At 42.4% G+C, this 140,438-nt stretch overlaps 1 protein-coding gene across 1 annotated transcript; it reads left to right on the plus strand.

Moving 5' to 3' along the window:
- The first annotated feature begins 16,986 nt into the window (after positions 1 to 16,986).
- On the plus strand, positions 16,987 to 57,873 carry DRAM1 (DNA damage regulated autophagy modulator 1). Its single transcript, XM_068970720.1, has 7 exons — positions 16,987 to 17,117; positions 40,211 to 40,278; positions 42,884 to 43,026; positions 47,587 to 47,764; positions 51,629 to 51,687; positions 55,120 to 55,212; positions 55,799 to 57,873. The coding sequence occupies exons 1-7, from the start codon at positions 16,987 to 16,989 to the stop codon at positions 55,841 to 55,843; spliced, it is 717 nt and encodes a 238-aa protein (XP_068826821.1). The 3' UTR covers positions 55,844 to 57,873.
- Positions 57,874 to 140,438: the final 82,565 nt, after the last annotated feature.

The following is a 140,438-nucleotide window of genomic DNA, read 5'->3' on the forward strand; positions in this document are numbered from 1 at the left end:
TCCTTACCAGCTGAGCCACAAAGGAAGCCCAAGAACACTGGAGTGGGTAGCCTATCCCTTCTCCAGTGGATCTTCCTGACCCAGGAATTGAACCGGGGTCTCCTGCATTGCAGGCAGATTCTTTACTAACTGAGCTATCAGATAAGCCTTGACATACCCTTTCCCAATTTGGAACTAGTCCATTATTCCATGTCTGTTTCTAACAATTGCTTCTTGACCTGTATACGGGTTTCTCAGAAGATAGGTAAGGTGGTCTGGTACTCCCATCTCTAAGAATTTTCCACAAGTTTGTAGTGATCCACAGTCAATGGCTTTAGCGTAGTCAGTGAAGCAGAAGTAAATGTTTTTCTGGAGCTTTCTTACTTTATCCCTGATCCAATGAATGTTGGCAATTTGATCTCTAGTTTCTCTGTCATTTTGAAACCTAGCTTGTATATCTGGAAGTTCTCAGTTCACATGCTGCTGAAGCTTAGCTTGAAGGATTTTGAGCATAACCTTGCTAATATTTGGGCTTCCCTGGTGGCTCAGAGGTTAAAGCATCTGCCTGGAATTTGGGAGACCCAGGTTCGATCCCTGGGTCGGGAAGATCCCCTGGAGAAGGAAATGGCAACCCACTCCAGTACTCTTGCCTGGAGAATCCCATGGAGGGAAGAGCCTGGTAGGCTACAGTCCATGGGGTCGCAAAGAGTCGGACGCGACTTCACTTTCACTTGGCTAGTATGTGAAATGAGTGCAATTGTTTAGTAGTTCGAACATTTTTTGGCATTGCCTTTCTTAGGGATTGGAATGAAAACTGACTTTCCAGTCCTGTGGCCACTACTGAATTTTCCAAATTTGCTGACATATTGAGTGCTGGACTTTAACAGCACCATCTTTTAGGATTTTAAATAGCTCAGGTAGAATTTTGCCACCTCTTCTAGCTTTGTTTGAAGTAATGCTTACTAAGGCCCACTTGACATCACACTCCAGGATTTCTGGCTTTAGATGAGAGACCACACCAGGATGGCTATCTGGGTCATTAAGATCTTTCTAGTTCTTCTGGCTAGCATTTCTTAAAAGAACCAACCTGTCCTTAATCCCCACTACTATCTGGAGTCCATTCACCTAAGGCCTGCAGGAGTTTCACCACAAAGAATAAACCATGCTACTCATGAACTTTCTCCTTTTTCTTAAAGTTTTTTTCCATGTCATATTCAATCACTTTACCATGTTGATGCAAATCCCTTCACAGTGTCATCCCAGGATCTCCCAGCCTTATCTTCATGTGTTCCAGTCACACAGGACCACTTTTCTTCCCCTTAAGCAAAACAAGTTTATTTGAACACCAAATCATTAATTTCAGGCACTGAGAGTTCACTATATGTATCGTTAATCTCAAAGCATGTCTGAAAACTTGCACATCTTCAATCAATGTTTATTGAATGAATTAACCACAAATCTTGAGTGACTCGTTCTTTAATAAGACATTGAGTGAGTGAGCGAAAGTCTCTCAGACATGTCCGACTATTTGCTACCCCATGGACTATATGGTCCATGGGATTCTCCAGGCCAGAATACTGGAGTGGGTAGCCTTTCCCTTCTCCATGGGATCTTCCCAACCCAGGGATCAAGCTCAGGTCTTCCATATTGCAGGTGGACTCTTTACCAGCTTAGTAGGTAAAATAATTGTTAAAGGACTGTCTTCTTCAAAAAATTACTTTTGTGGAATTTCCTGGCAGTCCAGTTGTTTGGACTTGGTACTTTTCACTGCTGTGGGCCAAGGTTCAATCCCAGGTCAGGGAACTAAGATCCCAAAAGCCACATGGTATAGCCAAAAGAAGAGAAATTATATATATTTTTCCAGATGAGTGGGAGGCACACAACTGTCTGCTGTCCTGGTATTCTTCTATTATCCTAGCCATTTTCAAATCTTGTCCAATTCATATGAGACTATCAAAAGCAGAACAGCTTTGACAAAATCTTTTCCCTCCTTTCCTGTAATATTTTTACTATGTACAAGAATAAATTCATGAGATCATAGTAAACATGAGCATATACCTTAGTTTTTCATAGATTATGACAACTAAAGCATAAACTACACCTCCTAAAAAAAATCTATATAGGACTATTGAAGTATATATTTAAGACTAGCTAACTTGAGAAAGTCAGATGATATGAGTTCCTATATTTGTAAGTTAATTTAGAAACTATTCATAAGGGGAAGGAGAAAAAAAAAAAGCAGACTCTTAAAATTTTTAAGAAATTCTCACTCTCTTTGTTGTAACGGAAATCCCCAAATTTCTCAAATGCTTTCTTTCTTCTGTGTCTCTGGGAGCCTAAAAATACCTGTTAGGAAGTATGATGAAACTGAAGAAGTTTCTGGTTCCACTGCCCAAACCTGTCGTAACTTGTAATGAGCAGATATCACTCCCACAAAGGGCTCTGGCTTCTCTCTCTTTGAGTAACCAGAATTTCTAAACCTTTACTGAGACTTTCCCATCTCTGCATTTAGTGATACGGGGATAGTAGTACCTCTTCAGTTCAGTTCAGTCACTCAGTCGTGTCCAGCTCTTTGCAACCCATGGACTGCAGCACACCAGGCCTCCCTGTCCAACACCAACTACCGGCGCTTACTCAGACTCGTGTCCATTGAGTCACTGATGCTATCCAACCATCTCATCCTCTGTCATCCCATTCTCCTCCTGCCTTTAATCTTTCCCAGCATAAGGGTCTTTTCCAAGGAGTCAGTTCTTCGCATCAGGTGGCCAGAGTATTGGAGTTTTAGCTTCAACATCAGTCCTTCCAATGAACACCCAGGACTGATTTCCTTTAGGATGGACTGGTTGGATCTCCTTGCTGTCCAAGGGACTTTTAAGAGTCTTCTCCAACACCACAGTTCAAAAGCATCAATTCTTCAATGCTCAGCTTTCTTTACAGTCCAACTCTCACATTCATATATGACTGCTAGAAAAACCATAGCTTTGACTAGACGGACCTTTGTTGGCAAAGTAATGTCTCTACTTTTTAATATGCTGTCTAGGTTAGTCATATGCTTTCTTTCAAGGAACAAGTGTCTTTGAATTTCAAGGCTGAAGCCATCACCTGCAGTGATTTTAGAGCCCAAGAAAATAAAGTCTGTCACTGTTTGCACTGATTCCCCATTTGTTTGCCATGAAGTGATGGGACTGGATACCATGATCTTTCTTTTTTGAATGTTGAGTTTTAAGCCAACTTTTTCACACTCTTCTTTCACTTTCCTCAAGAGGCTTTTAAATTCTTCTTCGCTTTCTGCCATAAGGGTGGTGTCATCTGCATATCTGAGGTTATTGATATTTCTCCCGGCAGTCTTGATTCCAGAATGTGCTTCATCCAGCCTGGCATTTCGCATGATGTACTCTGTATATAAGTTAAATAAGCAGGGTGACCATATACAGCCTTGACGGACTCCTTTTCGTATTTGGAACCAGTCTGTTGTTCCATGTCCAGTTCTAACTGTTGCTTCCTGACCTGCATACAGATTTCTCAAGAGGCAGGTCAGGTGCTCTGGTAGTCCCATCTCCTGAAGAATTTTCCACAGTTTATTGTGATCCACACAGTCAAAGGCTGGCATAATAAATAAAGCAGAAATAGATGTTTTTCTGGAACTCTCTTCCTTTTTTGATGATCCAGCGGATGTTGGCAATTTGATCTCTGGTTCCTCTGCCTTTTCTAAAACCAGCTTGAACATCTGGAAGTTCATGGCTCACGTACTGTTGAAGCCTGGTTTGGAGAATTTTGAGCATTACTTTACTAGCGTGTGAGATGAGTGCAATTGTGCGGTAGTTTGAGCATTCTTTGGCATTGCCTTTCTTAGGGATTGGAATGAATACTGACCCTTTCCAGTCCTGTGGCCACTGCTGAGTTTTCCAAATTTGCAGGCATATTGAGTGCAGCACTTTCACAGCATTATCTTTTAGGATTTGAAATAGCTCAACTGGAAATCCATCATCTCCTCTAGCTTTGTTCGTAGTCATGCTTCCCATGGCCCTTTGACTTCACATTCCAGGATGTCTGGCTCTGGGTGAGTGGTCACAGCATTGTGATTATCTGGGTCATGAAGATCTTTTTTGTATAGTTCTTCTGTGTATTCTTGCCACCTCATCTTAATATCGTCTGCTTCTGTTAGGTCCATACCATTTCTGTCCTTTATTGTGCCTATGTTTGCATGAAATGTTCCCTTGGTATCTCTAATTTTCTTGAAGAGATCTCTAGTCTTTCCTATTCTATTGTTTTCCTTTATTTCTTTGCATTGATCACTGAGGAAAGCTTTCTTATCTTTCCCTGTTATTCTTTGGAACTCTGCATTCAAATGGGTGTATCTTTCCCTTTCTCCTTTGCTTTTGCTTCTCTTCTGTTTTCAGCTATTTGTAAGGCCTCCTCAGACAACCATTTTGCCTTTTTGCATTTCTTTTTCTTGGGAATGGCCTTGAGCACTGCCTCCTGTACAGCCTCACCAACCTCTCTCCATAGTTCTTCAGGTACTCCGTATATCAGACCTAATCCCTTGAATCTGTTTGTCACTTTCACTGTATAATTGTAAGGGATTTGAATTAGGTCATACCTGAATGGTCTAGTGGTTTTCCCTTTCTTCAATTTAAGTCTGAATTTGGCAATAAGGAGCTCATGATCTGAGCCACAGTCAGCTCCCTGTCTTGTTTTTGCTGGCTGTATAGAGCTTCTCCATCTTTGGCTGCAAAGAATATAATCAATCTGATTTCGGAATTGACCATCTGGTGATGTCCATGTGTGAGTCTGCTGAGTCTGTCTTCTCTTGTGTTGTTAAAAGGGTGTTTGCTATGACCAGTGTGTTCTCTTGGCAAAACTCTGTAGCCTTTTCCCTGCTTTATTTTGTACTCCAAGGCCAAATTTGCCTGTTACTCCTACCTCTTGACTTCCTACTTTTCTACTCTAGTCCCCTATGATGAAAAGGACATCTTTTTTGGGGTGTTAGTTCTAGAAGGTCTTGTAGGTCTTCACAGAGCTGTTCAACTTCAGCTTCTTCAGCATTACTGGTTGGGGCATAGATTTGGGTTACTGTGATATTGAATGGCTTGCCTTGGAAACGAATAGAGATCGTTCTGTCATTTTTGAGACTGCACCCAAGTACTGCATTTCAGACTCTTTTGTTGGCTATGAGGACTACTCCGTTTCTTCTAAGGTATTTTTGCCCACAGCAGTAGATAGAATGGTCATCTGAATTAAATTCACCCAGTCCAGTCTATTTTAGTTCACTGATTCCTAAAATGTTAATGTTCACTCTTACCATCTCCTGTTTGATCACTTCTGATTTACCTTGATTCGTGGACCTAACATTCCAGGTTCCTATGCAATAGTGTTCTTTATAGCATCAAACTTTTCTTCCATCACCAATCACATCCACAACTGGGCATTGTTTTCACTTTGGCTCCATCTCTTCATTCTTTCTGGAGTTATTTCTCCACTCTTTTCTAGGAGCATATTGGACACCTACCAACCTTGGGAGTTCATCTTTCAGTGTCATATCTTTTTTCCTTTTCATACTGTTCATGGTGTTCTCAGGGCAAGAATACTGAAGTGGTTTACCATTCCCTTCTCCAGTGGACCACGTTTTGTTAGAACCCTCCACCATGACCCGACCATCTTGGGTGGCCCTACATGGCATGGTTTAGAGTTTCATTGAGTTCAACAAGGCTGTGGTCCATGTGATCAGTTTGACTAGTTTTCTCTGATTGTGGTTTTCATTCTGTCTGCCTTCTGATGGATGAGGATAAGAGGCTTATAGAAGTAGTGTCTCTTAGGAGTTGTTAATGTCCTGATGGTATGTACGACTGTATAAAGACCAGGTTCTCTCGGTAACAGTATTAAACTAGTACCAAGCATTCGCTGGTACACATTTTTTCAAAAACATTTATTAACCATTTATTTTGTACTGGTATGTATTGTAAGCCCTGATCTTTTTTTTTTTTTTCTTTTTTGTGATGCAAGAGCTTGACTCCTTTTTTTTTTTTTTTTTTGCCTATTGCCACTCAGCATGCAGGATCTTCATTCCCCAATCAGGAGTTGAACCCATGCCCCTACAGTGGAAGTGCAGAGTCTTAACCACTGGACTGCCAGGGAAGTCCCCTTACTTAAGATTTGGTCACCAAGGCATCATCCAAGAATCACCATCTCAGATAAACATATTACCAGCCACACACTAGATAAAGAGCCATGTTTCTTTGTTTTAAAAATCTTGATTGACTTCAATAACTGACCATGTGGACTATTTGTTTGTTTTTTTTTTTCTTTTCCCTTGATTTAAATTCCTGCTCTGTGCTATCTTTGCAACTTTTCCATAATCAAAAATTATTCCAAAATATTTATTAAAATTTCAGGAATCTGTCCCACCCCAATAAAAGCAGAACCCAGGCTCATTTGTGCCCTCTCTCTCTCTGTCACAGGTGTGCTTCTGACTTCACAGGTGTGCTCTATGATTTCCAGGTCTTATAAGTAATAACCCCTTATCTTTTCAAAGTTTCCTGATGGCTATTGCTAAAGGGCATCTTGTACTCAAAATAACCACACAGGCTGGTCCAGCCACATTGGTTATTGATTCAGGCTGAGACCAGCCCCAAACCTAGTGCTGGAGATACAAATATAGGGAGGTTTCGTTTCTGCCCACAGAATTTTGAGTCTAGTGGGTAGACTGAGATGTTACATTGTGAAGTATATAATAGAAGTAGCCCAGATGCTTCCAGATGCAGACGAGCATCACAGAGGGAAGATTTCCTGAAGAAGATCATTGTGAGGTGAATGGATTCAGCAAGTATTTATTAAGCACCTATGTCAAAGCACTGTTCCCAACCTAGGAGCAGAGCAGTGAACAAAGCAGAAAGAATACCCATTCTAGCTATTCTAGGAGAATATAAAAGAATGTTTTCCAGAAGAACAATTTAAATAAAACGAACAATATATCTTCAAAGGTTAATTATGTATTGATAAAAGTGAGTAAGCTTAGGCACCAGAAAAATCTGGCTCACTGTGTAACGTTTCCTGCCTTTGTGTACAGAGGTGACTTCTCTCCAAACCTGGGAACAGGGCTCAGAATCTATTCACAGTTCAGGGATCCCTGCCATAATAAACACAGACACAGACACACACACACACACACACACACAGTGTGGATCACTCAAATGGTGATAACCCCAGTGGTAACATCCCCATTATGAAAATGTCTCTTTTCTAGAGCAGGAATATGAGAGAGAGATTCTACTTAGCCCCTACCTCTGAGATCATATTTTGAGTTCTTCTGTATCATAAAAGGGACATTGGAAGTTATATATGGTGCTTCTTAAAGAGATGGTAGACATTAGTATGAATATGAGTTGAACCATAAAGAAGGCTGAGCACTGAAAAATTGATGCTTTTGAATTGTGATGCTAGAGAAGACTTTTGAGAGTCCCTTGAATAGCAAGAAGATCAAATCAGCCAATCCTATAGGAAATCAACCCTGAATATTCACTGGAAGAACTGTTGCTAAAGCTGAAGCTCTAATAATTTGGCCGCGTGATGTGAAGAACTGACTCATTGGCAAAGATCTTGATACTGGGAAAGATTAAGGGCAGGACGATAAGGGGGTGGCAGAGGATGAGATGGTTGGGTGACATCACCCACTCGATGGACATGAGTTTGAGCAAACTCTGGGAGACAGTGAAGGACAGGGAAGCCTGGTGTGCTGCAGTCCATGGGGTCACAATAAGTTGGACACCCCCTTTTGTTCAGATAAATTTCCTTGACTGTTTCAGAGACTCTTGGAAGGAGAAGGGTGGTGACATTCTCTTGGGTGGGATGATCCCTGAGGCCCTCCCATTCATTGAAAAATATACTATTTTGATTTGATTTTGAATGTATTGAATTATAATCATCTTTTACTCACTTTAGCTCTCCTATGTTTGTTGTCCATAGCAATGTTTGTTAACCTCTGCCTGACTTTCTCTGGGAATCTAGAGATACCATGTGAATAGTTCAGGTGAGTTAAAGAAGGTGGGAGAGTCAACTTATATGTATATATTGAAAAGTGGGCTTCCCCGGTGGCACAAGTGCTAACGATCCTGCTTGTCAATGCAAGAGATGTGGGTTCGATACCTGGGTTGGGAACATCTGCTGGAGAAGGAAATGGCAACCCACTCTAGCATTCTTGCCAGGAGAATCCCATGGACAGAGGAGCCTGGTGGGCTACAGTCCATGGAGTCACAGAATCAAACATGACTGAGCATGCACACACATGCACTGAGAGATGTGAGCTGCTGCAACAGATAAACCCAGAAATCTCAAAGGCTTTAGTTTCCCATTTATGTAGACCCAAACCAGTGTTTCTGAATGGTTGGGCACTGGCGTTTGGATGGAGTTCTTTGCCTCAGAGAGCTGTTCAGGGATCCAGGTTGGCAGTCTCTGTTCATACAAGTGACTTCCAAGGTCACCATGGGCACTGGTATCCAGCCAGCCAAAAGGCAAAGAAAGTGAAAGAGGCATACCCCCTCTTTCACCAGGAAGTGACTCACCACCTCCATCCGCAAGAACTAGGAAATAAATTTCCTGCCTAAGGAACTTCTCCGCAACAAACACCAGACAACAGAAAAGAAGCAGGAATCTTTCATTCTGTTTTTTTTTAAAAAACGTTTAATTTTATATTGGAGTATCACTGATTAACAATGCTGTGATAGTTTCAGGAGACTCAGCCATACACATGTATGTATCCATTCTTCCCCAAACTCTCCTCCCATCCAGACTGGCACGTGACATTGCACAGAATCCCCTGAGCTATGCAGTAGGACCTTGTTGGTTATCCATTTTAAATATAGCAATGTGTACATGTCCATCCCAAACTCCCTAACGATCCCTCCCCACCACCCTGCCCCCCGGCAACAATAAATTCATTCTCTAAATCTGTGAGTTTGTTTCTGTTTTGTCAATAAATTCATTTGTACCAGTTCTTTTTAGAGGACTCCTTCATTCTAGGTGAACATCTAGGCATTCTGTATATTCTCTGCTTCTACAATACAATTGAGAAAAGTGACATGACTGTCAAAAGGTGACTGATGAAGTGTGATATTTTAAATATGAAGTCTTATTGAATTTTGGTAAATATTTTACTGCAACTTTGAAAAAAAATTATTTTCAGTTGTTCTGGTCTTTGCTCTGGCACACACGTTGTTGCGTGCAGGCCTTCTCTCATTGCAGCGAGGGCGGACTACTCTAATTGCCAGGGCTTCTCACTGTTGTGGGTTTCGTTGCCGAGCACAGGCTCAAGGCGTATGGACTCAGCAGTTGTGGATCACAGGCTCTAGAGTGTGGGTTCAGTAGTTGTGGCACATGGACTTAGTTGCCCTGAGGCATGTGAAATCTTCCAAGACCAGGGATAGAACCCATGTTCCCTGCCTTGGCAGATGGATTCTTATCCACTGTACCACCAGGGAAGTCTGCAACTTCAAAAAATATTTTGTACTAATTGCAGATCTATAGAAAAGTTGCAAAGATAGCACAGAGAATTCCCACATACCCTTGACCCAGTTTTTCCTAATATTAACACGCACCATGGTACATTTATCAAAACTAAGAAATTAACATTGGCATATTACCATTAACTAAGCTATAGGCTTGATTCTGATTTCACTAGTTTTTTCACTGTCTTTTTTCTGTTCCAGGATCCAATGTGGGATACCGTATTACGTTTAGATGTCATGTTTTCTTTGTTCCTCTAGTCTGTGACAGTTTCTCAGTCTTTCCTTGTTTTTCATGACTTTGACACTTTTCAAAGTAGCAATCAGGTATTTTATAGAGTGGCCTTCAATTAGGGTTTGTCTTGTTTTCTCATGATTCGATGAAGCTGGGAGGAGGTAATAGGCTTTGGGGAAAATACCACAGAGGTGAAACACTTTCTCATCACATCAGGATATCTTATTATATCAATATATAGAATATTTTATTATTATATCAATCTGTGGGGCTTCCCTGATGGCTCAGCAGATAAAGAATCCACTTGCAATGGAAGATCCATTGGAGGAGGAAATGGTAACACATTCCAGTATTCTTGCCAAAACAAATCCCATGGACAAAGGAGCCTGGCAGCAGTCCAAAGGGTTGCAAAGAATCACACGAAACTAAGTGACTGAGCATGAACACACACACGTATTAATCTGTAGAATATAGAACATCAGTTTACTACTGGTGATGTTAACTTTGATAATCTAATCAAGGTCATGTTAAGATTTCTCTCTGTAAAGACACCTTATTAATCTTTCCACACCGTCATCTTCAGAAGTCAGTAAGTTCAGTCCATATTCATGGAGCGGGGACACTGCAGCTTTTAGAAGAGAGAAATAATTGAGGCTTTTCAGTTCAGTTCAGTTCATTTCACTTCAGTTCAGTCACTCTGTCGTGTCCAACTCTTTGCGACCCCATGGACTGCAGCACACCAGGCCACCCTCCCAGAGTTTACTCAAACTCATGTCCGTCGAGTTGGTGATGCCATCCAACCATCTCATCCTCTGTCATCCCCTTCTCCTGCCTCTAATCTTTCCCAGCATCAGGGTCTTTTCAAATGAGTCAGTTCTTCGCATCAGGTGGCCAAAGTACTGGAGTTTTAGCTTTAGCATCAGTCCTTCCAATGAACACCCAGGACTGATTTCCTTTAGGATGGACTGGTTGGATTTCCTTGCTGTCCAAGGGACTCTCAGGAGTCTTCTCCAACACCACAGTTCAAAAGCATCAATTCTTCAGCACTCAGCTTTCTTTACAGTCCAACTCTCACATTCATACATGACCACTGGAAAAACCATAGCTTTGACTAGATGGATCTTTGTTGGAAAAGTAATGTCTCTGCTGGCTTCCCTGGTGGCTCAGAGGTTAAAACGTCTGCCTCCAATGTGGAAGACCTGGGTTCATTCCCTGGGTCGGGAAGATCCCCTGGAGAAGGAAATGGTAACCCACTCCGGTATTCTTGCCTGGAGAATCCCATGGATGGAGGAGACTGGTAGGCTACAGTCCATGGGGTCGCAAAAGAGTTGGACACGACTGAGCGACTTCAGTTCACTTCACTTCTAGGTTGGTCATAGCTTTTCTTCCAAGGAGCAAGCATCTTTGAATTTCAAGGCTGCAGTCACCATCTGCAGTGATTTTGGAGCCCCCCAAAATAAAGTCTGCCACTGTTTCCACTGTCTCCCCATCTATTTGCCATGAAGTGATGGGACCAGATGCCATAATCTTAGTTTTCTGAATGTTGAGTTTTAAGACAACTTTTTTACTCTCTTCTTTCACTTTCATCAAGAGGCTCTTTAGTTCTTCTTCGCTCTCTGCCTTAAAGGTGGTGTCATCTGCATATCTGAGGTTATTGATATTTCTCCTAGCAATCTTGCTTCCAGCTTGCCTGTGAATAAAAACATAGAGATTAAGTAAAGAATGTTGAGGGAAATGGAATTAGCAATGCTAATTTTCGTACTCTCTTTTCTGATAATTAAAGAGCTGCGTAATGACAAATGACCAAGATATTGAACTGTGAATTCTAAAAAGCTGCTTTTGCAAAGAAAAAGAAAAAGAGAAAGACAAGGACCTAATGCAATGCCTCAACTGCTGCTTATAAAAACGCTGGACTAGGAAATTCAGACAACTGAAAAATCTGAGGAAATATAAAACCATCTTAAAAGCATCAGATTTAACCAAAGAATAAGGAGTTACTGGGACAAGACCTCCAAAAAGAATAGAAATCCAGAGGTGTGGGCCCAGCTCTGGGACTGTATTTGGTCAGGGGCATCTACCCTGAGTAAGTGCCACTGAAATTTTAGGCTTTCAACTACTTTCTAAGTAAGGAATTTAAGCATTAGAGACCAGGGTTGTGGGACCAAAGAAAGGGTGAGCAAGAAATAACCAGCCCCCAGGATGTCCCAGGTGGTCCAGTGGCTAAGACTCTATGTTCCCAACACAGGGGGCTTGAGTTTGATCCCTGGTCAGGGAACTGGATCCCTCATGCCACAACTATGACCTGCTGCAGCCAAATAAATAAATGTTAAAAAAAAAAATACAGAGATGGAGGTGGTATATGATGAAACGACAATAGGTTATTAAAGCAATGAAATTGGTACTACAGTTTCAAGTAATTTAGAATGTTAACATGGATTTTTAAAATGTTTGTATTGTCCTTTGACAGAGCAATCCCATGCATGGAAATTTACCTAAAGTGAATAGAAAAGCAGAAACCTGAAATGTTTGTAGAATGTCATTTGAATGTCATTTAAATGCTATCTGGATGAGCATAGTTTATTTCACTGCCCCCAGTATTTAACAATTTGGGGCATGAAATAAACTATAGCTCATTAATTCATTGGATAAACACCAAGTAAAACTGGTAACTCAAAGAATGTAACAACATGGAACAGATGTTTCATACATAAAAATAATCAAACTACACACTTGTAACTACAGTTTGATTTTAACTATTCCTATTTAAAAGAACAAAATAGAAGCTAGGAAATTGAGAAAGTTGACTTATTGCCAGGGAATTATGAATGCTTCTCAATTGTTTATGTTGTTATTATACATTGTGTAAATTTTTCAAAATGCATAAGTATATCCATACAAAAGTTTAAAAATAAGGTAACTGTGTATATCTTAAGGGTTTCCTTCTGTAATTCTGGAGTTTGGGGAATTAGAATGGTGAGGCAGTTCCTCACAATGGTTAGGGTTACAGTGTTTTGAGTCAGATAAACCTGAATTCAAATTCTGCACTTCTATTCAATAACTTAATGGCCTTGAATTTTAGTTTCCTCATCCACACAAAGAGGATGATACTTGAGCTTTGGTATGAGGTTTGTTTAGATCAGAACAACACTGCCTGTCAGTAAATGATGGTCATCAAGGAAGAATGACTTCATCCTCAAAAGGACAGCCCACTGAGATCCTTACTTTGAGACAGAATGACTTCCTTTGACAGAAAGAATCAAATCCAGGGGAGAAGCAAAACATTTATTATACATCTTAAAGGTAGATAATAAGAAGTTTATTGATATATACATCTCATAAATGCGTGGGAGAAACTCAAGTATTAGTAACGAAGGGAGAGCTAGAACTTGGGTGTATACAGCATCTTAACAAAGAAACAATAAGTTTGTACAGAAATGACAGGACAAAGGAACATGTTTGTAGGCTTCCAAGGGCAGGAAACTGTGGAAATGTATCATATTGGGGGAAGTGAGTGGGGTGAGGCTTGTTTGCAGATTCCTCTGGTGTCATCTCTGGGCTAAGAATCTAGAACTCTCTTCAACAAAGGAAACTTATATTCTGCCTTTAGACAGAAAGGGGCTTCCGAGGTGGCACAGTGATAAAGAATCTGCCTGCCAATGGAGGAGATGCAACGGATGCAGGTTTGATCCCTAGGTCAGGAAGGTCCCCCAGAGTAGGAAACGGCAGCCCACTCCAGTATTCTTGCCTGAAAAATCCCATGGAGAGAGGAGCATGGCGGGCTAGTCCACAGGGTCACAAAGAGTCGGACACAACTGAGAGCAGAAGAGAAGAGTTAAAACAGAAAGGAAGAGGGTAGAGAGAACTTTTTCTGCTTTTGCTCCTTCTTAATTGGATTCAGCTCAAACCAATATGTTAAAGAGACATATTTGGGGGTGACATATTCTGGTTTCCTCCACCAGTAAGGATGTTTTTCAGTATTTTTGCATTTCTTACCATATAAACTTTACCATTCTAAGGAGTGGGTGTCATAAGATTTATGGCATCAAAAGCTTTTGGAAGGGAAAGCAGCCCTGGGTTCCTTAGGACTGGTAGACACCATATGTATACGTGTACAGTTACACTTATGAATCCATTTTAAATATATACATGTGTACATGCTTATGTTAAGCAACAAAATTCTTAATACCTTTATAGTCAGACAACTCCTGTATGTTTGGGTTAAAAGTGGTTAGCCGGGGGGAAGGGATGGTTAGGGAGTCTGGGATGGACACGTACACACTGCTATATTTAAAATGGATAACCAACAAGGACCTACTGTGTAGCACAGGGAACTCTGCTCAATGTTATGTGGCAGCCTGGATGGAAGGGTAGTTTGTGGGAGAATGGATAGATGCATATATATGGTTGAGTCCCTTTGCTGTCCACCCAAAACTATCACAACACTGTTAATCAGCTATACTCCAAAGTAAAAAGTTTAATAAAAACAAACAAACAAACAAAAAGTGATTAGCCAATTGATTGTTTAAGGGACTTAAGGAACAGAGAGATAAAATGATCAAGTGAATTCCATTTGATGTCATAATTCCCCTGCCTCAGGGAGGGTTTTTAAAATCAGATCAGTTGTAGACTGGGCTTCCCTGGTGGCTCAGACAGTTAAGAATCCATCTGCAGTGTGGGAGACCTGGGTTTGCCCCCTGGGTTGGGAAGATCCCTTGATCCCTGGGTTGGGAAGATCCCTTGGAGGAAGACATGATGACCCACTCCAGTATTCTTGCCTGGAGAAGCCCCACGGACAGAGAAGCATGGTGGGTTACAGTCCATGGGGTTGAAAAGGGTCAGACATAACTGAGCAACTAAGCACAGCACAGCATGTTTGCAGAGTAGAAGAGAAACAGGAGGTGACAGGGAAGGGAAGGAAGGCCAGGGAAGAGAGTGGGTTTTCAGAACAGAGAAACCTAAGTAGAGACCTACAATGGGTCACTAAGGATGCCAGCTTTTGTAATATTTTCTTAAAAAGAAGTTTAATTAGAAGCTTCTGCTTTATTGGATTTGTGGTCACTCCTCCCACAGCCTCAATGATTTCCTGAAATACAAGTCTGTCCATATTCCTACTCCCCTCACTGCTGCTGCTGCTGCTGCTGCTAAGTCGCTTCAGTCGTGTCCGACTCTGTGCGACCCCATAGACGGCAGCCCACCAGGCTCCCCCGTGCCTGGGATTCTCCAGGCAAGAACACTGGAGTGGGTTGCCATTTCTTTCTCCAATGCATGAAAGTGGAAAGTGAAAAGTGAAAGTGAAGTCGCTCAGTCGTGTCCAACTCTTCGTGACCCCATGGACTGCAGTCCACCAGGCTCCTCCACCCATGGGATTTTCCAGGCAAGAGTACTGGAGTGGGGTGCCATTGCCTACTCCAACTCCCCTCACTACCAAAACCAAAACCAAACAAATAAGTTTCTTAGTAGGGTTCAGGTGCTGCAGCCTCTTTTCTCACCTCTCCATTGTCCACCTTACAGTAGTGTGTTTTCTTGTCTGTCTTTATTTTAATGGTTCATTTATTTATTTGGTAGTTCTGCTTGCACAGTGGTAAAGAATCACCTGCCAATGCGAGAGAGGTAGATTCGATCCCTGAGGAAGATCCCAGGAAGAGGAAATGACAACATCCTCCAGTATTTTTGCCTGGAAAATTCCATGGAGAGGAGCCTGACCGGCTACAGTCCAAAGGGCTGAAAAGAGAGTTGACTGAACGACTAAGCACACACACTGCATGTGAAATCTCAATTCCCCCACCAGGGATTGAACCCAGTGACTTCTGCAGTGGAAGAGTGTAGTTCTAACTACTGGATTACCATGGAGTTCCTCTTGCATGCTTTTCCAATTCCAGAAAACCAGGTAGTTCGCAATCTATGTATTTTCTCCTGCTGTCTCCTTGAATTACAAATGTTAGTCTCCCCTTTCTTTGTGTGAAGAGCAATCGTTTAAAAAACTGTAATAACTGTCAGGGAAAAGTCCTTGGTTCTTCATCTGAGCAGCAGCACCTGCCTCTCAACTCTATGCATATCTCTTATTTATTTTTTTAAAAAGATTATATTTGTTTGATATTCCATACAATGTATTTTATTTTGATATGTCAGTCGCCTAAACCCCATGAAACTATTTAAATCTTTGTATCCTGTCCCCTAGCAAAGTGTGACACTCAAGAAATGTTTATGTGGCTTAAAGGAACCCACGTTTGGTTACCAGTGACCCCGTGACGTCACATACCTTGGGCTCAGAATTCCTGAGCCGTATCTCAAAATCACCGTGCTTGCAAGTGCCTCCGGAGCACAAATCTCTTTCGCAGGGTTTGAAATGCACCAAGTCACTATTTACCAGTCTTACGACATAGCTCCAAGCCTGGGCTAACCCTGATCCGTGAGAGAAACAGAAACTTAATTTCTAGGAAAGAAAAGCCCGCCTGGGGGTGGGAGGGACGAGGGATGTAGAACTGTGGGCGTCACAGGCTCTGCCAGAGCTCAGTCCGGCCCCCCCACCCTCACTCCCGCAACCCCCAGCCTCCACACGCTCCGGGTTTCCAGGTGGACGGCACCCAGGTGGGTGCCACATCCATGTCCCATGGCCTGGAGAACGTCACCCAACCGTTCTGCCCGGAGCCGTGCAGCCGGGCGGGACGCGGTAGATGTCACCACGCGGTGGTCACGCTCTCCTTGGCGACGCGCGGGCGGCGGGACCACGCAGAGGAAGCCGTCGGGGTTCGAGCCCCGGTACCCCGGAAACCCCGAGGGGAGAAGGAGGGGCGGGGAAGAGTTGATCCTTTTCTCCGGAGTTGCGCAAGGGGCAGGACGGCGCGGGTAGACTGGGACCGCCTGGGCGGGCATCCCCGCCGCGTCCCGCGCCGGGAGGCCGAACCAAAAGCGAAAGGAGCCGGGTCCCCCGCAGCCCCGGCGTCGCGTCCGCGGGGAGGTCGCCGCGCGCCGGGCAAGTCGGCGAGGGCCGCCGCTTTGTGACTTCACTGGTTTCGCAACAAGCCCGGGCCGCCCGCGCCCCACCCACCCCCGGCCGCTGCCTCGCCGCCAGCTGCCTCGCTCCGCTCTCCGCGCCTCCCCTCCCTCCGGAGCCGGGCCTGCCCCGCCGTCGCGGAGCCTCGGGTCAGCCCGGCCGCCCGCGGCTGTTCACCGCACGTGCGCCGCCCCCGCCTCCCGGCGGCGCGGAGCAGCCCGGCCAGCAGCCCCGCGGCCCGGCCCCGTAGAGCGCAGCGCCCTCCCGGCGGTGGCGGCGCGATGCTGTGCTTTCTCCGGGGAATGGCCTTCGTCCCCTTCCTGCTGGTGACCTGGTCGTCCGCTGCCTTCATCATCTCCTACGTGGTCGCCGTGCTTTCCGGGCACGTCAACCCCTTTCTCCCCTACATCAGGTGAGGAGCCGGCAGAGTGAGGCTGGACGCGGGGCACCGCGCGGGAAGCGCTGCTGATGAGAAGGGGAGGTGTTCAGACCCCACTGGGCGTCCTGCCGGAAGATCGGGTACCCACGTATAGAAGAGGGTGCCCCGGTGGTCCCGGGATGGACTGGGAGACGGGGCGTGGAAGCTGAGCAGTCCCGATTTTACCTCGACACTGAGCAGAGTGGCATCCTGAGAGGCTCAGGATAGACAGGAGAACTAGCAGACTGGGTACCGGGCAGACGCCTCTTGGGCGGTATTGAGACCAGAGTGGTCCTGATGGATGGCACTTGCTGAGTGTGTAAGAGGTAGTCGCCCAAGTCGCGTCCGACTCTTTGTGACCCTACGGACTTTAGCCCGCCTGGCTCCTCTGTCCATAGGATTCTCCAGGCAAGAATACTGGAGTGGGTTGCCATTCCCTTCTCCAGAAGATATTCCTGACCCAGGAATGGAACCTGCATCTGGTAGAATCTTTACCATCTGAGCTACCAGGGAAGCTCTATGCTAAAGCAGCTCCTGGATTTCACTTCCTCTTCCCAAAATCCTCGAGAAGCGGCTGTCTGGCTCCTCTTTCTTGTGAGAAAACTAAGTTTAAGCAGATGTTGAAATACCATCAGTGTGACACTGATGTCACAGCTGGGAAACTGGAAGCAGAACTCACACCCAGATTAATCCCTATGCCAGAAGCACCACCGTGCTACCCTTGGGTCTTTGAGAGCGGCTCTCAGTTCTTTTGTATGGAGCTGCCCGAGATCCCTTGGTCTTCAGATTGTCAATGATTGGTGACATCTCAGCTGTTATTGCCATACAGTTTCATTTTTCATGAGTTTTTGCCTCTACTTATTTTTTGGGGTGGGGGGCACACTGCTGGGATCTTAATTCCCTCACCAGGGATTGACTCGTGCCCCAAAATTAGAAGTCACAGTCTGAACCACTGGACCACAGGGGAAGTTTGGCCTCTACCTTTATTGAGAGTCACTTTATCAGTGCCCAGGACACACGTCTGGATTTCCTGTGGCTCCCAGCTCTGTGCCTTGCCCGTGTTAATGGCATTCCTTAAACGTCAGAAAGATCCATCTTTATCCTAGTGGTGTATCCATCCTGTCTTACCCCTCTGGATCTGTATTGATTGGTGAGGGGTTTAGAAAATTGGTGAGACCTAAGGTTACTGCTTAATTATTGTAGGGATTGTAGAGATTACAGAAATTGCAGGGCCTCTTCCTCTTGCAGCAATGCCCTATATAGTCTTTTTAGTAGGCAACGAAGGGGAAATGAAGGTGGAGCAAGTGGGGACTAGAGTTTAAAGGTGCAAGGAAGCAAGCACAGAAGGATGCACAGAAGCCAGTCTGGAGTAACGGTGGGTTTGCCGACGCAAGATGACTTTCCCATCAGGCCTGCTGCCCCTGCAGAAGCCTCGGCTTGGTTTCTCCTCGATAGTCTCTGTTTTCATTGTCTCGCTTCTCTTGATTCTGAAGTGGGACAGATCCTCTTAGACTGGTGTAAAAAGAAAGAGTTCTCTCCCTGTAATGCTTTTTATTGAGAAAGTAGTAGCTTTGTTTGTCACCAGTTTGAAGGTCAGGAGCAGATAATGAAAGTGAAAGTCGCTTAGTCGTTTCTGACTCTTTGTGACCCCATGGACTATACAGTCCATGGAATTCTCCTGGCCAGAATACTGGAGTGGGTAGCCTTTCTCTTCTCCAAGGAGTCTTCCCAATCCCAGGATCGAACCCAGGTCTCCTGCACTGCAGGCGGATTCTTTACCAGCTGAGCCACAAGGGAAGCCCAAGAATAATGGAGTGGGTAGCCTATCCCTTCTCCAGTGGATCTTCCTGACCCAGGAATCGAACCAGGGTTTCGTGTATTGCAGGTGGATTCTTGACAACTGAGCTATCAGGGAAGCTGGGGCAGATAGTATTTGGTATGAATTGGGTAGGTGATTGGACTTCCCTGGTGGCTCAGATGGTAAAGTGTCTGTCTACAATGCGAGAGACCTGGGTTCAACCCCTGGTTTGGGAAGATTCCCTGGAGAAGGAAATGGCGACCCACTCCAGTACTCTTGCCTAGAAAATCCCATGGACGGAGGAGTCTGGTGCAGGCTACAGTCCATGGGGTCACAAAGAGGTGGACACGACTGAGCGACTTCACCCTCACTTTCACTTGGGTAGGTGATCAGAGGCAGCATTTGAGTCTTTGTAGGGGTTTCTGAGGGCTCCCCAGGTGGATCAGTGGTAAAGAATTCACCTGCCAGCGCAGGAGATGCAGGAGACATGGGTTCAATCCCTGGATTGGGCAGATCCCCTGGAGAAGGAAGTGGCCACCCACTCCAGTATTCTTGCCTGGAAATCCCACAGACAAAGGAGCCTGGCGGGCTACAGTCCATGGCATTGCAAAGAGTCAGACATGACTGAGCAACTGAGCATATGAGCACAAGAGTCTGATATGGTAGTGATTACTACCATGTCCAGGTGAGATATTAGATGTGCAGAAAAGGGGAAACAGCTGACAGGACCAACCTGTTGTGAGATGCTCAAATCATAGACGTACCAAGGAAGAAATTTTAAATTTAGCAAGGAAAGAAAACTTTCAGGAGAAAGCAGAATTATAGAAGAAAAAGGTACAAGATTGTTCTCTTGTTGCCTGGAGCCTTCAGCCTACAAGCACGTGATTGCTTGCCTAAGTGTGCCTGGGGCCTTTAGGTTGTTTGCTCTTTGTGCCTACAGGAGTGGCTAGAGCACTGGATTACCTCTGCCCCTCCTAGAAAACTTGTCTTTGAGGCCAGGGCAAGAGCAAGATTAGAAGGGCAAGGACAAGATGGAGTTAATTCCAAATTTATCTTGTTGGCCTAGACCTTAGGTGGTAAAGAAGTCACCTACCAATGCAGGAGACACAGGAGACTAGGGTTCGATCCCTGGGTTGGGAAGATCCCCTGAAGAAGGAAATGGCAGCCCACTCCAGTATTTTTGCCTGGAAAATCCCATGGACAGAGGAGCCTGGCAGGCTGCAGTCTATGGGGTCGCAGAGTCAGTCACGACTGAGCCTGCACAGCAACTTAACTGTCTAACTCATCTCTGCCCTCAAAGAAGCCTCCAATTCTTCCTTACCCTCATTCCCTCCATTTTCCTCCAGCCTCCTTGGCCTCCTGCCTGGATCTTGAGCATGTTAGGCACACATCTTCCTTTTAGCCTTTGCACTGGCTGTCGTCTACCAGAATGCTCTACCTCCAGATTATCACAGGCTTTTGTCCTTATCTCCTTCTTTGTTTGAATATTATCTCTGTGAGGCCTGCTCTGATGGCCCACAGGGCTCCTTATCCCCTGGCCTCAATCCGGTCTTGTTTACCACAGCACCTATTACCTTCTAACAAATGATATGATTTGCTTATTTAGTATGTTGATCCTGTAAGATCCATGAAGGCTCCTGATATTTGTTGAGTTTTCTTGATATTTCTTGGGTGTTTATCTGTGAGTCTTATTTCTCTTTCCTCCAGGGTGGGGCAGAGCCCTTTAGGGAAGGCTTGATAGGCCCTTGGTGGTGGGTCACTGATTTGGACATATTTAGGGTGAGCACCCAATACTTTGGCCACTTGAGGCAAAGAGCCAACTAATTGGAAAAGACCCTGATGCTGGGAAAGATTGAGGGCAGGAGAAGAAGGGGACGACAGAGGACGAGGTGGTTGATAGTGTTATGCCCAAGTCGCGAAATCTCCCAATGACCACCAGGGAGCCGATATCCAAAGCAAAAGCAAGAGAGTTTTTATTAACAAGCTTGAGCTGGGGCTTCCACCGTTTTACCGACACAGCAGCTATAGGGAGGAGCCCCGGGTTTTGGATTACATTGCTTATATAGGGAGTGTTCATGAAAAAAAGAATTTCTAGGTAGGGGGACGTCTGATTGGTCACTTTATTTCGAAGGATTGTGTGTTGGTTTTTGATTGGTCCCTATTACGTAGGTAGACCACAAGTTCCTGAACGCTAAGTCAGGAGATTCTGGTCTGGGGTCCGATTGGCTCGTGGGTGGTGGGGTGAGGTCAGGGGATTTCCAAAGGCTCTTTTCCCGGAACCTTACAAAATGGAGTTTTTCTGTTAACAAAATGGAGTAGCTTAGGTTCTTCAATAGCATCACAGACTCAATGAAGGTGAGTTTGAGCAAACTCCAGGAGATAGTGAAGGACAGGGAAGCCTGGCATGCTGCCGTCCATGGGGTCGTAAAGAGTCAGACACAATTTAGGAACTGAACGACGACCCTTTGATGTGAAGTCATTGTTCAGTCAATCTGATCTTCTGATGTTTTTAAACAACACTGAACACTTTGAATAAAAGCCATTGCATTTTACAATTTTACTTATCTTCCAGTTTTATTGAGATACAGTTAACATACAGTGGTGAATAAGCTTAAGGTGTAGAGTATCATGATTTAACTTGTGTACCTCATGAAACGATCATCACAAAAATTTAAGTGACTACCTATCATCTCATATAGATAGAAAATAAAAGAAAAAATATTTTTTTCCATGTGATGAAAACCCTTAAGATTTACTCTCTTAACATACAGCAGTGTTCGTTATATTACTCATGTTGTACTTACTTCCCTAGCACTTCCTTATCTTATAGCTGGAAGTGTGTGCCTTTTGGCTTGTTGTTGTTCAATCTCGCAGTAGTGTCTGACTCTTTGCAACCCCATGGACTGCAGCACGCCAGGCTTCCCTTTTGGCTACCTTCATGTTATTCCTCCCCGCAGCCCCACCTCTGGAAACTTCAGATCTAATGTTTGTTTTGAAGTGTAATTGACTTATAACAGTTCCTTAGTTCCTGGTGTGCAACATAGCAATCTCTGTACATTACGAAACGATCACCGCTAGCCATTGCATTTTAATGTTACTTGTTTACTTTTGGCTATGGTGGGTCTTTGTTGCTGCCCTGGCTTTTCTCTGGTTGAGTTGAGCAGGGACTACTTTTCATTGCAGTGTGCAGGCTTCTCCGTGCAGTGGCTTCTTTTGTTGAGGAGCACAGGTTCTAGGGCGTGCTGATTTTAGTAGTTTGCAGCACATGGGCTCAATAGTTGGAGTTCCTGGCTCAGTAGTTGTGGTGCACGGGCTTTGTTGCTCCGCAGCAGGTGGTATCTTCCCAGATCAGGGATCAAACCCGAGTCTCCTTCATTGGCAGGCAGATTCTTTACCACTGAGCCACTGGGGAAGCCCTAGCCAATGCATTTTAAATAAGATCCAGAACTGTGGAAGGACTTCTTTCCAGTAAAATAATCAAATTCAGCTTTCTTATCAGACATTTTCTGATAACATTGTTATTCTTCAGTATATTGGACAAATGGAAATATACTCAACCTCATGAATGGAACAAAAATTAAAATCTACTGGATTGGCAGAAACCCAAATGTTTGATAACACATTCTACTGTCGAGATTTTGGGACAACAGGCTCCCGTACATCGCTGGTGGGAATATAAAATGATTCAGTCTCTGTGGAAGGACTTAAGCACTAGTTATCAAAATGACACAAATACAATATCTATAGTATTATTAACGGCTTTTAATAACAAAGGGTTGGAAACAATACAAATGTCCATCAGTAGAGGACTGGCTAAGTAAGTATGATTTACCTAAGAATACCTCAAACAAAAGCTCTCTACACATAGAATGCGCTCTTTAAAATTTCCATTACATTGTTACATGGAAAAAAGCAAGACTTAGAACCAAATAGCTACCATGGTAAAGATGGTGAGGGAGAAATAATATACATTTGTATTAGCTTGCATGAAGAAACTAATAAAAGCGGTTTATCTATGCAGGATTGAAGGAGGTGGTCATGACCACATGGTCATTGGGACCTTAGCAGATGGAAATAAAAGGGTAGGAATAAGACTTGCCTTGCCATAAAAAAATATGAATGTTTTAATTTTAAGATAACTGTCATTTTACATCCAGTTATAAAAAATGTTAAAGATCCCATGTGTCTTTTTTAATTGGAGGATAGTTGCTTACTATGTTGTTAGTTTCTGCATACAGTAATGTGAGTCAGCCATAAGTATACATGTATACCTTCCCTCATGAGTCTCCCTCCCATTCACACCCTGTACCCCCTCGATGGACGTGAGTCTGAGTGAACTCCGGGAGTTGGTGATGGACAGGGAGGCCTGGCGTGCTGCAATTCATGGGGTCGCAAAAAGCGACTTTGCGACTGAACTGAACGGAACTGAATCCCCTGTAGGTCATCCTCATGTATATTTTTACCCAGTTTCTCCCAAAGGTAACATCTTCTAAACTTGGCATGCCTTTTTAGATGAATTTATTTTTTAGCCAAATGAATGTTTCCTATCAGAAAATTAAATTAGAAGCATGGGGATTAAAACAGTCACCAAATTCAACAAGTAGTTTCTGTACTGCGTGTGTGCTAAGTCGCTTCGGTTGTGTCCCACTCTGCGACTCTATGGACTGTAGCCCGCCAGGCTTCTCTGTCCACGGGATTCTCCTGGCAAGTGGAGAATTGGAGTGGGTTGCTGTTTCCTCCTCCAGGGAATCTTCTCAACACAGGCATACCTCTCCTGCATTGGCAGGCAGATTCTTTACCACTAGCGCCACCTGAGAAGCCCATTAATGCAGGGATGTGAAAACCAAAGACAAATAAAAATCAACCTCAAAGAATTTGTTTAGATTTTTACAAGGCCACACCCATATTCTTAAGTACAATCATGCTTAATTTGTTATAGTTTCTTATATTTCTTCTCCTACCAAATCCCTCAGGCTATTTTCAGTTACCTTTATCCCAGCTGATAAGCCTTTCCCTTTTTATACCTTCTGCTTTGGCCTGTGTCTCCTACTTCCAGAGTATTCTGTGGCCCTTTAGTTTTAAATTTTTGCCATTTCTGCATCCTGATTGCTTTTCATTAGCCTAGTCTCACGTTTTGTGCAATTACTGTTTGCTGGGTGGCTTGTGTGTACATGTTAGTCACTCAATCGTGTCCAACCCTTTGCAACCCCATGGACTGTAGCCCATCAGGCTCCTCTGTCCATGGGATTCTCCAGGCAAGGATACTGGAGTGGGTAGCCATTCCCTTCTCCAGGGGATCTTCCCTACCCAGGGATTGAACCTGGGTCTCCTGCACTGCAGGCAGATTCTTCACCACTATGCCACCTGGGTGGCTTGTGGTGAAAGGTTGCTGCTGACCCATGAAAGACGCTGGGATTCTTGGCCTCCGAAGGAGAAGAATTCAATCTGGGGCCAGAGACAAGGCTTGATTGCTCAGAGCTTTTGTGTAATCAAGTTTTATTAGAGTATAAAGGAGATAGAGAAAGCTTCTGACATTGGCATCAGAAAGGAGCAGAAAGAGTACCCCCCTGCTAGTCTTCAGCTGGATGTTATATTGTCACTAGCAGTCTGTTAATGAATGAAAGGAATGTCTTAAAACTCAGAATGGCACCAGGCCCCTCACCCATAAGATGCATTTTGGGATAATCTTGACATCAGACGATTCATCGGGGCCATAAAACGATAGACTTGAATCTTGTAGAAGGGCAGATTACCATACAAATAGTTTTATTTACATAGATTAGGGGAACAAATTCTGAGTTTAGCATAATGGTTTGTCGAGTAGGTTCTGAGCCATTTGGCAGAAACCGACTTGAAGACAGAGTCTAGGGTAAATGCTTAGTACATGAACATAGCTTAAGACAAATATTTCCATAAGAAAAATGCATTGGTTAACTCAAGGTTTGAGAATAATTAACTTCAGGTGAAACCAGGTGTCATTATGGCAACACAGTATTTTAAGAGAAACCTCCTTTTAAATTTGTATAGAGAAGGGGAAAAAATACCACTAGTTTGTTTCCTCCTGCTGCTTAAGCGAGATAAAAATGTCTGACACTTGTAGCCTATTTCCTCTGTTTGGAGACCCCTGGCCTTCCTGCCTGTTACCCTCTCAGTGGTCTTTGGCTATTCCCATTGTTCCTCCTCATGACCACACACCCTGCCTAGTGAGTGATGGCAGAAACCCGGGATCACCGAGGATTAAGCCAAAAGGGAGGCCAAATCACATAGTGAACAAAGTAAAAGAGGTTGGGTCTTTAACTCCAAAACTGGATCTAAAAATTATCCTTATTTAGTTAATAATCACAAAATTTAGGTTTTATATATATAATCATAACTATGTGCTAATGCTTATAAGGAACAAAATCCATTTCTAATGGATAAACCAGAATGAAAAGATAAAGCTCCTACAGGAGCAAAAGATAAAGTTCCTGTAATGAATAGATGGGGAAACAATGGAAACTATGACAGACTTTATTTTGGGGGGGCTCCAGAATCACTGCAGATGGTGATTGCAGCCATAGAATTAAGAGACGCTTGCTCCTTGGAAGAAAAGCTATGACAAACCTAGATAGCTTATTAAAAAGCAGAGACATTACTTTGGCAACAAAGTCAACTGAAACATGTAGTAGGTGATTAGTATATACTGTGTGATTGCTAAGATCATTTGCAGCACAAGGGTCTGTATTAGTCTTCTCAGCCTCTCTTCAACTGTTAGCTCATTCTGCCAGTGTTCATTGTTCATTAACTTTGACTGTGATTCCAGTTGTTCTCCAAGATCATTGCTGTGAACTTCATGAAAGTTTCCATATTTTACACCCTCACTTTGTAGTGCTATTTGTGAGTATTTACAGCACTTGATAACCATACTGAGAGGTAACATAGTGTGCTAAGTAAGGGAACAACTTTGGAGTAGATACCTTTGATTTGAATACACCTCTGCCATGCACACCAGCTGTGGGAGTTTGGACAATTCATTTGACTTTCTTTGCTTCTCTGTGGGTTAATAATAGCACCTGCCTGATGCATGAACATGTGAACTCACTTAGAACTCGTCAGTGCCCTGGTCAAGAACATAAGTTCTCTGTTGGTGTTTGCTATTAGTCATATCAAGGGACCAGTCTACATCGGTCTGGATAGATGCCAGTGTTAAGTAGGAAAAGATGTCTGGTTGAGGTGAGGGCTAATTTTATAACCCCTCAGTTTGTGAATATAGTAGTAGCTTTCTTAACCAACCTCGACTTAATCAACTCGCTCTCCTAACTGGTAAACTCATTCTCTGAAAAACACGGTGACGGAAGCTGGGAGTCCCTGGAAGCCTCTCCCAGCAGTGGCCTCTCTTAGGGCTGCTCGCTCTCTTCTCTCATCTATTTCTTTGTCCACCTGTTAAATGCCAGCTGTGTTGGTTCCCAAATGAGTTTATGCCAGTTGTATTTTCTCTACTGTGATTGTGTGATTTAAAATCAATGTACAGGAACTGTTGGTCTGCGAATGCAAAAAGATAGTTGTCATTTCTAAGGGAACTCAGTTGAATGCTTTGGAAAGATTCCAAAGAGACAAGTTGTCAAAAATTGCAGTCCATTTAGTAGTGCTTATGACAAGTGTAAAGATGTACAGAACCTGATGAAAAACTAGAAGGATTCGGTGCTGCAGCTGCTTCAAAAGTGTTTTTAAGATTTCCCTTCACTGTAAAGACACTGAAACTGGAAATGAGATCATCCACAGCACACGTGCTGTGTACGCCAGGAGGACACATAGTGGACTCGTGTAACACATGGTACAGCCTTGACCAGCGCCCGTACGCAGGCGAATGAATGTATGGACAGTTGTATATTTGTGGTGTGTACATATTCATATGATTTTTATTTATTGTTTTTAGTTGAAATATAGTTGATTTACAATGTTTTGTTAGTTTCAGTTGCATAGCAAAGTGATTCAGTTATGTATATACATATTCTGTTTCAAATTCTTTTCCATTATAGGTTATTATTAAAAGATATTGAATATAGTTCCCTGCGCCATACAATAGATCCTTGTTATATATCTATTTTATATATATTAGTGTGTATCTGTTTATCCCAAACTCCTGATTTATTTCCCACCCCACTCCCGCCATATCCACGTAGTTTTTGATGGCTTCCTGCTTAAACCAGGTTTTTTGATTATTGTGGTTTAGTCACTAAGTCGTGTCCGACTCTTGTGATCCCATGAACTGTGTATAGCCTGTCAGGCTCCTCTATCCATGGGATTCTCCAGACAAGAATACTGGAGCGGGTTGCTATTTCCTTCTCCAGGGGATCTTCCCAACCCAGGAATCGAACCCAGGTATCCTGCATTGCAGGTAGATTCTTTGCTGACTGAGCTACAAGGGAAATCCCAGGTTTTTGATTCTTAACTACAGTGAATTTCAGGCAATGGTGACTTTTGCTTCCTTGTTCAGCTGCAACAATGGGACTTGAAATAATAAATAATAGGATAATGAGGTCTCTGTGTATATAGTCAGAGAAGGAAATGGCAACCCACTCCAGTATTCTTGCCTAGAGAATCCTGTGGACAGAGGAGCCTGGTGGGCTGCTGTCCATAGGGTCATAGAGTCGGACACGACTGAAGCGACTTAGTATGCATGCATGCATTGGAGAAGGAAATGGCAACCCACTCCAGGATTTTTGCCTGGAGAATCTCAGGGATGGAGGAGCCTGGTGGGCTGCTGTCTATGGGGTCACACAGAGTCGGACACAACTGAAGCTACTTAGCTATAGCTGTAGCTGTATACAGTAACATTCAGTTCAGTTCAGTTCAGTTGCTCAGTCGTGTCCAACTCTTTGTGACCCCATGAATCGCAGCACGCCAGGCCTCCCTGTTCATCACTAATTCCCAGAGTTCACTCAGACTTACCTCCATCAAGTCCGTGATGCCATCCAGCCATCTCATCCTCCGTCGTCCCCTTCTCCTCCTGCCCCCAGTCTTTCCCAGCATCAGAGTTTTTTCCAATGAGTCAACTCTTCTCATGAGGTGGCCAAAGTACTGGAGTTTCAGCTTTAGCATCATTCCTTCCAAAGAAATCCCAGGGCTGATCTCCTTCAGAATGGACTGGTTGGATCTCCTTGCAGTCCAAGGGACTCTCAAGAGTCACATATTCTGATGTTACTTAATGACATTTCAGCCTTTACAGTGCAATAAGGAAATCGAAGATCTAAACTTCCACACCTCGTAGTGTTGTTTGGCTTCTGAGTCAACTATCAGTTCACTCAGTCGTGTCCGACTCTTTGCAACCCCATGAATTTCAGCACGCCAGGCCTCCCTGTCCATCACCAACTCCCAGAATTCACTCAAATTCATGTCAATCTAGTCGGTAATGCCATCCACCCATCTCATCCTCTGTCATCCCCTTCTCCTCCTGCACCCAATCCCTCCCAGCATCAGAGTCTTTTCCAATGAGTCAACTCTTCGCATGAGGTGGCCAAAGTACTGGAGTTTCAGCTTTAGCATCACTCCTTCCAAAGAACACCCAGGGCTGATCTCCTTTAGAATGGACTGGTTCGATCTCCTTGCAGTCCAAGGGACTCTCAAGAGTCTTCTCCAATACCACAGTTCAAAAGCATCAATTCTTTGGTGCTCAGCTTTCTTCACAGTCCAATGCTCACATCCATTCATGACTACTGGAAAAACCATAGCCTTGACTAGATGGACCTCTGTTGGCAAAGTAATGTCTCTGCTTTTAAATATGCTGTCTAGGTTGGTCATAACTTTCCTTCCAAGGAGTAAGCGTCTTTTAATTTCATGGCTGCAATCACCATCTGGAGTGATTTTGGAGCCCCCCAAAATAAAGTCTGACACTGTTTCCACTGTTTCCCCATCTATTTCCCATGAAGTGATGGGACCGGATGCTGTGATCTTCGTTTTCTGAATGTTGAGCTTTAAGCCAACTTTTTCACTCTCCTCTTTCACTTTCATCAAGAGGCTTTTTAGTTCCTCTTCATTTTCTGCCATGAGGGTGGTTTCATCTGCATATCTGAGGTTATTGATATTTCTCCTGGCAATCTTGATTCCAGCTTGTGCTTCTTCCAGCCCAGCATTTCTCATGATGTACTCTGCATATATGTTAAATAAGCAGGGTGACAGTATACAGCCTTGACGTACTCCTTTTCCTATTTGGAACCAGTCTGTTGTGCCATGTCCAGTTCTAACTGTTGCTTCCTGACCTGCATATAGGTTTCTCATAATTTCTCCTCTGCTTAAGGTTTTCAACATCTTTGATTACATAAAATTCTTTTTTTTCACCACTGACTTAAACCTGTGCATGTTTTTCTTCTGCTAGCCCTACCTTTTAAAAGGCAGTAGAGGGTTGCTCAGAAGTCTTGACGCAGTGTTGACAGCTTTTCATCATTAATGCTCAATTTCAACTTTTAGAGTGCTCCACTGAACAGTCCTCTTTCCAACAGTAATTGCGTTTCGGTCCATCAGGAATATGAAGTGTAGAGTCGCAGCATACTAAGGACAACTTACTAATGACTTCAGAAGGGAGCCAGTATGAACCCAATTGTAAGATACACAGTTCTGTAAATTCATGTGGAGGGGATATGTTATAATAAAAAGAAATGTAACATAGCAGCAGAGAAGAGTTCTGAACTGTATCCATCGAAGTCAGACAGCTGCAGATGCATGCCTTGGCTTCCCCATTTACAGTTTCTGTGGCCTTGGGCAAGTTTCTTTTCTAAGACTCAGTTTTTCTTCTTTAAGGTGACAGTAAGTACTTCCCTTTATAACATTCTAAACACCAAATAAGATGAACCTGGCCAAGTATAAGTGTTGAGGAAATGTTAACTTTTTTCCTTTTGTAATCTTAGCAGCTATAGTCCAAGCAGAGATGGTCTTTTAGAGACTCCTCTGAGAAAAATTCTCAGAATCTGACATCTTATGCCTCCCTCTTCATTACCATTCTGGTCCAAGCCACTGTCCTCTCTTGATAAACTACTGAAATTACTTCCTAAGTCTCCCTGGTCCATTCCCGCCTCTTCACAGTCTTTTTGCAACATTCTTTAACAGCATCAGTCAACTTGATATCACTTCCCTGCTCTCAGCCCTCAGTGGCTTCCTTTCATGTTTAGAGTAACAGAGTCCTTGCCTTGACTCACATGACCCATGGGGCTCTCCATGATCCCTTTGCCCCTGTGCACTCAGGTCTTGGCTCACTCCCCACCAGCCATGCCTCTTTCCTTCCAGTTCCTCTGATATATTGCCACTTTCTGGCCTTTGACTTGGCTTTACCCTCTGCTTGTAATTGTCCTGGCCCAAACATTCCGCTTCATTCAGATCTCTGTTTCAAGTACCTTTCCCACATTGCCCTGTCTCGGGTGGGTGGCTCATCTCTCTCTCCCTGTCCTCTTATCCAGCTTGCCTCTTCTTCACAGCATGCATTACTCCTAGACGATTTTTATTGCCCCCACAAGAATGTAATTCCACAAAGGAGGGACTTTTTCTGTTTTGCTTGCCACTGCATTCGTGACTAAGATCAGTTGCTTAGTCATGTCCGACTCTTTGTGGTCCCATGGACTGTAGCCCACCAGGCTCCCCTGTCCATGGAATTTTCCAGGCAAGGATACTGGAATGGGTTCCCATTTCCTTCTCCAGGGGATCTTCCCGACTCACAGATGGAACCCTGCGTCTCCTGTATTGGCAGGCAGATTCTTTACCACTCACCGAGCCACCTGGGAAGCCCTTCTACAGAATTGCCTGCTGCATAAGAGGCTATCAGTAATCACCAGATGAATCAATGAATCTGATTTTTGTTGTTGTTGTTAGATACTAAGCTTTTCTGTGGGGTTGCAAAGAGAGCTGGACACAACTGAGCGAATGAACTGAACTGCCTGAAGCTTCTCAAAGTGAATTATCTGTTCATCTTTGTATCCTCATCACCAGGCACAATTCCCACCAAGTAGGAGATGCTTAGCACTATTTTGAAAATGTTGTTGTATGAATGAACAAAGAGGGAATTTGGGTTGATAGAGGTAATTGCATGTGGATAAAGTGAGAAAACAGCAAGTTATTTGCGTTTATGACTAGGATATTCTTCTCAAGTTTAAAAGTAGTTGAATATAATATTGTATATCAACTACACCTCGAAAAAAAAGTTTACATAGCTATGGGGTACCTCTTGCCCTAGAATAATCACTGAGTGAAGCTGCCAAAAAATTAACCCTAATAATTTAAGGTAATAAAAGGGTATCTTTTTTGGCCAAGAGTCTTGTGGGATCTTAGTTCACTGACCAGGGATTGCACCTGGGTAATGGCTGTGAAAGCATTGTGTCCTAACTACTGGATCACCAAGAGAATTCCCTGGAATGACTATTTATTATAATATTTACTTTGAATAATATATTTAAATGTGAAGAAAAAGGAAATGATCGTCTCATTTTACTAGTGCAGTAAGTGTTTTTCGGTTCTAAGTCCTGGCTATCCTTGGTTCTAAGTCCTGGCTACCCTTGGTTCTAAGTCTTTGGCTATCATCCAAACAATGGGCCTAGGATTTTAGGGGAATCTAATAAACCTCAGTCTGGGCATGCAGATAATATTGCATACTGTCAGCATCTCAGTTTCCCCAATAAACCATGAGCTTAGGCTTTAGGGTAATGGAATGGAATCACAGATATCCAATGTTTTAAAGAGCAGCATTCGACCAAACATATTATCATGCATGTCTTACTTGTAATGTTTTTCTTCCTCTGAGCATCATCAGATAGATTATGAACTGGCTTAATGTTTACATTATTTTGGAGAAAGATGTTAGATAAACCACTTGGAATTTTCCGTGATGAACTAAACTTGTAGAATGTAAACACAGTGAAGAAAGAAAGAAAGTGAAGTCACTCAGTCGTGTCAGACTCTTTACGACCCCATGGATTGTAGCCTACCAGGCTTCTCCGTCCATGGGATTTTCCAGGCAAAAGTACTGGAGTGGGTTGCCATTTCCTTCTTCAAGTACAGTAAATATAGGTGTAAATTGGTTTCCTAGGCACAACTGTGTACACATAACAGCCTCAATAGCTTCTAAGCCCCAAGCAAGTGAACAATGAGTTCCTATCCCCGTACAGTTTCCAGGAATTGCCTCCTTTACTGGGAGGCAAGTGAGGATGTGGATGGGACTCAGGCAGGGCTTAAGTCACGTGACAGAGAGTTCTGTGGTGGGAGTTGGGTAAGAGGACTCCTTTTGCCAAACTGGGAGGCAACTGGTTCGACTTGGCATTCATTCTCCACTTTCCTAAATCAGATGCCCGGGTACAGCTGTGCCAGTCAGATCCCACTGCCTCTCACTTTGCACAGTACGATCACTCACTGTGGCTTAAAAAGTGTAAAGTGAGGGGCTTCCCTGGTGGTCCTGTGCCTAAGACTCCATGCTCCCGATGCAGGGGGAGTAGGTTCAACCCTGGTCAGGGAACTACTTCCCACATGTGGCAACTTCCCACATGTGGCTGTGACCCAGCACAGCCAAATAAATAAATAAATTTTTTTTAAAAAAATAAGAGTACCATAGATTCCCTTGGTACTCCCTTGGTTGTTATGCTCTGGATTCTAGTGCAGGGCAGAAAATGTGATGTAATATTTACTTATAATGTATATTACCTTGGAGACCAAAAGACTTAAAAGAGCATTTTAAGGTCAGAAAGTCTTTCATATGGATATAATATATATATAATATACATAAAATACATATGTATATATGCGCATAGCCTTACAGCTTCCTCTGACATGGATATGTATATGAAAAAAATATATGCATATATTTTTAAAGAAAAGAACTTGTTAACATTTAATAGCCCTCCCTCCATGTGGCTTCAAGCTGCCAGGACACAGCCACTCCCCCGCCACCTCTGACACACACACACACACACACACACACACACACACACACACACACACACACACCCTTGATATTCTCCTCAGCTCTTCTGCTGAAGAATTTAACCTTCCTGATGATGTTACTCCCAAAACTGAGTCTATCTTTAGGTGGATATCAAGCCAGGAGACACAACCAAGCCAGAGAACGGAATAAAAAAGGATTTATTAGTTGCAGAAAGTAAGGAAAACACTTTTTCCCAAAGCTGTATCCCCCCCCAAAGTAAAATTAGGTAAGTTTTAAGCTAAGGGTACAAGCATACTCATGAAGGGGCTTGAGTGGAGGGGAATTCAGTATAGAATTGAGGCAGAGGTCAACAGTATCCAAGCTTGAGAACCACAAGGTCAGAAAAGGTCAACATTCTCATCCCTTAGGGTCCCGTGGAACTGGTGGGTGAGCCATCAAGAGGGGTTTTTCTCGGTTGCTCAGTCACGTCTGACTCTTTACAGCCACAGCTCTGTACATGAGATTTCCTAGGTAAGAATACTGGAAGGGTTGGCATTTCCTTCTCCAGGGGATTTTCCCCATCCAGGGATAGGACCCAGGTCTCATGCAGTGGAGGCAGATTCTTGACCATCTGAGCCCCAGTTCAGTTCAGTTCAGTCACTCAGTCGTGTCCGACTCTTTGCGACCCCAAGAATTGCAGCACGCCAGGCCTCCCTGTCCATCACCAACTCCCAGAGTTCACTCAAACTCACGTCCATCGAGTCAGTGATGCCATCTAGCCATCTCATCCTCTGTTGTCCCCTTTTCCTCCTGCACCCAATCCCTCCCAGCATCAGAGTCTTTTCCAATGAGTCAACTCTTCGCATGAGGTGGCCAAAGTACTGGAGTTTCAGTTTTAGCATCACTCCTTCCAAAGAACACCCAGGGCTGATCTCCTTTAGAATGGACTGGTTGGATCTCCTTGCAGTCCAAGGGACTCTCAAGAGTCTTCTCCAATACCACAGTTCAAAAGCATCAATTCTTTGGTGCTCAGCTTTCTTCACAGTCCAATGCTCACATCCATTCATGACTACTGGAAAAACCATAGCCTTGACTAGATGGACCTCTGTTGGCAAAGTAATGTCTCTGCTTTTAAATATGCTGTCTAGGTTGGTCATAACTTTCCTTCCAAGGAGTAAGCGTCTTTTAATTTCATGGCTGCAATCACCATCTGGAGTGATTTTGGAGCCCCCCAAAATAAAGTCTGACACTGTTTCCACTGTTTCCCCATCTATTTCCCATGAAGTGATGGGACCGGATGCTGTGATCTTCGTTTTCTGAATGTTGAGCTTTAAGCCAACTTTTTCACTCTCCTCTTTCACTTTCATCAAGAGGCTTTTTAGTTCCTCTTCATTTTCTGCCATGAGGGTGGTTTCATCTGCATATCTGAGGTTATTGATATTTCTCCTGGCAATCTTGATTCCAGCTTGTGCTTCTTCCAGCCCAACGTTTCTCATGATGTACTCTGTATAGAAGTTAAATAAGCAGGGTGACAATATACAGCCTTGACATACTCCTTTTCCTATTTGGAACCAGTCTGTTGTGCCATGTCCAGTTCTAACTGTTGCTTCCTGACCTGCATATAGGTTTCTCAAGAGGCAGGTCAGGTGGTCTGGTATTCCCATCTCTTTCAGAATTTTCTGCAGTTTATTGTGATGCACACAGTCAAAGGCTTTGGCATAGTCAATAAAGCAGAAATAGATGTTTTTCTGGAACTCTCTTGCTTTTTCCATGATCCAGCAGATGTTGGCAATTTGATCTCTGATTCCTCTGCCTTTTCTAAAATCAGCTTGAACATCTGGAAGTTCATGGCTCACATACTGTTGAAGCCTGGCTTGGAGAATTTTGAGCATTACTTTACTAGCATGTGAGATGAGTGCAATTGTGCAGTAGTTTGAGCACTCTTTGGCATTGCCTTTCTTAGGGATTGGAATGAAAACTGACCCTTTCCAGTCCTGTGGCCACTGCTGAGTTTCCCAAACTTGCTGGCATATTGAGTGCAGCACTTTCACAGCATCATCTTTCAGAATTGAAACAGCTCAACTGGAATTCCATTACCTCCACTAGCTTTGTTCATAGTGATGCTTTCTAAGGCCCACTTGACTTCAAGCCAGAATGTCTGGCTCTAGGTGTGTGATCACACCATTGTGATTATCTTGGTCGTGAAGCTCTTTTTTGTACAGTCCTTCTGTGTATTCTTGCCATCTCTTCTTAATATCTTCTGCTTCTGTTAGGTCCATACCATTTCTGCCCTGTATCGAGCCCATGTTTGCATGAAGTGTTCCCTTGGTATCTCTAATTTTCTTGAGGAGATCTCTAGTCTTTCCCATTCTGTTGTTTGCCTCTATTTCTTTGCATTGATCACTGAAGAAGGCTTTCTTATCTCTTCTTGGTATTCTTTGGAACTCTGCATTCAGATGCTTATATCTTTCCTTTTCTCCTTTGCTTTTCGCTTCTCTTCTTTTCACAGCTATTTGTAAGGCCTCCCCAGACAACCATTTTGCTTTTTTGCATTTCTTTTCCATGGAGATGGTCTTGATCCCTGTCTCTGGTACAATGTCACGAACCTCCATCCATAGTTCATCAGGCACTCTATCAGATGTAGTCCTTTAAATGTATTTCTCACTTCCACTGTATAATCATAAGGAATTTGATTTAAGTCATACTTGAATGGTCTAGTGGTTTCCCCTACCCTCTTCAATTTAAGTCTGAATTTGGCAATAAGGAGTTCAGGATCTGAGCCACAGTCAGCTCCTGGTCTTGTTTTTGTTGACTTTATAGAGCTTCTCCATCTTTGACTGCAAAGAATATAATCAATCTGATTTCGGTGTTGACCATCTGGTGATGTCCATGTGTAGAGTCTTCTCTTGTGTTGTTGGAAGAGGGTGTTTGCTATGACTAGTGCGTTCTCTTGACAAAACTCTATTAGCCTTTGCCCTGCTTCATTCTGCATTCCAAGGCCAAATTTGCCTGTTACCCCAGGTGTTTCTTGACTTCCTACTTTTGCATTCCAGTCCCCTATAATGAAAAGGACATCTTTTTTGGATGTTAGTTTTAAAAGATCTTGTAGATCTTCATAGAACTGTTCAACTTCAGCTTCTTCAGCGTTACTGGTTGGGGCAAAGACTTGGATTACTGTGATATTGAATGGTTTGCCTTGGAAACGAACAGAGATCATTCTGTCGTTTTTGAGATTGCATCCAAGTACTGCATTTCAGACTCTTTTGTTTACCATGATGGCTACTCCATTTCTTCTGAGGGATTCCTGCCTGCAGTAGTAGATATAATGGTCATCTGAGTTAAATTCACCCATTCCAGTCCATTTTAGTTTGCTGATTCCTAGAATGTCGACATTCACTCTTGCCATCTCCTGTTTGACCACTTTCAATTTGCCTTGATTCATGGACCTAACATTCCAGGTTCCTATGCAATATTGCTCTTTACAGCATCAGATCTTGCTTCTATCACCAGTCACATCCACAGCTGGGTATTGTTTTTGCTTTGGCTCCATCCCTTCATTCTTTCTGGACTTATTTCTCCACTGATCTCCAGTAGCATATTGGGCACCTACCGACCTGGGGAGTTTCTCTTTCCGTATCCTATCATTTTGCCCTTTCATACTGGTCATGGGGTTCTCAAGGCAGGAATAGTGAAGTGGTTTGCCATTCCCTTCTCCAGTGGACCACATTCTGTCTGAGCCCCAGGGAGACCAAATTCCACAAAACAGTTCCAGAAAGTGTTTCAGGCTAACTTTACCATTGAAACAAAACTGTGAGTCTTTACAACTATTTATTACATTTGCTATTTTTATTCCTCTTGCTTGATAACAGTTGTTTGTTCTTTTGTTCCCTTAAGATCCTTATTGCTGAGGCATGTTCAAGGGCAAACATTGTGGCCAGGCTTAGATCACAAAGTGGCTTAGGCCTAAAGTGGTTTCTCTTGTGTCAAATAGCTTCATCTGGTTCACTTCCTCCAGGGCCCCCTACCCTATCTGCTTACAAGGACAGGATGCTTTGGGAGCTCTCTTCCTCAGAGCTTGATAGTAGCCGGATCACACCTCATCAATGTTCAGAGCAGCTCCAGTCTTGTTTTTGACCCATATTTTCCCCTAGTTGGTCCACACTTTATCAAGGTTGACAATCTGGGCAGAAGCTCTGATTCCTCTCTTAGGTGGTGATGTCTTATTCCAACTTTCCCAAAGTAAGCTGGGTGATATTCATCAAGGCTGACTGTGTGGTGATGAATGCCGTCAGTATTACCCAGACCTCCCGGTCTTTCTGATGTTTGATGATGCTCCGTGGCCATGACTCACATGGACCCTAAGTTTCTGGGTCTTCCTTGTCAGGATGGCATGTCAGTGGCTGAGATGAAAGAGGGAGACTTCTGTTTGTATTAACAATAGTAGGCAACCACTACTATCCTTAAAGAGTTTCCCAGGTGATACAGTCAGAGAAGGCAATGGCACCCCACTCCAGTACTCTTGCCTGGAAAATCCCATGGACAGAGGAGCCTAGTAGGCTGCAGTCCATGCGGTCTCGAAGAGTCGAACACGACTGAGCGACTTCACTTTCACTTTTCACTTTCATGCACTGAAGAAGGAAGTGGCAACCCACTCCAGTGTTCTTACCTGGAGAATCTCAGGGATGGCAGAGCCTGGTGGGCTGCTGTCTATGGGGTCGCACAGAGTTGGACACGACTGAAGCGACTTAGCAGAAGCAGCAGCAAGTGATACAGTGATAAAGAATCTGCCTACCAGTGCAGGAGACACCGGAGACTAAGCTCACTCTCTAGGTCGGGAAGATCTCCTGGAGGAGGAAATGGCAACCCACCCACTCCAGTATTCTTGCCTGGAAAATTCCATGGACAAAGGAGCCTGGCAGGCTATAGTCCATGGGGTCGCAGAGTTGGACATGACTGAGCACATATACACACTATCCTTAAAAGTTCTTAGAAGTGGCCACTTTTCTTTGTTTTTTGGTCCCCCACCCCCTGGGGGGCTTGCAGGATCTTAGTTCCCCGACTATGGATTAAACATAGGCCCAAAGCAATGAAAGCTTGGAATCCTAACCACTGGACCGCCAGGGAATTCCAAGATTCTGCCTGTATGGTTTAAAACGTACAGATAAGCAAGGATAAAATAGCATTCTGAAATCCTGAGCTTTCGAATGGCATGTTTGATGTCATGTGGACTGCACACCTGGGCCCTTGAAATATGTCCTGGTTTGTTCTCCCTGGATGGATGGCCCCCAAGTCTGGTCATCTTCTCATCTCCTGTTGGAGCACCTTTGTCCCCACTTCTGCCTACCCCCTTACGTGGCAGATTCCTCTCAGACCCATGACAACAAGTACTCTTGCATGAGTCACTGGGTAGCTGCTTTTCTATACTCTGAGGGCAAGAAAAGAAGGCTTCTTTCCCCTGTGTGAATTACTCTTCTGGCAAAGTGCTGCCCAAGGGCACGCATGTGCGGTCTCCACTTCTCCCCATCACTGATTCCCCTCCCCTCCTCACCCACTCAGAGCCTTGTCATGCTCAGAAGGGTGTCCTGCACATCGGGCAGCCTTCTCCATGTCAACATCCCTTTAGTGAGAAAAAGAACTATTAGTAGGAAAATGGTGATGTTAACTCTTACAGTTACAAGGGACACTGAGGTTTGTTTGTTTGTTAATATTTATTTGCTGTGCCGGGTTTTAGTTATGGCACACAGGATCTTCTATCCATTGTGGCAGGCAGGGTCTAGTTCCCTGACCGGAGCCGGAACCTAGGCCCCCTGCGTCGGAAGTGCAGAGTCTTAGCCCCTGGACCACCAGGGAAGTCCAGGTGTCACTGAAATTGAAGTAATTGGGACCAGAGGCATTTGTGGAAAGGGAAACAACGTCTTCATACTCGCCAACTATTAAATGTTCACAAAGCTCAAAGGCTCCTGCTTCCTGCACATACAGGACACTTCACTTTGAAGTGCATCTTTTCAACTCGATCCATTTTTCAGTACTTAAATTTCAGAGTTGTTTTAAAATGTGGAAACATTTAAGACGGGTCTGAGCTGTTTTATATTGGGAACGCTTTGGCTGTCACTTTGAAATGCTGCTTTATGTGAGCAGCTTGAGAGCATAAAAATGTAAACCTTGGCGTGAATGAATAGAAACCAGCATATGCCAAATGCTGCGTTCCAGCTTTAATTCCTTGATAGACTACATTTGAAAAATGTCTCTTAGCTATTTTTTTGTTGAAATAATTTATCATCATGAGTATGCCCTCGATAGCTTATTATTTCCATGAAGCACTGATAAGCCTCAATAATATTTATTGTTCAGCCTTCCATCATCTTTTCAGCAATGTAAATTTTTATGCATCAATTGTCATGTTAAAAATTAAAATGATGTGTTTATATATATTTAATATTCAAATAGTAGATTTTTCAAATGTGATTTTTGGTCTCTTTTTTCCTCCTCCCCGGAAGAGTCAGTACCTCACCAGGTATGAACACACACACACACACACACACATGCACACATATACCCACAAAAAAAATGAACACATGCATCTGAGTTTTCAGGTGGAATCATCTGCGAAACACCACCACCATTCACTTTAAGTATTTCCTCACATAGCATTGTCACTTATACTTCAAAACAAACAAATGTACAAACAAACTCATAGAAAAGGGGACCAGAAAAAGGAAACAGTCTCATAGAAAAAGTGGTTTTCAGATAAATGAGTACCAGAGATGTAATGTACAACATAGGTAATATAATTAATACTGTTTTATGTTACATGGGCTTCCCTTGTGGCTCAGCTGGTAAAGAATCTGCCTGCAATGTGGGAGACCTGGGTTCAATCCCTGGGTTGGGAAGATCCCTTGGAGAAGGGAAAGGCTACCCACTCCAGTATTCTGGCCTGGAGAATTCCATGGACTGTGTAGTCCATGGGGACACAAAGAGTCAGACACTACTGAGCAACTTTCACTTTCACTGTGTTACATATGAAAGTTAAGAGAGTAGATCCTAAGAGTTCTCATCATAAGGAAAAAGTTTTCTTTTTAAAAAAATTGTATCTCTATGAGATGATAGATATTCACAAAACATTGTGGTGATCGTTTCATGAGGTCTAAGTCAGATCATTATGCTGTACCCCTTAAACATATACAGTGCGGTTTTAAAATTGTATCTCAATAAAACTGGGGAAGAAAAGTGGATTTTTTAATTTTTCAGAGCCCACATGAAAATACTTTGGAACAAAATCAGATCAAATCTTTGGAATTCAAAGTGGCTGAACACATGGAAGGAACACAATATAATACCTGCCAATTACGTGCCTGCCCAGGGGGCTGAACTGAATTCCTTTTTACTAATTTGGACATGCCTTCTCTTTCTCAGTGACACAGGAACAACACCTCCAGAGAGTGGCATTTTTGGATTTATGATAAACTTCTCTGCATTTCTTGGTAAGTACACAATGAAGTGAAGTGAAGTGAAGTGAAGTCGCTCAGTCATGCCCGACTCTTTGTGACCCCCATGGACTGTAGCCTACCAGGCTCCTCCGTCCATGGGGTTTTCCAGGCAAGAATACTGGAGTGGGTTGCCATTTCCTTCTCCAGGAGATCTTCCCAATCCAGGGTTTGAACCCGGGTCTCCCACAGTGTAGCCAGACACTTTAAGGCAGAGTCATTAAGTACACAATAATTATTATAAGTAAATTAAAAACTCCCAATCTCACGTGAAGTAAAATGTTATAGTTTATGTATCATTTTTTATTGTTACTTTTTAACAGGCACTATTTTTTAAAAAATGTTTTATTTTGTATTAGGGTATAGCTGATTAACAGTGTTATGATAGTTTTAAGTGAACAGCAAAGGGGCTCAGCCATGCATATACATGTATCCATTCTCCCCCAAACTCCCCTCCCATCCAGGCTGCCACATAACACTGAGTGGAGTTCCCTGGGCTGTACAGTAGATCCTTGTTGGTTACCCATTTTAAATGTAGCAGTGTGTACATGCCCATTCCAAATTCCCTAATTATTCCTTCCCCATTCCTTTTCCCTGGCAACTATACCCTTCTGGAAGTCTGTGAGTCTGTTTCTAACAGACATTGCTTTTTAGAACACTTGTAGATTCATGGAAAAATTGAGCAAAATGTAGAGATTTCCGATATATGCCTTACTCCCTTGCACTCCTCCTGGTTGCTTTCTTCATTATCAACATCTCCCCATCAGTGTGGCTTTTTGCTTTGAGGCAAGGCAGAATCTGACATGAGTATCTTTGTTTAAAATGCTTTCTGATAAATGATTAGCTTGTAGTCTGCTTTTAAAAATTCAGTAAAAAATATGGCCGTCATACACTATTGAATACATAGAAATCTACTTTATCCTGACACATGCATAATATCCATCTCATGAACATATGATAATTTATAATCCAGTCGCCTTTTGTTATATTTTAGGCTGTTTCTTATTTTTCAATTTACATTGCTAAAGTGAATGTATTTTAAATATATCTGTGCATATCATGTGGAATTTTTCTGTAGGCAAAATTTGCTGAGTTAAAAGGAACAGTACCCTCTCACACCATTCACAAAAGCCAGTGGCAATTAAAGAACTAAACATGAAGAACAAAACCATAAGAGGATTTGGATGTAATTGTGGGAAAATATTTTTAAAACCTTAAGATGGAAAAGCTTATCTAAGCTTACACAAAACCCAGAAGCTAAATAGGAAAGAACTGACAGATTTAGATAGATAAAAAATTAAAACTTCTAAGTGATGAAGGATACCCAAAGTTAAAGACAAACAACAGACCAGAAGAAAATTTGTAATGTTTATAGAAGACAATAGACTAATGTACTTAATGTGTATAAAAACAGCTACAAATTAAAAATGAACAAACTCAAGAGAAAAATTTAAAAAAGATAAGCATGCAATTTTCAGAAGAAATGCAAAGGACTAGTGAACATACTAACCCACTCCAGTGTTCTTGCCTGGAGAATCCCAGGGACTGGGGAGCCTGGTGGGCTGCCGTCTATGGGATCGCACAGAGTCGGACACGACTGAAGTGACTTAGCAGCAGCAGCAGCAGTGAACATACTAAAGGTTTCTCAGTCTCATGGACAATCAAAGAAATGCAAGTTAAATCAACAGGTTGCCATTTTTCATTTGTTAGACTGGCAATAATTAAAAGGACAACGGCACGCAGTAATTGCTTTCAGACGCTTCTGTGGGAGTATAAATTGCCTCAGTCTTGGAGCAATTTGGAGGTACTTCTTGGCATTTTAATTGAGCATAGTTTTTTTGACCCAAGAATACTACTTCGAGGAATTCGTCTTTCAGAAACACTGAAAGTGTGCCAAAGACATCTATACAAGGATGTTCATTGAGCATTGCTTGTAGTGAGAAAAGTACATAATGTAGAAATCTATCATTAGGAGAATGATGAGATAAGTATGGCATTTCACTGTACATCATGGTGAGGTATATAGACCTATTTGTACTGACATTGGCAGGGTCCCCATGGTGCATTTTTTAATTTTAATTTGTTTGTTTCTGACTACACTGGGGCTTCGTTACTTCTGCAGGATTTCTCTAATTCCCGAGATCGGGGAGCTACACTCCAGTCACAGTGCTCGGGTTCTCAATGTGGTGGCTTCTCTTCCTGTGGCGCACGGGCTCCAGGGCTCATGGGCTTCAGCAGTTCCAGCGTGTGGGCTCAGAAGTGGCTCACGGGCTTAGTTGCCCCGTGGCATAGGGGATCTTCCCAGACCAAGGATCAAATCCTCGTCCCCTGCATCAGCAGGTGGATTCTTAATCACTGGGCCACCAGGGAAGTCAGGTGTGTGTGTGTGAAAGAGAAAGAGAGTCGAAGTCTGAGTCTGATGGCAGAAAACAGTAAGGTGAGCAAGGGCAGGGGTGAGAGCGTGGGAAGACTGTTGCAATCGGGGCTGATTACGATCTTGATTACAACCAATACAATCTTGGTAAAAGCCATACAAAACTGTTCGTGTATTTTTCCTTCTAAAAGGTCACTAAAAATTCATCACAGTCTGTTTCCTTTTCAGGGGCAGCCACAATGTACACAAGGTATAAAATAGTAGAGAAGCAAAATCAAACCAGCTATTTCAGCACTCCTGTTTTTAACTTGGTGTCCTTGGTTCTCGGATTGGTGGGATGCATCGGAATGGGTATTGTAGCCAATTTCCAGGTACGACCTGAAGTCTTTTCAGTTATTGGGGGTGATGGAGTTTATGTGTCCAGAAAGAAAAGTGAAAGTGTTAGTTGCCCAGTCGTGTCCGACTCTTTGTAACCCCAGGGACTGTATGTAGCCCCCCAGGTTCCTCTGTCCATGGTGTTCTCCAGGCAAGAATACTGGAGTGGGTCACCCTGCCCTTCTCCAGGGATATGTATCTGGAGGGAAGAAGCAAGAACAGCAGAGGCACGCTTGTGCCAACAGATCTCTCAAACAGCTGATGAGCATATGAAAATTGGGACAGTTTGCTTTTTAGAAACAAATCTTTTTTTTTAGATTGATTCATTTGTTTATTTTGGCTGTGCCGTCTTCGGTGCTTCGCGGGCCTTTCTCTAGCTGAGGCAAGTGGGGGCTACTCTTCATTGCAGTGGCTTCTCTTCTCTGTAGTTGTGGCTCAGGAGTTGTGGCATACAGGCTTAGTTGCTCCGTGGCATGTGGGATCTTTCTGAATCAGGGATCGAACCTGTGTCTCCTGTATCGGCAGGCAGATTCTTTACCACTGAGCCCATGGGAGAACCCAGAAACAAATCTTTATCATTTGGAAGTCAAATCTTGGGAGAAATGGGATGCACGTATGTATGACTGTGAAAAGGAGCATGTTTCAACCCATGCTGTGGGCTCTGGATGGCTCTGTGCCCTTCCTGAGGTGGTTTAATGTGCTGGGAGAGCTTCTTCAGTCATTGTAATGGTTTCGTTAAGTGTGAACATATTTCTGCATGTGAGTGTGTGCATATTTTCTGATGCTACTGTTTGAACCTCTGGTGTTCAAAGAGAAACATGTGATCTCTACCTTTCACAGATGAGGACCTAGGTACATGGAGGCGAAAGAATCTGCTCAGGGTTACTCAGCTAATCAGTTGCGGGGCTGACATATGGCCTTATTGGAGCATATTAACTTATATGACGACTACTGAAGAGTCTGCTTGATCTGTTCTTACTGTGTCAAGGGTTGGAAAGACATTGTTTATTTGGCCACGCTGTGTTGCTTGAGGGATCTTAGTTCCCTCACCAGGGATTGAATCCATGCTCCCTGTAGTGGAAGCACAGAGTTCTCACCACTAAACTGCCAGGAATTCTGCCAACTTATTTTATTCTAACTTGTGAATTCCTATGATTCCAAGGTCTCTTTCAGGGAAAGCTGGGACCTCTTTGTCGACGGAGACAATATTTTATATTTAAAAAATGTATTGTATTTCAAAGGAGTACTAACTACGAGTACTCGCCTCACAGGGTTATTGCTGGCATGCAATGAGATAATGCACAATACCTGGCAATCTGTACTTGGCGGTCATCACTTGGTGATGGTCATTGGTCCATCACTAGAGGCCAGCACCCCAGAGGGCCTGCTCTGCCATCACCATTGTCCCTTTGTGGCCACGGTGTGGAAGTTACTCCTGGTTCTGCCCAGGAGAACTCCTTCAACCGTTTCCCCAACAGAAGTGAGTTGATCTTGTGTGATGCTTACTTTCAAAAGAAGGTGTCAGCCTTCAATGCTAGCTGGCTGATCAAGTCCACTAAAGCCACAGCAGGAGTGTGCTTCCCCCCGGCGTGGACCTGGGAGGCTGATAACCTCGGGCCTCCACCTGCACCGTTTGCGGCGCCCCTGTTCTCTAGTGTCTGCAGGCATTAGGCCATTGTCAGAGAGCCCGCTGCCTCACCTGCACCACGTGGGCCTCAGGGAATCACCTTTTCTGCCCTGCACCTGGAGGAAGCCATCTGTCGTCCTCGTTGTTTAGTCGCCAAGTTGTGTCCGATTCTCTGTGACCCCATGGACTGTAATCCTCCAGGCTCGTCTTTCCTCCACTGTCTCCCAGAGTTTGCTCACATTCATGTTGTCTGTGAGGGAGAGTATAATAAAGTGCTCTGGGAAATCCAGGGCTGGGTTGTGAGGGGTGAGGCACCCTCTCTTATATGACACAGAATCTTCAGGACAGCCCAGGGCAGGGATGTTCCTCCCAGGTCGACAGCCAACTTGGTTTTGTTTGGGGGTGTTACCAGCCCACAACTACCAGTGTTTCCCTGTTAACACTGGCAAAAGGTGAGCGCCCAAACTGCAGCTCTCTGGAGTAAACCTATAAGGCTTCCAGGGCGGCATCTGCAAACTTAGTTTGCTTCTGGCTCTGTTGAATTTTCCTACTGTTGTTGTCTCATATGAGGAAATAAGGGCTTCTCAGGTGGCTCAGTGGTAAAGAACTTGCCTGCCAATGCAGGAGACATAAGCGACATGGGTTTGATCCCTGAGTCAGGAAGATCCCCTGGAGGAAGGCATGGCAACCCACTCCAGTATTCTTGCCTGGAGTATCCCATGGACAGGATCACAAGAACTTCGGGCTTCCCTAGTGGCTCAGAGTATAAAAATCTGCCTGCAATGTAGAAGACCTGGGTTCAATCCTTGGGTTGGGAAGATCCCCTGGAGAAGGGAGGTGGCAACCCACTGCAGAATTCTTGCCTGGAGAATCCCATGAACAGAGGAGCCTGGTAGACTATAGTCCTTAGGGTTGCAAAAAGCTGGACACAGTTGAGCAACTTAGCACACACTCACACACGCATGAGGAAATAAACACCACTTGTTGCCACATTGTCATGTGGTAGAGCCCCTTAATGACATTTCCTTTCATTTTATGATTGTGTGCATTTTACATTCCATAACAAACAGCATTTAGTGAAGTTTTCTAGGTGATGGACATTTATGAAAACATTTCATGCTTTACTTGTATAATTCTAATAATGACCGCAGAAGATAGTTAGTAGTTTATCAGTGGAGACATGGAGACACAGAGAGGTTAACAGTCTCCCAAAATCTCATGAATCATAAGAGGCAGAAGTCACCTTTGAATCAAAGCAATCTGCCCAGAACCTATAGGGAAGAGTTAATGTCAAGGCCAGAATGAGGCAAAGTCTGTGAGAAAAAAAGCATGTATACAATTCACAGCTCTAGTGTCAGAAAGCACGATGGAAAGACATTTTTTTAATGGAAAGGTGATGAACTGGAAAGTTACAATTTGTCTGGTGGAGTGTGGTGTGAATTGTTCAGTGGGGGACAGTATGTCCTGTGTGATATCCTGCCAGGTCATTCTCACAGTAACGCAACATCACGAGTGATGCAGGTGTCTGTGTTTAAACCATAAAGGGCAGACTTTAGGAAGAAGACTTAGGTGGTTAGATAATTACACTTTTGGTTCCCTTTAAGGCTTCTGTGAAGTGATTTTATCTTCATAAAGACCAGAAATAGGATCTCTAACTTTTCCTGAGAGCAAAGTGTTTACTTTGTCACTGGGTTTATAAATATATCTTTACAACTTCCTTGTTTGATATCCTGTAATTCATTTTCAGCCTGCTGTGAGCAAACCAACATGAGCAGTTATCTCAAGAAGATTTAGAGATGTGAGGGCAAGTGAGAGAGTTGAGTGGTGGTTTTTCCTGAGTTGGAGGAAACCTCATTTATCAGAATCTCACAGCTGGCTTTCTCTCCTGCAGGTGACGGACGGCTGTGTTTTAGTGTGTTCTCACCAAGCAACCTCTGTCATGCTTTTGAGTCCCTCACAAAGTCTCCTTTTTGGAAAAGTCATTTCCCGAGGTTGAATCCTGTCAATAGTCTAGTTTTCTCTAGTGTTACTGTTAGGTTGTCCAAAATGTTCATTTGGGTTTTTCCATACAGTCTTACAGAAGAAACTATGAACTTTTTGGTCAACTCAATATCAAGAGAGTTTCAAAAAAAAAAAAAACAAAGGTTTTCATCTTAACCTCTATGCAAAATTCATGTCTGATATGAGTCATTTGCCTTCTGAAGGACATCTTGGATGAGAGAATATGTATTCCACCATGAAAAAAGGCACACTGAAAATACAGCTCCTGCTAAATTGAGGGCCTTTGGACCTGACTTCATCAGGGTTAATTTGGGTCTCTTAAAGTTTGCAGAATAAGATCCAAAAGGATACGTTGAATTGGCCAGGGTTGAGGAAGAAAATTTCCTGACAGTGCTAGTTAGAGGGGTAGGGTAGCAGTGGAAAACAAAGTATGTAAATTCCGGATATGATTTGCTTACCAGCACGAAAAGAAACTGGAGGGTGGAAAGTACCAGGATCATCGGAAGATGCTCCTAAAATAACCTCAGTGCCTTCGCAGTAGATGCTTTGTCTTTTGTTTATCTTTCCTTGCGCAGTTGTGCCTGAGTCAAGGGGTGAAAAGAATTTGTTTTTCTTATTTCTTTTATATATTTTTTCATTTAATATGGGCTTTCACGCCCCCCTGCTCAGTTTTATTGAGATACTTTTACTGAACCAGGCCCATTTTGCTCAACTCTTAGCAAGCCAAATGTATGCTGTGGAATAATCAAGTTGCTGGCATTTACTTCAATGCTGGAAAGGCCTTGATCATTTTCTGTAAGCTGCTGCATTTTCCCAAGATGGGGTGGGTGCCTTTGTGATGCCTGGTGGGCTTGAGAAGCCCAGAGGCAGTGAGTGTTCGACTCTGGATGTGCGTGGAGTAACAGCGCGTGTGTGACGTTCTCTCTAGGAGCTGGCCGTTCCCGTGGTCCACGACGGCGGTGCCCTTCTGGCGTTTGTCTGCGGCGTCGTGTACACGCTCCTGCAATCCGTCATCTCTTACAAATCCTGTCCCCAGTGGAACAGCCTTTCCACGTGCCACGTGCGAATGGCCATCTCTGCTGTGTCCTGCGCAGCTGTCATACCCAGTATCCTTTGAGCGTTTGTCAGTGTCCTTGCAAGCCTGACACCCCCTTCACCTTGCTCCTATTCCCCTAAAATGGAGAAAGCTAAGGCTGACAGCCAGGTGTCAACAGGCTTCAGAAGAACAACTGGGCAAATCACAAGGAAAATAGCTCAATCTTGTCTGGTTAAATCAAAAGAATCTTTGAGGGAAAGAATGGTGTGAAGGGAAAATGGAAAAAAAATGTCAGGACACTTCAGTCTCTGTTTACTTTCTTTCAACAGGGTCCGTTTCATGAGCCATGTGAAAATATGTATTTTTCTTTGTAGTGGTTGGCTAAAGACATCAAATATTGATATTGTACTTAAGGTAATAGCCCAGTGGAGTTCCAAGAAGCAAGACTGTCCCTTCTCCCCACAACTAGTTGATTAGAGGGTTTGAATTACTTGTCCACATTAAGAGGTTTTAAAAAGCTCTATACTATTTATTTATAAGTCATTTAAAACACATTTAGCTTTTTCTTTTTACCACTGATTTCATTTTCAAAATGAAATTTTATTTTTTTCTATGTCAACAGTGTGGAAGGAAAACATAAATTTTTCATACTTATATATTATGATTTAGAAGAAAAGAAAATCAACCCTTCCATTTTTTTTTTTCTTTCTCATTCTTTCTTTTCCTTTTTTCTTTCCCCCAAGAGGTATTTAACAAAATAAAACTGGTCTTTCACGGGTAGAAAATTTCCCGTCTTTCAAAATATCATCTGCAGTCATATCGAATACTGAAGAGTCATTACAAATTGATGATTGCTGTCAGATTATTGGAAAGCAGCAACGATTTTATTAGCACTGGTCTTGTTCATTTGGGTTGGGTTGTGGTATGTGGTGGACAAGCTTGAGTAAAAAAAGCATGGTGTCCTCATGAGCTTCTAAGTATTAAGCCTTGCCTTTCTCTTTCAAAATTGAAGCTATACAAAATGTGAGGTCTAAGGATGGTTTGGGATTTTGTTTTTGTCATTTAGGGAAGGAAATATTTAATTATAAAAATTTCTAAGCACAAAGGAATGAAATCCTAGTATTGAGAAATTTAACAAATTATAACTGGTTCCTGAGATAGTTCCTTCTCTGTTTCCTCATCCTATTTATGGATCGGAGACATTCATGCTTTCTCTTGACACATATCTCCTCAAAACTTCTAGGTTGTATTAGTTGTCGGATTTATAAAACCATTTGTAAAGTTAGAAACAAAATTTCTCTATCCAGGAAAGCTTTCCTTGCTTCTAACTTTGGAGACAGATCTCTAGGTATTAAAATGAGAGAGTTTTAATAGAATTAGCATTTCAGGCCAGAGTTTCACATACTAATAGTTCCTGTTTCTAGAAGTTCCTAGGAGACATGCTGGGGGGTAGAATCCCTGAACAGAAGCAGATTGATCCAATTAACTTGAACAGATGCACCCATATGAAAAAGTCTGTCGTCTTAAACATTAGCATCATGGATTTATATTTCCTTACAAAGCTTTTCAGTCATCTTTAAAATGCTCTGTATTAGTTCCATGAAACAGCCTCATTTGACTCCTGAAGAAACCGAGGCCTGGGGTCAGGCTTCTAAGCTCTTCCTGCTAAACTGTCCATCTTGCATCCAGCTCCTGCAGCTTTCAGAAGCCTTCACAAAATCACTTATGATGCAGGTTCCTTTTCTTGAGATGTGTAATTGGAGGCTGCCTATTTCTCCAACCTCAGTTTTACACTTTCTCCCCTGTGTGTGTGTGTCTCTTTGCTCTTCTCTGCGTTTGCTGGTGCTCTTCTCTTACCCAGATAACCTTCTCCACCTTGTCTTTCTAGAACTGAGCTGTCCGGCCAGCACAGTAGCCACTGGCCACACGGGGCTGGGGAGCACTTGAAGCGGGGGTAGTCTGTGCAGAGATGGGCTGTAAGTGTAAAACCCCAGATGGCAAAGACTTAATGAGAAAAAATGTAAACCATCTCATTAATAATTCTTTGCAGTATTACATGTTGAATTGAGAACATGTTTGGTATATTGGGTTAAATAAGATATGTTAAGATTAATTTCACTAGGTCCTTTTTTGTTTTTGTCAGTGTGGCTACTGTAGTAGAAGATTCGAAGTTATATGCCTGAATCTCTGTGGGATGACGCTGTTCTAGCTCACATGCTTGTGTGCTCAGTCCTGTTGGACTCTTGCGATCCCATGGACTGTAGCCTGCCAGGCTCCTCTGTCATAGGATTTCCCAGGCCAGAATACTGGAGTGAGGAGCCATTTCCTCCTCCAGGGGATTTTCCCAGCCCAGGGATCAAACCTGCGTCTCCTGTATTGGCAGGAGGGTTCTTTACCACTTGAGCCACCTGGGAAGCTGTTCTAGAGAGCTCCTCAAATCCCACAACTTATTATTGTTGTTTTTTTGGCTGTGCTGCCTTCACCAACCAGATATCTAATCTTCCCTCTGAGTCATCACTGCACCCTGTTCTTTTCTCTCTAACGAGGCACATTCCCTGGGTCCATCAAGGCTGTGATATTTCTGGGAACTGAAACCAGGTCTGTTTTGCCAAAGTTTTCTCCACCTCTCCACCTTCTCCCCAGCATGGTACTTGATGGGACTAAAGGTGAGGTAAAGAATTAAGTGAAAGAATTAAGAGAATTAAGCTATTAGAAACAGAAGTATGGTCATGACATGATCAGGGCACCTTCAATGCTCTCTACTTTTACTTTGAGAAACTGAGAAGTATTAAGAATGGCAAAACATGGGAGGTGGGGAAGGGCAGGGAGAGAGGGTGCTGACTCCGAATTCAGAGATGCTCAACTTGGCATTAATTGACGCAACACTTGGAATCCTAACTCTTTGCAGAAGCTTTTCATTGAAGAGCATCCCGATTACTCTCTAGCTTTCTTTCGTCTTTCAAGTTCAGTCAGAATGGCTGCAACCATCCTTGTGCAGACAGTTTTGTCTACCTTGCCCTGTAGCCTCAGTTCCCGGCTTTATTAGACTGGCCTCTCAGGGTTTGTCTTTCATCCCCTAGGTCAGATGTAGGACGTCGGGTGTAGGACGTATCTCTTTGATTTGTAAACCCTTTGGGCCAAGGACTGGGGGCTTCCCAGGTGGCGCTTGTGGTAAAAAATCCCCCTGCAATGAAGGAGACCAGAGTTCGATCCCTGGGTCAGGAAGAACCCCTGGAGGGGACGTTATGGCAAGCCACTCCAGTATTCTTGCCTGGAGAATTCCATGAACTGAGGAGCCTGGCAGGCTACAGTCTATAGGGTCACACAGAGTCAGACACGACTGAAGCAACTTAGCACACATGCATGCGTGGGCCAAGGATTAAGGGCTCTACTTATACCCAGTTACTCAATGGAAAAAGTCTGTTTGTTTTTTTTTAAACAATAATATCTTAACTTACTGTAGCTTATTTTTGTAAATGAGCCTTGGTACTTTGTAAATGCTTTGGTACTTTGAAATGTTAATTTTTCCTTGAAGCTATTGCCTGAACATAATATTTTAAGGAAAAAGAATTTTAATTGACATTTTAATTTAAGGAAAATAGTACTTTAGGGAAAAAGTACTCCAAAATTACCCATGTTAGACTGCTGTGTCAGTCATTTTGACCAAATTTAATCAACAGGATCAAGCAAAATGTAGCCACAGATTAAAAATCTTCTATACATAACTGCCAAAGTGTTGCTAAGGAAGGACTATTTCCATGTTGTATTTAAATTTCTGTCATAATCAGACTTAAGGTTTCAGATGATAAGAAGCTGATATAACTGGTACTAACATTTGAACACTGTGTAATGGTTATATTATTAGAAGAATAATCTAGTCTTTAACACTAAAGGACCTAGTCTGCAGTTTCCTTAACTAAGTCCCCTTTTCTAGTGATTGCCTGTGCTTCACTAATTTCTATAACCAAGCTGGAGTGGAATCCAAAAGAAAAGGTAAAATTTAAGTTGTTTTAAATGTGACTGTCAAACCTGGTTCCTGCATTTTCAAAATTATTTTAAAAAATTTGAATTTCTAATTCTATCTTAAACCCTTCAACCACTGAGGCTTAGTGAAAGAAGTGAGATTGAAGGGCAGGGAAATGATGTGAATGAAGGTGTGTGGCAGTCAGAGGAAACAGACATGCTAAGCAGACGGGGGATCTGCTTAGCAGGGGATGGCGACAGAGAAGAACAGTTTCTCAGCATAGTGTGAGAAATAAATGTGGATGGGGTAAGTTTCTGGAGGAGTAATCACCGATTCGATGGACGTGAGTTTGAGTGAACTCCGGGAGTTGATGATGGACAGGGAGGCCTGGTGTGCTGCAATTCATGGGGTCGCAAAGAGTCGGACACGACTGAGCGACTGAACTGAACTGAACTGAATTTGTGCAAGTCTTTAAGAGGTGGGCAGAGAGGCTCATGCTTGATGTAGGTGATCAGAATAAGCCTTTGAAGGCTTTTGAACAGGAAAGTAAAAGAATATTATTGGATGAGTATCATTAGTCAGAAGCAACCCCTGGGATGGATTGAAGAGGAGAGAGCCCGGAGGCAGGATGGCAGGAAGAAGGTAGTTCCACTAGATTAGATTTCAAATCGAGATTCACCTACACTGGAATTAATAGCATGAGCATGAAAGGAAATGAAGTGAAATGATTTCCAAGCTTTTGTCTTGGGTGAGCTGAAGAACATGTTCTTATGAACAGATTCGGTTCCTAACAGGAATTAATAATTCCATGGGGGGAAATGGATGGGTTTGGTTTTAGAATAGTTGAATCTGAAGCTACAGTGAAACACCAAAGAGAAATGTCCAGTTAGACACCAGGGACAGGATCAAGAGCTATCAGAGCATAGGGTGGAGTGACAGGTAATTTCCAGACCAAACATGTGAACATGAGGAATCAGATGTTTTGAACTGAGATCAGCTCATGCCCTTAGTTAACCTACAGAGAGACGGGAGTTACTGACAAGCAGGAGTTTTTTCCCAAGGCAGAGGTGGAGTTACTGATGCTTTTCGAAAAGCAGTTTCAAGGATTTCTCTGGTTGTCCATTGGTTAAGACTGTGCTTCCACTGCCGGGGGCATGGATTTGACCCCTGGTTGGGGTAACTGCAGGGTCTAAGGAAGGATTTTCCACCATTACAGAGGAACCCGGCAGGAGGCAAGAGAGACTGAAGGTGGTGAGGACCAGCCAGGCAGAAATTAGGAGGAAAAAGTTCTTCCTGAAAAGGAGAGCTCACAGCAGAGCAGCCTCGGGTGTATTTTAGTTTTTAACCACTGGAGGGAGGCCTTCCACCACAAATCAAATGAAACACGTCTGCTGCTGGGAAAGATTAATCAATCCCCCGACAGTTAACCATCCCCTTTTTCCCCATTCATTTTCTATCTTAAAAATATGGAGAGTACCTGATATTCTATTCACTCCGAAAATTGCTATCCCACTCATATTGCCTTCTGTTCCCAATATCCACAAATGCAAAGAAAACCCTTTATTCAATTCACGGAATACAATGCAGTGCAAGAGTCTGGACCCTTGCTTCAGTGTACTGTGATTAACGTCATGCTACAGATATCCTCCCCTCCCCCCAAATTCTGCTTCTATCTGGATAAGCCATCTTCATTGTCCAGGGATGACATGAGATGGGGTTAATGTTGTAGTGCTATCACCTTTGAAAAGGACGTGGCCCTCGTTCTGGACCCCCTAATATAGCTGGTCACATGCTCCCCAGGGTGGCCTGGGTGAGAACAGCGGGTGGATGCAACCCTCCATGGGGAGGAGGAGCAGTGGTATCAAGTTTGATGCACCTTGATGAGATCTTTGTGGTGGAGCAAAGAAAAGAACCCACCTGTAATCTAGCACATTTGTTTGTTCACCTTTGTAACTGACAGCAGAGCAGACAGTGAAGCAGGAAGAAAATATAGGTTATGATCTGAAATCGGAGGGCTGGAACTGATGGCAGTCCACAGGCTAATTTGGCATGTGGGCTAAAATCAGAATGTAGACAAGCATTTTCGACTTGGACTCTGCTGCTGCTGCTAAGTCGCTTCAGTCGTGCCCGACTCTGTGCAACCCCATAGACGGCAGCCCACCAGGCTCCCCTGTCCCTGGGATTCTCCAGGCAAGAACACTGGAGTGGGTTGCCATTTCCTTCTCCAATGCATGAAAGTGAAAAGTGAAAGTGAAGTCACTCAGTCGTGTCCGACTCTTCGAGACCCCATGGACTGCAGCCCACCAGGCGCCTCCATCCATGAGATTTTCCAGGCAAGAGTACTGGAGTGGGGTGCCATTGCCTTCTCCAGACTTGGACTCTAGACAGTATTTAAAACTGTTTTTGTTTATCATTTTTTAAAAGATTTTTTGATGTGAACCATTTTTTATAGAGTCTTATTGAATTTGTTACACTATCACTTCTGGATTTTTTTTTTTTTTAATGTTTTGAGTTTTTTGGCCCTGAGACATGTGGGATCTTAACACCCCCTGTATTGGGATCTTAACCACAGAACCACCAGGGAGGTCCCTAAAAATGCTTTTAAAGTGGTTTCCAGCATTTAAAAAATCAGGGAAGATATCTTTGTCTCTGACACACGCACACACACTCCATGGGCTTTTTTTTTTTTTTAATCTCAAAGTAACACTGGGGTCGTATTTTCCCATTTGACAAGAATGGAACAGAACGGATGAGGCATGGGCTCCCCATTGTCCCTGTCTTTTTGCAACCATCAGTTTCATTTCTTTTTCCTGGCCTCCAGAGGTAGCCAACTTTGGAACCCCAATTGAAGCCCTTCTGTTTCATGCCTTGCACCCTCTCATTCCTGTCCCCAAGAAGAGAAGTCTCAGTATTGCCTTTGCTTTGTAGCTGTGCTAACCTTATAACAAGCAGACCTATTGTCTGAACTGACGTTTTCTATAGCAACAGAGAAACACAGAAGCCAGTCTCCTTAGATGCACACTTCAGATCTTAGGAATAAGCACACAGATGCTAGATAGGTGCTTTTCAAGCCTGTCTTTCAACTTTGGGGTTCCCAGTGGTGGGAAAACCAGTCATGCTTTGTATGGAAAGTTCTTTCTTCCACTGAGTCCACATCTGCTTTCCACTCTCAGCCATTTTGTGGTCTTTCTTCTGCCCGTTGAAATTCCACAGACAAGTTATAAAGCCAGAGTATGTGAGAACCAGAGAGAACTTTGGGGTTATGTATTCACATTCTCGTTGGGCAGCTGCCCCGACGCACACCCACATGGCCTTGCTCACCATGTTTCCTCCGGGGGTTGATTTATGCTCCCTGGACAGCTTTTTCCTCTGTCCCGCCCTGCTCATTGTTATTTCAATGTGTCCACTAAAGTGAACGCATGTAGGCTCAATTCTGTTTCTTTTGTTGTTGTTGCCCTTAGGATTATGTATATCACGTAGTGAGTGCGATCTGTGAATGGACAGTGGCCTTTGGTTTTATTTTCTACTTTTTAACATTCATCCACGATTTCCAGGTTGGTATTTATCCAGTCATATGTTATAAGTTACTGATGATAAGGGTTAGTAGGAAGCCATAGAACATTTCTCTCATTAAAGAAACATAAGAGCATTAGCTTTCTTTTTTACCCTTATGTGTTTGAAAAAAAAAAATTGCAAGTATTGTGCAACTTAGTGTATTCCCAAAGGAAAGCATCTTGAATAGTTCTCCCAAACAAGGAAACATTCATCTGTCCCCTGCCATTTGATGCTTATGGTCATAGATCCTGGTTATTTACTTTGTGAGGAGGTCTCACTTACAAGTTCCAAATAACAGGAAATATGTCTTTTCTTAAAAATAAAAGTGTGTTGTTGAAAAATGTTCTGAAGGCGGAGAGAAGGTGGGACCTTGTCAGATTTGGCAACAGGGAAAGTCTTGCATCTTGAAACAAGTGAATTATTAACTAAAAGGTTACAGAAAGCCAAGAAAATTCTTGAGGACCCAACTCAAGCTCACTACAAACCATAGTGAGATCATCTCTGAGGGGGTGCAAAGCTCTTAGGAGTTTCAGAGCTGGCATTGGTGTTGTTTACCTTCTTTTAAACTTTTTTTTTTTTTAATAGAGTGTCACCTTAAGAATATCCACAGAAATCAATGGTGATGTTTGAAGAAAGAAGAACTCTATCTCCCTCAGTGGAAGTGGCAGACAATTCCTGGAAGTGGTACAGAGGACAGACAGGGTTTTAACGCTACCCTGTATGGAATTCATTTGCAGCACATCCAGGACTTGAATTTCTTTAAGAATTCCCAATAGTTGTACTATTTCCAAAGGTATGTTTTCCTAGAGAATGTAGAGCATTTATGACATTGTAGCAATGTTTTTATAACTTTCCAAATAGACACTTTTTTTGTATTAACAAATTCCTGACAGACAAAATAAGGTATTCCAGCAAATGGAGACCTCTTATTTTTATACAAATTCTGTTTTTGTTAATTTCTGTCTGTGTGAGTGATTTGTGGAGATACACTAACTGAGGAATTCATTCAAAAGTAAAATCAGGGGATGTTCTTTTTAAGATTTTATTTTTAGAGAATGCACTGTATAATTTTATATCATAAGAGCATTTCTAAAATTCCATTTAAAATGATCATTAAGATTTAGTTAATAAACTAACACTAACTAAGAGACTGATTTTTAGATGAACCAAGCAAAAAGCTTCTATCAAAAGGCCTTAAGACCACTATGCACATTAACTCAGTGGCTATGGAAGACCTCAGTCTTGAAATTCCGTCCCCCACCCCACGGGCCTCCCTGCTCACAGAGACCCAGCTTTTACCCTTGCTGCTCACTGACGGCAGGCTGTAGTGATGGGTTCCAGGTGGGATGGTTTCAACCAGGCAAGTTAGAAATCAAATCCTGCTAACAACAGAGTGAACTGGAGGTGAGCAACTAACAAGAAGAACTCACTGGATTCCAGAGTGATGAGGGGAGTGAGGGGAGTGTGTCTCAGGGAACATCTGAGGAATGCGGGATTATGGGAAGGAGACTTGCTCAATCCTAAACCTCTGCAGAAACCAACCTGTGAAAAGCATTACACATTCCACTTACAAAGCTGCCCTTTATTGTTCCTGGCATAACTCGACACACTGTCTGACTCAGAAGCCGCACCACACATCTCGCATTCCTCTCACGCCAGTCCACGGGCGCTGACGGGAGTGCAGGTCTGAGAGGGGAGGGAGGGGAGCGTGGTGCCGGCTGGAGTTACTCTGCTCCTCTTCATCCCCACGGCTGGACGTTTGCACGCTTCATGAGATGTGAAGCAGATCCTTTGCTCGGTAACAGCACATCATGGACGACGAGTGAAAAGCAAGTCATTCCAGAGGAAGAAGTGCGTCTTGAGATGCAAAGGTTTAAAAGTGGAAGAGAAGGAACTCACCTTCAGGGACCCTCCAGACCAGAAAGCCATGTCTGGCCAAGAGGTTCCAGACCTTGAGGGCTCATGCCAAGGGCAGAGCAGCTCACGTGGCCAGCCGTGGAAGAAGGAGGCTCAGTAGTGGTCAGCCCCCTCCGCAAGGCCAGACCCTATCTCCCCTGAGGGTTCAGCGGTGACAGACTGAGACCCACCCCTGGGTTGGTGGTAACTTGGAACTGAAATGCTGGTTACATCTGTGTTCTGTGGAGGACGAAAGCCTCTTACCTTTGCTGTGGAACCTGCAGTAGAAGGAATCCAGGGTTGGGTCTCCCTTGGAACAGACTGTTGTTATCAGCCCTTCTTGACACATTCATTGTCAGCCTTCATTTCTGTATCTCTCTGTGTGATTTAGATTGGGAGCTCCTTGAGGGCAGAAGTCTGTGCCTTAATCTTTGTTACTCCAGCATTTACCAGGCTGCCTCCTGGTACACAGTAGGTGCTTAATAAATAAAAACTCACTGAATGCATGAATGAGGGAGTGAGCAAGTGGAGACATGGCTGGGGGATATCTGTAGTACTGCATAATGAGATTTACTCTGGTTTACTAATGAGGTAATAAATAGTCTATGTCACCTTTTAATATTGACTGTTTTACTTTGTGTGCTGTGAATGTTTCAGTTGTTTGGGCCTCTCCATTCTATGATGACACTCATCATCCTGGACAGTTATCACAGAAATTATTCCATGGGCTAGACCAAATGGTACACCTGGCTTGGCAAACTGAGAAGGCCAAAACTCACTCCAGACAATCACGTTCTGCTGATATCATGAAATCTCAAAAGCTGGTCTCCTCCATATTTTGGTATTATTTCTGATTTCCGTGAACTTGCATTTCCTTGGACCTCATGGCTGAAAGAGTAAAATAAAATGAAATATTTCTTTATTTTAAATCTATGTCTCTGTTAAATTATAATATGTTGACTTGGTACTACTATGAAGTAAATTTATTCAGGGAAGTATTCTAGCTCCACTTGGATTCTTCAGAGGTAGAGTTTAAATATTATTATTTTAAACAATTTTGGCCATACCATGCGGCATGTGGGATCTTAGTTCCCTGACCTGGGATTGAATACTTACCCACTGCATTGGAATGGAGAAGGCAATGGCACCCCACTTCAGTACTCTTGCCTGGAAAATCCCATGGGTGGAGGAACCTGGTAGGCTGCAGTCCATGGGGTCACTAAGAGTCGGACACGACTGAGCAACTTCACTTTTCACTTTCATGCATTACAGAAAGAAATGGCAACCCACTCCAGTGTTCTTGCCTGGAGAATCCCAGGGATGGGGAGCCTGGTGGGCTACTGTCTATGGGGTCACGCAGAGTTGGACACGACTGAAGTGACTTAGCAGCAGCAGCAGCAGCAGCATTGGAAAGTGGAATCTTAAACACTGGACCTCTGAGGAAGTCCCAAACCTTATGTTTTCTTAATTCATGTAGTTTTGCCTGTGGGCAGGATGGCTCATCTTTGTAGAGATTTTTGAATGGTAGTATTAGAAGTTTGCACAGAAATCCAACTCAACATTGTTGAAAGAAAGAGAGGCATCTGTTGATTCAAGTTATGAGAGGTCCTGGGTGGAGCTGACTATAGGGATGGCTGGATCAGAAAGTCACCAGGACTCCATCTATTCTCTCCTTCTCTCTGTTGGCATCATTCTCAGGCAGGCTTTCCCCTTGGTGGGTGTGAGATGGCTTCTAGAAGCCCCAGGCTACAAACTCTCCAGTGGAATGAGAGGGCTTCCTAAAAGTTCTAACCAAAGCCCTCCAGTTGAAACTCACTTTTTCTGATTGGCTGCCTTGGGTCACATGCCCACCCTGTCACCCAAGGAAGTTCAGTGCTCTGATTGGTCAGACCAGTGTCACATGTTCACCTCTGGAGCACTGAATAGGGTCCACACCACCCAAACTACTGGGCTGATGGTGCTGGAAAGTTGTTTCTCAGAAGAAAGGGATGGGAAATGGGTCTTGCACTAATGTAAAGCTGCAGATTCCACTACAGAAATCAGTTCTCCCTGACCCCAGAGGCCAGAAGAGCCAACCTAACTTGATTCAGAGTAAACCAAATTTTATCAGCTGCCAATCTTTTCAGGTAAAAAAAAAAAAAGTCATACAGGTGATCAGTTTGCCTTCAGTTAACTTCAAAGTCATGTTTATATGTTTTCAAATTTTTTGTGTTCTTATTTAATCTCTGAGGTTAGTCAGACAGTAAACTGTCACATGTTTCAAATGAAGAAGCTAAGGCAAAAAAAAAAAAAAAAAGAAGTTCAGTGACCTGTAAGTGGTTCTACTGCAACAGATTCCAGTCTGGAGCTCTTGTTTTCTTGATTAATAATCAAGTGCATCTCCCCTGCCCCCTAAACACTAACAGAGGATTCCACAGAAATTGCATTTCATAAACCAAATTAAGTGCATTACTGTTGTGTTGTGTCTGGATTTCCTAACATCCCTTACATGTGGCATGGTCCCATGCTCCCATTTTTCACTCATTTGGAGACGCCCTGGTCTGGTATTTGGGCCTGGAATGAGGAAGGGGCAGTGGGAGGAAGATAAGTGGTCTTCACTCTCTCCCACTCCCTGATTCTGGCAAGCCTGTAAGCCCAGCCGTCTCCCCACACACATACTCTTGGTCTGGCTCTGAATGCCCCGCATTCTCCAGGCCAGAATGTCATACATCTGTATCCTGTCTGTTGCACAAGAGAGCAAGCAACCACAGCCTCAAGCCCTGGAGGGGAAGTTTCTGATGCTCCTGGGTCACCCCCAGCAGATCCATCTTCTAAAATGAAGAGCAGCAGGATGCCAAAGTCGCATTGGGGGTGGTGGTGACCTCCAGAATTGATGCTTGGAAAATGCTGACGCGGCTACCAGCCATCTGCCCTGTGGTTTGGGCCAGGGTGCCGTGAGATGATGCCTATGAAGCCTGCAGCCTAGTCAGTCCCTCAGTGATGCGCAAAGCCCTCCATCCCCGGAGCCAGCTTCACCTCTGGACTCTTCAGTTACGTGAGTCTCTCTTTAACTTTGGTAGACTCAGGCTGGATTTCTCATGCTTATTCCTAAAAGAGCCCCTATTTATACAAACACTCAAGAGTTCTAATATGCAGATTTAGCAAACTACTGTTTCCTGGACTTACTGTGCTGGGGTGGAAAGATAATTTCTAGATAAGTGGCCATTCAGCCGTTCCTCACTTGCAGTCCTGCAACTCTGAATCATGTTTTCTTATTTTTAAAATTTTGAATCAGTAATATATTGATGCGATTCAAACATCAAAACAGTATAAAAAGGTCCTCTGTGAAGAACCTTTGTACTTGCCTCTTCCCACACTTAATTCACCCCTCTTCTGGCAGATAGCCCCTTTCAATGAAAATACAAGCAGAAACATACCTATAAAATGATTTCCCTTTTAATTTCTTTCCCAAATGTAGCATACCTTGCAAACAGTTTTGAGCCTGGCTTTTTTGACTAGGCAGTGTGTCTCGGAGATATGTCCTTACCAATACATAGAGAGCTCCTTCGTGTTTCTTTGTTGTTCTGTTTTAACCCCTGTATAGTATTCCATGTGCCATCCTTTATTTAACAAGTCCCCTGTTCGATGATCAGTCATGTGGTTTCCAAACTTTGCAATTACAAGTGAATGACCTAGTACATACAGCATTTCACATAGTTGCAAGGATGTCTGCAGGAGAAATCCTGTAAGTGGGAATGGTGGCACCCACAGGAACTGCATCTGTGATTTGACAAATTACTGTCATCTTGCCTTTGGAGCCTCTTTACTTGAGCATTTTTTGTTGGAAAATCTTCCCAGCTATTTCGCCTTTTCATCCAAACTGGGGATATTGATGGTAAATTCACCTTTTTTTAGGCAACACATTCATTCATCATGTGGATTCTGCAGTACAGGGTATGGGGCAGAGACCAGCTGACTGTGTCACTGGTCTTCTACAAACCCCTCTTCCTTCCCCCTTGCATTTAAGCTCCCCAGGGTAGGGGAGGGCAAGGCTGTTTGCTCCCCTCTCTGCAAACAGAACACCATCCCTGTCTTCTGCCTCCTCTCAGGTGCCTGCTCTCCTGTCCATGGTCAAGAGTGTCTCCATCTCAGTCCAGTTCAGTTCAGTTCAGTCACTCAGTCATGCCTGATTCTGTGACCCCATGGACTGCAGCACTCCAGGCCTCCCTGTCCATCACCAACTCCTGCAGCTTTCTCAAACTCATGTCCATCGAGTCAGTGATGCCATCCAATCATCTCATCCTCTATCGTCCCTTTTTCTTCCTGCCTTCAATCTTTACCAGGATCAGGGTCTTTTCAAATGAGTCACTTCTTCGCATCAGGTGGCCAAAGTATTGAAATTTCAGCTTCAGCATCAGACCTTTCAATGAATATGCAGGACTGATTTCCTTTAGGATTGACTGGTTTGATCTGCTTGCAGTCCAAGGAAGTCTCAGGAGTTTTCTCCAACACTACAGTTGAAAAGCATCAATTCTTCGGCACTCAGCTTTCTTTATGGTCCAGCTGTCACATCCATACATGACTACTGGAAAAACCATAGCTTTGACGAGATGGACATTTGTTGGTAATGTCTCTGCTTTCTAATATGCTACCTAGGTTGGTCATAGCTTTTCTCATTCTCTCTTGTGTTTTTCATTGTGATCTTGCACTTCTGTCTCTGCCTATTCTAATCTTGTCCCTTTTCTATCCACTTTCTCTTTTGGGATCTCTTTGAAGGCCTGCCATTTCACTTACACTTCCTTACATTCTGAGAACATTTTGCTTTTATAGACATCAGTCGTCAATCACCATATTCTCTTTCCTCTTTCTGGCAAGCTGACTCACTACAGAACCCTGGGGGAACTCACAGGCTTTTGGTCCTCCCTGACCTTATAGCTTGGTGGTCAGTGTGGAATGACCAGTGGGGAATAGGGGGCACAGAGAGAGTGAGAGATTCCAGGTTTGAGAAACGTAACTTAGAAATAATAGGCTTTACCTATTATACAGAGTGAAGTAAGTCAGAAAGAAAAACACCAATATAGTATACTAACACATATATATGGAATTTAGAAAGGTGGTAATGATAACCCCACATGCGAGACAGCAAAAGAGACACAGATGTATAGAAGTCTTTTGGACTCTGTGGGAGAGGGCGAGGGTGGGATGATTTGGGAGAATGGCACTGAAACATGTATATTATCATATGTGAAAAGGATTGCCAGTCCAGGTTTGATGCATGAGACAGGTTGCTCAGGGCTGGTGCACTGGGGTGACCCAGAGGGATGAGATGGGAAGGGAGGTGGGAGGGGGGTTCAGGATGGGGAACACGTGTACATCTGTGTTGGATTCATGTCAATGTATGGCAAAACCACTACAATATTGTAATTAGCCTCCAATTAAAATAAATAAATTTATATTTTTTTTAAAAAAGAAATGATAGGCTTTAAAGATGGCCTACCTTAATACAGGCCCTTGATCCATCATTACACCATAATCCATAGCATCCATGAGGGTTCACTCTGGGTGTGGTGCACATTCCACGAGTTTTGAAAAATGTATACTGAAACGTATCCACTATTGTAGCATCATACCAAATACTTTCACTGTCCACAAAATCCTTTTGTCATTTTGAAAAAAACAAAATTGGGTTTACCTATGGGGAGACAGTGTTCACTTCTTTTCAGTGTTTTTCAGGTTTTCAGGGAATTTTGCTTAACCACTAAGAACGTTTTTTTACTTGCTTGCATTATTACTCATGTCCTGTTAATACTGATTGAGCATCCAACCATGGCAAAGATGATGTGAGAAGGTGATCATCTCATAGTTAGCTGCATTTTACCACCGAGGAAATTAAGGTGCGTGCAGTGAGGTTGTCACCAGGCAGGTACCAACCAAGTGATGATGCTTGGACCAAACCCAGGGATGTGACCCCGACAGCCAGCCTTCCCACCAGGACCATGTAGTTATCATCTGTTCTCACGTGAGTATGAATTAACTCATCAGCGTCTGTAGGATCACATCACACAAGGCCTTGAGGGGGTGAAATCCCTAAACTAGCAAATTTAGAAAAACGGGTGAAATGTCCATTTTCTTGCTTCGAAAGAGTGAATCCTGGCTGTGCTCTGCACTTCCAAGACTGACAGGGGTGGGGCAGGGTGGCAGGGAGAGGGCAGTGGGAATACATGGGGGAGAGGGCTCCCGTGCCACACCAGTCTTTAGTGGGAGTTTGAGATGAGCCCTCCCATGCCATGCACGACCCCCGAGGAGAAGTAACCAAAATGGCTAAGGAGTCCATGGGGCAGCGAGGCTGCAGACCAGGGGTAACACTCAGCATGGCCAAGGCTCTGGTGGTTATGAGGGTGGTTTCCTAGGTCTCTGAACTCTTGGTATGTCTTGCTTTTGGTTGCTGCAATAAGACAGGCTTGGGGTTAGAAACATCTGCTCTCTACTAGCCAAGGATGTGGCCATAGTAGGGTAAAGAGAGACCACTTAGGCTGCCCCCAACTGGGTAACAGAAGTCCTCACACTTGACAATGGGCTTGGCATTTGACCTCCGGCAGGCGATGTGGATGTAGGATGTAGAGTTCTCAGAGCCTCTAGCAGCAGCAGAAGGGTCTCAGGGCTCGGAATCCTGGGTTCCAGCTCTCTTGCTCATCAGGCTAATATTAGCACAAGTGATAGGAATGCCTGGAAGACAAAATTCACCTTCCAGAACAACCTATTGCTCAGGGTCAGGCCAAAGAAGCAAGTTTCGGGTACCACTCAAGATATCTGATTTAGGGCGAAGAGTGATGTAGTTAGGGTTGGCCAGCGATCTGACAGCTGCTAACATAAACTTTAACACATGTATTAAAATGAATACTGAGCTTAGTTCAGTCTGTCATTTCCTCTTAATACTTGAAAAGCCACAGTTTTGTTTGCAAGTTCCCCCCAAAAGCTCTAGTTAGTGAATTTATTCTTCTGCTTGACTGCACTTGGAACTCTGAAGTCAGAGCCACCTTGAAATTGAAACTGGGAAAATCCCTGGTGTCTCTGCCCGGGAGAAGAAGCAAAGGTATATTCTGAAGTTTATTAAATAATTACCCAGTTGTTGACATGTTGTAAGAGGAAGAAAGAGCTGAGGTGCTGGTAAGTAGGAATAGAGATTAGTTAGGATTTGGGGTCACAAGGCTTATAAATGTGGTAGAACATTCCAGTGTTCCCTGACCTTTGGCTCAAACCAGGGCACGTGTTCTTCCGAGTAGACTCAGTTCACCAGGCCTTGGCCTGCAACGTCGTTATTTTGACTATCTGAATGACCATGGTCAGCTTGGATCCAGTTAATGCTGAAGATACTCAAAAGTCTTTAGCTGTTGGGAGCAGATGTAGCAGTGACTTGAAAGGAGTAAAATAAGTGAGAAACAAAAGTTGGAATTGGCCATTTCGAATCTCATCTGCAGTCGGTGTGAATGGCAGATGAGGGCAGGTTTCCTAATGAACGGTCCTGAAACTAATTCGCTTCCAAGGTTCAGAGTGGAAGGATAATCCTTTCACTCAGAATTCCCCAGACTTCAGCCATTTCTGTGTCTCCTTTGTGACTTTTGTGATGCTCTTAACTGCAATTTACTGAATACTTGTCAATGACTTAGCCATCTTTATCCATTCATCTGCTGAGGAACATTTAGATTGCTTACATATCTTGGCTCCTGTAAATAATGCTGCTATGAACATAGGGGTGCATATATCTTTTTGAATTATAATTTTGTGTGGGTATTGCCCAGGAGTGGGATTGCTGGATCTTCTGGTAATTCTATTTTTAATTTTCTGAGGAACCTCTATACTGTTCCATAGAGACTGAACTAGATTATATTCCCACCAACAGTGTAGGAGGGTTCCCTTTCCCCACACCCAATTTAGCACTTGTTAACTTAACTATTTTTATTTTACAGAGAAACTTCTCCCGCTGCTTCTTCTGGACTGCCTGGTTGGTAAATGGTGTTACCATTCACTGGGTCGCTCAAGGTAGAAACGCTCTGCTCCTCACCCCCACCTCACGTTCTGTTAACTTCCTCTCCTATGTACAGTGTTAAAAGATAATTATCATCCAAACCAGGGCATTCTGTAAATAAAAGTGACATTATTAATAAGTGTGCCAGAAATAAACTGGGTCTGTCGAAAGCAAATGGGGACTGTGTCGTTAATCATCTCTATGGCCGTGAATCCTCTTCCTCCTTCCCATTCCCACCATCACTATCTTAGTACGGGCCTTCATAATTATTTGCTTGGACTAGTGCAATAGTCCTTGGAGAAGGAAATGGCAACCCACTCTAGTACTCTTGCCTGGAAAACCCCATGGGCAGAGGAGCCTGGTAGGCTGCAGTCCATGGGATTGTTACGAGTCGGACATGACTGAGCGACTTCACTTTCACTTTTCACTTTCCTGCATTGGAGAAGGAAATGGCAACCCACTCCAGTGTTCTTGCCTGGAGAATCCCAGGGATGGGGGAGCCTGGTGGGCTGCCGTCTAGGGGGTTGCACAGAGTCGGACACGACTGAAGCGACTTAGCAGTAGCAGTGCAATAGCTCACTATGGTTTTCTTGATTTCATTCTTGGTTCTTTTCAATGCATGTTACGCACAGCACATACATACACCTGTGTTATATCTGCCTCTTAAAATCCTTCAGTAACTCCACATAGCTTCAGGATAAATTTCAAATTCACTAGTATGGTTTACCAGGCTCTTCACAGATCTGGTTCTTTTTTATCCTTCCAACCTGTGAGCTCATTCATTCATTCATTCATTCAACATTTATTGAGAGTTACTCTGGGTTGACACCATGCTGAGTTCTGGAATATAACAATAAAGAAGATGGCTTTCTGCCCTCCAGGTATTTATAGTGGAGAGGAGAAACAGCCAAGGAAACACTAGAGTAAGGAAAGTGGTGAAGTACTGCCCTTTCTGACCTCACTGCTCAAGGGACCTGGAAGCTTGATAGAAGTGCAGAATCTTAGGGCCCCGACTCGGACTCACTACATCCAAATCTGCGTTTTAATAAGACACACGTGATTGGAGTTAACACTAGTTTGCAAAGCTGGGTCTGTGGGACCATGCTAGTTGAAGAGCTTGGTTTGGGTCCTCAGGGAGGGTCATGCCCGGAAGGAGACTTGAAGGAGGAGACAGTCTGCTCAGTGGAGGTGAGGTAGGAAAAGGGATTCACCTGTGCTGTAGCACTGAAGCAACAGAACATCTGCTGTTTGGTGGGAATTGGGCTTTCCTGGTGGTTCAGATGGTAAAAAAATCCACCTGTAATGTAGGAGACCTGGGTTCGATTCCTGGGTCAAGAAGGTCCCCTGGAGAAGGAAGGAAATGGCTACCCACTCCAGTATTCTTGCCTGGAAAATTCCATGGACAGAGGAGCCTGGAGGGCTACAATGCATGGGGCTGCAATGAGTTGGACTGAGTGACTAACACCTTCAGTGCCCACATTGTTCAGTATTTAGATTTGAGGTGGGAGCCTCATCTAACTCAGAGATACCCTTATTCAAGGAAGAAATTTGATCAATTTCAGCATCTCCATTTTTTCTCTGGGCCTATCTGGAAACCGTGATTTAGAATGTATACTTTAATTCATAGAGACGAACAATAGAATAGAAGTGACTAGGAGGAGCTCGGAGCGGTGGGTGGGGTGGGGGTGGAGAGGAGAATGGGGAATTATTGTTTAATGGGTTCAGAGTTTCTATTTGGGATGATGAAAAAGTTCTGGAAATGGATTGTAGTGATGGTTACACAATACTGTGAATATACTTAATGCCACTAAAACTGCATGCTTCGAAATGGTGAAAGTGGCAGTTTTTACGTTGTGCAGATTTTATTGCAGTTAAGAAAAAAGAATCAGTACTTTTTTTTGTCAGAGTCAAAGATTTTATTTTCAAGTTCCTGCTTTGGCACCCCAGCAAGTCAGGTAACTTCTTGGAACTTCAGTCTCTTTACCTGTAAAATGGGAATACCGATATTACCTGCCTCATAAACTTGTCATGAAGATTCACTGAAGCAAAGCACATAAGATATTGGGGAGTATGCTGGGTTTTCCTTATGCCCATCAATGACGCTTTCAAAGTATGTTCTTCTTTTGTCTATTAATTTTTTTTTTCTTAATTTTGACTGCTTTGGGGTTTTGTTGCAGCTCTCAGGCTCCAAGAGCGGGTGGGCTCAGTAGTTTGAGGGCTTAGTTGCCTCATGCCATATGGGATCCTAGTTCCCTGACCAGGGATGGAATTGCATTGGAAGGCGGATTCTTAACCACAGGACCACCAGGGAAGTCCCTTGAAAAGCATGTTCTTATATCTTTAGCACAAAACCTGGCACAACTAATCCTCGGCATCACTGCTGTTTTCACTCCTTCCACATCCTCTTTGAGGTAGCTGTAGCTCTTTGAGCTGAAAACTCTAGTGCCTGGAACAGCTAAATCAATTTCAGGAATAGAGCAGAAGCATCATTATTCCAAGTGATTCCAGTGTGGAACCAAGGCTGAGGAACTCGGCTCTAGCAGTGGCTCACAAACTTTAGTGTGTATGGGAACCACCTGAAGGACTTGTCGAAACAATTTCTCGGTACTCTCCCCTTCTCCAAGTTTCAAGTTTAATAGATATATAACAGTCTCTCACTTTATTCATCTATCTGGTGGCCCTTTCCTTTTGTTTGGAGTCTACCCACTACTTAACCTCTTCCAGACCCATCACTCAACTGAACAATAACACTTAACAATTAACACTTCTTTTAACAATGCTTGCCAGTCGCCTTCTTCAGGCCAGTGGTCTCAATATTTGCCAACTGTGGCATTAGACACGATTCACCATGTCTCAGTTTTCCTCCTTTGAACTCAGAGTGGCTACTCTGGGTAGTGTCGTCCTAATTTCTCTTTCCTTCTCCCTCTCCCTCTTGGAAGTAGGGATTCCCATGTGGGACTCCCATGACCATGTTCTGGGTTTCCTATATTCATCCCTTAAAATGAGCACAGTCTTAGAAGTGAGATGGACATGGGTTTATATCTTGCAACCTGGACAGTTCACACGGAGTTTCATTTTCCTCATTGGTGAGTCTTGCATGATGAGGATAGTACTCCTGTAAACCATAAACACGTAACACCCAACGGTTACAGTGTTTTACCTTTAAGAGCATGGTAAAATCTTGACCTTGAGGAGAACTCCAGAAGTGGTGGGACTGACCTATAGGATGCAGAAGGCAGAGCCAGGGATATCAAAACCACAGTGTGGAGGAATAAAGCCAAGATTTACCAAAAAGCAAGGAAATGGGCCTAACCAAGGATTTTCCAGGATACCTGGGCAGACAGGGAGGTGAGAGATGGGCTCTGAGAAAAGGAACTGACTGAGAGATTCCCTGTGACTGCATTAATGTGTGAGCCTACATACTGGCACGTGTACAGGATGGCGTGGTTAATAGTGCTATCATGGGCTATGGAACGACCCCAGAAGACACCCACAAGGGGATTTCAACCCCATCAGTGTGGAATTCAGTCCCTTTGGCAAGAAACAAAGTGATAAACCTGTTACAGTTTGCACCATTTATTATGGTCATGTGCAAAACATGAGCATGGGGTGTTACGCAGAGCTCTTGTTACGAAGAGACGAGGTCTCTGAGTGCTGTTTCCCGTCGGTGGTGTTATTCAGCAGGATGGCTCACATGTTGAAATCTGAGACTCCTTGGGTGAAGCACCCCTCTGCAGGCTGTACCAGATGTTGCTTGTGTAGCTCCCCAAGCCCAGAAAGATGAGTTAATCCTTGAAGGAAATTATTCTGAACTTGCCTCAGACTCAGAGGCTTTGATCCAATAGGCCATGGCAATAAAACACTAGGCTATCAGAGAGCTGTGGGTGGTAGTCCCATCTCTGAGAGGGGAACAGGGCCACTGGCCGCCAGCTGCATTCCGGAAGGCCTCCAGATGCAGAGAGCCAGCAGCAGAGGCCTCACTTAGTGTGATGTCGTGAAAATCCTGCACTTTAAACACATGTAGTCATAAATGAAAACTTCCTCACCCTTTACAGACCCTGCTGGAGTATCACGCTCTCCAAGATGCTTCCCGGGAATGTTCCAGGCCTCACTGACCCCACTCACTTTCCTTTACCCTCATGGTCCATAGTACACAGCCTACCCCTTCAATGATTCTCCAAATACAGTCTTCTGCCTTCAGTTACGTGGTAAGTTCCTAGAGATCCTAAACCAAGTCTAGCTTGTATTTCTTTGCATCTCTGAATGTCTAGCGTTCTAAGAGCATCGTGGCCATCGTTTCTTCCTTAGGATCCAGCAGAGTACCTGGCACACAGCATGTGCTCAGTAAGTGTTTATTAAATGCTTATGAAATGAATGGAATTATTGGTTGATAGCAAAGCTGAGCTGGCATGACAAAACAAATAAGAGAAGGTGTTACAGGTACCTCTTGTTTTGTTTGCCCAGCACCTCACCCACTTTCTTCCAGAAGTTTCCTCATTCTTCACCCATCTTTGTGGTTCCATAGGAGCTGCCATGTTGTTTGATGGTTCTCTGGAGTTTATCTGACTTAACACTACTTCACTGAGTCCTTCTAGGGGGGTTTTAACCTTGGAACCAGAGGGAATGTTAAAATAATCTCTTTTAGGTGTCCAAAGCTATGTAGCTATACTGGTACATTTAAGAGCTATCCCCCCCCCATGTTTTTCACCACCTGGAGAAAGGTGATGGCTAGCTAAAAGGAAGAATGTAAGTAAGAAAGTGGAGGAATGGAGGTACAGAGACAAGAAGAATAAACAAGACCCTGATGGTCTTGGAGTTCTGTGTTTTAGTGTTTGCTGTGCCCCAGGCAGATGCTTGTCTTTGGGTTCCACAGGTGCCACATCATCCCTCATAATAGCCCCTTCTTTTGCATCAGTGAGTTTGAGTTAGCTCTCTGTCATTTGTAACCATGCAAGTCCCAACTAATACAGAAGCTCCTGTTCTGTGGTAGAGAAAAAGACTCCATCAAAAAATGAATAAAATCCCATTAAGCCACATTATGAAGTTTTGAAAACAGGAATATTTCAGAATTTCCCATTCTCATTTGTGATTTTTAATAAATCCCCCTGATAGCCCACCCAGAGCTTGCCCAGTTCTGAGCAGAGGGAAGGCACCGGGAGGCTACAGTTTCTAGTAGGTTGAGTCTTTCTTTTTCATTTTTGATGACTTTTTAAAAAATTTATTTTTGGCTGTGCTGGGTCTTCATCACTGTGAAGGCTTTTCCTTAGTTGCAGCGAGTGGGGGCTATTCCCTAGTTGTTGTGCGCAGGCTCCTCATTTCAGTCGCTTCTCTCATTGAGAACCATGGGCCTTAGGGTGGGGGAGTGGGCTTCAGTCATTGCAGTTCCTGGCCTCGACAGCACAGGCTCAATAGTTGTGGCTCACAGGCTTAGTTGCTCTGAAGCATGTGAGATCTTCCTAGATCAGGGATCAAAACCATGTCTCCTGCACTGGCAGGTGGATTCTTTTTTTTTTTTTTTCTTAAATTATGGAAGTATGATAACACATTTACAGGAGACTTGGAAAATATAGGACAAAGTTACATACAGTTTCATTGTATATTACAATTATTTTTTAAATAGATAAATTAAGATTTTTAGATAGAGTTTCAATACCAAATTCTCAAAAATTAAACTGTACAGAAAAGTAGAAGGATATAGTAGACCTGAAAAGCACCATGAAGCAATTCAGCATAAATAAGATTTATATGGGTTTCACACAAGAGATGACTTTTTATCTATGTGTGCATTTGCGTTTGCTGAGAATCAGATGTTTGGGGCTGCAGGGCCAAGTGCATGTAGAATAGTGGGCTCTGAATGGCAGTCAAGGACTAAACATGAAAGGATGGCCTTCATGAACAGGGGTGATGGGAAAGAGCCCTTGAACAGCTCCATATGAGACAAGATGCTGCTAGAGACTTACCCACACTGTCTGAGCTTCAAATCCAGGCAAATGGCCCAGTGCATAAGCGGGAACTTATGGGAACAATGGGAGAAGCTTATGTGATGTTGGGTCCCTAGCTCTGTGGCTCTGGTGACCATATTTGTACAGCTAATCTTTGGCATCAAACCCTTCTCTAGACAGACTGGTCTACTTATTGCCACCCAAATAGGCCATGTGGATTTTATCCTTGGCACATCTGCTCTCAAAATTCCTGGTGCCAGATACCTCTCCTTCCCTTACTTCACCTCTTTCTGTTCATGTTAAACTCATTCTCCAAGGTCCAGCTATCTTATTTTCTACAGAAATGACTTTATTGTAATCAGTCTCATCTGGCATTTCATCATTTATTCTAACAGTGGTAAATATGTGCAGTATAACCTCATTCATACGCCTCATTCCAGGAAAACATCACCAAATGGTATGGGTGCTCTCTTTTTCCAAGACTGTCAAGAACATCAGAATTCTTCTCTACATAGTGCTTGAGGCAGCCACTGAAGGCTCACGGCAAGTGAACGAGACCTAGTTGCTATCTCTATTCCATCCCCTCATACTGTTATTTGAAGTTTCTAACTGTGCATGTCTTCTGTCACCAACTGGGCTATTAAGTCCTTCAGGACAGGAACAGTAATAGTAATAGTAACAAGAATCTTAATAACAATAGTAATATCCACAATCATGATAACAAAAACAACAATAATAGTAGCCACAAATACTTTTTAAACACCTACAGGCGCCGACACCCTACTATTTTACACACGCCGTCAGCCCTCTGTATCCAGGCTCTGCATCTGCAGATTCAAGCAACCTTGGATTTCAAACTGGTTGGCTGAATCTGCATGGATGTAGAACCTTGGGTGCGGAGTGCTGACTGTACTATCCATTTATATAAGGGACTTGAACATCTGCAGATTTGGGTATCTGTTGAAGGTGAGTGGGTGGTGGAACCAATTCCACATGAATACCAAGGGACAACTGTATTCTCTAATTTAACACTCAACACAATTCTGTAGATGAGGGATTAGTGTTATCTCTGTTTTATAGACAGAGATTCTGAGTTTCTTATTTATTTTATAAATTGATTTTTTGAATAAAACTTGTAAATGTTTTAGGTGTATGGCATGGTGATTTGATAAACATATATAGTGAAATGATTACTGCATTTAAGCTAATTAACATATATTTTCTCATAGTTACCTTTTTTGGTTATTGTTAGTTAGAGTGCCTAAAATCTACTGTCTTAGCAGATTTCCAATAATCATTATGGTATTCTTGCCTGGTAGGCTGTAGTCCATAGGGTTGCTACGAGTTGGACACGACTGAGCGACTTCACTTTCACTTTTCACTTTCATATATTGGAGAAGGAAATGGCAACCCACTCCAGTGTTCTTGCCTGGAGAATCCCATGGACAGAGGAGCCTGGTAGGCTGAAGTCCATGGGGTCGCTAGGAGTCGGACATGACTGAGCAACTTCACTGTCACTTTTCACTTTCATGCATTGGAGAAGGAAATGGCAACCCACTCCAGTGTTCTTGCCTGGAGAATCTCAGGGATGGGGGAGCCTGGTGGGCTGCCATCTATGGGGTCGCACAGTCGGACACGACTGAAGCGACTTAGCAGCAGCAGCAGCAGCAGTAACTACAACCCGAACACTAGATCTCTAGACCACATAACTGCAACTTTGTACCTTTGACCAACATCTCCCCACTCCCCTCACCTTCCCACCCCTGTTAACCACCATTCTATTCTTAACTCCCATGTATTCAACTATTTCAGATTCCACATATAAGCGAGATTATTCAGTTTTTTTCTGTCTGGCTTATTTCAGTTAGCATAATGTCTTTCAGGCTCATTCACATTGTTGCAAATGGCAAGATTTCCTCCTCTTTTTTTTTTTTTAAAGCTGAATAATATTTCATTGTATACATTGGGTTGACCAATATATGGAAAACCGGAATAAACTTTTTGGTCAACCCAATATATACACTATAATTTCTTAAGCCTCTCATCTGTCAATCAACACTTAGATTGTTGCCACATTTTGAGCCGAAAGATGATAAGTAACTTGTCCAAATGTACATAACTGGAATGTGGCCGAACTGGAATTTGACCTCCAAGCCTTTACTCTTACCCAACATGGTATATCATCTTCCAAGAACCAGAAAGTCATGTGCATCATAAGTATTTGCTAAATATAGATTTGGGTTTTTTTTTTTAAAATAAAACAATGAGTTCAGTTCAGTCACTCAGTCATGTCCAACTCTTTGGGACGCTGTGGACTGCAGCACGCCAGGCTTCCCTGTCCATCACCAACTCCTGGAGCCTACTTAAACTCATGTCTATTGTGTCGGTGATGCCATCCAACCATCTCATCCTCTGTTGTAATAAAACAATGAGGTTCTTCAAAAGAGAGTGAAATTGAATTGAAAATAAAAGAAGCAATTTCTCCTCCCAAAGAGTTGGAGCATTCTTGAAAGGGGTTTCTTGCCTAATGTCCTTGGCTGAGGGTGATGCCGTTTCGCATTCCCCAAACAAACACACTTTATGGAAACAGGAATACTAAGGATCAGCTCTGGGGAGGAGATGGACACTCACTCGGGTGAAGAAGCAGCTCTGAGAGCCTGGGAGCCTCCTGGTGGATCTTCATGGTGGCTCTGCCACCTCCCAGCCTCTGGCACCTCTCTGAGACTGTACCCTCATTAGTAGGAAGATTCATTTGAACTCAATGAGCACTTTCCCAAAGTATTCTCTGAAATATTAGCCCTACAAGAAATTCATACATAAAGTGGTTCTTGTTGTCAGATGATATTGAGAAACTGCATTTCCCCTTGGGAGACTCACAATCCATGTTCAATGATCTGAGATGACCAGCCGGAAAGAACCTGCTTATTTAGTATTTAATTAATGTTAATTTTTTTTTTTTTTGGCCATGCCACATGGCACATGGGATCTTAATTCCCCCACCAAGGATCGAACCCATACCTCCTGCATTGAAAGCACAGAGTCATAACCACTGGACCACCAGGGAAGTTCCTAATTAATGTTTACTTAACCCAGTGCTTCCCAACCCATTTTAGTTTCACATAATAACTGCTAATATTTCTCAGAACTAATACCTACATTTAGGTAAAAACAATTGGCTAAATATTTTCTAAAGAGCCTTCCTACAACCCTCTATGTCTAGAAATAATAATATAACTTGACTATAAACTGCCCTTCAGTGAATCAAAGGTGGAAGCATAGTTTCAAAATTTTGAGATTTCTTTGTCAGAAAAGTTTTCAGGGTGTTAAGATAAGTTGCTCAGGTTTAGCCATTCACCCTGCCCTGTGAGTTTCTGGAAGTGGACGATAGGGGGCACTAGTAGACTGCAGTAATGGTCACCCCTCCACAAACAGCAAGAAAGAGCAACTGTGGTTGTCGCAACCAGAGCTGTTCCTTTTCCAGGGCAGTGGAAAGCTACTGAGAGTCAACCCCTCCTTTTTGGGTCTCTCCCCCTTTTCTTTGGAGAAAAAATTGGGATTGAATCAGGATAGATAACATTGTACAATTGCCTTTTACCTTTCTATGTAGAAAATCATGTAAAGCAACTCTTTCCAACTGCTTGTGGTTGGTTGTGTTCACTTTGGGGCTTTGTGTTAGCTGTGTTCGCTTTGGGGTTGTGTTCACATTCGTCCATGGAAGTTCTTAGTGGACTAAATGTAGAGTCTATGAGTTGAAAAAGGAATTCTTTAATCAATTCTCTCATTTAAAAAAAATTGTACAGGTGAAGAAAAGAACAAATTTCACAAAGATATAAAAAGTTCTTTTCAATTAATATTTTTCTCTAATCTTTGGGTGTAAGGCTTATACAGTAAGCCTTTTCAATTACGTGGCTCTAAGAGACTCGGAGACAAATGGGATATACACAACTCAACTTTTTCTCACCTATCCCCTCTTTGTCCTCATTTTCCTATGAAGTAGGACAAAGCGGGCAGGCTTACCTGCCCAAGTCAAACACAAGAGATTGGAGTGACTGGTTCTAAGTCAATATTTTCATTTTCCCAACATCTTCCCTCACTGTTAACTCCCATCTCAGCCCCGGGCTGCCCCTATATAGAACCCACCCCTTAGGAAAAAAACTTTCCATGGGTTACACAACTTTTTCTTCAAGAAAAGCATAAATAAGATTCAGGAGTATAGCCCACAGAAACTAACAAAGGACAGAGAAATCAATTTCCGCAGATAGAAATTCTCTACATCCCGGCTCAGATGAACTTTGAGCTTGGAGAGTCTTCAGCCTTCACACGATTTCATCTGGTTGTGTGTACAAGGGACCCGAGTGCCCAGGCCACACAGGGAGATATGCCAGCCTGGCCGCCAGAGCTTCCTCCCTACTCAAGCTGGACCCCAGGCCCAAGCCCTTAGGTCCCAGGCACTCATCTCTGCAGGCAGTATGGGGCACAGTCAAGAAACAGCTACATTCCTCCCTGATTCTCCCCATTTGTATGCATGCTAAGTCACTTCAGTCATGTCTCACTCTTTGGGACCCCAAGGACTGTAGCCTACCAGGCTCCTCTGCCTATGGGATTCTCCAGGCAAGAATACTGGAGCGCAGCTTCCCTGGTGGCTGAGAGGTAAAGAATCCACCTGCCAGGGCAGGAGACACACGTTCAATCCCTGATCCAGGAGGATCCCACATGCCTTGGAGCAGTTAAGCCCGTGTGCCACAACTACTCAGCCTGCGCTCTACAGCCTTTGAGCCACAACTACTGAGCCTGTGAGCTGCAGCTCCTGAAGCCTGTGCGCCCTAGAGCCCGTGCTGTACAATAAGAGAAACCGCCGCAATGGGAAGCCCGGGCACTGCAGCTAGAGAGTAGACCCCACTTGCCACAGCGAAAGAAAGCTTGCATGCAGCAACCAAGACCCAGCACAGCTACAAACAAACACATAAATAAACAACTAAAACAAAAAAGAATACTGGCGTGGGTTGTCGTTTCCTCTTCCAGCAGATCTTTCTGACCCAGGGGTCAAACCCAAGTCTCTCATGTCTCCTGCATTGGCAGGTGGATTCTTTACCTCTGATCCACCAGGGAAACTCTATATTTTTCTTCAATCCCATAGTCACCCTCAGAGTTAGGCATATTATAATCTCCTTTTATAAAGGGAGGGAGGGGATCTGAGTGGTTAAGGAAATGGGCCCGAATCACTGAACTAATTAACTCAGTTTTGAACTCAGGTCTGTGTTCACAGCTCAGAACCATTACACCATTACTTTCTGTTCTCAACTCCTGTTTTCTACTATAATAACATTGAAATCATATCCTCTAAATGTGAAAGATTTTTTTCCTATACTTTCTTCAAGTTTGCAGAGATAACTATATTCGATAATGACATTTGTGTCCACCTTTCACAGTCATTGGAGCAAGCAAGTTCCCTAACTTAACCGTGCACCCCAGGGCACGACTGAGTGCCTGAATAGCAACAACAGCAACAACTGAAATATCACTCAGAATCAGGCCCTCTTATCCAGACTGCTGCCAGGATGGATTGAGGCTTTTCTTCTGCCACCATCCCTGGGCTGAGCCCTGATGAAATCCTTTCTTTAAAGTACAGTCCAGGGTTAACATTTTATGGGATCAAAAACTTGGTCTATTCACATCTGAGCTGTCAATGACCAGAAAACAAAATTTCTTTCTTGGGGAATTTGGGCACCTTTTTTGATTTTTTACAAAAAAATTAAAAAAAAATTTGTTTTAAAATTTTGTGTTATAGAAAAATCTAGCCTGGGAATTCCTTTGCAAAAGACGTATGTGTCCACTATATTTAACATGGATAACCAGCAACGTCCTACCGTAAAGCATATGGAACTCTGTTCAATGTTATGTAGCAGCCTGGGTAGGAGTGAGGGTTTGGGGGAGAATGGACACATGTTTATGGATGGCTTCACCCCTTCGCTGTTCACCCAAAACTATGATAGCATTATTAATCAGCCATACACCAATACAAAGTAATAAGTTCAAAAGAAAAAAATGTATATGTGTCAGGCGTCTAGAAAAAGAGAACATGTAGCAATAGAACAGCTTGCATTAAAGAACCAGTGAAGGCTTTCAGAAAATGTATGGAATTTGGAAGTAAAAAACTTGAGTGTGAATCCTATCACAATCTCTTATTGCTTAATCTCTCTGGGCTTGCATTTTTTTCTCTGTGGAATGCAAGTAATAATGCCTACATACATAATACATAGTTCATATATAACTGTTGAACAGATTCCTATAAAGTACTTCATAAAATTTTAAAAGATACTATTATTGGTATTGCTGCAACACTAAAAGACCTGCCTCTGATTTGACAGGATAACCTTCAATCTTGCTCCCTTGGGGCACACTTTTATTCTGGGTGTTTACTGTGTGCCAGGCCTTACATGTGGAGAAGAAAATGGCAACCCACTTCAGTATTCTTGCCTGGAGAATTCTGTGGACGGAGGAGCCTGGTGGGCTGCCATCTATGGGGTCACACAGAGGCAGACACAACTGAAGTGACTTAGCAGCAGCAGCAGCAGGCTTTACATGTTTTCAGGTTCACAGACTCTAGCTCATTCCTACAACAATCCTAGATGGTTGATGCTGTCTTTAGCATCTACATTTTATTTATCTTAATTTATTTATTTGGCTGCACTAGGTCTTTGTTGTGGCATGTGGGATCTAATTCCTCAACCAGGGGTTGAACCCAGGCCCCCTGCATTGGCAGTTTGGAATCTTAGCCCCTGGACCACCAGAGAAGAACCTAGCATCTACATTTTGTAGCTGAGGCCAAGAAGTGGAACAAAATCTCTGTGGCTATGAGCTAATAAGTGATTGAGCCTGGGCAGTCTATTCCAAAATCTATTCTTTTAAGCACTGTATCAGTAAAGTCTCACTTTGGAGGTGAGTAATAGAAACTCAAAATAACACTGGCTTGGGACTTCCCTGGTAATCCAGTGGCTAAGATTCTGTACTCCCAATATAGGGGGCCCAGTTTCAATCCCTGGTCAGGGAACTAGATCCCACATGTCGCAACTAAGATCCAATGCAGCCAAATAAATAAATTAAAAATTAAAAAAATAACACTGGATTAAACTAGATAGAAGCATATTTCTTTTTATGCAAAAGTCCAGAGGTTGACAGTTCAAGACTAAAGCAGAGATTCAGCTCCATACAGTACTCAGGACTCCTAACATGTTGTCTCATTCTCAGCATCTGAAAAAGAGGCTAGAGCTTCAGTTGTTATAATACACCTGCTTTCCAAGCAGCAGGATGGAGGAAGGCACAGGATAGAAAAGGGATAAAACACATGCCAGTTGTTTATTGTGGACTGTTCCTGGGTGTGGCCATATGACATTTCTGCTAATATCTCATTGAACATAATAGCAGGAGGGCTGGGAAATACAGTCATTATTCTAGATGGCTTTGTGACCCATGGAAACCAGAGGGTTCAATTACTGAAAGAAGGGGAGAGGCAGTCAAGGGCTAGTGGATGTCTGGAGGAACAGTGGCAGATAAAGTTGGAGAGGTGGGAAGGGGCTGGGTGATGAGAACTTATAATGCCCTACAGCTCACCACTCAGCTCACCAGTCTTTGGGTTCATCTCCCATTTGGGCATGTACCAAGGGAAGGCAGGGATGTCCCTTGAAAACCACCACTTGTGGCCATTGACTGGCCCTCAGAAGCTTTGTAATAGGCACTCCCAGAACACAGTGCAATAGTTCCCCTTGGTGGTGGACTTGGGACTGGTTCCAGTCTCAGTCTTATTAGCTCATTAGGTTAGAATGGGGATAGGTGGCTTCTGATTCATGTTTCCAGAAAGTCCAGAAAGAGGGAGTGGGGTAGGAGGATCCCAGGACAGACTACACAGCCACTAAATGGCCTTTGGCTGGCATCTCTGAATCTCTAGGGAGAGCCTGGATGCCACATGCTGGAAAGTGACTTCACTGTTTCCAAAGATCTTTGCCATATACTATTTCTTTTGGAACACATAATATTACATCATGAGAAGTGCTGGACTGGAAGAAACACAAACTGGAATCAAGATTGCTGGGAGAAATATCAATAACCTCAGATATGCAGATGACACCACCCTTATGGCAGAAAGTGAAGAAGAACTAAAGAGCCTCTTGGTGAAAGTGAAAGAGGAGAGTAAAAAAGTTGGCTTAAAGCTCAACATTCAGAAAACGAAGATCATGGCATCCGGCCCCATCACTTCATGGGAAACAGATGGGGAAACAGTGGAAACAGTGTCAGACTTTATTTTTTGGGGCTCCAAAATTACTGCAGATGGTGACTGCAGCCATGAAATTAAAAGACGCTTACTCCTTGGAAGAAAAGTTATGACCAACGTAGATAGCATATTCAAAAGCAAAGACATTACTTTGCCGACTAAGGTCCATCTAGTCAAGGCTATGGTTTTTCCAGTGGTCATGTATGGATGTGAGAGTTGGGCTATGAAGAAGGCTGAGTGCCGAAGAATTGATGCTTTTGAACTGTGGTGTTGGAGAAGACTCTTGAGAGTCCCTTGGACTGCAAGGAGATCCAACCAGTCCATTCTGAAGGAGATCAGCCCTGGGATTTCTTTGGAAGGAATGATGCTAAAGCTGAAGCTCCAGTATTTTGGCCACCTCATGCGAAGAGTTGAGTCATTGGAAAATCCTGTGATGCTGGGAGGGATTGGGGGCAGGAGGAGAAGAGGATGACAGAGGAAGAGATGGCTCGATGGCATCACTGACTCGATGGATGTGAGTCTGAGTGAACTCCGGGAGTTGGTGATGGACAGGGAGGCCTGGCATGCTGCGATTCATGGGGTTGCAAAGAGTCAGACATGACTGAGCGACTGAACTGAACTGAACTGAACTGAACTGAACTGATATCATGGTGATAGGGTTTGCTCTGCTCCCTATTTTGCCAAGGAGGAATAGAAAGTCAGAATCCTATGTGATATTCAGTAGAATGAGGGGAGGTCTTAGAATCTGCTTTTTTTTTTTTTCATAAGAGTGCCAGGGGTTTCTTGCATGTGTGATCAGTCATGTCTAACTCTTTGTGACTCCATGGACTGTAGCCCACCAAGCTCTTCTGTCCATGGGATTTTCCAGGCAAGAATACTGGAGTGGATTGCCATTTCCTGCTTCAGGGGATCTTCCCAACCCAGGGATCAAACCTGTGTCTCCTGTGTCTCCTGCATTGGCAGGCAGATTCTTTACCCCTGTGCCACCCACGAAGGTGATTCTTAGGTTGAAATAACTCAGAAACTGGTCCCATCTTGGGAGGGTGGCAGATGAATCAGGAGACCATAAGCTCCATGATGACTTTCAGGTGTGTCTTTTGTAATTAATGCTGCACCTCCACCTGTCACAGTGCAGGTACTCAATAAAAACCTGATGAAAGGATGAATGAAGACATATTCAGGTATCCAGCCTCTTGGATACTACTGTTGGGACCAGCCCAACAATGAACTGACCTGAGGGAGTGGTGCAACAGCTGGTGTAAGGGCCTTAGACTTAAGAAAAGATGAGGTTATGCTCTTGTCATTTCAGATGATGGACAACAACATTGGATACCAGGAAGGCATGTCAAAGAAAGGAAAGAAGAGGACATGGTTCAACACTGATCCTCCTGGAAAGCTGCCAGTGATGGGGATAACAAGACTGACAATCAGCAACTACCCTGAACCGGCTCCAAGGACCAGCAAAGCCAAACTGCCCACTTGGGGTCAATTGGAGAAATTTGATCACTGAAGGGGAAAAATGGGTCAAAGAACAGGGACAGCCTTTAACCTCAGCTACTTTGTTCTTGGCTATGTTATCTGTGGTAACTACCACGGTTAGTGCCAATCATACTTATTGGGCATATGTGCCCAATCCTCCCCTATTAAGACCAATTACATGGGAGGATTCTTCTGTTCCAATTTTCATAAATGACTGTTCTTGGTTACCTGGACCTCTTGACCTGAGCCTTCCTTTAAAACCAGAAGAAGAGGGCCGACAATGTTCAAATGTTAGTGTTAATTATACTGTGGGAACATATCTTACCCCTATATGTATGGGAGTGGAAACTCACTGTCTTAAAAGAGGATTACAAGTTGGCTATCTATAGTTAAAGAACCTCAAGTGAACAAAATTCATTTTTTCTTATTAGAAGCATTTTCCTTTAATATCACAGGAGAACATATTTCTATGTTTCCACCCCATCTACCTAACTGTATTATTTCTATAAAATCAGGAATAGAACATTGGGTACAATGGAAATTTGTAAAGCTAATACTGGACATATTACGGCCAATACTTCTGATGGAGAAATTATTGATTGGCGTCTCAAAGGAGATCCTCTGGATAAAAATAACAACTTGGATGTGCCTATATTGTTAAACAATACTTTAGACTCCGTGAATAACATTGTTAATAGTTCTATATATTGGCATGGAGGGAGTTTCTCTCCTCCCTTACCTCAATTACCTCATATGCCTTTACATTCAAAATTATGGAAAATAGCTGCCTTCCAACTCATAACAGCATGGAAGGGGCAATTTAATTCAACAGTATCCAGTCATTCCTTACATTTTGATAAAAATTCAACCCATTGCATTAAAGCATGTGTTCATTCACCTTTCATATTTTTGATAGGATCTACTTTTTATAATGCCTCTTCTGGGTTACTTACTTGTCAAAATTGTTCCTTTTACACTTGTATCAATTCTTCTCTCCAATTTCAGAATGAGTGTTCTCTATATATTCTGAAAACCAGATCTGAAGTATGGCTTCCTGTAAAAAAGGAATAGACCATGGCAGGATAGCTCCACAGTCTATATTGTAGAAGAAATCCTTAAGAGAGTGTTAAAACACACTAAACGGTTTATTGGACTGTTAATTGCTGCCATTCTAGGAATTGTTGTTACAGCCACTGCAGCAGCTATAGCAGGAGTGACATTACATCAGAGTGCACAGACCGTGCACTTTGTGCAAGAATGGCATAAAGATTCTGATGTTCTTTGGTCTACCCGAAGACCAATAGATGGAAAATTAGCTGCACAAATGGCTGATTTACAACAGGTTGTTATACTGCTAGGTGATCATGTGAATAGTCTGCAAAAACAGATTCGTCTTAAATGTGATTGGACCATTACTTCTTTTTGTCACTCCTCACAAATATAGTGAATCTTCATTTCACTGGGACAAAGTTAAGCAACACCTCTTAAATCAAGGTAATCTATCTCTGGATGTGAATAACTTACAAGAGATTATGGAAACTTTCTCTCAGAAACTACATCTTTTGCATGGATCTAACCTAGTGGAAGCAGCAGCAGATATAATTTCTCAATTAAATCCCGTTCCTCACTTGAAAACTATCTGAGGATCAGTGGCTGGTTTTATGTTAATTTTTATATGTCTTTTTTTCTGTTTCTACATAGTCTAGCATCTACCAAGAAAGTTGACGGACAACAACAGCAATTAGCGACTATTGCTTTGGCTCCTATGATCAACAATAATCACCAAAAATAAAATAAGAAAGGGGGATATGTAGGGAATATACTATGCACAGGCCTGTACTATAATTAACAGGGCTTCTTTGAAAAATAAGAATGACTTTCTCATCACGCCAGGTGAAGGGCTGGGAGCAGTAAAAGGTACATCATGGAAAAACAGCTTGAAAACAAGATGTTGAAGTACTGATGTGGCTGATGGAAAACCATTAGTGACTGTTCTCATAACTAGAGCCTTGAAGGGATTGCTGAGAAAGGTTGTCACTAGCTGAAGAGCTAAACAGAGTCATGAAAGGCCTGAAGGTTTGACATTGAGGACTGTGCCTTGTATATCTGTATCCCCAATCTGAGATTGTAAAAAACAGATATCTCTAGAGCATGTACAAGGAAGTAGATGTTAGCAATAAAAAGCAGGCAAGGATTAAGATCTGAGCCTTTGCCTGCGAGCAGCATCAGCTCCCTGATCCCTACCTTATTTCTGAGTCTTATTTTTCCTTATTCTTCTGTGGCACCGTTCCCTCAGGTTGGTTCGTTGTTGGGCTGGTCCCAACATACTACTTCCCCTAGTGCCCTGGAATAAACCTAGAATGAGCTCATAGTTTTCTATGCTTAGTGCTGACAAGGAAGGAAATCCCTGTGGTCCAGTGGATAGGAATCCTCCCGCTAATAAAGAGGACATAGGTTCAATCCCTGGTCTGGGAAGATCCCACATGGCGCAGGGCAACTATGCCTGTGTGCCATAGCTACTGAGCCCATGCTCTCTAGAGCTTGTGCTTTGCAACAAGAGAGTAACTCCTGCTCGCCGCAACTAGAGAAAGCCCATGCACAGCAATGAAGACTCAGTGCAGCCAAACAAACAAAAACAAAAAAAACAAACAAAACCCCTCAAACCCTCTATTTAGAAGCAGTAACTGAAGTTAAATGATTTGCCTAAGATTATAAAGATAGGAAGGAAGCACTAGAAAAGCATTCAAATTCAGGCTCTTAAATATCATGCTCTCTTTTTTTCTCTCATAGAGAATAACTATTCCATGTCAGGAAATTTCCCATAGCTCAAATCATTCCCCATGAAACAGAAAGTCTATTCCATAGATATTTAACATAACAGTTAACCTGATACACAGACATGAGTCCTGTCATTTGACACCAATGTTATAGAAAAGTTCCACTCCACTTTATAGCCTATTTGCTTGTATTGAAGTGCCAAACTAGATTGCCGGAGAGCAATGTATATTGACCTTGAATGTTGATTTTACTAGTGAGCACACATCTGTTTTTGTTAATGGGGATGAGGGCAATCAGAGTGAGCTGTCAGAAGCAGACATTCCTCACGTGGAATTCTCTCCCAGTCTGTGAAGTGTTATCTATCATCCCTTGGGCTGGAGAGCAGGTTGTCAGTTTAGACAGTGGCCTGTTGAACCCAGAAGCTTCTGGACTCATCTGCTCTTTCAAAAGAGGCCTTGTTTCTTCAGGGCCTTCAGCTGAAGTTGAATCTTAAAGGAGATGTGAGATTTTTGTGGAGTGACTACTTCAAAAGGACCCCAGGCAGGCTTGGAACAGTAACAACAGCTCTGTGGGAGTCCTATCTAAACACTCCTTTCTTTTCCAGCAACAGATTCCAAATACAGGAGCTGACCTCTTTTCTGATCTGCCTTCTCAGGGTCACGTCCCCCCCGCAGCTCTCGTTTGCCCACTTTTGTATCCACTGCCCCAGCTCTAGCTTGTGTGGGGGAGGGGAGGTTGTCCACGCTGGGAATGACTTCCTTCCTTGACCGACATTCCTTTATACACCATGTGACACACACATTGCACAGGCAGCATTGCCTTGTAACATGTTGGGCATTAGCAGCCTTCATGTGTTTCCTTGCAAGTTCCCCATTTGTCTTCTATGCAGGGCAGTTGGCTGACTGACCTCTATGAGACAGGCGCATAGGTCAGTTAGCAGGTTTTGTGGGGATTCAGCTACCTTACCTGAAGTGTTAGTCACAAGTCCAACTCTTTGTGATCCCATGGACTGTAGCCTGCCAGGCTCCTCTGTCCATGGAATTCTCCAGGCAAGAATACTTGAGTGGGTAGCCATTCCCTTCTTCCTGGGACCTTCTCAACCCAGGTCTCCTGCATTGCAGGCAGATACTTTACCGTCTGAGTTACCAGGGAAGCCCTTACCTGAAAGAAGAGTTGATGACAGGACTGTACGCTTCTTGGAGGCCAGCAATTGTGACTGGGTTTGGAATCCACTCCACCATCCCAAGCGATGAGAACAGTGGTTGATTCATCGACTGACTAAAACTGTATCCCCTGACATTTTGGTAAAGTGAAGCTTTTTCAAAGAGCAGTGTATGAAAAAACAATGGAGCTTCGAGGTGTGAATCCAGAGAATCTTGACAGTAAGTCTGCTAATGAGGTGGTATTCATAGTCTGATTTTATATTTCTTTTCTAACTCAATAAAAAATGTGATTTTTTTCTCAGTTACAAAAGAAATAAGATCACTTATGGTTCAATAATTCCATATGCAATTTCTTAGACTTTTGACATTTATATCCTGCTCTGAATAGTTATACTGCTTATCATCTGAGATATCTGCTCATTTCACTGGGAGAAGCTTTTTATTATTATTATTATTTTTAAAAGCCAGAACATTTATCGTCCAACTAATTGTTGAAATCCTTAAGAGGAACTGGATGTTGCAACAACTGCTTGCTTGGGTTTAGGTGTTGTTTTTTATGGAATCCGTGCCTGAATCTGAGGTAGAAAATTTTTAGGTGCCTCATTCGACCAGTCTCTGTAGTATTTTGTCTTTTAGCTTTAGCACTTCAATTATACTTTCTCTTTTGCTTGGTCGGGCAACCACACTTGCCACGGGTCAACTTCTGAAGGTGGTAGGCCTTGGAGCCACAGCAGCCGAGACCAAAGAGCGGGAGAAGTATTTTGAAATACATGTTACCTCTGGTCATCCCAGCCATGTCCCATCACCTCTCTATCCCCCACACACCACCTATAAGTTTCCCTAATTATAACTTGGTCAAATCAAAGGAACTAGATGTTTGCATCTTGGGAAAACTACAGGTAGTTAAAGATATGAGCTGGAGGGGACCTGCACCCACTCTGATGCCCTTGAGGTAGCTGGACCTGAATAAGATATGTCTAAGTGTGAGAACTGGACATGACCTTCAAGGTCATGGGAACCCAGATGGACTTAGCTCTTCCTGGAGCTTCCCCTGCCTAAGCTTGCAGGGCAATGAGCCATCAGCACCGAATCTCATATCTTTACATTGCAGAGGTCCAGATTCTCCACCACCCTGGAAGCTAGGAAAGATACCTGGTATTGAGATTCCTGACAATTTTGTCCTTTGGGGCACTCAGATTGGATTTAATTTAATGTAGAAAAATAGAGAAATACTATCATATGCACTCTGAGTGTGGTGTAGGAATTTTTAACTATGAATAATATATGAAAGAAAAAGTCAACCTCAATTTCAAACAAATTTAAATTTAAATGAAATTTTTTTCTCCCCTGTTAAATTATTGCTGTGCTTAGTTGCTCAGTCATGTCTGTCATGTCCAACTCTTTGTGACTCATGGACTGTAGCCCACCAGCCTCCTCTGTCCATGGGATTCTCTAGGTAAGAATACTGGAGTGGGTTGCCATGCTCTCCTCCAGGGGATCTTTCCAACCCAGGGATCAAACCAAGGTCTCCCACAGTGTGAGCGGATCCTTTACCATCTGAGCCACCAGGGAAGCCCTAGTGGATGTTAGATTAGTAAAGAGATTTTTAAAATCTCGCACTTGATAGTGAGTGAAGGTACAGTGAAATGGGTATGCTTGTCTACTTTCATTAGATATATAAATTGATGAAATCTTTGGTTTCATAATTTGGTAACTATTAAGAGGTTTAGGGACTTCCCTGGTAGTTCAGCTGTTAGGACTCTGTTCTTTCACTGCAGAGGGCACAGGTTTGATCCCTGGTTGAGGAACTAAGATCCTGCATGCTACATAGCTAAAAAAAAAAAAAAAAAAAAAACTTATTAAGAGTCTTAAATTTTGACCCAGTAATTCTTTTCCACCAATTGATTATAATTAAATAATCAGAAATGTGGATAAGTATTTATGCACAAAGATATTCATGGTAGTGTTTTAGCTGTAATAAATGTGATATAATGAATTAGGTAACAATGTGGCTCTAAGAGCAGGAAAATGGTTAAATAAATGATGGCACATCAAGATTTAATATTGAAGTAGTCATTTTCAACTCAATTCAGTTCATTTCAGTTGCTCAGTCGTGTCTGACTCTTTGCGACCCCATGAATTGTAGCATGCCAGGCCTCCCTGTCCATCACCAACTCCTGGAGTCCACCCAAATCCATGTCCATTGAGTCGGTGATTCCATTCAACCATCTCATCCTCTGTCATCCCCTTCTCCTCCTGCCCTCAATCTTTCCCAGCATCAGGGTCTTTTCAAATGAGTCAGCTCTTCACATCAGGTGGCCAAAGTATTGGAGTTTCACTTTCAAGATCAGTCCTTCCAATGAACACCCAGGACTGATCTCCTTTAGGATGGACTGGCTGGATCTCCTTGCAGTCCAAGGGACTCTCAAGAGTCTGCTACAACACCACAGTTCAAAAGCATCAATTCCTCTGCACTCAACTTTCTTTATAGTTCAACTCTCACATCCATACATGACTACTGGAAAAACCACAGCCTTGACTAGATGGATCTTTGTTGGAAAAGTAATATCTCTGCTTTTTAACATGCTGTCTAGGTTGGTCATAATTTTCCTTCCAAGGAGTAAGCATCTTTTAATTTCATGGCTGCAGTCACCATCTGCAATGATTTTGGAGCCCAGAAAAATAAAGTCAGCTACTGTTTCCCCATCTATTTCCCATGAAGTGATGGGACCAGATGCCATGATCTTAGTTTTCTCAATGTTGAGCTTTAAGCCAACTTTTTCACTCTCCTCTTTCACTTTCATCAAGAGGCTCTTTAGTTCTTCACTTTCTGCCATAAGGGTGGTGTCATCTGCATATCTGAGGTTATTGATATTTCTCCCAGCAATTTTGATTCCAGCTTGTGCTTCCTCCAGCCCAGCGTTTCTCGTGATGTACTCCACATAAAAGTTAAATAAGCAGGGTGACAATATACAGCCTTGATGTACTCCTTTTCCTATTTGGAACCAGTCTGTTGTTCCATTTCCAGTTCTAACTGTTGTTTCCTGACCTGCATACAGATTTCTCAATAGGCAGGTCAGGTGGTCTGGTATTCCCATCTCTTTCAGAATTTTCCACAGTTTATTGTGATCCACACAGTCAAAGGCTTTGGCATAGTCAATAAAGCAGAAATAGATGTTTTTCTGGAACTCTCTTGCCTTTTCCATGATCCAGCAGATGTTGGCAATTTGATCTCTGGCTCCTCTGCCTTTTCTAAAACGAGCTTGAACATCTGGAAGTTCATGGTTCACATATTGCTGAAGCCTGGCTTAGAGAATTTTGAGCATTACTATACTAGCATGTGAGATGAGTGCAATTGCGTGGTAGTTTGAGCATTCTTTGGCATTGCCTTTCTTAGGGATTGGAATGAAAGCTGACCTTTTCCAGTCCTGTGGCCACTGCTGAGTTTTCCAAATTTGCTGGCATATTGAGTGCAGCACTTTCACAGCATCATCTTTTAGGATTTGAAATAGTTCAACTGGAATTCTGTCACCTCCACTAGCTTTGTTAGATTTTTTAAAAGTTGCCAAGGTTCCCTCCCAGATGAAATTAGATGTAAACATGTATACAAGCCAGCTCTGGCTGTATAACAAACCACCCCAAGATTAAACAGCTTAAAACATGCTCAAAATCTGTGGACTGGCTAAACAGTTCTTCTGGTCTGGGCTTACTGGAGCTGGATGGCCTAAAATGGCCTCACTTACATATTCAGGATGCCCAGAACAGTTGTGCTCTGTCATCCTCTAGGTCAACATTGGGCTATTCTAAATGCTCTAGGGGAGATCAACTCCTAATGCACAAGGACCTTGTAAGTCCCTGCTTAGGTTATATTTGCTAATGTCCTATGAACTAAAGTAAGTCACATGGCCAAGCCCATAGTCAAGATGTAAAAGAAACAGACTCAATCTTTTTTAAAAATGATTAACTTATTTTTCATTGGAGGATGATTGCTTTACAATATTGCGTAGGTTTCTGTCATATATAAACCTGAATCAACCATGGATACACATATTTTCCCCTCCCTCTTGAACCTCTCTCCCCACCTCCCAACCCATCCCATCCTTCTAGGTATCACAGAGCACTGGATTTGAGCTCCCTGCATCATATAGTAAAATTTCACTATCTAATTTTACACATGATAATGTACATATTTCAATGTTAGTGTCTCTCAGTCCCACCCTCTCCTTCCCCATCCTGTGTCCACAAGTCTATCCTCCATGTCTGTGTCTCCTCTGCTGCCTTGCACACAGGTTCATCATGTGTTAATATAAAATATTTATCTTTCTCTTTCTGACTTACTTCACTGTGTATAACAGGCTCTAGGGCCACCCATCTTATTAGAACTGAGTCAAATACATTCCTTTTTATGGCTGAGTTGGACTGTGAAGAAAGCTGAGCGCCAAAGAATTGATGCTTTTGAACTGTGGTGTTGGAGAAGACTCTTGAGAGTCCCTTGGACTGCAAGGAGATCCAACCAGTCCATTCTGAAGGACATCAGTCCTGGGTGTTCTTTGGAAGGAATGATGCTAAAGCTGAAACTCCAGTACTTTGGCCACCTCATGCGAAGAGTTGACTCATTGGAAAAGACTGTGATGCTGGGAGGGATTCAGGGCAGGAGGAGAAGGGGGCGACTGAGGATGAGATAGTGGGATGGCATCACCAACTTGATGGACATGAGTCTGAGTGAACTCTGGGAGTTGGTGATGGACAGGGAGGCCTGGTGTGCCGTGATTCATGGGGTCACAAAGAGTCGGACACGACTGAGTGACTGAACTGAACTAAATACTCCACTGTGTATATGTACCACAATTTCTTTATCCATTCATCTGTCGATGGACATCTAAGTTGCTTCCATATCCTAGCTACTGTAAATAGTGCTGCAAGGAACATTGGGGTGTGTGTCAGAATCAATCTTTTGAAGATCTGCAAAATATTGTGATCATTAAAAAAAAATCACAAAGTGTGATTTACTTTAGCTAATAAAATGTGAAAGTTTTGAAGGCAGAAGCTTTAAGACCCAATGAATGCTTCACTAGATTCTCCTTTCCTTCCTACAATGTAACCAGATGCATTTAGATGGTAGCTGCTCTGTTTGCCTCTGTTCCAGAGCAATCAAGATGAGCACAGTTTTCATGCCAACCTGCACTGGGCATGTGGTTGAATAAGAAATAAAGCTTTGTGATCCGAAGCCAGGTAGCAAAGTTGAGACTTTTGTTATTGCTACAAAACCTGGTCTGTCCAAACTAATATGAAAATTGTGCAGGCATTAAGGTGACAATTTAAAAGAATGATTATTTATGTGGGTTCACTATACAATTCTATATAAACCAGAAGGCTATAAAGCTGGTATACATTTGTATATGTTCAGTTCAGTTCAGTTGCTCAGTTGTGTCCAACTCTTTGCGACCCCATGGACTGCAGCATGCCAGGCTTCCCTGTCCATTACCAACTCCCAGAGGATGCTCAAACTCATGTCCATTGAGTCAGTGATGCCATCCAACCATCTCATCCTCTGCTGACCCTTCCCCTCCTGCCTTCAATCTTTCCCAGCATCAGTATATTTTCAAATGAGTCAGTTCTTCGCATCAGGTTGCCAAGTATTGGAGTTTCAGCCTTAGCATCAGTCCTTTCAATGAGTATTCAGGACTGATTTCCTTTACGATGGGCTAGTTGGATCTCCTTGCAGTCCAAAGGAGTCTTAAGAGTCTTCTCCAATACCACAGTTCAAAACCAGCAGTTCTTCGGTGCTCAGCTTTCTTTATAGTCCGACTCTCACATCCATATATGACTACTGGAAAAACCACAGCTTTGACTAGACAGACCTTTGTTGGCAAAGCAATGTCTGCTTTTCAATATGCTGTTTAGTTTGGTCATAACTTTTCTTCCAAGGAGCAAGCGTCTTTTAGTTTCATGGCTGCAGTCACCATCTTCAGTGATTTTGGAGCTCCAAAGAATAAAATCTGTCACTGTTTCCATTGCTTCCCCAGCTATTTGCCATGAAGTGATGGGACCAGATGCCATGATCTTAGTTTTCTGAATGTTGAGTTTTAAGCCAAATTTTTCATTCTCCTCTTTCATGTTCATCAAGAGTCTTTTTGTAATCCTAAAATTTTCAAAACAAGCAAACACATAAGCACATATCCTGGAAGGAGGTATATCAGAATGTTAACAATGGGACTGCAGGTAATTTTCTCTTCTTTCTGCTGTATATTTTCCAGATTATCTATAATTAGCTTGTATTACCATGGTACAATATATTATTCTTTCCAACCACTACCCACTCACCCCCTGTCCATTGTCAGGTGATTGACTGTGCCTCCTATGGGGAGATTTTATGTCTTCATCTCACTGGATTTGGTTCGGTCATGTGACATGCTTTGCCCAGTGAAATGTGGGCAAACACGGCATTTAGCATGTTGGAGCAGAACGTTTATGACTCATCTTGAGTTCTGGCCAATGCTCTTGCTCTTTCCCAGACATGACCTATGCAGAAGCTGTTCTTTCAGCCTGGGTCCGGAAATCAGAAGACAGAGCAGAGCCCAGGGTGTAAGATAACAGAAATATATATTTGACCCCAGTTCCTAGCTCATAGCTCCTAAAACCCTTGGAATTCTCTTAGTGATAAAAGCACTGGTGGGAGTATCTTTTGGTCTAATATCTGGTCTCTGACCCAGGTTCCTGACACAGAGCTTCTAAATCCCTTGGAATTTCCTGGGTGATAGCAATGTCTTTTGTTCTAATGCGGTGACTCCTGGTGCGTAGGAGGCTGATCAGCAGAAAAATCAAGAAATGATTAGAAGCTTGGAATTTTCAATGCTCTCTCCCATTCTCCAGAGAAGGAAGGGGCCTGGAAATGGAGTTAATGATTGGTTATGCCTATGTGATGAAACCTCCACAAAAATCCTAAAAGTACAGGGTTTGGAGAGCTTCTGGTTTGGCAAGTACATGGAGGTGCTGGGAGACAGGCACCTAAAGAAGGTACTGAAGCTTCTCACCCCTTCCCCATACCTTTGCCCTATTTATCTCTTCCGCTGGGATGTTCACCTGTATCCTTTATCATATCCTTTTATAATAAACAGATAGTAAGGGAACTCCTTTCCTGAGTTCTATAAGTTGCTCTAACAAATTAATCAAGCACGTGGAGGGAGTGGTAGAAACACTTGATCTATGGATGATTGGTCAGCAGCACAGATGACAACCTAGACTTCTAACTAGCATCGGAAAGGGTGAGGAGAGGGGTTGTCTTGTGGGACTGTGCGCTGAAGTTATAGGATCTGACACTATTTCCAGGGAGATAGCATCAGAACTGAGTTGAATTGTGGGACATCCAGCTGGTGTCATAGACCTGTTTGGTGCGGGAACACCCTCATCCCCACATCTGGTGTCAAAAGTGTTGTGAGTGTGGTTGTGGTGTGAGAGTAAGGAGGAGGACTGAGTCTTTCTTACCCACAGGGCCTGGTGAAAGTCACAGCCTAGCTCAGCCTCCAGATAGCATGAGGAAGAAATAAACCATTCTTGTAATAAGTCCCTGAGATTTGCTTACTAAGAAAATTCCTTTTTTTACTTTTAAAGACATACATAAAGATAAGGCCAACTGTGACTCTTAAGTCACCAAATTCTAAGTCTTGCCCGTAAAAGATACTGCTTTCTTCTTATTCCCACACCATCTTTTTCCTCCTTTGCTTTCAATGACAAGGTGTACCAGGGTTGTCATGTCTTTGCACCTGAGAAGAAGTAAAAAAGGAGCTCATCTCTTCCTCAGTAAGAAACATGTTAGGACTTCCCTGCTGCTGCTGCTGCTGCTGCTAAGTCACTTCAGTCGTGTCCAACTCTGTGCAACCCCATAGATGGCAGCCCACCAGGCTCCCCCATCCCTGGGATTCTCCAGGCAAGAACACTGGAGTGGGTTGCCATTTCCTTCTCCAATGCATGAAGGTGAAAAGTGAAAGTGAAGTCACTCAGTCATGTCCGACTCTTCCCAACCCCATGGACTATAGCCCACCAGGCTTCTCTGTCCATGGGATTTTCCAGGCAAGTGTACTGGAGTGGGTTGCCATTTCCTTCTCCCATTGGTGGCTCAGTAGTAAAGAATTTGCCTGCCAAGGCAGGAGACGCAGGTTCAATCCCTGATCTGGGAGGATCCCACACGCCAAGGAGCAGCTAAACCCATGTGCCACAACTACTGAGCTTGTGCTGTTGAGCCCGAGAGCTGAAAATACTGAAGCCAGTGTGCCCTAGAGCCCCTGCTCTGCAAGAGAAGCCCCACAGTGAGAAGCCCAAGCACCACAACTAGAGAGCAGTCCCAGCTCACTGCAACTCGAGAAAAGCCTGTGCAGCAACAAAGACCCAAAACAGCCAAAAATAAATAAATAAAATTATTTTTTAAAAAGAAGAAGTACTTCAGCCTTGGTAGAGAGTATGGCATGATTTAGAAATCACCAACCAGCACTGAATTCTCATCATTCCAAATTAAAATAGTATTTCACCCAAAACCCAGCCAGGGATGTTCATAAACCACACATATAGGGGTTGATCATTTGTACACAGGATACTCAGTTATTCAAAGAAAATGTGGCTTTCTCAGTTTCCTACAACTGATTCAACTTTCCTTATGAGCCCAGTCTGCTGAGTCACAAGGAATCTATGTTTAAGTATCTCAACATCCCCTCCCTGTCTTCTCCCAGATTACCTGGAAGTAACAAGGGTTTGCTTGTTGTCACTGTGGAGGTAGGCACGTGGAGATACTGATCCCAAGCTGCTCCTTGGCTCTTCATTGACTTTGAAGAGTGATTTCCCCTTGTACCTTTACTCCTCGCTCTACTAGCAACCTTCTGCAGACACCTGGGGCTAGAATACCCCAGGTCTGCTGTTTCTCAGTTCATCAGGGCCTGGGGTCTTCTTAGTTAACTTGTCTCTTCTCAGCTTTCTGAGGTTGTGTGTTTCTTTGAAGAACAGCTGGGATTTCCATTTGATTCCAGCTCAGGTGGTCTGCCTTATAGTTCCACTTTGGTCACCCTCTGCTGAGCTTGCCAGCAGCACCACTGACTACTTTCTGTGTCTTTCACTGGCCCTGGAGGTGGGCAGGCACACTTCTGGATGATCTCCGTGCCAGATGGGAGCTGGGGACAGCTGGGCTTAGCCATGTCCCTTGTGGCAGCCCAGATTGGTAGAGGGGGGACTCTGTTTCTTTCCAGCTGCTGTCCTTGGGCAGAGGAGAAGGATGTGAGCTAGACTTCCTGCCCTTGGCCTTGGGTGAAGGTCATGGAAGAAAGTGGGCCATCGACCAAGGATCAGAAGTGAAAACTCACTGGACTCCTCAAACTGAAGCAGGATTCTCTTCTGTTTCTCCAAGAACCATGCTCAGGCCATGTCTGGGAACACATTTCCCATCTGTTTTTCATTCCTCCAGCACAGAATGTGGGAGGTCAGCATCACACAACATTCCCTTCTTGCTCCCCAGATGCCTCTGAACTCCCTTGAATTTTTTGTTCCCATCCATGCTGAATTACTTGAATGGCTCCCAGCACACACCATACTGTTTCATACTTCTGAGCCTTTGCCCATGCTGTTTTCTCTTCACAGATTGCCCCTTCTAACACCCACTTCTACTCAGACCCCAAGACACTGCATAGGACTCTTCCTGCAAGCTGCTCGCTTGCCTCTTGGCAATTTGCATGATGAACTTCTTCAGAGAGATCTGCTGTGTGTGTTTTCATCACAAGACTCTGGGGTGCTGAAGGGAAGATTTCTTTTTAATAATTGAGGCTTGTTTTTAAATATTTATTTTATTTATTTTAACTGCACTTGGTATTAGTTGTGGCAGGCTAGATCCAGTTCCTTGACCAGGGCTCAAACTCAAACTCCCTGCATTGGGAGTGCAGAGCCTTAGCCACTCGACCACCAGGGAAGGCCCTCATCTGAAACATTTTTATTTTCCTGAGGCACAGAAAAAATGCTCAGTAGTTGTTGGTTTAAAAAATTAAACCTCTCTCTCTACAGAGAGACATGGTATCTCTTTGTATTTCTTACAACTGCATGTGAATCTACAATTATAGCAAAATAAAAAGATTTAGTTAAAAAAATACTCAACTTTAATGTAGAGCATCAGTTGTTCTCAAAAGCTCCCTAGTTACCCCCTGGGAGAAAATCAGAGTTGGAAGCAAGTCCAAGGGCTTTATGCAGTTGCCATTTCCAAGTGTGTGTGTGGGAGAGTCTATGAACTGCTAGTAGTCGAGTGCCCTGCATCCCACGTGCTCTCAGAACTATCAAGTCCTGAAGGGCTCTGAGCTGAGGGACTAGCATCTGCTAGCACACAATGATAATCCCTATTATAAAAGGGATCTTTTCAGGCAGATTAATTGGAAAAGTGGTTCCCTCTCGGCTTTGTAGGCAGATAGTGTCTGTGTGAGGAAGAAGAGTATGGGGTCTTCTCCTCCGGGTGCTTGCACCTACACACACTGACAGAAAGAGGAATAAAGGCCAGTTTCAGTACCACCCTGCCCCTCAGCCTTGCACATATGTTTAAGGCCTCACCTGAATACATCCCTGGCCTGAGTGTTCACCATCTTACTTCAAAGGCCTGACAGCTATGATTCCATCCACTTGGGGTGTTTGCTTATGTTGAAACATTACTTGTGTGTGTAGCAAAAACTTATTTATTGTTAATTTTTAAAAATGAGTCAAGGTAAGTAAAGAGTTACTGTGCAGTTCATTCATTACAAAAATTAGTTCATTTTCCACAAAAATCTCCTGCTTGGAGTTTGTTCCTAGTGAAAGTCATCTATGCAGGGATACTTTTTTCCCTGCAGGGTGAAAATGAGGATACCTCTTTATATGTGGCCCACCAGGACTTTGTTAATCAGGCAGGAGATGAGTTTTCAGTAAGATTAAAATCTGCTGCCTGAAGTGGGAGGTGCAATCATGGCCTGTCAAAATCCTTTCTTATATGTCTATACATGTTTGCTGTTCAGTCATTAAGTCATGTCTGACTCTTTGTGACCTCATGGACTGCAGAATGTCAGGCTTCCATGCCCTTCACTATCTCCTGGAGATTGCTCAAACTCATGTCCATTGTGTTGGTGATGCCATCCAACCATCTCATCTTCTGCTGCCCCCTTCTCCTCCTGCCCTCAATCTTTCCCAGCATCAGGGTTTTTTTCTGATGAGTCAGCTCTGTGGATCAGGTGGCCAAAGTATTGGAACTTCAGCTTCAACATCAGTCCTTCCAATGAATATTCAGGATTCATTTCCTTTAGGATTGACTTGCTGTCCAAGGGACTCTCAAGAGTCTTCTCCAGCACCACAAAGTGTATTGGTGTCTGTTTTGTCTTTGGCTTCTTTTTCATGAGGCTGTGAGCTCCTTGTGAATTCTTCACACCTGCGTGCTGTCACACCAAAGTGGCACAGACACTTGACTGGTGACATGCAGCAGGAAGTAAAGCATGGTTTCCTGGGGAAGCCTCCAAACAGAGAGTCTAGAGAATATGTCAGTACCTGGGCTTCCACAGTGGCTCAGTGATAAAGAATGTGCCTGCAATGCAGGAGATGTGGGTTAGGTGAAAAAGTCCTTGTACAGCTTTTACCATAATACCTGGTTAATAGCCATGAGTAGTGGTGTAGTAGCGGGGCTTCCTAGGTGGCGCTAGTGGTAGAGAATTCACTTGCCAGTGCAGGAGACACAAGAGACTTGGGGTTTGATCCCTGGGTTGGGAAGATCCCCTGGAGGAGGGCATGGCAACCCACTCCAGTATTCTTGCCTTTAGAAACCCATGGACAGAGGAGCCTGGCAAGCTATAGCCCATGGGGCTGCAAAGAGTCAGACACGACTGAGTGAGTGAATGCGCACACACATGAGGATGTACCCTGGGCCTACACCATTTAACAGAGAGAATATGTGCTTGACCAACCAAAGTTGAGTGCACCCTGGAGACCATTCCGGGGGAAGGGTCCCACTCTGTACTGATCTGGTGTAGCAGGTAATATGGGGGCATTCCTGGTTAAAGAAGCAGTTTGGTTGGAAGACAGTGCTTCTAGAGCTCAGCCACTGCACAAGGCTGTTCTTCCCTCCAGTGGACACAGACCCTCTCAGCCAGCCTTTTGCCAAACTACCGAGGGGGTGGCTGGGGTTTTTCTCTCCTCTGGCACCAAGCAGGTGATTGGGCACTCTGTAAGTGTTGAATGGATAGAACTATTATTGTTAGGAGGAGAAGGGGATAACAGAGGATGAGATGGTTGGATGGCATCACCGACACTATGGACATGTGTTTGAGTAGGCTCCGGGAGTTGGTGATAGACAGGGAAGCCTGGCGTGCTGCAGTCCATGGGGTCGCAGAGTCGGACATGACTGAGCGACTGAACTGAACTGATTATCGTTAAGAGGAAACTCATACTGATTTCATTTAAATTTTCTCTCCTCCTACACGGCTAGCTATGGTAAGGCCCCTTAGGGGTAGATGAGCTGGGTAGGGTGGTGGGATTTACTGTGCCTCTCCACTTCACAGAGAAAGGAGTGGGGGCCAGTTAGCTATGATGGGTTATTTTTGTACCTAGATCCCTATAATGGAAACCAAGTGAACTTCTTTTTCCTGCTGGGTAGAAGATGCAGCCTCTGGAGAGGCATGGGTGCAGAGGGACCAGGCGGTGTGCTTTCTGCTCTGCATCACAGCTTGGGCAGAGCAGCCCCTGCTGTGTCCAGGAGAACCTCGTGACCATTCTGGACAAGGTCTGGTTAGGTATGGCAGTCATGTTGTCTCGACCAAAACATGAGGGCACGTGGCAGCCATATGGAAACTGTTTGGTGCTCTTTTGAAGATAGGTGAAGGGGGAGAAACAACCCAAGATCCATCAGGAAGATGGGTTTCTATAAGCTCTGAAGCCCCAGCAACCCTAGAAGTTCCAGATCTGCTATTCTGGGCTCAACATGGAGCAGGATGAGGCTCTGAGGTGGGAGAGTGGGTGACAAGAGTCTACATCACTGAATGGCAGGCTCCCACAGTTGCTGTGATCAGGAGGGCTCACATTTTTTGGGGTCAGGGAAGTCAGGGCTCAGTGTGAGGTATCCTGGCCATAGCCAGCTGGCAAACACGGGGTGGAAGGAGCTGCATTTTCTCCCATGAGCAGTAGGAGCCACTACAGCTTTAGAAGGCAGAGGTTGTGCTTCTGAGCATGGGGCAAGCCTATTTTTTTTCCCCCTCAAATTTAAGAGACTCCCAGGGTGGGATGATTCTGTGACCTCTTGGTGATGGCTGGGTCCATGAACTTGCCATGGCCTTCTCTGCTGAGGGACAATATGACCAACCTACTACTTCTATGGTTACTACTACTAATATCTGGTACTATGCTGGTGCTCAGTTGTGTCTGACTCTCTGCAGCCCCATGGACTGTAGCCCGCCAGGCTTCTCTGTCCATGGAATTTTCCAGGGAAGCATACTGGAATGGGTTACCATTTCCTACTCCAGGGGATCTTCCGGACCCTGGGATCAAACCCAAGTCTCCTGTGTCTCCTGCACTGGCAGGTGGATTCTTTACCACTAGTGCCACCTGGGAAGCCCCACTATTACACCACTACTCATGGCTATTAACCAGGTGTTATGGTAAAAGCTGTACAAGGACTTTTTCACTTAACTCTCAAAATAACTCTATGAGGTAAGTACCACTGCTTTAGGAATCTGAAGCTTAGTGAGGCCATGTCAATTGTTGAAGATAAAACAGCTTAGGGTGGTATAGCCTGGATCTGAACTCAGGCCACAAGCTTCACTATTAATTACTCTGTTTAGCATGTGCCTCAAATGTCTCAACAGTCAGAAATCTTTGCAGCCAAGATATCTTCCTTGAGAAAGTGCCATGTGGCAGGAGTTGTATTATCCTCTTCACCTCTGTGGTCCCAATGCCTAGGCCAGTGCTTGGCCCATAGTTGATACTAGATATATATTTGGGGAATGAATACAGGGGTGTGGATGTAGCAGAAAACCAGCAGTCTGTCCTGAGCCTCTTTTGTGAAGTGAGCTAGGAATCGTATTCCTGTATCAGGTCAGGGGAAGGGAGCCGAGGACTATCAGGCTATTCGTGCTTTTTTGTATTTCAAATTCAAAACAAGCATTGTTTTATGATCAGAATGAATTATCCTGACATTCTATCACATCTTATCAGACTCTTCTTTATTCAAAACATTGTTGGTACTATTACTTAATAAACTGGAGCAAGCAATAAATTCCACTGGTCTACAGAGACTAAGGTTGGGTTCCCAGTACCAAAATGATTTTGATTATTGTGTTGGCATATACCCCTAAACATTCCTAAATCAGTGGTTGGCAGCGGCAAGATTCTGAGAGAAAAAGAAAAAAACAGTGCATGCGTGTGCTCACACACACACACACACACACACACACACACAGACACACACAGACACACATACCCATCCAGCAGCTTCAATGCATCTTGCACGTTAATGGATTCCTTATGGATTACATGGCTGTGATTGTGAAAGAGGACAAAGAACTAGACGTAACCTTATTTCTCTAAACAACAAAAAAATTCTTTTTAATATTCCTTTGAAAAGTCATTTTTTTTCTGAAAAGAATAGGAAAAAAAAAAACCCTAATATAATGGAACTCTTAAAAATGTGTGTCGGCAACACAATAGGAAACCAGAATAAACGGCAAGGCAACCACATGAAGCCGATCACAGAGTGAGTTCATTTGTGCTCTACCAGAGGATTGAGATGGAGAAAACAACCGGGGAGAAAGCCGACTCATAGTAAGACGGCCTGGCGTGGGGGCAGGGGTGCAGTAGGGGAGGAACATTCTAGAATTCAAAGCAACAGACTATTCCTATCATATTTCTAAAGTCTGTACAATGAAACCTGTTTATATTATCCTCAAATTAATTGTTCACTGTTCAGGTCTCAGAGTCCTGGCCAGTGACCCACCAACCATTTCCTTATTCATAACATTTTCTTTTCTCGGTCCCTTGAAAAAAAATAACGAATGAGTTTCTCCGTTTGTAAAGCTGCTCTGAAATGTTTCCTTACGTCATGGGGGCTGGGAGGTCATCTTGGGACACTGGATGCAACGGGGGGCCCTTGGGCCGGGAACCAGGAGATTTTGTGACTGTGAGGCAACTTCTGATCCCATTAGCTGATGGTTGACTGACATTTTGGAACAAGATTTTGCGAGAGGCTGGGGAAAGAAGGAAAAGAAGGAGCATGGGAAGGAGGCACTTAAAGGATTGAAAAAGCAGGAATGAGCTGAGTGCTCCCAGATTTAAGGAGAATTTTATTATTGGACACAGATCTGTGGTGAGCCTTCAGCTGGGAGGATCTCAGAGGCCCAGCTTGAGGGGCATCATACAGGTTTTCTTAGCATTTTGCTGACCTTACCAAGCAAACTGTGTCCATGAGAAAAGACAAGTTAACTTCTCATTTAAAAACTGAGCAGCAATGTATACAGACATAATGGGGCAGCCCTTCCTGGAGGGTTAAAAGTGATATTTTAGAAAAAAATAAAAGGAATTACAGCTTCACATGCATGGAACTTGTTTATCAGAGATGTAACACAAGCTAAAAATAACTAGTATCATGAAAGATTAATCTAGATTCCTTGGTACTAGGTTTCTAATAATTAATTACTGGAAGTTAAGGACTTCAGAGGATATTCTTAAATTTTCATCAGTGTTCCTACCAGAGGCAGAATATTGGTTGGGTTGAATAGAGTCTGACTGAATGTTTAATTTCTCATTGAAAACAGTAATTACATTTTGAAAGATCTCAGGAAGCTCCTCTATCCAAAATGTGTTGGAGGATTAAAAAAAATAAGAAAAGATTTTGCAGTTAGTGCACTTTGAAGCCCACTTGCACTCCATTCTGGTCATTCTTGGCTGTGGGACCTTGGTTAAATTATTTAACCTCTCTGAACTTCCACTCAATGGTATAAAGACTAAAAACATGTGCCTAACAAGGTTTATGTGATGAGCATGTGCGATCATATGTGTAAAAATCTAGTGTAGGGCCTGGCACATAGGAGGTTACCAATAAATATTAGTACCATTTATTTTCTATATCTTCATTTTCACTCCTGCCCCACTATCTCCTGCTCTCTGGTTCTTGAAATCTTTTCACCAATGACAGAGCCTTTTCTTGCATATTTTAAAATAGGGATTTCCCTGGTAGTCCAGTGGTTAAGACTCTTTGCTTTCACTGCCATGGCGTGGGTTTGATCCCTGGTCAGGGAACTAAGATCCCACAAGCTGCATGGCATAGCCAAAAATTTTAATAAATAAAATATAAAATAATGTAATCAGTACAACATAACATAAATATATAGCATAATATCATTAAGTACTGTACCATATATTTCATCTTGTTTAATCCTCAAAACAATCCTATGACATAGGTACCATTATTGACCCCATTTTACAGGGAAAGAAACCAAACCTAAATAGGGTTAAACACTATTTCAAAGATCTATTGCTATATAATAAAGACCCCAAAACTTGGTGGCTTGAAGTAATAACTATTTTATCTCATGATTTTGAGTTGTCTGGGCTCAGCTGGTCAGTTCTTCTCCAAGTGATGTCGTATGCCCATGATGATGTGCATTTATCTGAAGACTCCATTTTCCTAGAACATCCAAGATAGCTTGCTCACATGGCTGGCAACTGGTGCTACATGTCGGCTAGGAGCACAACCAGGACTGCCCATCAGAGCACATCCATGTTCTTCCATTGTCTTTCTTGGGATGGCTGCTGGACTCTGAGAAGGAGCGGTGCAAGAGGAAAAAAAATGGAACCTTCCAGTTTGCTTAAGGCCTGGCCTCAGAAGTCTCATAATATTATTTCTGCTGTGATCCAATGGTCAAAGCAGTTACAGGCCCAGTAGGGTTTAAGAGAAGAGGAAACACACTTCACCTCTCAATGGTGGGCTTCCCTTGTGGTTCAGTTGGTAAAGAATCTGCCTGCAATGTGGGAGACTTGGGTTCGATCCCTGGATTGGGAAGATCCCCTGGATAAGGGAAAGGGTACCCACTCCAGTATTCTGGCCTGGAGAATTCCAAGGACTGTAGAGTCCATAGCGTCACAAAGAGTTGGACACGATGGAGCAAATTTCACTTCACTTCGGAGCAGCAGCAGGGAGGGAAGGAGTTGATCACAGCCATGGTTGGAGACTATTTGCCACAAATACTTTGCCCAAAGTCACAGAGCTCATGGGGGTCAGAGTTAATAGTCCATATGCTCAGCCACTAGGTCACACACATACACATGACAATATACAATTAAATGCCAAAAAAGCACCATATCATTTCAGAGGAGAGATCATTACAAAGTCAAGAACTCTAAAAAACCCTAAACTGAAAAAAGTACCCATTTTGTGCCCCTTCTCCCCATGTGATATAGAATGAACATTATTTCTTGAAATGTCTCAAAGGTTACACATGCTAAAATAAATTCTTTCTAGATTTTTACATTTCAAAATTCAGGATACATTAATTGAATCTGAGGTTTCTCTCTCTGTGTGTGTGTGTGTGTGTGTATGTGTGTGTCCATGTATGGTGAGGCAGGGGCGGGGGGTTAGAACCCTGACTTACAAGCACTCTGAACACTACTCAGCCTGCTAAATAGACTCCCCATCTTCAGAGGTATCCCAAAGTAGCATTTAGAACCAGATTACAAAGAAGGAAGATCTGCATGAAATCCAGGTGCAGCTGTGTAAACTCTGTTTTGGCTTGGCCTTGCTGAAGGTAGATGCCTAGGGAGCCCTGTTGGGTGCTGGGTAGGAAAGATACTGCTTGAGATCTTCCCAGTGACTGATCTGAGAACATCCAGGTTTGCACCACTCTTACTAGTTTCATTTGGAAAGGGATTGACAAGCATAAAGCACACCCAGTCATCACAACCCACCTTATAAAATTTTCCAGAGAGTTTATCAACCTAAATCTGTCTTACATTACCTATCTACCAGGACTTCCTGGTAAAGACAAGGACCTGGGGACTTTTTTGAGTCATTCTCAGCAAGCGTCATCTTTAGATTATTCTCTTGCTAAGGTGGCTTCTATCATTTTCATTTGCAAAACCTTTTCTCTTTCTTCATATTTGAAAGAAACCCAGTATGACTGTTGTAATTTTTTCATGCAAATTACAAATATTTAGAATCCCTGTCAAAGGAATGAAATAAAAGCAGATGTTTTTCCCTTATGCTAGCCCCAAGTAATACCACATTAGAAAACAGAGAGTATTTTCAAGTCTCTTTAAAAAGTATTTCAAGAAAATAAATATTTGTTGGATGCAAACAAGAACAGAATATGGTATTTTTTAATATGAATGTAGAATTTAGAGCTAAGCAGCCTAAGGCCCAGAGAGACTTGAGTGACTTGTGTAAGGTCACAGAGTGAGTTTACAGCCAATTCAGGATGTGAACTCAGTTCTCTCCAATGCAGCCTGATGTTCTTTCTATGCTCCATGTGGTAGATGGATTGCAAAGATGGCTCTGATACTTCATGCCTTCTTGCGTTGACATCTTTGCAGTATAACTTAGCAGGTCCTCTCATCACCTCTGGAATCTGGGTCAATATCCCATGTAGTAGAAGGGTGGGATGTGATAGAAGTGATGGTGTACCACTTTGGAGCCTTAATCTCAAGACTTCTTAAGTGTTTCCACTTGTTCAATTGGAATCTTACTAACACCATAAGGACAAGCCTACACCATCCTGATAGAGAATGAAAAGTCACAGGGAGAAGATCCAAGTTACTCAAGCTAAAGTCAGACTAGCCAACAACCAGTCAACTAGGACATATGACAGAACCTAACTTGAGCATCAGAGCCCACAGCTGATCATGAATGAGCATAGCTGAGACCAGAAAATCCGGCTGACTCATGAGCAATAAAATATACTTATTTTTTAAGCAGACTCCAGCAAACCTTTTTTTAAAAAGGGCTAGATAGTATTATAGGTTCATGAGGCCTATGCTCTATAGTAACTGTCTTCTGCTTGTTGTTGTTTTTGTTTTACTGATTTGTGTCTGACCCTTTTGTGATCCCATGGACCATAGCCCACCAGGCTCCTCTGTCCACAGTATTTCCCAGGCAAGAATACTGCAGTGGGTAGCCATTTGCTTCTCCAGGAGACCTTCCCAACCCAGGGATGAAACCCATGTCTCCTGCATTGGCAGGTGGATTCTTTACCACTGAGTCACCAGAAAAGCCCTCGGTTTATTGTAGTGTAAAAAACAGACAAACATATAACGCAGATAACATGTAAATTAACAGGCACAGCTATGTCCAAATAAAGTTATATTTACAAAGACAAGTGTCTGGCTCACAGACTGTAGCGTGCAGACCCTTCATTATAAGTCATTGACTTTGGGACGATTTGTTATACAGCAAGAGTCAGCTGATGCACTGATTTTGACTTCATATCCCAAACAAAGAAAAGTAACTGCCAAAGAACTTAGTTACAAAGATAAAATGGAGGAGTAGAAGGGAAACATCTCCATTTTTTTGAAGTTCACAATTTACCTGTAAAGTCTGTCACCAACCTTTCTCAAAATGGAACATATTATGATTGAAAACTCAGTTTTTAAGCTTGATTCTGGATTCCAACTCCAACTGAAACAGAGATGTGGAGAGACCTTTTTTTCTTAAAAGTATTTTACTTATTTATTTATTTAAACTGGCTGCACTGGGTCTTTGTTTCTGCACATGAGCTTTCTCGAGTTGTGGCAAGCAGAGGCCACTCTTCATGGCAGCGTGAGGGGGTCTCATTTTGGTGATTTCTCTTATTGTGGAGCATGGGCCCCAGGCACACGGGCTCAGTAGTTGTGGCACAGGGGCTTAGTTGCTATGCAGCACGTGGAATCTTCCTAAACGAGGAATCAAACTCATGCAGCCCTGAAGGCAGATTCTTAAGTGCTGGACCACCAAGGAAGTTCCTGGAGAGCTTTAAAAGCCATAGTTGGACTCCTCTGGCTAGTTCTCCTCATTCTCAAGGTTTCTTTAGCATTGGTTCTTCTGATCACATCCTCCTTGAAACCAACTCTTCCCTTGGCTCCCATCATGCTTTGAGCTCATTTCTTTCATCTCTGGCCTATCAGCAGAACCTCCCTACTCACAGTTGTTTTTTCTTTTTACATTTTGGCCCTGAGCCACTTTTTTTTTTTATTCTATACCAGTGGGTCTGAGGTAGAAATATGTATCAGAATTCCTCATAGAACTTATTTAAAGCTTGGAAGCATAATAGTCATGATTTGAAAAAGCTCCTCATGTGACTTTGGTGGACACTCCAGTAGCATATAGTATTTTCCAAAGATAACCCCCAGTATTTCCCATTTCACATGCCCTTCCACAATGTGACTGTGTCATTTTACCCATCAAGAAGTAGAATCTATTTCTCAGCCTCTTGGATGTGGTTAGGTTCTGCAAAGTTTAATAGAAGTGAGACTGCCAGTCCTGGACATGGCCCTTGACTGACCTGGTAGCTTTACTCCTGCCTCTTGCAAGAAGTGTGACCAGAGATCCTGAGACTACTGTGATATGTGAAAACCAAGTCATATGGAGTAGCCCAAAGGATAAGACCTTACATGCAGAACACTGAGGCACCATGTGTAAATGAAGAACCATCTTGAAAGTGGCTCTTCCAGGCCCAACCATTAAAGTTAATACCATGTGGAACAAAACTATATAGCCTAGTCCTTACCAAAATCTTGGCCCACAAGATCATGGGCAAAATAAATGATTGTGTTAAACCATTAAGTTTGGGGTAGCTGTTACACAAAAATAGGTAAACCAGACCAACCTCTCTCTCCATGCGTACATACCACTGTGTGAAGAACTATTGCCCTATATTGTCTACCTGGCTTATATGGTTCCAGCCACTGATGATGGGTTGATAGTTCAGAAATCATCTTACCTCTTTTCTGAGTTCTGGACCTGGTATTTATTATATAGATTTACATAGGAGTCCTACTGGCAATACACTTCAAATGCAACACATATTGAACTGAACACATCATCTCCTTTTTACAAACTCCTGTTCTTTTTTGCAATTAATTGCTCCCACTGTCTACCAAGTCACCTTAGAGTAATTTTTCACTATTCTCTCTTATCTGGGGCAGCCAGTAAGTCACAAAATCCTCTTTTCTCTCTCCACTGTCATGGTTCTGGTTAGTTCTGTCATCTCTCAGCTGCATTATGATGGTGGCCTCCCATGTGGTCTTCTTACTTATCCTTTCTTTCCTCCACCTTCCACATGATGGCCAGAATGGCCTTCCTAAAATGAGTCACTTCACACTTCTCACTGTGGTAATCATACCACTCATTGCTGAGGAACAAAGTAACTCCTCCTTTATAACTCCCAGCTACCTGGTCTATGAGTTTCCTTTTGAGGACTCTCATTTCTGAATGGGCTCTTTTCTCAGCATACAATGGCTTTGTCTTCCTTTTTCACATGTAGAAATCCTTTGTATTAATACATGCCAAAACTCAGTTCAATGTTCATGCTTCCCTGGATGCATTTTCTGGTTGCTCTTTTGCCCAGGGCTGCCTCTTACAGCTGTGCAGGATGGGTACTACACAACTGTAAGCAGAGCTGTTCACAGTGACTACAGAATTGCATCTCCTAAAGTTATATAAATATATATAAAGTTATATAGTCATAAGTAATTTTTCCTTCTCTGCACAACTTCAACATGGTTCTTTATTTTATTTCCTTAAAAATCACTTCTATAATACCCACTATATGCCAGGCACTGAATAAAGACCACAGACACAAAGGTATGTTATCAGGTCTCAGTCTTGAGTGACTTAAAGCTGGGGTAAACAGACATATAATGAAATGTATGTTATTTACAAAAGAATTTCACCTCTATTTTATCTTTGCCTTATTTTTTTTTTCCACTTTGGAGTTGGTTGAAAAAATAAAAGAGAAAAAGGGAATTCCCTGTCAGTCCAGTGGTTAGGTCTCAGTGGTCTCACAGTAGGGGCCCTGGGTTCAATCCCTGGTCAAAGAACTAAGATCCCACAAGCCACATGGCATGGAACCAAAAAAAAAAAAAAAAAAAGAGAGAGAGAGAGAGAGAGAGTTAGTTAAGAGTTTCTATTTTAGAACACAGTTCTTAGGGAGTGAGGTCCTGTCTTATTTATCACGGCCCACAATTAACACTTGGCTTTGCTCCATAGAGTCTCAGATAATGGTTATTAGCTTGTATCAGATGTACTGATTGTTAACAACAAGAGCAACCATTTATTGGCCTTTACATGGAACCCTGTTAGCAGCATGATGCTGGATGGAAAGTATACACGTAGAGCTATGGCAGACTGCTGTGAGTTCACTCCAGCCTAGTTCCTTTTCTTACTGGGCACTCTGCTGGACTGCTTTTCCCAGTCTTCCCTGAAGTTAGGCAGGACCATTTGACTGAATTCTGGCCAATAAAACCTGGGTGGGAAATGATATATATCTAAGTCTGATGTACAAAACTTTTTGCTTAATCATCCAGTCTTCCAGTCTCTCTCTTTCCCTCCTGCAGCTTAGTGGAGAAGACTTTGAAGATCTCGAAGAGGTAACACTTCAAAGACAAAAGAACTTGGGTCTCTGAGATACTATTTAGGGCATCATTGACTAACCAAGAATACTTGCATTACACTATTGCATGTGTCAGCCATAAACTTTTTTTTTTTGCTATCAAATGTGGTTTTTATTCAACTGACAAGAACTTTTCTACAGCTACACTTGTGGAACATCACATGGCAAAAAGAGGAATTTTTTCCTCTAGACTTTCCCCCCCTTTTTTTAAAACGTTATTAAAAATGAGATTGGTCCTAAAAATATAGAAAGAAGTTGAAGACTGTTTTTTATTATTGTCAGTTTAAACTTGACTAATTCAAGTGCTAAGTTTAAGGCAACCTTCCTAGATTGAGCATGATGACCTACTTTTCAAGAGTACCCAGTAGATTCCAAAACTGAATCTACTACTCTGTTTAAGTATGAGCTCTCTTATCTCCATGGTTAGAAATAATGGCTTGTTTAATCTCTCACTTTTATAGTCCTTGAAATACATATGAGTGGTAACAAAACCAAAGAGCTGATCAACTTCTCCCAAATTATACTTTAGTAAACCCAGAGAAAACTCTTTGGTGTAGAATGTGAAAATGTCTAGGGATCCCCATGCCTGGTTGCTGCTAAGTCACTTCAGTCATGTCCGATTCTGTGTGACCCCATAGACGGCAGCCCACCAGGCTCCCCCATCCCTGGGATTCTCCAGGCAAGAACACTGGAGTGGGTTGCCATTTCCTTCTCCAATGCAAGAAAGTGAAGTCACTCAGTCATGTCCAACTCTTTGCGACCCCATGGACTGCAGCCTACCAGGCTCTTCCATCCATGGGATTTTCCAGGCAAGACTACTGGAGTGAGGTGCCATTGCCTTCTCTGCATGCTTGGTTAGGACCAGGCTAACCAGTCTATTACCTACAGAGGCTGCCTAGGATGAGGTGGCTGATGTTTAGGTCTGTGAATGCTTGGAAAGAAATAGGGAGAACTAAGTTTTGACTTCCTTAATGCCTTGAGCCAGATTGGTACTTGTCACCACTCAATGGCTTGTACTCATGTGACAACCTTACCACTTCCTGTTTTGATCCAAAAAAAAAGGAACCCTAAGAGAGAAATGAGGCAACAAAACCGAAGAAGGCCCAGTATGTCCTTTTTTTCTCTTCCATTTATTCAACATACATTTCATGTTATGTTGTTATATTGCACCTATTATGTTCACAACTCTGTGGTTATGTTTGGAAGGATGGACTTAAAATAAATGTAATAAACAGATCTGCTTCCAGGGAAATGCTTAGATTGATGGGATTAGACATGGCAAGTAGTTGTTTAAAAGATATTATAGAGAAGATAGGGCACTGAGTCTTATGAGACAGACCCAGATTCAGATGCAGGCTTCACCAATGACTGTGGTTCAAACTTGAGCTCCTACTTAAACACCTAAATTCAGTTTCCTCATCTGTAATTTTTGAAGATTGCTGAAAGAATTAGAGAATTTCCTAGCACAGTGCCTGGCAAACAGTAGGTGTTTAATAAGTGATAGCTCTTCTTACATGGGGAGACAAGGCACACACACACATCTGAGCAATTGGATGTTTAAGAAATGGCAAACAATTGGCATAGATAAGAAAAATTGTTTAGTATGGAGGAGGGAAATTGTATTAGGCTGGAGCAGACAAAATAAGTCATTAATTTTTCTTTAGTCTTCCTTTTGAAACATTTCTCAGTTCTAATCTAATATGGATGCCAAATCTAAATGTATAATTCACATGCAGGCATCACCCTGAAAGGTATACATGCAGAGAGGAATTCATTGTTCTAGGAGAAAATTTCCTCTATTGGATGAAAAATTCACAGCAGACTTTGCTGACTCATATATACACATTTATATGTGTGTGTGCATGAGTGTGCACTCACATGTGTGTGACAGATATGCTATATACATGAGAGGTTAAGTCATAAAAATTGTTTATGTGCTCAGGAACAGAGAATTATGGTACAGTTTCTAAAATTATAGAGATCCAGAATTCAAAGAGGTTCTCTCAATCCAAGCCAATCATCTTACTACAGAGGAAACAGACCCAAAGTGGTGATATGACTTGTCCAAGGCCATATAACTAGGTAACTGTAAAGCCAGGACTTGAATCTTAAATCTTCTGTATTTCTGGCCCAATGCCCTTACCACTTACTCCTTTCTAGTCAAGGCTTAAGGAGCTATTCCATAATGCAACTGGACAGAGCTCCCTGGATGTCTTAGTTCCAGGGAGTGAAGACTTCCCCCGAAGACTTACCAGTATTCTGGACAGAGGTCAGATTTGAACTAAAACTCTATTAATGGAGTTCACAAAATAGTTAAACATACTTAAAACAGCCCTCATCTACTGAACACTTGCTATGTGCCAGGCGCTGTGCCAGTTGCTTTATATATACATATATATATATAATTTATTAATTTCCTTAACTTTTTATTTGTGAGACAGGGATCTAAGCTCTGTGCTAGGATCCAATAGTGAAAAGACTTACATGGTTCTTGGCCTCACGGAACCCCTAGCCTTCCATGTGTGCTGTGTTCTTAGTCTCTCAGTCATGTCTGGCTCTTTGCGACCCCATGGACTGTAGCCTGCCAGGCTCCTCTGTCCATGGGGATTCTCCAGGCAAGAATACTGAAGTGGGTTGCCATACCCTAGTCCATGGGATCTTCCCAACCCAGGGATTGAACCTAGGTCTCCTGCATTGCAGGTGGATTCTTTACTGTCTGAGCCTTCCATAGGTTTGTTTATTACATCTATTTACAGGTGATTTAATGGGCCCAGAGAATAACAATGATGGCTACCAAACATTGACAACCTACTCCGCACCAAACACTTTTCCAAGCAGCCTCTGAGTAAATCTGTACAACAACTCTGAAATAGGAAACAGGGCATAGAAAGCTGAAATGTCTGGTTCAGGGTCACACAGGTAGTACGCAGCAGAACACAGACTGGAATCATGGTTTCATGGTACCAGTGTCCACGATTTCAGCCACTACTTTACACTGACCAGTTGGATTCCAGTTATGCATGCTAAAAGATGGCACAGATGATGTCAAAACTGCCAGTGATCCAAGAAGCATAAATTACTTTGTTTACAGACGAATTCTGTGTTTTTGGCAGTTGTATATAGATAATAATATTTGCTTGAGTGCTTATCATGTGTCAAAGTACTGTGCCTGAATACCTGATATTTAGGTAAAACACAAGCATACTACTGGCCTGTAGTAGATCCTGAATACAGTAGGCAAATGGTAAGGAGTAGGGATAAATAAGTAAGGTTTGAGTAAACCTAGAAATTATTAAGAAATAGAGGCTGCCGGTAGTTATGTGTTGGATATGCATTTGGACAAAGATATGTTTATATTTTTTCAAGGCTGTAGTTTCTTAATTTAAATATAGAGATAACAAATCTCTATATAAACCTTCACTCACCTGTTAGAAAAAGGGCAATTTCTGCAGAATTATATATTAGTCATAAAATTTATTATGGTCTATATTTTATCCATCTGTTTAAGGCATCCTGTTGCAAGGCATGGACACACTCCTTGAAAATAAAAACACAAACTTGAATGATTTTTGGTTTCACATAAATTCTATTAAAGAAAAACAAAACAGTGAAATCACAAAATTTCTCCATTCCCTTCCACCATATGGGTTTCTTTGAGGTTTAATAATATTATAAATAAAGCAGCCTCAAGATTAAATGCAAAACAGTGAACAATTTAGAAACATTTTGAAGAAGCAAGTATTATACCCCAGTGTTGCCAGACTTTCAACAAAAGTAAGATAGAAAACAGAGCAAGGACTCTCATTTGTTCTATCAAGAAAGCATAAATATTGGCTCCGTATTAAGCCAACCTCTTGCAGCTGTACACCAGCTCTCCACTATTAAAAAGATTCTTAAATTCCCAGGGAAACAAAAATCAATTTCAACCCTATAAGTCTGTATATAAATCTATTGTGTTTTATTCCAAATATTTTCTCATCAAGGAGCTTGGAACACACTTTTTTTTTTTTTTTTCCCTGAAAGAGAAAATCTCCAGTTCACCCATTACACCATTATAAATATTTGAATGACTTCCAGTAACTTTGCTCAGAAAAATCTCAATGTCTGCATAACATGTTAATGACAGCTCAGCAGCAATGTCAATACATTTCATTTCCCGGCAAGACAATCATTCATAGCAATAGATTGGAATTCTGATTGCCCTTTTCATGTATTATATTTCACTTTTGTCACAGCACATTGGATGGTTACTCTTGCCCTCTTGGCAAGATACTCATTTCTGAGCTTGTATTAAAAATCTATTTTATCTGTTAAAGCTTAGAATGAGCTAAGTGATTACTATTCTAATCCTAAATCAATATGCGTAGTCAGGTCTTGAAAGAATTCCAATTCCAATTCACCGTAGTCCTCGTTTATATTATAGATGGATAATAATGCCATCGTGCTGTTTTCCTTGGGGCTCATTTTATATATTCTATTTGTCAGAATTAAGGTTGCTGTTCTAGTGATTATGGTTCAAACAAAGAAACGGATGTGATATTAATTTTTGGCAAAGTGAAATATATATATTTGCTAGAGTTTGGAGAAATAGAGTAGGATAGAGTTGTACTTCCCAGACTTTAGTGTGCATTAGAATTTCCTGCAGAGCTAGTTAAAACAGATTCCTGGGCCCAACAGCCAGTGATTCTCATTCAGTAGGTCTGTGTAGAGTTTGGGACTTTGATTTCCAACAAGTTCCCAGGCAATGCTGATGTTGCCAGTTCAAGGACCACCTCTTGAGGAGCAGTGAAACAAAATGGAGTGGTCAATAACAAAGTCTAAAATCTTGCCTTTGCCATTTACAGGCTTGTTGATTTGGGGTAATTTGCTTAACCTATTTTTAAGCTGTAGTTTCCTTATCTGCTCAATGGGCTTTTTATAAGGATTAGATAATCCTATGCGTCACTTGACAGTGCTGGACAGATACCTGGTGTGTGCTAAATAAATTACAATCTTGGCTATTAGAAATGATGAATTCTCCTTTTCTGGGGTCTGTCTGGTTGAATGTGTAGTTCTTCTGTTCCCTATTTTAGTGTGTTTGACAAATTCTTTGTCAAGTATGTCTAGATTAGGAGTTATCAGATAGATGCATGAGCAATGATTCAGGATTTGAATTGCTCAGGTGGGACTTAAAACAGTTAAATATTTTGATCCCTGGGCGTTCCAACCAAATACCATGCTGAAATTTTGATTCTCTGTCCTTTGAAATATTTTCATTTAAATTGCTTTCTAGTCCACATCTCTACAGTTATATTTCCTTATGAATGATCTTTTAAAGAACAACATCAGTTTATTTTCAAAATCAAACTCAAATCTTTGGAGACTAATATCCATTCTCTCCATATTTCGCTACTAAGAAGCCTGGTGTTCTGCCAAGGCAACATATTAATAAATTTAAGCTTGAGATTTTCATTGTCATGTGAACATTGAAATTGGCTCTCAATTACACAAAGCAGCCAATTCAAAAGGATACATGTACTGGATTTACAACAAATGTGTTTGTGAAAAAATTAGTTTTAAATCCCTGATTTTGTGGTTTGCGTTCAGTTTGTTAAATAGGCATAATCCATCAGTTATAAGCATCTCAGCCAATTCAGGGTAAGTTAATTTTGAGAAACTTAGAATTTTACTTTAATCAAATGTTAACAAGTCAATTTGTCTTGCATTCAATCACTTATTGGTTTCTGCTTAACACTAAGTCCCATTTCTGTGGTAGGTGATGGTTTAGACTCTTGGGGAAAACACTTACCCTATGCTCACAGAGTTTACAGTTTAGGTAAAAGCACAGTTATTAGAACCTCATTTTAACAGGCTGATAAATCTCCAGTCTTTACCAGTTAACAAGCTGTAGAAAGTTTCAGTCCATTATTTGTACTTATACTTTGGCCACCTGACGTGAAGAACTGCCTCACTGGAAAAGACCCTGATGCTGGGAAAGATTGAAGGCAGGAGGAGAAGGGAATGACAGAGGATGAGATGGCTGGATGGCACCACCGACTCAATGGGCATGAGTTGGAGCATGCTCTGGGAGTTGGTGATGGACAGGGAGGCCTGTGTCCTGCAGTCCATGGGATCGCAAAGAGTCAGACACGACTGAGTGACTGAACCGAACTGAACTCATGAATCTGTTAGCCATCATCCAAATCTTCAGATACACTGGAAAATGTCTTCTAGAAGGAGAACATTTCCATAGCTCCGAACCAAAGGAGAACTTTACTTCCTATGATTTTTTTCTTTTTGTAAAGTGAATGTAGAGAAAGCAAATCAAGTCAGTTTTGTAGCTTGTAACTAGCTGTTACACAAATTCTCTTGTAAAATGACATGATTGAAGACAAATGGGTGTGTGCACTAAGCTGCTTCAGTAGTGTCTGACTCTTTTTGATCCTAAGGATTGTAGCCTGCTAGTTTCCTCTGTTCATGGGATTCTCCAGGCAAGAATACTGAGGTGGGTTGCCATGCCCCCCTTCAGGGGATAGTCCGAAACCAGGGATCAAACCCACATCTCTTATGTCTCCTGCACTGGCACACAGGTTCTTTACCACCATGGGCACCTGGGAAACCCTGAAGATAAATACTAGTCTGTATATCAAACTTGATTTTTTGAGCTTTTCAAAAGATGCAGAGATTTACATTCAAATGACCTGTTATGCACCAAATGTTGTGACTCCACCTACAACCCCCAATCTTACCAAATTCATCTGTTTAAGGCCTACCCTCCAGTGTGATGATATCTGGAGATGGAGCTTTGGGGAGGTAATCAGAGTTAGATGAGGTCATGAGGGTGGGGCCATCATGATGTTATCAGTGCCCTTATAAGAAGAGACACTAGAGAGCTTGCTCTCTTTCTCCCCAATGTGAGGACACAGCAAGAAGTTGTCTGTCTATGAATCAGGAAGCAGCTCTCACCAGAAACATGGCTCCCTAGATATTGGACTTCCCAGCCTCTAGAACTGTGAGAATAAACATGTTTTTGTTTAAGTCGCTCAGTCTATCTTACTTTGTTATGGCAGCCTGAATAGACTAAGACATGATTTAAGAAAGATGATTTGTTTTAATGCAAAGGGATTAGTATTAATACAAGAAGGTGGAACACTTCAAACTTTTCTCTTATCATCCTCAAGCAGGGGCCTCAGCCTCAGTCTGTCAGTCTGGCTCTTGGCCAATACCAGCCCACGATGTGCTCTTTCTCGCCTCCGGTAGGCACTCTTTGTGCTATTTTCTTTACCCCAAAGCTTCCACTTCTGGCTCAGAGGCTCATATCAAAGTAATCTTGATTAGGCCTAGTTATTTCCCAAATGATCCTTCACTGCAAAGTTTGTTTCACAGTATACACTTATTTGCATTTCTCAACTGTGTCTTCATGTGGTTCAAGGATATAAATTTTATCTCCTTAACAAGACCTTGAGCATCTCCAGGACAAGCCTAGGGTCTAGACTTTTCCAATCTGTTGTGTTCTCTGCTGGCCCTTGTAGAGTGTTGTGGAAATAAAATGGGAATAAAACTTACCTAATGAAGATTAAATTAAATGCTGAGAGCCAACGAATGTTCTGAGGCAAATGAATCAAGTAATGCAAGGAAGTACAATAAAACCCTGGCTCCAAAGGCTATGGGTGGGGGTGCAAGAGGGTTGTTCTGGACAAATGAGTTTAATAGATGGCTGAGGATTTATCCTTTTAAATACCAAGAGTTTTAATTATCTTATATGGAAACATTTCCAGTATATTAATCTTCCCTGCCTTCTAAAATAATGCATTGTAAACATCATCCAAATTGTAGTATTGTGCTATTACGCTGAGAAGCCCTCAGGCTCTTTGGAGGTATGCAGAACTGTTTGTCTCTGTTCTAAATGGCTGCAGATCACTGTTTTATTTTTTTTTAATTGTTGTTTTGTTTTTTAGCTTCTTTTGGGTCCTCCTTTGTTGCTAGACTGTCAGTCTCACTGATGCCAATGTGACTGATTATGCCATGTCTATTCCCTGCTCCTAATTTGCTGCTTCTCATCTGAAATGAGCTTGTAAACCAAATATTGGAGCTTGCTGTGGTTGTTGTCTTGATTGTTATTGTTAAGGATGTGTGTAATCTGAGAGCAAAGGGCTCTGTGTGAGGGCTTGCCAGGGTCTCCAGGGCTAAACTGCGCAAGAGACAAATACATATATATGTTATGAACTCCTAGTTCAGCTGCTCTGAAGCCTTTTAAACTTAATTTCCATTTTTGCTTTTCTGGTCTGAAAGTAAAACTTTCTGGAAATTCATTTTCAGATCAATTAGGAATTTAGCCATGAGTTTGGCAAGGAATCACTGAGTGCTTACAAAGTGCAACATACATGCTGGGTGCTGTAAGCTGGGTATTTAAAATGGGTACTCTATTGACCAGCTTACTCTCTGTTCTGTAGTAGCACATAGTAGGTACTCAAGAAATATCTGTTCATCAATGAAATGAACTTTATTATCTGAGCATATACAAGATATTGACACACCTACATACACAAACAAGCTTGCAATATAAGCTAGAGTAAGGAGATCCAACCAGTCCATTCTGAAGATCAGCCCTGGGATTTCTTTGGAAGGAATGATGCTAAAGCTGAAACTCCAGTACTTTGGCCACCTCATGTGAAGAGGTGACTCATTGGAAAAGACTCTGATGCTGGGAGGGATTGGGGGCAGGAGAAGAAGGGGATGACAGAGGATGAGATGGCTGGATGGCATCACTGACTCGATGGACATGAGTCTGAGTGAACTCTGGGAGTTGGTGATGGACAGGGAGGCCTGGCATGCTGCGATTCATGGGATCGCAAAGAGTCGGACACGACTGAGCGACTGGACTGAACTGAACTGAACTGAAGGATTAAAACAAAAATACAAAAAAGTATATACAAGGACTAAAAGATTATTTCCTGCTGGAAAATGCAGAAAGTCTACATGGAAGAGGCAGTGGTTGTGACTGGGACTTGAAGGATGGGGTCATATTTCAATTAGCAAGAAGTTAAAGAAACAAAAACACCACCCACAAAGGCCAGATGCTAAGATGGGCAGGGCGTATTTGGGGGACAACTAGTACATTTTGACTGTAGTACATGGAAGGGAGTAGGGAGATCATATTATAACATTATATTGGGGTCACAGCATGGGTGGGCTTTGACTATCAGGCTAAAGAGTCTGGATTTTGTTTATTAGGTGATGGGGAGGAACTGAGGGTTTTTGAGCTGGGAGATGACATGCTTTGAGCTGGGCTTTAGAAATCTTGGTAAATGTTGGAATTTAGGAGTTAAAGGGAAATAGGGCCGAGGTAATTCCAGGGGCACAAGTGGGAGACAATATGGGCCTGAACTAGGATGTAGGCAGTGAGAACAGCAGAGAAGGAGTGATTGTCAGAGACACTGAAGAGGTAGAATAAGAGGACGTGGCAACTTATTTTTGTCAGGAGCGATGGAGAAGGACATGTTGGGTATAACTCCAAGTGATGAACTTTCCAAAACAAACTAGAAGAGTCCAAAAGAACAGGCTTAAAGAGATGGTGATGAGTTTGTCTTGGGACATGGTGAGGTGTGAGAGTCAATTGTTGATAGCTCTGCTGTGAAAAGCATAAATGGGAAACTGCCCTGAAAAACACTAAAAGGATAACAAATATAAAATTAGGATTTACGTGAGCTTAGCTCACAAAAAGGAGTTAAAAGGTCAATGTCCTATTTTTAGTTCTTTCTTGACATGACTGTATTAAAAAATAGAGTTAAAAATGTAATAGTCATTCTTACTTTGAAAAAACTTCTACTTGTTTTTCCTTCTCTTATCAAGAGTAATCTTGATACTGCAATGTGGGAGACCTGAGTTCCATCCCTGTGTCGAGAAGATCCCTTGGAGAAGGAAATGGCAACCCACTTCAGTATTCTTGCCTGGAAAATTCCATGGACAGAGGAGCCTTGTAGGCTACAGTCCATGGGGTCGCAAAGAGTCAGACATAAAGAGTCAGTGCTATAATATTACCTGAGCATTATTGGAATTGTTCATGGATTAGTAGCAGCTCTCATCTGAAATAAGACAGCGAACAAGAAATATACTGAGAAAACTTCCCCCAAACAGCAGGTGGATTTGACTTCTACCATCAGAAACAAAGGTGTTTTCAGATTAGCAGGCAGCTTCCCTCCATGGAACAAGAACAAGTACGGAAGCTAGAATATTAACTTGGATTTTGTAGATTGGAAATATAGGATTCTGACCTGTGAACAAGAGGGAAAGTACATTCTAGGCAAAGAAAGCTGTGTATATAAACCTAGCATGAGAGAATGATATGGCACCATCAGGGGATGGCAAGAAGCCATCTGGCTGGAGCATGTGTGTAGAGAATATGAGGGAGAGGCCACACAATCAGGGAACTAGACAGAGCTGCAGCTTGAGAGCTGGGCTGGGGCCAGGGAATGGGGTGGGCCTCATATACAGCACTAAATAAAGTCTGCACTTTACTAACAGTGGGAGCCATCCTAGGGGCCCGCTGGGGAGGCACGACAATCAGATGTGTCCAAGAAAACTCTGGTGGCTCTTGTGGATGACTTAAGAATGGAAGAACAGAAGCAGAGATGAGGATGCTTTGAGGTACTACTGAAAGCAATTGAGGATCTGAGTAAATGAGGTTATGAACTTAGTTTAGCCTATAATGGGCTTCCCTGATGGCCCAGATGGTAAAGAATCCACCTGCAATGCAGGAGATACTAGAGACACAGTTTTGATCCCTTGGTTGGGAAGATCCACTGGAGAAGGGCATGGTTACACACTCCAGTATTCTTGCCTGGAGAATTCCATGGGCAGAGGAGCCTGGTGGGCCCTAGTCCCTGGGGTCTCAAAGAGTCAGTAAGACTGAACAACTAACACTTTCACTTCTTTCACTTTAGCCTATAGTAGATACTCAGTGTGCGCTAGCTCATAGACTGTTCAGGTTGACAGCAGGGTTTGACCCACCCATCAGAATTGGATGAGCCTCCTTTTGGATTCAAATCAGCTCTAGCAGTAGGTTGCTGGGCCAGATGCCCTGAAATGTGAAGGGTGTGTGTGTGTGTGTGTGTGTGTGTGTGTGTTAGTCGCGCGGTCATGTCTGATTCTTTGCAATCCCATGGACTACAGCTCACCAGGCTCCCCTGTCCATGGAATTCTTCAGGCAAGAATACTGGTAGCCATTCCCTTCTCAAGGGAATCTTCACAACCTAGGAATATAACCCGAGTCTCCCTCATTGCAGGCAGATTCCTTACCATCTGAGCCACCAGGGAAGCAGGAAGTGTGAAAGGTACTAGAAGATTAATAATGTAGCCAGAAGCCCAGTTTTATCTTTGGCTCGGGGCACATTTTAATGCAGAAGATACATGAAAGTGAAATACCACCAGCTTTTGGTTGATCTGCTTCCTTACAGCATAGAGAGCACCCTGAGGCATAGTCATACTGGACAGGGACATGGCAAGTCCTTTGTAGCGGGGCACAATGGAGTTTCTAAAAAGTTCAAGGGAAAAGTGCAAGAGAGCTCTGTTAAAGAGACTCTATTTGTTGTTTAAACATAGTGAATATGTACTGCACTATAGGTTCATTCTGTCCAACACAGTAATCACTAGACATTAAGCATTTGAAATGTGACCAGATTATCTGTGAGTATAAAATATACACCAGATTTCAAAGACTTAGTGTGAGAAAAATAATCTAAAATATCTCATGAATACTTTTTGTATTGGTTATATGTTGATAATACTGTTAGATTTATTAGATCAAGCAAAATGTATTATTAAAGTATACTTTTTGAAATGAAGCTCTTTAGAAAATTTTAAACAATTTTATGTAGCCTATATTCTATTCTGTGGGACAGGACTACTATAGAAATTTCAGTGTTATTTTTTATTGCAAAAATAAAATAGTTCTATCTCCTCTGATTTTTCTGAACTTTTTCCTTGTAGTGAAGCTGTCAACATGTGTACTAGGAAGAAATTAAAAGTGTAATAAACAGGTTAATGTGTTCATGTCTATTATCCTGAATTGTTTATTTGCCTTTCAATATTACTATGGAGATTAGCTCAACCTGTGCACAGAGTTGGACACGACTCAAGTGACTTAGCAGCAGCAGCAGCAAGCTTGTTTTAATGTTAATGGCCATGGTGTTCTGTACAGTTTGCAGAATATAAAAATTATATATATACATTTGAAACAGTTCATTTCTGGAGGTTATTAAAAGGCAAGAAAAGATAAGGAAGGGAAAAGGTCCCATGTTAATAACTTTCATATCAGGGCAAGCTGTATTTTGACATATTTGAATGGACTCAATATTTCTAAAGAAGTTGTTTGTTGTTCAGTTATTAAGTCATGTCTTACTGTTTGCCACCCCATGGACTGCAGCATGCTAGGCTTCCCGGTCCTTCACTATTTCCTGGAGTTTGCTCAAATTCATGTCCATTGAATCAGCGAGGCCATCCAACCATCTCATCCTCTGCTGCCCCCTTCTCCTCTTCCCCTCAATCTTTCCCAGCATCAGGGTCTTTTTCAATGAGTTGGGCTCTTCACCTCAGGTGGCCAAAGTATTAGAGCTTCAGCTTCAGCATCAGTCCTTCCAATGAATATTCAGGACCGACTTCCTTTAGAATTGACTGGTTTGATCTTTCGGCAGTCCAAGGGACTCTCAAGAGTCCTCTCCAGCAACACAATTCGAAAGCATCAGTTCTTCAGTGCTCAGCCTTCTTTATGGTCCAGCTCTCACATCTGTCCATGACTACTGGAAAAACCATAGGTTTGACTATACAGACTTCTGTTGGCAAAGTGATGTCTCTGCTTTTTAATACGCTGTCTAGGTTTGTCATAGCTTTCCTTCCAAGGAGTAAACACCTTTTCATTTCATGGCTGAAGTCCCCAACAGCAGTGATTTTGGAGCCAAGAAAATAAAATCTGTCACTGTTTCCACTTTTCCCCCTTCTCTAAAGAAGAGATTATTGCAAAATACCCCTCTCTTGCAAAACTTGGAGCCAATATCTCTTCCATTAGAATATCAAGTAACAATTGGGAATTCTCAAACCAGAGTACTCGAAGGATCAGCTTGCTTTCACATTGGTAAACACCAAGTAACTGTTCAGAAAAAGCATACCTGGATTCAATTGCAAGGCTTCCAATTCTTTTCTTTTTTCCCTGTGGGTTAGTGAAAAATGTAACACTTGAGTATCATACTGATCTTTAGCTTAATTTCCCCTAATTTTGCAGAACCATCCTGCTTCACACCCCTATGATTCTATGTATTTGGTGTGTGTTTAGCATTTAACATAATGTGAAATAATCTCAAGAATTCTCCACCAAATGGAACTGATTATGCAATGAAAATAAATTTGAGGAAGGTTCTGAGATATCACGTAAAGTATTTTACTATGTTTCTGTAAGGCTCTTTGCATGTAGAAAGCAAGTAAGTTTGTTTTTTAAATAAAAATGGTCTTAAAAAAAATTAAGTAAAATCTTATTCACTGTGTTTGAAGTGTGAGAAAAAAATTTTTTTTCATATGTTAAATGATGACTATGAAATTCAAAGGGGAGAATTACAACCTGAGTGGTGCCTGCCACATGGATGGTCTGCTGTGCTTCAAAGCAGTTAGGAGCAGTAATTATGTACATAGACACTCTGATAGTGCTCAGTAGATACTGAACCTTTTGGACAGAACAGGAAGTTCTTAAATACCTGTCACCAACATTACACGGCAGAGCAAGATGGAACTGAAAGATTCTTATGTCAAGTCTTTAATATTGGTACAACAAAGATGACTTCATCTGTGCAGTTAGTGTACAAGCTGTTCCCACTCATCTCATAGCTCCATGAGGAGAAACTTATTTTGACTTTGACTTGCCCTATTTTTCCTGCATACTGAATGTTGCAACCTTATGTCAACTAAAATTTCTTGGCCTAGTAATTATAGCCAGCATTGAAAAACTCTTCCCTCAATTACTCGTGCAAACAAAATGAGGGGAAATAAATTAAACACAGCCTTCTCATCCTCTTTTTACCGCCCCTTCTTCACCTCATAAGCTGTGGTCAAAATGTTTCAGCACCTTTTTCATCTGTAAAATCAAACTCTTTTTCTGCTTAGTTTTACAGAGCTTTGTTTTACTACTATTATATTTTCATTGCTTTATTGCCCTGTTTGGGCAGTGTATTCCCTAAATTTTTAAATCATTTTTTTTTTCTTGTTTTTGGCTGCCCACGTGGCTTGTGGAATCTCAGCTCCCTGACCAGGGATTAAACCTCGACTCAAGGCAGTGAAAGCACAGAATCCCACCCACAGCAGTGAAAGCACTGAATCCTAAACACTGTACAGCCAGGGAACTCCCTAAATTCTTTGACTTAAAGGAAAGAAATGCTATGAAATTATTTTTTTCCCCCATTCAGATTCTGATGTCTAAAGGGAGAAATTTGAAGAGGCATGGACTTCTAGAAATATATGGCTATTATGAGGCTTGTGTATATGAGAAATGAATTTTGACTTGATAGCTCATATACAAGAAAATTTTTAAAAACAAACATATTATGCCCCAGAGAAATCAGGAAATAGATTTGTGGCTTAATTTTGACTCAGCGGTGAGCCTAAATAAACAGACTCACTGCTTTTTCCATCAAAATCTGAGAAGAAATATCCAATACCCTTTCAGACTTACCATTCTTCCATATCTTGCTATGATAAGCCCTAGGAGTCTGGGGACTGTCAGCAAAGTTACTTTGAGTGCTGCCAATTTCTCCCAAGACATAAAGGGTCCATATTCATTATTCCAGAGTGAAAAATGGAAGTAGAATAAGGACAATAAGTTGGGAAATGTTCCCTTTGAAAGTATCAGTAAAAAGTCACATATGCTATGGCTTGTAGGTGGCACTCTCACCCAATGCCATATTCCATTTTAATTTGGGGAGAATATGTTACCAAAAATTTTATTCTCACTTAAAATGTATTTTCATTTAATTCCACATCTGATTTATAAAAAATGAGGGGGGGAAAGATTTTTCCCTCTTAGTGTTGGAATGATATATGTAGTTTTATTCTCATGTCATTCTACTTTTCAAAAGAGCAAATGTGCTAATAGAGACAAAAGAAGACCAGCTGTAGAGATGATGGAAGAAGCCCAAATGCTCACTATGTACTAATACAGTTATTAGCTTTGAACCAAATTTACTTTATCCTTCTAAAAGAGGATCTGATTTAGGGGATGATTTCACTCAAGACTTTTTTTTTTTTCCTAGCATTTAGCCTGGTAGCCTGGAAGTAACAGAGTCAATGTGCTAATATTAGCCTTTTTTTTTTTTTTAAGCACTTTATAGTGTTCAGGCCATAAATTACAGGGTTAGACCAGGGCCAGACTAACTTATTTTGGCAGATGAGGCATATGAAGCATTTCCTTTGAGGAAAACTAAGGCCACTAGATTAGATCACCATGTGATGGGTACACAATTGATTAGAAATGCTGCTCAAGGAGGTATCAGTAGATATCTCTGTAAGTTAACCAGAGGCACCTAGAGTTTATGCAGGTTCTCTCTTAGGATCTTTTATTTTGTTCCTAAACATTTTATTTTTAAAAATTAATTAATTATTTATTTTTTGGTTGCACACAGTCTTTCTCTAGTTGTGGTGAGCTGTGGTTACTCTCTGGTTGTGGTGTGCAGGCTTCTCATTGCAGTGGCTTCTCTTGTTGTGGAGCACAGGCTCTAGGGGCAGGGGCTTGAGTAGTTGCAGCTCTGGGCTCAAGAGCACAGGCTTAATATTTGTGATGCATGGGCTCTGTTGCTTTGTGGCTCATGGGTACTTCCTGGACCAGGGATTGAATCTGTGTCCACTGCCCCACCAGGGAAGTCTTTTCCTAAACATTTTAGAACTGATATGGATGAATGTTAACTACACCAAGATGAATATAGGAAAAAACAGGGTATATTTTGGAGAAGAGAATCAATAATGTTCTTGGCATATTAGGAAAATGGTTAGAATTAAAAGAGGAAAAGTTCATTGAGGACAATCTTGGGAGGAAAGAGGATCCCATTCATTCAAAAAAATTATTGAATGCCTATGATGTGCTAAGCACTGTTCTAGGTGGTAGCTGAATTTCCAGGAGCTCACAGAATAAACATTAAGGGTATAAAGTTGACACATGGGGCTTCCCAGGGGCTGCTGGTGTTAAAGAACCTGCCTGCCAATGCAGGAGACATAAGAGACATGGGTTTTATCCCAGGTTTGGGAACTGAGAAGATCCCCTCAGGGAGGAAATGACAACCCACTCCAGTATTCTTGCCTGGAGAATCCCAAGGACAGAGAAGCCTGGTGGGTTCTTTGTGACCATAGGGTCACAAAGTCTGGTGGGTTCTTTGTGACCATAGGGTCACAAAGAGTCGGAAATGACTGAAGTGACTTAGCATGCACACAAAGTTGACACACTGAATTGCCACTTGAGTTTGTGGAGGATTAACAGGGACCACATGTATCCTTCCTCCTTAAACAACTTAAAGTCTGGTCAAAATCTATGAAGCTGGTTTTCGGACATTGGAAAATAGGCAATTCAGGGCAGAGAATTTTCTGCCCAAAAGGAGGAAGAAAGCCTAAGATGAGCCTGATGAATGTTTCAGTTTACTGCCTGGGGAGTTCTCAGGTCCTGCATAGAGAAGGGGATACCAGCAGGCTGGGTGATCTTCGTGAGCTGCAGGACAGAGTTCAGGGATGCTCAGGCAGATAGACTTCACAGGGCATAGAACTTGAGAGAAGGAATTTGCAATGAGAGAGTTCCAGATATCTTCAGAGGTTCTCCCTGAGTCTTCAGTTAAATAATAATTCCCAAATTTCACAATATTCAGGAAACTACCAACACTGGAGAAGAAACCATAGCAAAGGAGATGGTGGCTAAGTTCCCAGAACACACAGAGATCTGGGAATAGTTTGTTCCTGCTAGCTAGAATAGAAAGACTTCCAAACATACAAGGAACTGAGGGAGACTTCAGAAGCATATTGCCTCAATAGAAGGCCCAAATTAACCCTAAAGGCTGTTCTGCACCCACCAAACAAAGCTGAAGAGCAAGTCTTGAAAATATCAAACTCTTTTCAAGTAATTTAATTGCATCTTATTGGAAAGTACAAAAATATTTAAAGTATTACAAACACATCCAATACCCTCCAAAAATTAAACTTGCAAAGTCTGACATTAAAAATTACCAGATGTGCAATGAAGCAGGAATATAAGATTCAGTATGAGGAGAAAATCAATAGAAGCAGACTTAGAAATGATATAGATGGTGGAAATAGTAAAAGACATAAAACAGCTACTATAAATATATCCCATGTGTTGTTCAAGGAGTTGGGAGGAAAGCATGAGCATGACCAGAAGAATAAAAGACCCAAGTCGAACATCTACAGTTGAAAAGCAAACTGGATGGGACACAGATTAATAGCAGATTTGATGTGGCAAGAAAAGATCAGTGAATTCGAAGACTGCTATAGAAACTACCCAAAATGAAACACAGAGATTTAAATACTGGAGAACATGAATAGACCATCAGTGAGCTATGGGACAACACCCAGCAGCCCAGCATATGTGTACTTGGAGTTCCAGAAGGTAAGGAGAGGCAAGTGGAGACAGACCAAATATTTAAAAGAAACAATGGCTGAACTTTTCCATGTTTGATAAAATTTGAAGCATGGCTTGGAAAAAGATCCAGGGGATCTTTTTTATTTTTTTAAACCATAGCTAGTGTTTTTTAAAAATTATTTTTTGGCTGTGCTAGGTCTTCATTGCTGTGAGGGCCTTTCTCTAGTTGCAGCAAGTGGGGGCTACCCTTTGTTGTGGAGCACGGGCTCTAGGGCACACAGGCTCAAGTAGTTGCAGCATGTGGGCTCAGTATTTGTAGCTCCCTGACTCTAGGGAACAGGCTCAACAGTTGTGGTGCTGGGCTTAGTTGCTCCGCAGCATGTGGGATCTTGGAGGACCAGGGATGGAACCCACATTTCCTTCATTGGCAGGCAGATTCTTTTCCACTGAGCCACCAGGGAAGCCATCAGCAGCCCTTTTAAAATTATTTTTATTATACAAAGCACTATCTGAGAAGCCTCTTTAGGTAGAAGGCTCTCCTTCTGTTTCTCCATCTTCTCTGCTTAGCATAGACTTTTTTAAAAAAAAAACTATAAATTAAATTATTTTAATTGGAGGCTAATTACTTTACAATATTGTAGTGGTTTTGCCATACATTGACATGAATCTGCTACAAGTGTATATGTGTTTTCCATCCTGAAACCCCCTCCCACCTCCCACCCCATCCAATCCCTCTGGGTCATTCCAGCGCACCAGCCCCAAGCATCCTGTCTCATGCATTGAACCTGGACTGGCGATCTGTTTCACATATGACAATATACATGTTTCAATGCCATTCTCCCAAATCATCCCACCCTCTCCCTTTCTCACAGAGTCCAAAAGACTGTTATATACATCTGTGTCTCTTTTGTTGTCTCACATATAGGGTTGTCATTACCATCTTTCTAAATTCCATATATATGTGTTAGTATACTGTATTGGTGTTTTTCTTTCTGGCTTACTTCACTCTGTATAACAGGCTCCAGTTTCATCCACCTCATTAGAACTGATTCAAATGTATTCATTTTTATGGCTGAGTAATATTCCATTGTGTTTATGTACCATAACTTTCTTATCCATTTGTCTGCTGATGGACATCTAGGTTGCTTCCATGTCCTGGCTCTTATGAACAGTGCTGTGATGAATATTGGGGTACATGTGTCTCTTTTAATTCTGGTTTCCTCGGTGTGTATGCCCAGCAGTGGGATTGCTGGGTCATACAGCAGTTCTATTTCCAGTTTTTTATGGAATCTCCACACTGTTCTCCATAGTGGCCGTACTAGTTTGCATTCCCACCAGCAGTGTAAGAGGGTTCCCTTTTCTCCACACCTTCTCCAGCATTTATTGCTTGTAGACTTTTGGATAGCAGCCATTCTGACTGGGGTGAAATGGTACCTCATTGTGGTTTTGACTTGCATTTCTCTGATAATGAGTGACGTTGAGCATCTTTTCATGTGTTTGTTAGCAATCTGTATGTCTTCTTTGGAGAAATGTCTATTTAGTTCTTTGGCCCATTTTTTTGACTGGGTCGTTTATTTTTCTGGAATTGAGCTGTAGGAGTTCCTTGTATATTTTTGAGATTAATTTTTTGTCAGTTGCTTCGTTTGCTATTATTTTCGCCCATTCTGAAGGCTGTCTTTTCACCTTGCTTATAGTTTCCTTTGTTGTGCAGAAGCTTTTAATTTTAATTAGGTCCCATTTGTTTATTTTTGCTTTTATTTTCAATACTCTGGGAAGTGGGTCATAGAGGATCCTGCTGTGATTTATGTCGGAGAGTGTTTTGCCTATGTTTTCCTCAAGGAGTTTTATAGTTTCTGGTCTTACGTTTAGAGCTCTAATCCATTTTGAGTTTATTTTTGTGTATGGTGTTAGAAAGTGTTCTCGTTTCATTCTTTTACAAGTGGTTGACCAGTTTTCCCAGCACCGCTTGTTCAAGAGATTGTCTTTTCTCCATTGTATATTCTTGCCTCCTTTGTCAAAGATAAGGTGTCCATAGGTGCATGGATTTATCTCTGGGCTTTCTATTTTGTTCCATTGATCTATATTTCTGTCTTTGTGCCAGTACCATACTGTCTTGATGACTGTGGCTTTGTAGTAGAGCCTGAAGTCAGGTAGGTTGATTTCTCCAGTTCCATTCTTCTTTCTCAAGATTGCTTCGGCTATTTGAGGTTTTTTTGTATTTCCATACAAAATTGTGAAATTATTTGTTCCAGCTCTGTGAAAAATACCATTGGTAGCTTGATAGGGATTGCATTGAATCTATAGATTGCTTTGGGTAGTATACTCATTTTCATTATATTGATTCTACCAATCCATGAACATGGTATATTTCTCCATCTATTAGTGTCCTCTTTGATTTCTTTCACCAGTGTTTTATAGTTTTCTATATATAGGTATTTTGTTTCTTTAGGTAGAAATATTCCCAAGTATTTTATTCTTTTCATTGCAATGGTGAGTGGAATTGTTTCCTTAATTTCTCTTTCTGTTTTCTCATTATTAGTGTATATGAATGCAAGGAATTTCTGTGTGTTAATTTTATATCCTGAAACTTTACTATATTCAATGATTAGCTCTAGTAATTTTCTGGTGGAGTCTTTAGGGTTTTCTATGTAGAGGATCATGTCATCTGCAAACAGTGAGAGTTTTACTTCTTCTTTTCAAATCTGGATTCCTTTTATTTCTTTTTCTTCTCTGATTGATGTGGCCAAAACTTCCAAAACTATGTTGAATAGTAGTGGTGAGAGTGGGCACCCTTGTCTTGTTCCTGACTTTAGGGGAAATGCTTTCAATTTTTCACCATTGAGGATAATGGGTTTGCTGTGGGTTTGTCATATATAGCTTTTATTATGTTGAGGTATGTTTCTTCTATTACTGCTTTCTGGAGTGTTTTTATCATAAATGGATGTTGAATTTTGTCAAAGGCTTTCTCTGCATCTATTGAGATAATCATATTGTTTTTATCTTTCAATTTGTTAATGTGGTGTTTTATATTGATTGATTTGCGGATATTAAAGAATCCTTGCATCCCTGGGATAAAGCCCACTTGGGCATGATGTATGATCTTTTTAATATGTTGTTGAATTCTGTTTGCTAGGATTTTGTTAAGGATTTTTGCATCTATGTTCATCAGTGATACTGGCCTATAGTTTTCTTTTTTTGTGGCATCTTTGTCAGGTTTTAGTATTAGGGTGATGGTGGCCTCATGGAGTGAGTTTGGAAGTTTACCTTCCTCTGCAATTTCTGAAAGAGTTTGAGTAGGATAGGTGTTAGCTCTTCTCTAAATTTTTGGTAGAATTCAGCTGTGAAGCCGTCTGGTCCTGGGCTTTTGTTTGCTGGAAGATTTCTGATTATAGTTTCAATTTCTGTGCTTGTGATGGGTCTGTTAAGCTTTTCTATTTCTTCCTGGTTCAGTTTTGGAAAGTTATACTTTTCTAAGAATTTGTCCATTGCTTCCAAGTTGTCCATTTTATTGGCATATAGTTGCTGATAGTATTCTCTTATGATCCTTTGTCTTTCATTGTTGTCTGTTGTGATCTCTCCATTTTCATTTCTAATTTTAATGATTTGATTCTTCTCCGTTAGTTTCTTGATGAGTCTGGCTAATGGTCTTTCAATTTTATTTATCTTCTCAAAGAACCAGTTTTTGTCTTTGTTGATTTTTGCTATGGTCTCTTTTGTTTCTTTCACATTTATTTCTGCCCTAATTTTTATGATTTCTTTCCTTCTATTCACCCTGTGGTTCTTAATTTCTTCCTTTACTAGTTGCTTTAGGTTTAGAGTTAGGATATTTATTTGACTTTTTTCTTGTTTCCTAAGGTAAGCTTGTCTATGAACCTTCCCCTTAGCACTGCTTTTACTGAGTCCCACAGGTTTTGGGTTGCAGTGTTTTCATTTTCATTCATTTCTATGCATATTTTGATTTCTTTTTTGATTTCTTGTATGATTTGTTGGTTATTCAGCAGCGTTTTGTTCAGCCTCCATATGCTGGAATTTTTAATAGTTTTTCTCCTGTAATTGACATCTAATCTTACTGTATTGTGGTCAGAAAAGATGCTTGGAATGATTTCATTTTTTTTGAATTTACTAAGGCTAGATTTATGGCCAAGGATGTGATCTATCCTGGAGAAGGTTCCCTGTGCACTTGAGAAAAAGATGAAATTCATTCTTTTGGGGTGAAATGTCCTATAGATATCAATTAGGACTAACTGGTCTATTGTATTGTTTAAAGTTTGTGTTTCCATGTTAATTTTCTGTTAATTGATCTATCCATAGGTGTGAGTGGGGTATTAAAGTCTCCCACTGTTATTGTGTTACTATTAATTTCCCCTTTCATACTTTTTAGCATTTGTCTTACATGTTGCAGTCTTCCTATATTGGGTGCGTGTATATTTATAATTGTTATATCTTCTTCTTGGATTGATCCTTTGATCATTATGTAGTGTCCTTCTTTGTCGCTTTTCACAGCTTTTATTTTAGTCTATTTTATCTGATATGAGTATTGTTACTCCTGCTTTCTTTTGGTCACTATTTGCATGGAATAACTTTTTCCAGCCGTTCCCTTTCAGTCTGTATGTGTCCCTTGTTCTGAGGTGGATACCTTGTAGACAGCATATATAGGGGTCTTGTTTTATATCCATTCAGCCAGTCTTCGTCTTTTGGTTGGGGCATTCAACCCATTTACATTTAAGGTAATTATTGATGAGTATGATCCCGTTGCCATTTACTTTGTTGTTTTGAGTTTGAGTTTACACACCCTTTCTGTGTTTCCTGTCTAGAGAAGATCCTTTAGCATTTGTTGGAGAGCTGTTTTGGTGGTGCTGAATTCTCTCAGCTTTTGCTTGTCTGTAAAGCTTTTGATTTCTCCTTCATATTTGAATGAGATCCTTGCTGGGTACAGTAATCTGGGCTGTAGGTTTTTCACTTTCATCATTTTAAGTATGTCCTGCCATTCCCTCCTGGCCTGAAGAGTTTCTACTGAAAGATCAGCTGTTATCCTTATGGGAATTCCCTTGTGCATTGTTTGTTGTTTTTCCCTTGCTGCTTTTAATATTTGTTCTTTGTGTTTGATCTTTGTTAATTTGATTAATGTGTGTCTTGGGGTGATTCACCTTGGGCTTAACCTTTTGGGACTCTCTGGGTTTCTTGGACTTGGGTGGCTATTTCCTTCCCCACTGTAGGGAAGTTTTCAACTATTATCTCCTCAAGTATTTTCTCAGGGTCTTTCTTTTTGTCTTCTTCTTATGGGACTCCTATGATTCGAATGATGGGGTGTTTGACATTGTCCCAGAGGTCTCTGAGGTTGTCCTCATTTCTTTAAATTCTTTTTTTCTTTTTTACTCTCTGCTTCATTTATTTCTACCATTTTACCTTCTACTTCATTTATCCTATCTTCTGCCTCCGTTATTTTACTGTTGGTTTCCTCCAGAGTGCTTTGATCTCATTTATTGCATTATTCATTATTGATTGATGCTTTTTTATTTCTTCTAGGTCCTTGTTAAACCTTTCTTGCATCTTCTCAATCCTTGTCTCCAGGCTATTTATCTGTAACTCCATTTTGTTTTCAAGATTTTGGATCATTTTCACTATCATTATTCAGAATTCTTTATCAGGTAGATTCCCTATCTCTTCCTCTTTTGTTTGGTTTGGTGGGCAATTATCCTGTTCCTATACCTGCTGAGGATCTGCCTTTTCGTCTTGTTTACATTGCTGTATTTGGGTTCAGTTCAGTTCAGTTCAGTCGCTCAGTCGTGTCCGACTCTTTGCAACCTCATGAATCGCAGCACGCCAGGCCTCCCTGTCCATCACCATCTCCCAGAGTGCACTCAGACTCATGTCCATCGAGTCTGTGATGCCATCCAGCCATCTCATCCTGGGTCGTCCCCTTCTCCTCCTGCCCCCAATCCCTCCCAGCATCAAAGTCTTTTCCAATGAGTCAACTCTTCGCATGAGGTGGCCAAAGTACTGGAGCTTCAGCTTTAGCATCATTCCTTCCAAAGAAATCCCAGGGCTGGTATCCTTCAGAATGGACTGGTTGGATCTCCTTGCAGTCCAAGGGAACTTCAGGAGTCTTCTCCAACACCACAGTTCAAACTCATCAATTCTTTGGTGCTCAGCCTTCTTCACAGTCCAACTCTCACATCCATACATGACCACAGGAAAAACCAAAGCCTTGACTAGACGGACCTTAGTCGGCAAAGTAATGTCTCTGCTTTTGAATATGCTGTCTAGTTTGGTCATAACTTTCCTTCCAAGGAGTAAGTGTCTTTTAATTTCATGGCTGCAGTCACCATCTGCAGTGATTTTGGAGCCCCCCAAAATAAAGTCTGACACTGTTTCCACTGTTTCCCCATCTATTTCCCGTGAAGTGATGGGACCAGATGCCGTGATCTTCGTTTTCTCAATGTTAAGCTTTAAGCCAACTTTTTCACTCTCCTCTTTCACTTTCATCAAGAGGCTCTTTAGTTCCTCTTCACTTTCTGCCATAAGGGTGGTGTCATCTGCATATCTGAGGTTCTTGATATTTCTCCCAGCAATCTTGATTCCAGCTTGTGTTTCTTCTAGTCCAGCGTTTCTCATGATGTACACAGCATAGAAGTTAAATAAGCAGGGTGACAATATACAGCCTTGACGGACTCCTTTTCCTATTTGGAACCAGTCTGTTGTTCCATGTCCAGTTCTAACTGTTGCTTCCTGACCTGCATACAGATTTCTCAAGAGGCAGGTTAGGTGGTATGGTATTCCCATCTCTTTCAGAATTTTCCACAGTTGATTGTGATCCACACAGTCAAAGGCTTTGGCATAGTCAATAAAGCAGAAATAGATGTTTTTCTGGAACTCTCTTGCTTTTTCCATGATCCAGCAGATGTTGGCAATTTGATCTCTGGTTCCTCTGCCTTTTCTAAAACCAGCTTGAACATCAGGGAGTTCACGGTTCACGTATTGCGGAAGCCTGGCTTGGAGAATTTTGAGCATTACTTTACTAGCATGTGAGATGGTGCAATTGTGCAGTAGTTCGAGCATTCTTTTGCATTGCCTTTATTTGGAATAGGAATGAAAACTGCCCTTTTCCAGTCCTGTGGCCACTGCTGAGTTTTCCAAACTTGCTGGCATATTGAGTGCAGCACTTTCAGAGCATCGTCTTTCAGGATTTGAAACAGCTCAACTGGAATTCCATCACCTCCACTAGCTTTTTTTCGTAGTGACGCTTTCTAAGGCCCACTTGACTTCACATTCCAAGATTTCTGGCTCTAATTAGTGATCACATCATCATGATTATCTGGGTCGTGAAGATCTTTTTTGTACAGTTCTTCCGTGTATTCTTGCCACCTCTTCTTAATATCTTCTGCTTCTGTTAGGTCCAGACCATTTCTGTCCTTTATTGAGCCCATCTTTGCATGAAATGTTCCCTTGGTATCTCTAATTTTCTTGAAGAGATCTCTAGTCTTTCCCATTCTGTTCTTTTCCTCCATTTCTTTGCACTGATCACTGAAGAAGGCTTTCTTATCTCTTCTTGCTATTCTTTGGAACTCTGCATTCAGATACTTATATCTTTCCCTTTCTCCTTAGCTTTTCGCCTCTCTTCTTTTCACAGCTATTTGTAAGGCCTCCCTAGACAGCCATTTTGCTTTTTTGCATTTCTTTTCCATTGAGGATGGTCTTGATCCCTGTCTCCTGTACAATGTCACGATCCTCATTCCATAGTTCATCAGGCACTCTGTCTATCAGATCTAGTCCCTTAAATCTATTTCTCACTTCCACTGTATAATCATAAAGGATTTGATTTAGGTCATACCTGAATGGTCTAGCGGTTTTCCCTACTTTTTTCAATTCGAGTCTGAATTTGGCAATAAGGAGTTCAGGATCTGAGCCACAATCAGCTCCTGATCTTGTTTTTGTTGACTGTATAGAGCTTCTCCATCTTTGGCTGCAAAGAATACAATCAATCTGATTTCGGTGTTGACCATCTGGTGATGTCCACGTGTAGAGTCTTCTCTTGTGTTGTTGGAAGAGGGTGTTTGCTATGACCAGTGCATTTTCTTGGCAAAACTCTATTAGCCTTTGCCCTGCTTCATTCTGCATTCCAAGGCCAAATTTGCCTGTTACTCCAGGTGTTTCTTGACTTCCTATTTTTGCATTCCAGTCCCCTATAATGAAAAGGACATCTTTCTTGGGTGTTAGTTCTAGAACATCTTGTAGGTCTTCATAAAACCGTTCAACTTCAGTTTCTTCAGCGTTACTGGTTGCGAGCCAGTACACCAAAGTGCAGGCGGCTGCGAGCCGGTGCACTAAAGTGCAGGTGGCGAGGTCAGGGGCAGCAGCCTAGAGTGCCAGGCTGCCACGATGCAGGAACGGTGGAGAGGAGCTACACTGCGTCTGAGGTCAGTGGCGGCCAGGAGGAGACACCCCGTGTCCGAGGTCAGGGCGGCGGCCTGGAGGAGCTACCCCGCGCCTGAGGCCAGTGGCGGCCGGGAGGAGACACCCCACGTCCAAGATCAGGGGAGGCCAGGAGAAGCCACCTCACGCCCCAGGCTAGGGGCAGTGACCTTGAGGAGCCACCCAGAGCCTGAGGCCAAGGGCGGCAGCTGGGAGGAGCCACCCTTGCCCGAGGCCAGCCGGGAGGAGCAGCCCAAGGAGTGGTGGCTGTGCAGGCACAAGAAGGCCTAGAGGAGCTATCCCACGTTGAAGGTCAGGAACGGCGGCGGTAAAGAGATACCCTTCGTCCAAGGTAAGGAACAGCGGCTGTGCTTTGCTGGAGCAGCAGTGAAGAGATACCCCACGCCAAGGTAAGAGAAACCCAAGTAAGATGGTAAGTGTTGCAAGAGGCCATCAGAGGGTAGACACACTGAAACCATTACTCACAGAAAACTAGTCAATCTAATCACACTAGGACCACAGCATTGTCTAACTCAATGAAACCAAGCCATGCCTGTGGGGCAACCCAAGCTGGGTGGGTCATGGTGGAGAGGCCTGACAGAATGTGGTCCACTGGAGAAGGGAATGGCAAGCCACTTCAGTATTCTTGCCTTGAGAGCCCCATGAACAGTAGGAAAAGGCAAAATGATAGGATACCAAAAGAGGAACTTCCCAGGTCATTAGGTGCCCATTATGCTACTGGAGATCAGTGGAGAAATAACTCCAGAAAGAATGAAGGGATGGAGCCAAAGCAAAAACAATACCCAGTTGTGGATGTGACTGGTGATAGAAGCAAGATCTGATGCTGTGAAGAGCAATATTGCATAGGAACCTGGAATGTTAGGTCCATGAATCAAGGCAAATTGGAAGTGGTCAAACAAGAGATGGCAAGGGTGAATGTCGACATTCAGTGAACTAAAATGAACTGGAATGGGTGAATTTAACTCAGATGACCATTACATCTACTACTGCGGGCAGGAATCCCTCAGAAGAAATGGAGTAGCCATCATGGTCAACAAAAGAGTTCGAAATGCAGTACTTGGATGCAATCTCAAAAATGACAGAATGATCTCTGTTCGTCTCCAAGGCAAACCATTCAATATCACAGTTATCCAAGTCTATGCCCCAACCAGTAACGCTGAAGAAACTGAAGTATTTGGGTTGGCCTTTCTGTATTCTGGCAGTTTGTGGTTCCTCTTTATTGTGGAGGTTCCTTGCTGTGGGTGTGGTTGGACGGGTGGCTTGTCACGGTTTCCTGGTTAGGGAAGCTTGTGTCGGTGTTCTGGTGGATGGAGCTGGATTTCTTCTCTCTGGAGTGCAATGAAGTGTCCACTGGTGGGCTCTGAGATTTCAGTGGGTTTGGTGTGACTTTGGGAGCCTGTATATTGAAACTCAGGGCTATGTTCCTTTTTTGCTGGAGAATTAGCATGGTGTTTCTTGCTCTGGAACTTGCTGGCCCTTGGGTGGTGCTTGGTTTCAGTGTAAGTATGGAGGCTTTTGATGAGCTCCTATCGATAATGTTCCCTGGAGTCAGGAGTTCTCTGGTGTTCTCAGGATTTGGACTTGAGCCTCCTGCCTCTGGTTTTCAGTCTTATTCTTACAGTAGCCTCAAGACTTCTCCATCTATACAGCACCAATGATAAAACATCTAGTTTAATGATGAAAAGTTTCTCCACAGTGCGGGACACCTGGAGAGGTACACAGAGTTACATGGAGAAGAGAAGAGAAGATGGAGGAGGGAGACAGAGGTGACCAGGAGGAGAAGAGGGGGAATCAAAAGGGGAGATAGCAAGCTAGCCAGCTATCTCTTCCCTATGTGCTCTCCACAGTCTGGATCCGTCAGAGATGTTCATGGAGTTACACAGAGAAGAGAAGAGGGAGGAGCGAGACAGAGGTGGCCAGGAGGATAAAAGGGTGAATCAAAAGGAGAGAGACAGATCCAGCCAGTAATCAGTTCCCTAAGTGTTCTCCACCGTCTGAAACACACAAAGAGATTCACAGAGTTGGGCAGAGAAGAGAAGGGGGAGGGAGGAGACAGAGGCAACCTGGCAGAGAAAAAGGAGTCAAAAGGGGGAGAGAGCAATCCAGCCAGTAATCTCACTCCCAAGTAAAAATGGGTACTGAAGAATGGGTTCTTAAAGGTACAAAATTGTACCCTCCTGGCGGATGTCAACCATCCAGAATCCCAAGAAGACTTGGTTAGCGACAAAGCCTACTTGCAGTTGGTAGAGGATGCCTCTCTGGGGCCAGGATTGCCCCTCTTCAGCTGTGGCTGCCCTCACCCACCTGTCTCCGGCGGGGGATGGGCTGGTCCGCAGCAGGCTAGCTCTGCTCAGTCCTTTGTTCTGTGAGTGGGCCTGCCAATGTCTTGGGTTAGGGCTTTTTGTGGGATAGCTATCTCAAGTCTGGGTTGCTATCTCAAGTAGTTCCCTCAGATTGCCCTCAGGGCATTCAGACTCTGTCCTTACCCTAAGCAATGCAGCCCACGCCTCCCTGTCCAGCCCCTTCTTGCTAGTGGTGGATGCGAGCATCTGGGCTGCTTCTCTGCTGGGAGTTGCCATTCGGCATGTAATCTGTGGGTTTTACTTATTTATTTTTCCTCCCGGTTATGTTGCCCTCTGAGATTCCAAGGGTTGCCACAGACCCGCCAGTGAGAATGTTTCCTGGTGTTTGGAAACTTCTCTTTTTTAAGACTCCCTTCCCAGGACAGATCTCCTTCCCTACCTCTTTTGTCTCTTTTTATCTTTTATAGTTTGTCCTACCTCCTTTCGAAGTCAATGGGCTGCCTTTCTGGGTGCTTGATGTCCTCTGCCAGCATTCAGAACTTGTGTTGTGGAATTTGCTCAGCATTCAAATGTTTTTTTGATGAATTTGTGGAGGAGAAAGTGGTCTCCCTGTCCTATTCCTCCACCATCTTAGGACCGCCCCCCAGCACAGAGTTTTAAGATCCAGCAGATCCAGCTCAAATCCTACAGTCTCCCCAAAAGTTCCCAGTCCCATGCAACTGATTTCATCCTTTCCTGACATGGATCCCTTTTAACTACCATTTGTTTGACAATTAATCATGCTGACAGGAGTTCTTGTATAGTTGTTTCTATTTGTAGCATTGTGTGTGTGTGTGTGTTCAGTAGTGTCCGACTCTTTGCAACCTGCCAGGCTCCTCTGTCCATGGGATTCTCCAGTCAAGAATAACTGGAGTGAGTTGCCATGTTTATGTTTTTCTTTCACCCAAGCTCTGGATTCTATCCCTTCTACCTTCAGAATAGTCTCCTCTTTTCCTATTCAGGTATCTACTATTGTCAAAAAATGTAAAGGTTTAACGACTAAAACCTTCCCATGTTCCTTCCACCCTACTTGACTCCTAGCTATTGTTTCATCTCTTCCTCTTCTTAACTAAATCTCTGAAAAGATTCTCCTTTTTTTCTCAGTGTCACTTATACCTCCATCTACTGCTTTATAGTTTTCCCCTCACCACTTTCCTAAAATTGTTCTCATAAAGGTCTCCGGTTACCTGTTGCTGTTGTTCAGTTGCCCAGTTGCCTATTTGCTACCAAATCCAGCAGATTCTTTTAAGCTTTAATCTTTGTTTATTCAACAAATGTTATTAAATATATGCTGTGCACATGGAGCTGGAAATATGATGGTAAGAAGTACAGAAGTCCTCCTAGAGCTCAAGTTTGGCACGGAAGTCAATTAAGTAACAAGATATGGCCTTGGTTGATGGTGGCTACTCCCTCCCATCTGAACAACTCTTTGATATTGGCTTCTGAGATGCCATGTTTTCTGGACCCTCTTTACCTAATTCTGACTATATCTTAATGGCCTTTTGCTGGCCTGCTCTTCCTCTACCTGTCCCGTGAGTACAGGGGTTCCTTTCCCTCTGGTTCCTTCCTTGGCAGCCTTCTGAATCTATATCTCAAGTTTCCATATGATCTCATCCAGGTCCCTGGTTCCATCTTTGTACTACAGGCTGTAACAACCAAACCTATATCTTCAGTCCAGAGTTTTCTCCTAAGCTCCAGACTTGCTCTACTGAACAGCTTCATGTGGATGTCCACAAGTGGTCCAAAATAAACAAGTCTCAAATTGAATTATTAGTTACCCTAAATTTGTTCTTCTTTGTAGTCCTTAAATTAGTACATGCTACCTTGTCATCAGCTCAGACAGTAAAGCATCTGTCTACAATGCGGGAGACCTGGGTTCAATCCCTGGGTTGGGAAGATCCCCTGGAGAAGGAAATGGCAATCCACTCCAGGACTCTTGCCTGGAAAATCCCATGGACAGAGGAGCCTGGTAGGCTACAGCCCATGGGGTCGCAAACAGTCGGACACGACTGAGCGACTTCACTTCACTTCACTTCATCATAGCCTTAAACCTTGGCATCATCCTCAATGTCTCTGTCCTTCAAATCTCACAACCAGTTGGTCACCAAATTGTATTGGTTTGCTTTGATGGGTCTCAAATGAGTCTTTGTTCCTATAGCCAGTGCCTTAATTCAATCTTATAATTCCTTTGGATCCATTAGTCATACCTCCCTGCTTCTGGCCTTGGTTTCTTTCAGTCAGATCCATGCATCGAGTAGATGCATCTAAAGTGGAACCCAATTATGTCACTTCCATATCTCGAATTGAATATCTTTTGATAGCTCTCCACAGATGTCCAAATAAAACTCAAAACTCACATCATGACCCATAATGCCCCAACCGCCCACCTCCTCTCTCTCTTCATCCAGAATTACTCAGTTCCTTGGATGCCTCATAGTGTCTCATATATCCTGGTATTTGTCCTTGAACCTCTTTCTACTGATCTTGCCCCCTCTTCATGGCATTCTTTAACACTCATATCACCCACTGCTCCACCTAAACAGTTTCCCTGATACTTTCCTTCTCCAAGGTGAGATTAGATGTCCTTCCTCAGTACATCCATAAAATATTCCACATGTATTCTTTGTGGAACATTCATCTTTTTAAAACTTTTTATTTTAATTAATTAATTTATTTGGCTGATCCAGGTCTTAGTTGTGGCACATGGGATCTTTAGTAGTGGCATGCAAACTCTTAGTTGCATCATGTGGGATCTAGTTTTCTGGCCAAGGGTTGGATCCAGGTCCCCTGCATTAGGAGTAGCCACGTGACCACCAGGGAAGCCCCATCAGTATTTTGGATTTTAATCATTTTAATAGGTATGTGGTATAATCACATTGTAGTTTTAATCTGCAATTTCCTAATGATATATGATGAGCAATTTTCATATTTTTATTAGAAATCTGTATATCTTCTATAATAACAGATTCAATTTGCTAAGATATTTTAAAGAATATTTACCTCTGTTTTCATGAAAGGTATTAGTCTATAGTCTTCTTACAATGTCTGTCTGCTTTGGGTATCCTATTAATTTTGGTCTCACAGAATGAACTGGGAAGTGGTTTTTCCTTTCCAATGTTTTGGAAGAGTTTGTGTAGAATTGGCATTATTTCTTCCTTAAATGTTTGGGAGGATTCACCAATGAATCCATGTAGGTGTTCAGTTTTTTTTATGGGAATCTTTTCAACTATACATTCAATTTCTTTTATAAATATAAGGCTATTCAAACTATTTCTTTTGGAGTGATTTTTGATAGTTTGTGTCTTTCATGGAATTTTGTCATAGATTTTACCCTTGGGGTTTTAAAAATTTTGCTCCCTAGGTACTCTGTGTTTATATAGGCCATTTAATTTAAAAACTATGTTGACAGTTTCTTAGAATTTTCTAAGGTTTGATTTGGAAAATTAGACTGATAGCATAACAGTGTATAAACTAGTATGGTTAAGATGTCCCTAAGAAAATGTAAAAGTAGCATTACTTGATTGTCATGGGGTCACATATTTTAATATAAGTAAAAAAATTGAAATATTGATATTAGAATATCTTTAATTATAAAACATTTTTCACAGCTCTATTTTGCAAATTACAATGTGAAATTTTAATAAGATTACTGAAATTTTAAGTATTTTGTTTTGGTATAAATAACTATTAGTATTATTGTATTAATAACTATTAATAATATAAGTATTAATATTTAAGATAAGAATATTACTGATAGATTAAGCACTTCTGTTTATATAAGTCAACCTGTTTTCTTTTTTACATTTCTTGGGGTAATCGTTCAACTCCTCTGGGCTTCAATTTATTCACTGATAAAAATGAGGCAATTAGACTAGAATATTTTGCTAACATTTCTTCTAGAATGTTATTATTCCAATACTTAGAACTTACCATGAAAAAAGCTTGTGATGTTAACTGTCAATCAAAGTATTTATTTTTAAAGTGCTTTAATCTAATTATGTTAGTTTAAACATAAGTATACACAGATACCTAGTAAATATTTTGTAGAGAGTGTGAAATGAGTTTTTTCCATATTTATTTATTTGTAAGCTGCCAATTGAAAGTAATATTGTTTGGGGAAGAGAAGAAATGGGGTCACAAATAAAATTGTTACACTTCATGTTCCAAAGGAAGATAAATGCTTAATTTAAAGCTATCTATCTGAAAGCAAAGTCAGAGGGACACTTGCTTTAGTGTCAGTTCTTTTGTTTATTAATCTTACTAACAAGAAAGGTAAAATGGAATGATGAAAGGATACCTTGGCACCATTGCAGCATTTGTTTAAAGTACAGGGTTAAATTGTGGGAATTTAAGTTCTTCAGGAATTCTGGAAATCAAGTTTGTTTTGGGGAAGAACTTGATCAGAAACAAAACAGTTTTTGCTGAATGTTACATTGTCTGGGCACTCTTCACCAGCACATGGACACAATTTATTCTTTGATGAGAGCCATGCTCTAGTTCAGATAAAATGTTTCACAGAGGATCTTGGTAGAATATAGTTAAAAGGAAACCTTTAAAAATCATATTATGATTACAACATACTGTATAAAGATAGAGATTGGTGATGGACAGGGAGGCCTGGAGTGCTGCGATTCATGGGGTCGCAAAAAGTCAGACACGACTGAGCGAATGAACTGAACTGAAGTCATTGTTTCTCCTTTGCTCATTCTTGGAAGATT

The sequence above is a fragment of the Capricornis sumatraensis genome, chromosome 4, assembly GCF_032405125.1.
Source record: "Capricornis sumatraensis isolate serow.1 chromosome 4, serow.2, whole genome shotgun sequence".
NCBI lineage: Eukaryota > Metazoa > Chordata > Mammalia > Artiodactyla > Bovidae > Capricornis > Capricornis sumatraensis.

What these genes read in the sequence shown, in the direction of transcription:
- DRAM1 (XM_068970720.1), top strand. Translation starts at nt 16,987, where the DNA reads ATGCTGTGCTTTCTCCGGGGAATGGCCTTCGTCCCCTTCCTGCTGGTG. An exon ending in CCCTTTCTCCCCTACATCAG is followed by an intron (nt 17,118 to 40,210) that starts GTGAGGAGCCGG and finishes TCTCTTTCTCAG; the next exon opens with TGACACAGGAACAACACCTC. An exon ending in GTATTGTAGCCAATTTCCAG is followed by an intron (nt 43,027 to 47,586) that starts GTACGACCTGAA and finishes CGTTCTCTCTAG; the next exon opens with GAGCTGGCCGTTCCCGTGGT.